At 38.1% G+C, this 144,179-nt stretch overlaps 3 protein-coding genes across 4 annotated transcripts; 1 reads left to right on the forward strand and 2 right to left on the reverse strand.

Annotated features, from left to right (window-relative positions):
• Positions 1-23,586: 23,586 nt before the first annotated feature.
• slc12a4 (solute carrier family 12 member 4) lies at positions 23,587-56,773 on the forward strand. Its single transcript, XM_028435379.1, has 24 exons — positions 23,587-23,841; positions 37,969-38,066; positions 38,159-38,290; positions 38,603-38,749; positions 40,158-40,212; positions 40,298-40,428; positions 41,348-41,589; positions 41,905-42,119; positions 43,248-43,412; positions 44,839-44,937; positions 45,041-45,098; positions 45,190-45,364; positions 45,662-45,780; positions 45,986-46,084; positions 46,727-46,846; positions 46,981-47,085; positions 48,057-48,225; positions 49,554-49,749; positions 50,938-51,107; positions 51,371-51,502; positions 51,586-51,693; positions 52,762-52,949; positions 53,043-53,176; positions 55,475-56,773. Exons 1-24 carry the CDS (start codon positions 23,706-23,708, stop codon positions 55,564-55,566), a joined length of 3,285 nt encoding a protein of 1,094 aa, XP_028291180.1. The 5' UTR covers positions 23,587-23,705; the 3' UTR covers positions 55,567-56,773.
• A 194-nt stretch (positions 56,774-56,967) lies between these two features.
• dpep2 (dipeptidase 2) lies at positions 56,968-64,097 on the reverse strand. 2 transcript variants are annotated; one of them, XM_028438042.1, is made up of 11 exons: positions 63,963-64,097; positions 63,578-63,695; positions 63,359-63,485; positions 62,231-62,360; positions 61,891-62,041; positions 61,564-61,633; positions 59,550-59,726; positions 58,271-58,355; positions 58,126-58,201; positions 57,774-57,909; positions 56,968-57,561 (listed from the first exon to the last, which is right to left on the reverse strand). In XM_028438042.1, exons 2-11 carry the CDS (start codon positions 63,688-63,690, stop codon positions 57,358-57,360), a joined length of 1,269 nt encoding a protein of 422 aa, XP_028293843.1. In that variant the 5' UTR covers positions 63,691-63,695; positions 63,963-64,097; the 3' UTR covers positions 56,968-57,357. The 2 variants fall into 2 exon arrangements, with proteins under 2 accessions (XP_028293843.1, XP_028293834.1); XM_028438033.1 differs by lacking the exon at positions 63,963-64,097 and having other exon boundaries at positions 63,578-63,955.
• A 7,923-nt stretch (positions 64,098-72,020) lies between these two features.
• Positions 72,021-74,475, reverse strand: LOC114457742 (ribonuclease P protein subunit p25-like). The gene has a single exon (XM_028439785.1). The coding sequence runs from the start codon at positions 73,757-73,759 to the stop codon at positions 72,914-72,916; it is 846 nt and encodes a 281-aa protein (XP_028295586.1). The 5' UTR covers positions 73,760-74,475; the 3' UTR covers positions 72,021-72,913.
• Between the last annotated feature and the right edge of the window lie 69,704 nt (positions 74,476-144,179).

The following is a 144,179-nucleotide window of genomic DNA, read 5'->3' on the forward strand; positions in this document are numbered from 1 at the left end:
AATAAAAGCTTCTCAGCTGCTTGTAGGCCTAACCAGGGCCTGCACACTGTTTCGTCGCTCTTGGCAAAAATCAGTGATCCCAGCCCTCTATTTGCAGCATACCATTATAGCAACATCACACAAATACCAATATGTCAGACAAATAAACACATTAACGACAAACGGCACACAAAACGCAAAGCTGAGCCAACAAGTGTTCTCAAAGTGTCAACAATATGCAGGCATTTCAGCGCTTGGCTTCATGTTATGCAAATTGTCGTGATGCACGACACTTTTATCACCAAAACAACTTGGCTGTAACAGGTTGTTGTCAGCACACACCACAGTAAGCGTGTGATGTCTAGAAACAGCCCGACACTTTGGCCCGCACAGTCCTCAATCGATGCCTGACACGCCTCCAAAGAATCCAAACTTTTTATCAGAAACATAAATTCAATTTTAGAGTCTGTCATATTTCATCGAGATCTTCAGCACTTCATTGCGAGTGTACTTTATCTGCTTTATAAAGGTCATTACTTGAATGTGGGAATAAACAAAGCAGTGTACATAAGAAATTATACAATATTGTATATTAGTTGTATATAAGTATACAAGCCCATGAATGTGGAAAACCTGTGGAGATGCACACAGCGTGTATGAGAATCCTAGGTTTCGGCCAATATTTTTAATTTCAGTAAATCCAAAATCCGTATTGTTTATAGCAGACTCCTGACAGCATATTGCCCAACCCCTTTCCAAATAAATAGAACATCTATACACCACTTTCTTATGTGACGCAAACACACGCACATGAAGGTGAACAAGCATGTATCATCAGAAACAATATATACTAATATTAAGCAAATAAAGCTCACCTTGAAGTGTTTTCAGCAGGCCTTCATCTTAATAAAGAATCCCTCTGCTTTTTTAATGCTTGCTCTTTGTTTACTACATGTTTTCACAACCGCATCATTTTGGTCGTTTACTCGAGCTGCCTGTAACGTTTGTCACCAAAGCAGGCTTACATCTTTGTGCAAAGTATTTTTCTTCTGTTTTCAGGCACACAACTTTAATGTCTGTGGGCCAGGCTGCCATTGGTTCTTAAGAACTGTGGGCAGGAGGGCAGGGAGGGATGTAGCGCACTCTGTCAGTCTGCCCCAGGGCATCTGTGGCTCCATTGTAGCTTACCACCACTGGTATGACTGTGTGAGTGACTGGTGTGAATGAATAATGGTTTCTGTAACGCGCTTTGAGTCTCCTCGAAGAAAGCGTTATATAAATCCAAGCCATTATTATTATTATTATGTCCAATGTCCCGTTTTGCCGCTCTAGACGATTTCCTGGTTTACAGTATATGGCCGCACTGAACCTCATGAACCCCATGTGTGGAAGCTTAAGCCTGTCCACTGTCCACAGGCCGCTGTCCTCATGCTGCATTCCAAGCAACTCGGAACTCTGAATTTTCCGACTCCCTACTTGAAAAAAGTGACTTGGAACGCCACCTGGAGTCAGAGCTCTTACTTGGTAAAGTCAGACTTCTTCTAAATCACTTGTCTGACATCCCACAACAATAGTGGCACCCACGTGGGTGCCACTTGAACCACTTGAATCACTTTAAATGTGCTATATAATGTTACTTTGCCATGTTGGGCCAATAAAAAAATAGCTTTTCTAAATAATCAAAGTTTACTCACACAAACATTGTTGACTTTATGGTAAATTCTAACCTGGTCTGCCATGTTTCTGGCATAATTCAACTTGCTGGAACGCTTTAAAATTAGAGATTGGAATTCGAAATTACCAAGTTCCGAGTTGCCTTGAATGCAGCTTCATAATCACTGAAAAGTGCTTAAATAGCGATGAAGGGAAACCAGTTTTGTTTGTTTGTTTTTTTTAAATTTTGGCTTATTTCACCTGGCCCTTCCAATTTTCTGGAAGCACAATCAAAATACTGCGCTCGTAACAGCTAAGATATGGCACAGAACACTTGACCTCCCAGGCCTCTTGCTTTTTAGTACACACAAACACAAGCACATTGACTCGCTGTGTACTCACTGTATATACCAGGCAGATCAAAGCACATGCATAGGAAACAACACTGTGATAGCAATCTTTCTCGATGGTGACAGGTTTACACAAAAAAAAACAAAGGCTTGAAAAACGAGAGTAAATCAATGACCATTTTGGATTACACCCATCACAGTTTCGCAACACAGCTATGTGTGAGATAAATTCTCTAAGGAATAATAGAAAAAAAAAATGTGCTCACAGGTTTTTGCCTTTTATTTTTTATCTACATAAGCTACAGAGATCCTCAGGGGGGCTTTCCAAGCAGCTCTGTTCTTGTAAACATGATCCATATCTCAGTCAGAAAAAAGACATTTGTTGTTTATTCAATCACTTACTGGAAAAACAAATAAAAATAAAGCACAGACTGGTGAGATAAAGTTAGGCTGCCACTCATTGTTAGCTGATATCCTATCCTGTGACAATCACCAGGATGTGGATTTTTTTTTTTTTTATCTGCCCGGACATTGAATGGGAACTGTCACAAACTATTAGAAAAAACAAACAACAACAATCATTACAGGTTCACTTTTTGCAAACTGTGAAACATACCAGGATATTTTAAAACCTCTTGTGTTATGGTATTCACATGAGTGTACATGTGAGGTTGTTGGTATGTGAGGCAAGATCGACTGAAAATAGAGTTAGTTCAAAGTTCAATGAGTCAATACAGGCTAAATAGTTTTTACAGCCAGGTCTTAAAAAGCTTTTAACTTAAGGACATTAACAAGTATAAAATAATTGCATACTATTTTGATTGTTTCTTCAATTAAGTTTAGGAATGCACCAAATATTCTGTACCCGAATATATTAGCCCGAATATTGCAAAAATAGCCTAATTCTGTCTTCGGTGGAGTGAGTTAAAAGCAAGGCCGAATAGCAGCGTGTGACGCAATCAAACAACGTGCAGTGATTTTGAGTCGGATAAGTGTGTGCACGTTGCTGCACAACCAGAGCAGCAGTAGTAGCAGCTCCTCCTTTCCACACACAAACACAACCAGACTCTCCCCTTACCGCTCTCCGTCACCGCGTAAAAGTTGTAAGCCGTCCAATTCCACAACCGAGTCCGTTGTTAGCCACGAATCCGTAAACATCCCCATTGTTTCCTCCTCATTTCACAAGCAATGTCGGGTCTTGCTGCGTAGGCCGGTGTAGCATTAGCACGAAGTGCTAACAGCTGATGTGTGTAAACAATGGGACCGTGGCTCCAAGCAGTGACTCCCAACACGATCGGCCGTAGAAAAACTAGTGGTTTGGGCGTCCAGTAGTGCAGTTTGTATTTACATATATGGCAATAAAGTATGATATATATTTTATATTAAACCGCAGTCTTTGTTTTAGCTGTAAGATAGTTGGAGAGGGAGTAACTCACATTCTAGGAGGCCTGTTAGGTGACGTCACCTACCAACGTGGGCAAAATCCAACTCACCTGTTTAAAGCTGACTTTTTACAAAATGTGGAATAAAGAGGGAGGGAGGACAGAACTTTTTAAGCCTGTCCCTCTGAATGAGGAATGTATATCACTGTAGCAAAACCATTATAAAGTGATTTTTTTTCATCATACCTCCCCTTTAATGCACTTTAGTTTTTTTTGGAATGCATGTTTTGTTTTGTTTGAAGGGCTAATATGAATGAAAAACTTTGTTGTGCTTTTTTTGAAAAGCAAAGGCTAGTGGAATATCTTAAAAAAAATGCCAGAATATTCAATAAAGATTTACTTTCTTTAAAAAAACATGTCTAAAAATGTATTCTAGGCTATTCATGCACTATAAAAAAAAAGTTGTGAAAAACTTAATAACCGCATTCGATATTCAGTATTCGGTATTTGGTGATTATATTTCATTTGGCTTCGGCCTCAAATTCTCATTTCGGTGCATCCCTAATTAAATTATATTATTATTCATTATTCAAGAAAAGTACTAAAGGCAGTTGACATATATTATTATTAAAGTCATACATGTTTTTGAACTAATGGTAAATAAAGGGATATGTATTTATTAAACCTATGCACACCCTTGTTTAGTGTGTTTTAAAAGCTTAAAAAGCCACTACAGAGTTCTGTGTGTTAACAGTCAGTTCAGCTCAGAGTTAAAGTGGCTTCATGTCGTGCACTCCTTACTTGTCTTTCCACTCCAGCCTTTTCCCTTCAACTTAATATTTGGTTCTATTTTGGAAGTGAGGACAGGGCTGTGGGCGCTGCCCAAACAGGGGTCACCTCCAAACCAGATGGACACAGCTGTTACAGTTTAGCTAACGAGACACTTTCACATATATTCAGTGATAAATGTGTCACAGGTCAACACCCCGCTGAAGCCTCTGAGCTAAAAACAAACAAAAAAAGAGAACAATTAAAACGATATACACTGAATTTATCATCTTTACGCTAGGAAGTTGTGCTATTTGCCTTTAAACTGGCGTCCCTTTATGAATAATGCTGCTTTAGAAACACATCAACTTAGTTTTCAAACAATGTTCAGCTCATGAACCAGAGAAAAACTTAAACAACAAAAGGGCTACATATAAAAAAAACAAATAAATACAGATCTTGAGGCTTTAAGTCCTAACCATCTACTTCTGATGAAGGTCAAAACTCCGCTTCCACCAGGCTTGTTCAACAAGACTGACTTATACTCCAGACGTAGATGGCGCCAAGTCCAATACTTAGCAGATTTGTTTTGGAGACGTTGGACTAGGGAATACCTACTGGATCTGCAGCAGAGACACAAATGGACTCATCCAACAAGAAACATCATGGAAGGTGACGTTGTTCTCGTTGTCGGCGACACAGCTCCACGGAACTTCTGGGTGATGGCTCGTGTGATCCAGGTATTTGAAGACAGCAGGGGACGAGTTCGTCAAGCCAAGGTTAAGACAAGCTCAAGCGTTTTCCTGCGGCCAGTGACTAAGCTTTGCATGTTGCCTGAAAGCGATATGTAGGTTCCCATGATTGACATTTTGCTCAAGAGAAAGCGGTAAAGGCTATTCTCCAACGGTGAGTCATGTTCTGGAACCTCTGACTCCATTCGCATTTTTTGTTTTTACCAGGATCCCACTGGTGTTATTGTTTAAAGGTTAAACTCAGTTAAAAATGTACTTAAGTCGGCGTAAAAATACCAGCTGGGATGTGACTTATGCAAATTTCATTGTTCGGTTATTTGTTGCATACAGTTAATAGATATATGGCTCTTTTGTATATTATGTAAAAATAATTGTTTTGTGGCTCACAAACACAATTAGGGGCCGGAATGTTAGAGCCATATCATTATTATGTCATAGTATTTTTATGTTTAAATATTAATATGTTTGGAATAGGTAATTTTGAAATAGTTTTAAAGGTAATATTGTTTAAATATTGATTTATGTTGACGTTTTTAAATGATCAGCGTTTCTGTGCTCCATTGGTTTTGACTTGCTGCTGTAAACTTGGATTTCTACCGTAAAGTGTGGGTTTGTGTCGAAAAGTGAAGGAAAACACAGGCTGGTGAAGTCAGTGTGGTCTTTATGTAAGGATTTATTATTTTTGGGACTTTGAGACTGAGCTTTAAATATAAGGACCCTTTGATTTTGGAACTTTTATTTTAGTTTTTCTGTTTTTTGTGGATTAAAGAGACAGATTGATTCATCCTACGCTTGCCTCTTTTTTCTTCATTTTTTATTGGATTATGTTTGGAACTGACGAGTCAGAAAACTTCATGTCCTGCAAGGAAGTGGTAAAACTTCGTTTTTTGTGTGTTGCCACTAAAGACTGGATTAATTTATTTCACATTTTGTGTGCCGTGTGGACACTCAAGTTTCTTCATTTGTGTTCAATTTTTCCTAACATGTCCCCTTTAATCAAATATTTGTAAATGTCTCCATCCTGAATGAAAGGCCATTTGTGAGGACTGTCAATCCATAGATCGTCAGGTATTTGAAATGGGTCGGGTAGCATAGATAGCAACACAGGTTTGCTCTGGACCTCTCACGGTCCTCTGCAAAAAGATGTTCTAAATTTGAAATTGACAATAGGAATATTACCTAGGTTTTGTCCTTCAGCATAATGCGCATGCGCGGCATCGTCCAACGTAAACAATAGCATTCAATGTGCATATACTCTAGAATGCGTTGGGTTGTACATTTGTTTATTTACGCAATCCTCTGATTCATCCTATCCAGAGTCATAGGGGTCTTCCTTTGCTTGTCTCAGCACAATGTCACATATGGGCAATTCAATGACTCTAATTAATCCATTACAGATTTTTGCAAAATAAAAATAATTCCAAATGTCGACAAAGTATATTTGTGCTTTGAACGCGTTTCCGTTGAAGGTTTTTTTGGGCAGGAGCCTCGTAACTTCTGTGAAATCGCATCACTTTTTGTTGTGAGTTAGAAGTAACATGTAAAAATGAAAATACGTTGCTTGTAGAGCATTTTATTAACCTGTCAACACCACACAACTCAGCTTCAGACCTTCATGGCCTCTAGTTTTAGAGCAGGTCCCTGATCAGCAAAAGCTGTTTGCTACTCATCATGTCCACAACGCTGTGTGAACACAGGACACAACTTGCTCAACAACATACGAGCAAGGGAGCGGTCACCACATGGCTCAAACCTGCTCCAACATTCTGACGAGTGCACAGAGCGTATAGACAAGTATCTAAAAATAATAGATATTTAAAAAGTAGTGAATATTTGCAAGTGAAATTAAGATTTAGGTGATTCCTATTTGGAATTTATTTTTCATGAGCATATTGAATACCAAATGAGTGATTAGCACCTATAGTTCAGGTAAACATGACGTTTTAAGTGGTTAAAGGCAGGAGAATTGAATCCTGGTTGCAGAAGTTACATGATTATTGGTAAAGTATTTAAATACTATGAAATGACACTAAATACAGATAGTTCAATGTGGAATTTGTACAAAATACATTTGATTTAATAACTTTATCTTACCTTCTTTGTATTTTCCTACTCTTTTCCTCTTTTTTCCCCCAGAGAGCAGTACATAAGAATAATCATAGTATTAGGTAATCAGATAAGCATAAAAATACATTTTTGGTTGATTAATAGATGCTGACATGGAGGTCAATAGATGTGACCATATTATAAATATAAGTGCTAACAAATGTTATTAAAATAAATGAGGGGAATTATTTCCAACACGTGGAAGTAAAGCCCACACAAATCCTTTAACCTTCACTCTCATTATTATGAAATAGGACTATGTTCTCGAGGCCACTTTGTTGAAGATGCAGTTGTTTAACAGAAGAACTAACATCATATGTCTTTGTGTAACAAAGTTTCTACAGTTGTGAGTTCACTTCTAAAAATGAAAGAAGTTTCATAAAAGAAAGGTAAATGGTAATTTGTATCTTCTCATTAGGCTTCTTTAGTATTTCTAAACTGTTTGTAAAAAAAAAAAAAAAAACTGAAACTACATTTTATTGCTGATGGCCAGTGATGTTTACTCCACAGTGTTGAAAAGTACCAAAGGTATGACGTCCAGCTGCTATCTACAGACATAACAAATGTCCTGTACTGAGTGAGAAAATAGCTGTTGTTTTCAGCCAACCCTTGGGAACTGTCAACCCCCGCAATCATTGTTTTTGTTCCACTTTAGCTCTCCCGGTCAAAATTTGTGAAAAAAGAAGAAGAAGAAGAAAAAAAAAAACAAACTCCCAACAACACAAATTGTGCATCAGTATTTAAAGTAAAAAAAGAACCAAGTATAGGGATTTTTACATGATGACTTGAGGATGGTGAAAGTAATATTAGGTATTAAAAAACTTAAATTAAAGAAACTAAATGTAGATTGTGAAGCAAAAATAATGAAAATACTAGACGTATAAATAGTACAAATTACAGTATTTTGTATCTTGGAAGTATACATATTACATTACAGAAATCACTTTCCAAATCACACTGGCATTCCCTTGTTGGAATTGGATTTGAAAAAAAGTGAGTTATCCTGCTGTACCGATGTCACACTGTGATAAGGTGCAGTGTGCCTCATTATGTTTACTTTCCAGGGAAACACTGCAGTAGGATAACTTCTGGGAGCTGTTTTCTTATCAGATAGATTTATGCACTGTGTCTGGTCTTTGAGGTCAAAGCCTCTCGCCACCACAAATGCAGAAAATAATGAATTACCTGCTTGATACAAAATATCTTTTTCCACAAATCTGTTTGCAGTTGAGTAGTCGTTAGCCTGTTACCTAATCTCAACAAAACCGTAGCTGTTGCGTTACTTCATAAACCATAACAGTTCAACATTTACGGTTACACAACTTACTAAAAAAAGATACAACATGGCAATAATAGCATATATTCAAGCAGAAAACTAATATATTGCTATATCCAGTTCAGAGTTTTGAAGGATTAGATCATGTATCACCTTACAGAGAAAAGGATTACTGGTTTATTCACGCAAGAGACAAAGTCCAAGGGTACATTCACACCGACGAATCCTAGAGCGGTTAAAACGCTCTTGGATTCGTTTGCTCAGATGGTGTGAACACGCAAACAGGCAAATTCTAGAGCCATTGTTTCTTCCGGTCTCAGAGCATTTCCAATCAAAGCCTAGAGCGATTAGGAGCGCCGTAAACGCAATCGCTCTCTGAGCTGATCAAACAGGAAAAATTGGCAATTACGTCAAGGAGCGTGGCATTGTAGAGCTGACGACGGTTCAAAACAGGGCTTTGAAACCACCAATAGTATGGTAACTTGTTGTTGCTCCATTGTTGAATGTTGTGAAAGAACAAACAAAGAAGGAATACGTCATTAGAAGTTGCGCTCAGACGCAAACTGAGCCAAACCAAGGAGATAAAATGAACACCTATCCTCCACCCATTCGGACCGAGTCACGGGACTAAACTGGTGCAAATACACCTTATAGTGTGAATGAATGAGACACCTATTAATGTAGAGATGGACAACTTTTGTCACAGCAGGTCTGTACTACAAAGCTGGATAAGTATATCCAGGATATCTCTTCGTTGAATGGCCTCACCTAACCAAACATTCTTCATCAGAGATCACCTGTACTACGAAGCAGGATATCAATACGTTCACTTACATGTGGTGATTTCAGCCAGACAATGTGCGCGCTCCAGTGACAGGGGTGGAGATTGCAGCGTCAGACCAACCACAAACACGAAGAAACTGCATAAAGCAATTTACTTCACAATTGAGGAATAATTCTTTAAAAATATAATAATTAAAATCCATGATTCAGACCAAAAACAACACTGTTGCTGCAGAAAAAGCAGGATGGAAGTAATACACGCAGGAAGCTGGTGACACTGTTAATGCGTAAAAGCGATTTTTGTATCTTGAGGACTTTTGTTCATGCTCATATCATAGCCAGAACAAAACCTGGTCCCAACCAGGTTCATTGTTCAGCCTAAGTTATCATGGTGATTCATCCTGGTAAGATGTTAGCTAGCATCGTAATACAGTACACACTGAATAAATCTCGGGAAGTTAGCACAACAAGAATAAATTCAGCCTAGCGGTACAGGCCCAGCAGGAGCCACAAAAAATTTATTTTCTTATCTTAGGGTCACATTATCAACATTCATGACAACATTTGGACACTGACCAATCTGAGCATTAGAAAAGAAGAAAGAATAAATGGTTTTTGTTGATGTTTTATATATTTTCCTGTAATTTTTGTTGCTGTTTTGTGTGTTTTTATTGTTATGTGTATTTCGGAAAAAAACGTCTGTCTTACTGTCTTTTTTGTGTATTTTTGTTATTGTTTTGAGTGTATTAGGGGCTGCCAACCGTTTGTGCAACTTTTACCAAAATGTAGCCCCAACACTGAAGATAGTGACACTTAAACCTATTGCAAATTATGAAGTTCATCAATTTTTATCCAAAACTGTAAAAGTTATCAATCCCATATTTTTTTGACACCAAACTTGCTACAGCACATCTTCAGACTCTCCTACACAAACCTTTCACATATATATATATATATATATATATATATATATATATATATATATATATATATATATATATATATATATATTTTTTTTTTAATCAATGTAAATGTTATTGTAAACATATACCTGCAATTTTTCACATAATTTATTTTTGATGTTCATAAAGAAAAGACAAAATATTTGAGTCATTGTAGATGATATCAGAATTTTAGCTCAAAAACGTAATATTCTACAGCATTTTTCTTTTTGCTCCAATGTAAACTATTAAAGTCAATGCAAACATTTAATTTCTGACTTTGGAACTACTTGTCATAAAATTATGATTTAAACCAAGTCCGTTTTACTATTTAATCAGAGTTGTTTTGTGTGTTTTTCTTGTCCTACCGTGGATGTTTCTCTATTGTTGCATTGTTTTGTGTATTTTTCTGTCATTCTTTGCTTTGCATGAAGACCATTCATTCATTCTGAAATATACTATATCTCCATACTACCAGTTGTATCTCTGAAGACCCATTGCACTTTAGCATATGCCATTATGAGTCAACACCCACACACCCACATTTTGTTGATACCACATAAAAGCTCAGAAATCACAGTTGCAGGGGTTGGTCTGTGGTGTGACTGATAACTAGCCCAAACTTCTTGCACCAACAAAACTATTGTATGGGGTATGCCCGGCCCAAGAACATAAAATGCCTACTCCAAGTCTCTGGACACACTCTTGCTTCTGATACTCGCCTGTGTGTGAGCTGTTGTGTCTGCAGGAACAGCAGGTCTGCTGCTTATTTTAATTGTGATTAACTTAGAATAAACTGCACTGAGGAATAGAATTACTCTTGTCATCATTCCTCAAAGCTATTCAATTAAAAGATCTAAGAAGAAGGTTGTAAGGGGTAGACAAGGAGTGATAAGAATGATAATATTATTTGTTATCAATATTACATGAATTTAAATGAGTTGCCACCCAAGATAGAGTTTAAAGTGTCAATTAGGGTGTGAATTCTTGTCAAACTGTCTACTTTCCAATAACAATATAGCATTATTAAATGCACAGACAAAGAGTAAAAGCATAAACATGTTTTAATCACACAAGTTATTATTATGTTATATTTACAGTACACAATAACTAAAGGAGCGTTAACCTCACTAAGCTAAGGATAAATGCTCGAGTATATACAATTTAAAAGTCAAAAGCTTGGTAGAAGAAAGAAATGAAACTCAACAGAGCGTGGTTTGTGTGTGTGTGTGTGTGTGTGTGTGTGTGTGTGTGTGTGTGTGTGTGTGTGTGTGTGTGTGTGTGTGTGTGTGTGTGTGTGTGAACTACGTGACCATAAGTACTTTTAGGCCCAAATGGAATTTGAGATCCAGAGTGTACCTTGAGTTCTGATGAAAGAGTCTGTGGTCCGTCTCTGCGGTAGATGGTTGGTGAAGAGAGTCTGAGGCCGCAAGGCACATTTCTGGACCACTGAGTGTGTCCGATGTGTTTTTGTTTTAAATCAGTAAAACAAAAATACTGTTTCTTTGTTATTTTGATTTGGTTTTAAAATGGAATAACCAAAGAACGAAGGGTACACGGATTGCAAAATAACCTCTGAAATACTACAACGCGAATCAACAAACCAATCAATGATGAAACACATACGACCATTATAATAAAATCGGCCAGGCCGTGTAACGCCCGCCAATGTAATAATGTCTGCAATCATGATAAAAAATCTGCAGCATTTAATGAAAAAACCCACAACACAGTACTAACAATTAATAATACAGTTTATAGGCCTACAGATTAGTGCTTACCTTGAAACAGACCTTTATCGTTGGTCCAGAAGCCCATGATGTGGTTTATTTTGCAACTTCCAGTCGCGGAACTCATCCACTGCTTCTCTAGCTGACTCACCAAGTTTTCTAGCAAGTGTCCATACTTGGCCAGAAGTGCTTATTCAGGGGAGGTCTGATTCCGGCATTCGCCTTTTAAGGCCGTCAATCACAGACTGCTCAAGTGCAAATGGTCCAGCATGGTCTTTCTTTTTTTGTTTCCGATGTCTGACTTACAGTATGGTACATTCACACCAAATGCGTTTCGGACGTCAAAATCGTGCCTCGTGCGCACAGACGCTTGTGACCAGTGTCAAAGATGCTCAGGGCGTGCATCCAGCATGTTGAGGGAAGGGGCTTCTCTGTTGACAGTGGTGTTCATAGAATGGATGATATTGTAGCAATCAGTTACGTTCATAATTCACCCAGTGACAGTGATACGGTGGGGAACATTGTGTTGAGAAGGCTGTGTTTCCCGTCAGATGTATTTTGGTGTGACTCAGTGTGTGCACTGTGATGTCAGAGGGCTATAGAGAAGTGTGGTTGAATGGAAAATAAAGTTTGGAGTTCCTTGCTGAACACGCCGCCTCCGACTCCCGTTCATCGACTCTACATTATCGAGAGAGTGGCTTGGCTTTATTTGCTCTGTTTCTGGATTTACCAGAGCTGTGCTCGGACGAGAGTCGCTACTTCCGTGTTTCCCGTGCCCAGTTTGACGACCTGCTGACCCACATTGGTGCTTGCATCTCCTTCCAGGACGTCGACTCCAGGCGCTCTATGCCAGCAGAAGAGAGCCTGTCCATCTGTCTCCGCCTCCGGTTAGTGTTTTTTTTTCTTCTCATTATTCTGAATACGTCACGTTTGGGGAACGCTCCTGATTGGTCGACGTGAGTTTTACAATCCCAACTCCAGCGCTGGCCGCGTTTGAGGCGCCGGACGCACGTCAAAAGCGTCCGCTGCGTGAAAAGTTTCAAAACGCACCCACAGGAGGCACTGGACTTCCAACGCTCCCTAAAAGTGCGTCCACCATGTATTGTGAATGTACATCTGCCGCTTTTGATGCTTTCGACGCGTTTGGTGTGAACGCGCCATTAAAGTGACTTTTAAGGAATAGCACCCCCACGCTTCAATGGTGAGGACAACAACTGCATGCAGCCCAGCTTCTTTACTGAAGTGAAATAGTGATGCACAAATCATACATTAAAAATAGCCTAATTTTACACATGATCCATGATTATAATAATTAAAAAAAAATAACATTAGAACAAAGGAAATACTGTACATGGGGAAAAACAGCATTTTGCCAATATTTAAGTGACACCCCCCCAAAATTTCACAAATCATGTTTCCAGGGGAGCTCATGTCACATTAAGGGGGGCTGAGACCCCCCTGGCTCCCCCGTAGTTTGCATCCTGGCTTAAAGCAACTCTTTCGAGCAAAAGAGAGAAAAAGTTAAAGGTTTATGCTACACTGATAATAATAAACAGTAGTAGAAGTAGAAACATGCAAATCATCCTAACAAAACGTGTCACTTATTTCTTCATCTATTGATTGCAAAATGGAAAAACCTAATTAAAACCTAATTCTAGGATTTAGAATCAAAACCTTGCTATCATTTTAGTGGTTTTCATCATCTTTTTGGAAATCAAAATTAAAACCACAATTATTGAAAAATGTAAAATATTCGTATTTGTTAAGATTTATCGCAATGCTACTTTGCAATGTCGAATTTGCATTAAAATGTTTCAAGAATGTGAAATGAATGTATTTTCCTCATGTTATATACAGTAGCACAGAGACTCAGTCTAATAAATGCTACTCTTGATGTTGAAACAGGCATAAACCATCTAATGTATAGTTCTCACTGATACCATGATGAGGATAGGTGAGTCTGCTCAGGAAAAGACTTATTCCAACCTTTTAGCCAACACAGCGGTCAGGCTTTCTCACAGACAACATCCACAGATTCAGATCTTCAGAGCTAGAGACAAAGTGGAAGGGCCCCTGGGGCCGTGTCAAGCTAATCATGGCAGCCAAAGGTAATTGGATTGACTTGAGAACCCACAGGCACAGTATTAGAAAATCCAAATCAGTGTCATTGGTAGAAAGACAAAAGCTGCTTTGCTTTCACAACCAATTAGAGTTAGTGATACAGCTAAGAGCCATTCATCCAGAAAGCAGAGAAAACCCCTCATTCAGACAACAAGGCATCTTAGATTTGGTCTTTATCTGGAGAAGTTGGGTTGTGTGAAAAAAAAAAAAAAAAAAAAAAAAAAAACATCTGAATTGTGGCTTTTCAAAATACCTGCCTTTGATGTTCACCACATTACAAAGAAATACTAATAAGCTTAACATACTAAATAATAAAAAAAAAATCATCTTCCAAAGGAAATTTAAATACCTTTTTTGAATCTACAGTGAATGAATGAAATATTGAGCAGCTCTGCTTCCACATCTATTAGTGAGTACTGTATGTTTGAACAACTATGGTTTAAAACCCTTTATCATGTCTGGTAATGACAGCCCTATTTGAAAAGCCAACATGGATATTTGCTTGACATGCAAAAGGTTAATTGGGACATCAGAATTAAAGTGGGAGTAAACATAATTAGTGATGTAATATACTTCTCATCTTCCAATAGAATAATAGGTACATTAATGTTATGATGGACAGAGATGTCTGTGCATTGATGATACAAACGATGGATAGATGATGGGTTTTTAAATAATGCACTTTTCTTTTACATGGTCTTTTCATTCATTCATATTTCATTTATGATCATATATGTATTGTTTAAAACCAAACACTCATTGCTTGCTTGTTTTATGAGCTCTATCATAAGCCTTGGTAGTACTGGTATGTATTTGTGATACAAACCTTAAAGAAACAAACTTAAACAGACAAGATTTTATTCAATTCAATTGAACTTTATCTATGTAGCGTAAATTACAACAAAGTCAACTCAAAGTGTTCAACAAAATAAAAAGTTCATAGTAAGAAAGAAAGAACTTAACAAGATCCACATGAACAAGCATTTAGCGACAGTGGGAAAAAAATTAAAAATAAATAAATAATTCCTCTTTTTTATAGGAAAAAATCTCCAGCGGAACCAGTTTCAGAGGTGGCAGCCATCCACTTCGACTGGTTGGGGTTAGTGGACAGTAGGGCAAACAGAATAGGATAGAAGGATAGTTCATCCGAGTGCTCCAGACTAAATGTACTGCACCATGTGTCAAACTCAAGGCCTGAGGGCAAAATCCAGCCCTTTAGAGTATCTAAATCAGACCACAGGAGGAAGTAAAATGACAGAAAAAGCATGAATCATTCAATCAATTGTGTAAATTAGCAAATAATTCAGTTGTAGATATCCCAATCCTTTCAAATTCACAAATCCAATGAAACTCCACTGTTTGTTATTTTATTTTTCCATGCCTTAACCACATGACTGCAGTCATTATGAATTGCAATGAAATCATAACTGTCAAAAGAACACTAAAATCCTCCAATTTCTTACAAAAAAAAAAAAAAAATCACACTAAACACAAGCAATGGACAGAAAAGTATAGAATTGTTGAAGAGAAGATCCAGAACTGATATCTGGCATATATTGTTTGGATATTGTAGTTTCCTGTTTATATCAGTTATACATGGAAGTGCAAACAAGGCGCTATAGAATAGAATAGAATAAACCTTTATTGATCCCCATAGGGGAAACTCACACGATGCAGCAACAATATAGAATAGCAAGAGCAAACAGTAAGAACAAAAATAAATACCAACATAGGATAATAGTGCAAATATATAAAAGTCATATAAATATACAGTGCTGCGGAAAAGTGTTTGCCCCCTTCCTGATTTCTTACTTTTTTGCATGTTTTCCACACTTAAATCTTTCAGATCATCAAACAAATTTAAACATTAGTCAAAGATACAAGTAAATACAAAATGCAATTTTTAAATGACCGGTTATATTAATGAGGAAAAAAAAAAATCCAAAGCTACATGGCCCAGTGTGAAAAAGTGTTTGCCCCCTTGCCAGGGGCAGATGCCACTCCACAACAAAGCCTTGCCCCGCTGATGCCCCCCCTGCTGCCACCCTAATTTGTACACAAGGACACGGAACTATAGAGCAGCTGTCTGCCGACAGGTAATGCCCTGCTGCCGCTTCCTGACTGCAGAGCCAACGTTCTAAAACACCAACAAAGAAGATGCGGAAGTATTGCGCGAGCGGCACGGAAGTGCGTTTTTTACATTGGTGCATGAGAGGAAAGAGGTAAAAACATAGCTGCCAACACTCACACATTTGCCGTGAGCAGTGAGCACACATTTGTATCAGAAACAAAGTCGTTCCAAAACGGAGTAACGGCCCTGGACTCTCTCTCCCCTCCCTCCCTCTGTGAATGACGTTCCAGTGACTTCAGACATCGGTGAGTGTTTGTGCTCAGGTTTTTCTGTTTGAGTGTGTTTTGTGCTCTGCAGCTTGTGTGTTCACAGATTGTGTAGGTTTGAGTGTGTGTGAGGCAATGCTCACTGACGTGAGTGTGTCCAGTGTGTGCACTCACACAATTCCAAGTCTTACACTTTGTTAAATGTTACAGAATGGTTCTTCAATGTGATGGATGTGACAATTATCCTGTTTATTTTCATGGACAGAAGCTGTTTTTCTGTGTGGATGTTAGTCTCTATTTCAGTAAATATGAACAGTGTTTAGCTATTGGCTAAGACAGGGGTCAACCTGCTGCTCTGGAGCCTCATGTGGCTGTTTGACTTTTTTGTGATTGCTCCCTATAGTTTTCAAAAATATATTAAAATAAATAATTCTTATTTCTTACAGTGGGTATTGATGATTAATGACATTGACTTCAAATATTATTACGATAAAACCATTTGTTAACCTAAAAATAAATAATATTGTGCAATCTTCCTACTTCACCTCCTGCAACATCTATAGATCATCATTTTTTCTTGCACCTGTGGCTAAACTTAAGTTTTAAATCCCTTGTATTAAAACTAAACTAACAAAAAGGCTGTTCTGGAAGAAAATAGAGATTTTATGTGTGTGAAAAGTTTTATTTACAGTAACTGCCAACATGTCAGCTTTATATGCATGCTTGATATGTTGCAATACATTAGCAATTAGCATGTGTTGACTGACATAATTATGTGTTATTTAATTCAAGTTATTTTTTGTAGCCCTTCAAATACATTAACTCGAAAAAATGTTGTTCATGTAACATTATTCAATATAATCATAAGTTCTGTATATAATTTTACACACACTATTGTTTTAATTAAGAAGGTTATTTTTTTCGGCTCAGGAAGGATTTTAATCCAGGTGAGATTAGACAAAATGGCTCCTTTAAGAGTAAAGGTTGCAGACCGCTGGGCTATAGAAGGTTCATGTCTGTTCACTTCTGTGTGTCTATAAATCAATGTCTGTCAAAGAAAACATGGTGAAGATATTTTGTGAATCTTACAGAAATGAAGAGGATATAATCACTGATGTGTGTCCATGTTTACAGAGAAGTTGATAATACTTTTATCTATTTACTATTTATTTTCTGCATTCATTTTGTTTTTAATGATTTAAAGATAAATTGCACAAACATTAACAACATTTTGGGAAAGACATATTTTGCATCAGGCTTTCCTTAAAGACGTAAACATAACACAAGGACATGTGACTAGTTGTGGTCAGTGTGTGTTAAGAAGAGTCACTGTTGCAGTGGTTCTTCTTAACTGTAAATATTGCACAGGCTCATTTTAACCATGCCATAAAACTGCATTCAGACTTCTTATACTGTGCGGTGTACACTTGGCTGTCATTCAAGTTAAATTGATTGACAATGTTTTGTAATTCCTGTGAAATGGATTCAGCACGGTAGATAAATTCAGAATTTCTTCAGTGACAGTTATCGTGGATTAATTTTCCTGCAATATATTGATTATCGCAATAATATCGTTATCGCAGGCAAAATAAATACCGCGATATATCGCATCGCAGGGTACCCGGCGATGTTAAAACATAACTGTGGTTGATCACATCTGTAGCCACACCCAGGCCTGATTACTGCACACCTGTTCTAGATATCACTTAAATAGGACCTACGTAAATCTAAAGATCCTCAAAAGCTGTAGAAATCATGCCAAGATCCAAAGACATTCAGGAACAAATGAGGAAAAAAGTAATTGAAATCTATTGGTCTGGAAAAGGTTATAAAGGTATTTCTAAAGCCTTGGGACTCCTTTGGGCAAACATGCAAAAAAGTAAGAAGTCAGGAAGGGGGAAAACACTTTTCACACCACTGTATATATAAATATATGAAATCCAATGCATTGTTTTTTATTATTATTGAGAATAATAATGATAAAAAAAACGTTGAAATTGCTCTTTTCCCCATCTATAATCTGCAGCCCACTTGAGATCAAAATACTCTGTATTTGCCAAAGACTGACTCCCCTGCATTACACCAAAGGTCTTTCTTTGGTGTTCAAGTGCTGCCATCTAGTGTAATAAATACAAAACTGCATTTAAAAAACTGAAGACCAGCAGAAAACACAATCAAACCTTGGAAAACAAGTACTGGAAGTGCTTCTGGGTTCTTGGGTGTCAAAGTGAATTATTAGCTCAAAGTTAGCACGACCAAGAACTGTGCAGCAAAGCATTGTGGGATTTACTGGTAGTTAGCACTGAAAGCAGCATCAGAGGAGAGGAGAGGTGATTTAAATTGTAGCATTTTAAAGGTAAACAGCTTTACCACAGGTTTACACATGTACTATTTGTTGTTTAATAAGTCTGGTGAAGTGTGGACTGCACTTTCTCCTCCTACAGTGTTTTTACCTTCAGGTCTAGGCTTCTCTCCCACACCGTACACACACACACACACACACACACACACACACACACACACACACACACACACACACACACACACACACACACACACACACACACACACACACTCTTCTTCAGCCTGTTGCTCACTGACCCTGACTTGTGCACAGCTCATCATGAGCTATGAACTAACCATACATGGTGTGATGTAACTTAAAGCTTCAGTATGTAGAATTGTGAGACTTGTATAAAAACAACCCCCCTCCCTGTTTCAAAACCGATCGCCCCTTACTGGTATCCTTGTGAATGTGCACAACTGTGGAGCTCTTTTTCTCAGTAAAGACTAGTGATAAATGTAGGGACTTTATCTTGTGAATATGAAAGCACATATTACTCGCTGTTGTGAGGACATAGAGCAGGGTTCACCAACCTTTCTAAAACTGTGAGCAACTTCAAAGCTACTAAATAGTCCGAAGGGCTACCTGCCAGTCTAAAAAGCACTTATGAAATACTAAACTTTTCGCCCCATCTCCATTCTCCCTTTCCTGTCTAAAATCTTGGAACACTCGGTAGCCTCTCAACTAAAACATCACCTCCTCTCCAATCAGAACAAAACCTTTCAGTCTGGATTCTGCACTCATCACTTTACTGAAACCGCACTACTAAAAGTAACAAACAACCTCCTGCTCGCCTCCGTCTCTGGTTCCCTCTCCCTTCACCTCCTACTTGACCGCTCTGCTGCCTCTGACACCACTGACCACTCCATCCTTCTCCAACGCCTACAGCATCTTAGCATCTCTGGCTCAGCTCTCATCTGGTTCACCTCCTTCTTCACCAATAGATCTCAATTCATATCCATCAGCAACTGCATGTCTCACACCATACCTGTCATCCATGGAGTCCCTCAAGGCTTGGTGCTTGGTCCCTTTCTGTTTCTTCTGTACATGCTTCACCTTGGTCTTGTCATTCATAATCACGGACTACAATTCCACAGACAATGTACAACTTTACCTCAGCACCAGATCCTTCACTCCTGCCACAGTACCCACCATCACAAACGGCCTCTCTGCAATAAAATCCTGGATGAACGCCAACATCCTTAAACTCAACTGCAATAAATCGGAAATCATTGTCATTGGTCCTAAATCCCTCCTCCCCTCCTCTCAGGACTTCACTTTCTCCGTCGATGGCCATTTACCACCTCTCCCCAAATCTGAAATCTTGGTATCATTGTTGACCCCACACTCACATTGAAGCCTTGCATCCATCAGATCACCAAAACTGCCTTTTTCCACCTACGTGACATTGCGTGCCTCCACCCCACCCTATCCACATCTGCTGCTGAAACTCTCATCCACGCATTTATTTTATCAAGACTCGACTACTGCAATGGTCTCCCTTCCTCTAATTTACAAAAACTGCAATATGTTCAAAACTCCGCCGCCCGCCTCCTCATCCACACCCGCTCCAGAGACCACATCACCCCAGTACAACAGCGCATCCATTACAAAGTTCTGCTCATCACTTACAAAGTCCTTAATAACCTGGCCCCTCTGTACCTCACAGACCTCCTACAACACCACCGTCCCTCCCGTTGTTCTCAAACTCATTCCCAAATCAACGCACCAAACCTTGGGGGACCGAGCCTTTGTCATCGCTGCCTCAACCCTCTGGAACTCACTCCCTATCCACATCAAAAACTCTGACTCACCTTCAAAAAACTGCTCAAAACTCACCTGTTTTCAGCTCACCTACAATAATACCATCTTTGTTTGTCTGTTTCAATTTGTAAAGCCTCTTTGAATTCCTTGAAAAGCACGATATAAAACTTATGTATTATTATTATTATTATTATTATTATTATTATTATTATTATTATTATTAACAATAAATGTTAACGTTTTCACTTTAAGTTTCAACATGCAACACTTTTGTTTCATTTTCATTATGTTTCACAGGAAATTATCATGTTCCTACGGTGGCTGGGAAGTGTCAGGTGAATGCATTTACAGAAACGAACACAAATGCAAACAGGTCACAACACGAATGCAAACCGGCCACAACGGAAGTGTTTCCGACGGATTGGTATTACAGACGGACACGTTTCTGGCAGATGTTTTTAAGCCACCAGAACAGAGAAGAACAAGAAGAACACATCGAAACGCGTATGAAAGTAAGTGAAAGTTGATTAGGATACTCTTATATTTTTCATATCAGGCTATCATATCATAATACCCGTCCGTCGAAAACACTTCCGTTGCGGAAACACTTCCGTTGTGGCCGGTTTGCATTCGTGTTGTGACCTGTTTGCATTTGTGTTCGTTTCTGTAAATGCATTCACCTGACACTTCCCAGCCACCGTATGTTCCTATTTTACTAGCTACTAACTAACAACTTTAAATAATTGTAAAACATGAAACATATTAATAATTTAACCATTATGTAATATTTAGCGAAACTCCACTTTAATTAAAAAAAAAAGACAAAAAAACAATTGTTTTTCACCTAAAAACATTTTTCACAATGTTTCAATAAAAATAAACATTTTCTACAAAGGCTGTGACTCCATTTGTCAATGGTATGTATCTGTGTGGATTTGAAGCATGGAAAGTAAATCAGACTTTAGACGGTGCTCATTGGTGACGCGAACTCCAGAATAGGCCTGAGGGCCCCTCACGTGCATTGACTTCAGTCGGGCAGCTAATAGTAATGCACACTTCTCTATTTCTAAAGCCTGAATATAAAGCCAAGAGTAGGTCCAAAGGCCATGTATCCATGCAGGACACTTTGAATTACAATATACTCAAAGGTGATTATGGATTTTTTACAAGACGATGCCAAAAAAACCCTACATACTGCAGCTTTAAGAAAGAAATGCATGCTCATTAGCAGAACAGAATGAAAGAGTAGGGCAGTAAGTGTGATCTATGGACAGGGTTTTTAAAAACCACAAAAGAAGCAAATAGTAGACATCAGGTCTGTGCAAAGGTTATTTATCTTTTTAAACTTTGACTCTAGCTTCAAAGCTGTTTTAGGGCTCTAAAATGACCCAAGAAGTAAATATTTGTGCACCTGTGATTATTCGTGTTTCTATTTTCCTGGCATTTGACTAAACTGTGTATCCTGTGTGCACCACAGGACCTTATTCAAGATAAGTGGATGTTTGTCAGTTCTAACTATTTCACAGTGCCTTTTTGTACTATAATTTACATAAAATACAAACAGTCTCTCTATTGATCATGAAAATTTTGCAAACAGGAAAACCCATTCAGTACTCAATAGGGTACCTCCTCCAGTCATAAAGGCTAATGTAAAATAAAATAAAAGTTTTAAGTTGATTAAAGATGCTGTCTTAGTAGATTCAAGTCATTTGTTCAAAAAAGCAGATAAACCTTAGGTTACTCACTGCGTGTTGGCCCCAAAACTCCAGATTTTTTTCAACTTAAAAAAGACATGTTAAAAAGTAAACCATTCAACAAGTTTTTACTTTTTTAACACAAAGTATTCCAACATTTGACAAATAAAATATTGTTGAAGTGCTTCTGTCCTCATACTTAATTATTACTTCTGCCAAGGAGGTAATATTCTAATTGGCATTTATCTATTTGGTTTTTAGTCTGTTAGCAGAATTACTTCATGGATTATAACATTTTAAACGAAGATAAACCTTGTATACTGCAGTCATCGAGGATTCCATTACATTTTTGAAGGGGTTCCAGATTCTGGATCAGTTAATTTATTTTTTTGTAAATTCCTATTTCTCATCACTGGCAAAATTTGAAAAAAGAATCATATAGTAGTAATTAATCGATCTTCATAAAATTAGACTGAATTATGTTGGATTGGTTGCTCAATTACTCCATCGGATCCAGATTGCGCATTTCATCGGAAAAAATTGAATTTGCCCATACATTTGGACCTATAGTATGTCATTATTATTGTCAATAGAAATTTCTTCGAAGCCTTTAAAGTGTGAATGATCACGGTTCCATGATCAGGATCATTAATCCCGAAAACTGCCAATATCTGACAAAGAGGATATTTGACACTTGGCTGAGGTCTTTGTGTATCCTTGTTATAATTTTTTCCTGTTATGAAAAAAGGAAATGTAATGCAACAAGAGCCATTGATTTTTTCTTTTTCTTCCCCTGCTTATTTATTTTGAATATGTAGGGTTAGGCTTTCTTAGTTTTATCACTGTAATGTTTGTAGTCAGTAAAATATACTGTTAAATCATGCGCTAAAGCTTTAAAATCTTCAGAAACTGTTTTGTTCCATGATGTCAGAAACAGCTGAAACAGCCTCTGTTTTAACAGCCGTCCCAGTGTCTTTGAAATGTTATTTGTGGTTCCAGAGGAAGTTAATTAACTTTTTCCACTCATACTGGTATTGCTGCCGCCCACCACAATCCGCCACAGTCCAACATTTATATATACACTCAGGATGATTTTGCAAATCGATATGATATTATTGTGTCATCTGAATGCTGAAGGAGCTGACCAGCCTTCACAGCTGTTTGTAAAAGTAAGCTGAAATAATTGATTGTTTGCCATCATCTGACCTTTTGCCTTTTCCAAACCCAACACTCCAACCTCGAAATGTTTTTTTTTCTTCCTTTTTACACTTGCGCACACTGATTATTTCCCAGACTGCCACGTTGCTGTGTTTATGAAAAGGCTTGCACACACAGAGGATGGCTGTGTGAACCTTGACCAGACAAAGGCCACTCTGTGAGCTGTCATCGTGACACACGGATAGTAGAGGAGGGTCACTCCACACTTTGAATAAATCTGGACCACCATTGTTCACCCTTAAAGAAGAGCAGTTCCCCAAAAGTTTGAATCCCTCCCAGGAGGAATAAACCGTGTGTGTCCCACTCCAAACACATCCCTGTCCTTCTTACCAAACCCGGGAAGAGGCCGGCCTGTGGGCGGGCTGTATTTTAATAGCCTCCAGAGGAAGTGAGTGCAGTGTGGTGGAATGTAGTAGTTGCCATTAGTGGGAGTTGAGCAGAAGCTGGCTAACTGCTAGCCTGCTATGTTGAGTCTGAGCTGAAGACGCAGAGCAGAGTGATGAGAACATGCCTCACTTCACTGTGGTACCAGTGAAGGATCAGGCTCCGTCCTGCTATGACAGCCTGGAGGGGATTAACTGGGTGGATTACAGGGATACAGGACAGGAGGCTCCTGATCATCACGATACTGTCAGCTCAGACGGTGAGTCTAACAACTTTTCAATCTCTCTCTGAAACTTTCACAAAACAACATTTGTGAGGTTTCCTAAAAAAGTGCCTCCTCTAGATTTAGAGCCAACAGATTCGATGAGATCACTTTTGACCTTTAGGAAGTATTCCCTACAGTTGCTTGAATGGTTGCCATGGTAATTCCTGAGGGCTAGAAGGAAAAACAGTAAAGTGGAAAACTGGCAGAAAGTAAAATAAAAGAAGTACCTTTTTTATTGAGTGCGTTCAGTTCTTGGCTGATGTTTTAACACATACTGAAGATGAGATATGTAAAAAGAGAAGCAAATATTCCAGAAAAACTAAAGCGTGAGGTGGTCTATGAGGAGAAGAAACAAAGGGGGTGGGGTTATGTCAGTGGGACTGGCACTGCTGCAACAAGAAAAGGCCTCAAGTGCTTCACCACACAAAAGATGGAGCTCCCTTTGTACTCGTTTTTCACAATGACGAGTAGATTCCCCCTCCTAGCTTGACTGCCTGAGCATGTCTCTCACTATGCTGCACTTGTTTTATTTTACACAAGACTGTAAGGAGCCGGTGTCTTACAGAGCAAAGCTTTGAGCGGAGGACAAGGAGAGGGGTAGGATAACGTGGGATCAGAGCCAGTTTTTGTAGAGTATTAGTGAACTTGGAAACAGAGTTTGGGTTCATAAAAAACACAGATAGAAAGGCCTAGTCCAAGACCCAGTGTGTGGGTATTGAAATAACTGGTTTCCTTTTAATATGAAACTTCATACAAACTACTGTAGGGACATCAGCTTTTACTAGACATGGCTCAGGGAGCAAAAGGCTTAAGTTGTGGTAATAGTTAGACCGTAACAAGAATGTTGACCCAGCTGTCAGCTTGCAGATCTGTGGAATGCATTGAGGTCCCTCATTTCTAAATGGTATTCCTAAGTGGTGGAATCAAATTAATACAGAAGTGTAATTTAAAAAGAAGCATTAAAAATAAACTTTAACCTTTGCTTGAACAAACCATGTGCAAAGATTGAGGAAAAATGCCAAATGGCCTGAAATAACCCTCAAGGTTTTTTTCTCAAAATGCCTGTTACTGTTTAACCCTGTCTTTCTACAGTCATAATTCTTTCTAACCCGCCCTCGGAGAACTTCCTAAAAATCAATTTAAACAACCTACCAACAGCTGCACAATATTTACTTTAACAGAGATATGATTATATTATATTTACATAATCTTTCAACTCAGAAAGACCTTGTGACCTTTCTTTTTAATATGTACAGGTTTTCAAACATTAGGAACTGGTTTTCCACCCAGTTCAGAGTCAGAATCAGAAACAGGATTCCTTTATAAATCCCAGGGGGAAAAAAAAAAGGCAATTTCCCCCTGGGATAAATAAAGGAATTCTGATTCTGATTCTGAACTGGGTGGAAAACCAGTGTTATTGGAAAATCCTTCATAAGTAAGTACGTAGAGTATATGATCTCATCAGGGGAGTGGTGTGTGCTGGGTCCTGCGTCACGTTGTATATCTCAGTGTAATGTGAAGGAAGTGACACACATTGCAGAGTCTGTTTCAGGCTGTGAAGTCCGTTCTGTTTCACAGACAGAAACAACATTGTGGTGTGTATCATAGTGCAGCGGTCAGAAATATCCACATTTCTGGGGGAAAACAGGCGTGTATTGTGCTTTATTTATGTCTTCCTGTAAGTTACTCCATGAAAACTAGGCAGCCTTGATGTATGTGTACGTATTACCATCACTACACTATGGTACCACAGCAGGTTAGAAATCTATATTTCCCATAGATAGAATTAAACAAAGTCACTCACCTCCATGACATATTAAAAGGATACAACAAACACAATAAGCACAATAGGGTAGGTATAATATGATATGAAAGGTTTAATCTTTTGCAAAATATGGAGAGAACAGAATACCACATATTGGTACAAGCAGTTAATAATCATTTCTGTGTATCACAAAGAGCATGCAGTTGTTGTCTGTCTGGGATTTCAACCTGAATGCATGCATCCTCACATAAAATGGGTGGATTTAGGAAGTCTAACTAAGTACCAACACAGAGAAACCGTACAGAGCAAATTATGTCACAATTGAGGAAAAAATCTTTTAAAAATTATGAAGGAATAAAATCCAAAACAACACTGTTGCTGCAGCAAAAGCAGGAAGAAAGGAATGAATGCAGGTCAATAACTGATGCAAACGGACACCGATCAGTTTTACTTTACTACTGCACAGACCGTTTCTATTCATGTATCTGCCTCATTATGGGTGCAGTCTGTGGCTCTGATGCTGCTAGTCATCCATTATTGAAATGATTAATTGACTAATTGGATGACAAATCGTACAAGTATTTTCTCTATAATTCTACAATCTTTTAAATTTGGCTCCCGGTAAGAGCGCTGAGCTCCCGGTAAGAGTTGAGTTGAGTTTATTTGTCATTGCACATGTTACAGAGCAACGAAATTACATTTCAGTTTCATCCCGTCCAACAAAACATAAAAAGACAATCACATAACATGGGAGCACAGGAGCGGGAGAACTATGGTTCGCCATGAGGGCAGCGCCCCTTATTTAGATGAGAAATGGGATAAAACAATAGGTAAGAAGAAGAGGTAAAAACAGGCAAAAACCAAACTAGGCCCTTGTAGAGAGGGGCAGAGTTTGGGATCATGAAAAAAACTCTTCAGCAACATAGCGACAGAAACCAACAAACACAACATAGAATTCAATACAGCAGCACGTTAGCACAGGGGATGGGTCTTTAGGATGGGTAGTTTGCAGGTCAGCCACAGTGTGGCGTTGCCCTTATTGTGCGCCTCCTACGGCCAACCGCTGGGAAGGAGGAGGGTTGGAGCCAGAGGAGATGTTGACAAAGACAGGATTTGTAGTGATGTAGGAGGAGTGAAAGTGTTTGTTGAGATAAGCCTATTTACTGAGACTCTGCTGCTGACTCTCACCTCGAGATGACCTCAAGAGTTCGTTGGCAGAGCCGGGTCCAGGTGTATATGAAAAGTGAGGGATAGGTCAGAGCGTCGTATCAACATTCCGTCCTTGGAGAGTTTGGAGAGAAGAAAACAGACCACAGGCTGTTCATTCGGCGGGGGAGCGAATGAGAATAGAGAAGGTGTTTTGAGACGGGCTAGCCGTAACATGGCTGCCAGCCCTACTGTTCTGTTCCTGGTCAGTTTGATAAGTATTCCAATAGTGTGGCCATTTCCTTTGAGACAAACTATCCTCCTCTTAAAGTTCCACGGTGGAATCCATCTGAGAGAGTTCAGAGAGTTTGGCTCCTTTCGTCGTTGACTGCGGCTTCCAATAGTGCTGCCAACGTAATCCAATTTTGCGATAGATCAGGAAAATGCTAGATCCAATCAGCAGAAGACCCGATATCATAAATTCCAATCTGGTGGTGGAATGTTGAAAGAGTGCTGAGCTTCCTGTAATAGCGACATATTCTTACCAGTGGGAATGTTTTTGATGATGTATCTCCCTCTAATCACGTTCGTAACATGCATACAGCTCTAAGCACAGATATATAGACGGTGGGATGAGCCACCCCTCATGAAAAAACAATGTCCAGCTCCATCCGCAGTTTGAAGAAGACGGTGATGACGTAACCAACATTTGTCAATGACTAATTCTGTTATAGATTTTTGTCGACAATCGTTGCATACTTAATCAGAAGTAGTACAATATTTGTATTTCATACAGCCTGTATTATCTGAGGCTCTCATTGTTGCCAACAGCGTATGTGACTAAATTATTGTATGAATTTATTGGTCAGAGAGCGCCCAACGCATGCAGGCTTTATCAGCAGACGAATGTAGGTTAATCCATCAGATGAAAATCTATATATTTCCTATAGGATGTCATCGAGTAAATGAAAGGATTGCATCTATTCATTCTTTCTCTCCTGTCAGCTGTCAGATCTGACCTACGTAGCAACGTGTACCGAGAATAACCCGCCATTCTTGGGGAGGTCATTTTTCATTTGGTCAGGAGGCAGTACTTTTATACATGCTCAGATTTTATCCACATCTTAACCTACTCCTTACCAGGTTATCTGTTACCATAGAGATTTACCCCAGTAAGATATTAACCCGCCTCATAGTACTGCACGCACGGAATGAATGACCGAAGTTAGCGCAATAAGAGAAAATCCAGCTTCGTAGTACAGGGCCATTGTGTTCCAGTATTTACTAAGAAGCACATGTCTGCTTTAATGACAGGCTGTTAGCTCCGACTGACTTATTGTAGTTCCAAAACACCTTCATGCAGGCATCTCAACTAAAGAAAACAGCTGTGGCTCACATAGCTAAGCTAGTTTTTAGGGTTTTGTGTTCATATGAAGCACCGCTTTTTGATTCCTAGTGAATATAGCACAGAAACTTCTCTTTTTTTGGTATTTGGACAAACTTAGTGTTCGTGTCTCCTCAGAAGGAAAAGATGTGGCCATATGGAGAGATACTGTCTTCCGATGAGAGTCCTGAGGAGTTTATGAGATGTCTGGCTGATTTTGGAAAATACTGCCATGTGTTGTCTCTCTAATTTTGGCAAACAGGGTGATCATTACTGTTATGCTCCATGGCTTCAATCTCAGAATGGCCCTCACGGATAAATGTACTGTAGCAGCACAGATTTCACTCAGATACGTGCACCAGCCTTTGCGCTGCATGTGTCTTTTATAGCCTTTCCAGCAATGTAAAGTTTCCACATCATTAAAGGGAAGTGTCCCAATTCTTTTGACAACATTGCCTTCCCTAACACAACCCTTCACTTTGGAATACTAGATTATAGCGTTTTGAAACCTGCAACAAACTGAGAATGTCAGTACTTGGAAAATCAAGTTTTGCAAAAGCTATGGCCCAATTGTTTATCAGTTGAGTGTGACTTATCAATTGGCTACCTTTTCAACATTTTAGGCCATTGTTTTCATCACATATAGATAAAAGTTTGTATGATAATGGAGGAAAAAATCTGGTCTATGCAACATCGGCCCTTTGGATTCAGAGGTTTAACCATTAAATGAACTTTGGTCAATCTGTTACCAAATCAAATGATATTACCCTTACACATTGAATGATACCTGGATGTAACTTTATCATCCAGACCAAAGTTGTTTGACTTCACGCCTGGAGAGCCAATAAAGTGTTTATCTGTAACGTATCCCTGCTTTGACACAGATCTTTATCACAACAGGCTGATTTTTTAAAGATGTGTCCAAATCCGCTCAGGAAAAGGGAGGAGCTAAATACTGTAGATGCTTTGTTGAATGCGATGTGATTATTATTGGAAAATATTGTTTGAGGGGCAACAGGCAAGGCCTCACACCCACAAATCCTAATTAAAAAGGGCGCTTTTAGCATTAAGGGTCGAAGGACATTGTGTTCAATGTTTAATCATGCAAGATGAATGAGTTAGAGCTGTAATGAGCTCTTAATGCCATGATATCTCATAATGGTGTGAATTAATTAGTTGACGTCAAACAAGAATAAGCACTAAGCCACTCCTGATATTTTGGTTTTCACATCAACAGGGCGAGGAAAACATATTTGGTTGATGGTTTGGAAAAGTCTGAGCTGCAACCAATCAAAAAGCAGCTGTGATGGGTTTGTGAATTCCTTTATGCATATATACTGTATATATATATATATATATATATATATATATATATATATATATATATATATATATATATATATAGCTGGGCGACATGGCCTATAAAATATCTCAGATTTTCTCACAAAAAAATTCAACTTATGATTTTTTCAGATTTCCCCCCCCACTTTTCAAAGAAGAAAAACATGGCAGGAACTCTGAGCAAAACTCAGAATTTTTATAGTTCTCCAATAGCTATACATAAACTAATTAAACACACATTGAGCTGCATCTCTTTGTGTGAAAAGTGAATTCTCTAAATAAACATTGTTTGATATATATTGCACTTTATTTATATTTTAGAAAATGTATTTTAAACAAAGAGCCTCCTCAGGGAGGCGAAACCTCTTTCTTAAATAAAATACTTCTGTAAACATAGAACATTGTATGGAAACAAAAAAATAAATCAACTCCCAACACAGAGATTGATAAAATGCTAAATTAAGACCTTTATTAAACTTTGTTTTAAAAGATAAACAGTGCCACTTGCATCCCTGACTACATGAACAAGCATCACATTTCGGTTGATGCGCAGAATATGAGGTCAGTGCTTGTTGTTTATAATTTATTGTAACAACTCCTCCCTGGTTCCACTGGACCATGTGTCCGTCGCTGCAGAAATAAAATGACGCCGCCTCTAACTTTTCAGATTTTCTCTCTCTGTTGTGCGATGTGCAAAGTGACTGCATCATTGATCTCTCAATCGGCCCCTCTCTTATCATACGTGGTAGCTTGTTTTTTTGCGTTACTGAGATTGTTTCAGTAATGCGTTATATTGCTGTGTTACTTTAAAAAGGATTATATTACAATAACGTGTTATTTTTTATAATGCGTTACTCCCAACACAGTTCAGTAGTCATATGCAAGTTAATCATTTCTATTTCTTTTGTAAGTTTGTGTACGCTGTGTACAAACTTACCGTTACCCCCTGAAGTACTCAGACAGAGCCTCCAGCCTCTTCTCATCATTAGCGCACATCAGAGCTAATATGTTTTGCTGTGAGACTCAGCAGGTTAACATTTCTCTACTAGGTTTAGATCCATCTCCACATGAACTCCAGCAGCCATTACAGCTAACAGTGGCCTATCAAAGGAAATGACCTACAATATAACTTGCAACATGTGTTACGACCTGAACATATGTTAACCACTTAAACTAAATTCAGAGCGTCAACCACTTTCCCTCTCTCACTGTCAAATTAATGATAATGCATTTTATTTAAAAGCTTCTTACTTAGCACTCAGGGACATTTTACAGAGAGATTTAAGACAGTAAAACAAGAGCTCTCAGAGAGTCAAACCTGATCATGGTACCATGATCATTCACACTTTAAAGTCTTGTAATAAAAACCTGTTACCATTAATAATGATACAGTAGGTTCAATTGTATGGACACTTTGATTTTAGTAAAAATAAAAAGAAATACAACATACTTTGAATTTAATTAAAAACCTAAAACCCACTTGTTTTTCTACTGAAAACACATATAATTGGGTATGAAGTAGTGTTGTTGATTGATTCTAGTCCATCTCTTGACATTTTAGTCTAAGTATTTTAAGTGTGCATGTATTGTTGTAAAAAGCTAACAGTGACTGCCCTCAATGGGTTGAAACCCACCTATTCCAATGATCAAATTTTGCGATTGGCTGATAATGGTTTGTGAAATTTTGCCGGGAAAGTGTCTATTTGTAAGGTTGCCGTACGGACAACCCCCACTGCTATTGGTACTTTTACAGAAGTACAAGTATGTAGCGTCTTAGGGTTAGGATTAGGTTTAGTGTTCAGGTTAAGTTATAACTCAATATTGCAAGAATTTTTAGGGTAAGGTTTAGTCTTAGTCACGCGACTTAAACTGGCCAATGACTGACCTATCACGTGACCTAAACTGGCCAAATAGGGGCGCTGCGTACGCATAGAATGTCGGTATATTGATACGGTAACCATACGAATAGCCACTGCCTTATGCTGGCTTTTTACACTGTTGGCCACGCCCCTCCAATAAAAACTAGCACCTCTGTAATCTGTGACCAAGTTGGATTGAGAGAATTGTGAGAAGATAGGTATCGTGATTATTGGGTAGCTAGTTAGCATAGCATAGATGGTTCTTTGCAAATTTGATGTTATTGACTGGGCGTGTCTTAACTGCTCCAGGAGCCCTGCCCATCATCAAGGCATTTTTTTAAAATGTTCCAAGGTGCAAGCCAAAACCTTTGCATAAAAAGTAACTTTGTTACTTTTAACATATCACATTTAATAGCAAAGTAATACCACACGATCACAAGATGCTTAAAAAACTAGTGTATATGTGTAGTTTAGCCAAAATTGTTCCTTGTATTCTTAAATAAAGAAGAAGAAAGTATGCTACTTTAACTTTGCTTCAAAAATTGTATTTTACTTCTATTAATACACTGTGTAAAATCCTGTTCATGCACATTATTAATCACAGTTTTCTTGCTGCATACTGTAGAAAGTCTGTGATTACCATTCAGCTTCAGTAAACTGTAGGCTGGTTAAATTAGACATGCCCCATTTATTTTTTACTAATGACAAGTACAGATTTTATTCCTTCCAGTAGAATCATAATGTGGTGCATGATGTGGTTAGTCCAGCTACTGTCTGAAATTATAAATACATAATAATTAGAGGTGGGATGGTACACTGAGTTCATGATACAACTCCATATGTGAAAATGGGCTTTCAATAATATTACAATATATTTGGAAAGAAAAAAGACAGAAGTGACTTGTAGTTGGAAAACACTTGCATTCTTGCTCTGGGTTTTAGGAATATAAAAACAAAAAACAGAACAATCCTGTTTGTAATAGATCATGCACATGTTTATCTGACCCCTCCCTCTCTCTCCACCACGGTAGCATTACATTGGCTATACATCTTGTGATGTTTTAATCTTGCAATATCTTGTTGCACGAGATATCATCCTACTTTAAATGATGACTCAAACACATTTTGTTAGACTTATGTATATATATTAGATATACAGTAGTAGGTTAAAGAAAATGTTTGGGTGATACAGAGTTACTCCTTAATCTTATACTGGTGTTTAAATATAACAGAATAGCTGGAGCTGTTGCCCCTTTGAGAGGCATAGCTGGTTCCACATGCTTTGACGTCAGTCTGATTATACTCAGATGAAGCAAATGAAAGCGAACATGAGAGGTGTTACTACTACTTCTTTACCATTTTCAAGACATGTACTTTACTTAAACACACACGCTCTGAATTTGGAAAGACTCATACACATTGTGCTAGTTTACTCTCTACCAAGTAAGCAATGCTCTTAGCCATGATGGTTAAAAAGGAGATTAGCTTGATTACACTCTGGAGAAATCATTGAAGAGGGATTTTGTTTCAAAGGTGTTTCCTATTTCCAGCATGGATATTATAATATTAACCTAAAAAAACAAACATAATAATTCAACAGTAATTCATTCATTCATTTATGAATGATTTGAGGTTAAACAATGTTAATGTTTTGCAAGGGTCTCTTTTTAGAAATAGATTAACTGAAACAATGACAGTAATTTATTCTTAGATTACAACAAAATATTCCCAAATGTAATTTTCTTTTACCCTGTGATGAACTGGCACCATGCCTGGGGTGTACGCCCGCCTAACGCCCAATGAGAGCTGGAAATAGGCTCCAGCAGACCCCCTGAAAAAAGGTGCGAGAGGGTCAGAAAATGAATGGATGGGTAATTGTCTTATAAACAAAGCAAGGTATTGTAACTGAGTTAGTGGACAATGTTTGCTAGAAGTCAAGGTGTCATCAGATTTTAAAAACAAAGATGCATGAAGGAGCAGGTGTGGTTTTAACACTAAATTAAATTACTCGCATTCATTGGTTGAAATTAGGTTAAGATTGTAATACGAGAATTAAAATGTAATTAGAATTTATCATTTATTAATAATTGTCATATATGCACAGGTGCATACACAAAATACTGCTGCATGGCCTTAATGAACAATTTGATTTGATTTTATATCATTAAATAATATGTTTGCGTGCAGAATTTTTTGTGTTACAATTTTTTTGAGGGTTACAAATCTCAGCTTTGCACTAATTTATATAATATATATTGGGAGTTGATTAGACTTGAGACACTTTTGTTTATAAATTAAATAGGCATTTTTTTTGTTTCACTGACACAACATTGTGTATCATCAGATTATGCTTGAATTTTTTTATTCATATAGCTAAACCACAACTTAGATTTTTCTTTAAATACTGTATTTAAAGGTAAATTAAGGGATACACTCAGATACACTTTTGCCAATGTGTAAAAATGACAAACCGCTGGTCTTTTGCGTGCAGCTGTGGGTTGCTCAGGTACAGGGTTGCCATGTCACTACATGTTGTTCCAAAGCCATTGCAGTTCTGCGCACACAGCAGGACAACTCAGTGCCTAGTAAGTAAGTTAATCTTTTCGATTAGATATTTAAAGTGAGGTTATTACCACAAGCTCCCCATCGGCTTCACTGCTTGATATTACGGTGAGCTTCTCATAGTCAGTCTGGAAAAAAACCAAGATTGACAAAAGACTAGCTTCCATTCTTAGCTGCAGGGCTCTGATGTAATGCAGATGTAAAGGAACAGAACTTATTAGGAAAATTAGTTCCAGCGCAATAAAGTTGAACATCCAAAAATAAATGAGGACTTTTTCACCTTTAGTCGAATCTACCCGAGACAGCCAAACTGATAAACTAACTTCTGTTGTTAAATAACAGTAAACTGTACTATCAACTAGAGTTTGGCATTCTTTATTTCATTGTCTATGATTGTTTTTGTAAAAATATATAGATTTCAATCATCATTTTCCAGTAAGATGTCCTTTTTCTTGGATTTTGCACGTCTGTTAGCACCGATCACATTGGCTTGAGAGACTGTATTCAATTATCTTACATTGTTTCATGCTTTACATATTTGTTTTGTCATTTTTTTTGGCTTTTTACCATCTTTTAATATGGCCAACTTGATTTCATTGACTTGCATGCTTTTTCAACTCGATTAATTTTGCTTAGTTAAAAATCTTAGTCTTAATTAAACCTTAAAGCTAACCCAACATAACCTGCCAAATTAAAAAAAAAAAAAAAAACCCAAACAATTCTATATTGATGTGTTTATTTTGCTGTAGCTTTGCTGAATCACTGCAGTAACAGCATGTGTTGAATTTGGCCCCTGTTTGTCTGGGTGAGGTTTGAATTGATTGCGTGTGAGTAACTTGTGTCTTTGTGTGAGCCTCACAATTGACTGGCTTCCTGCTAAGGGCGTACCCCACCTATAGACTTTGTGTTAGCTGGGATAGGCTATAGTAGATCACTATAACCCTACAGGATAAGTGGGTAAATAAATAATATACTGTAAATACCTTTCTTTGTAGTTTTATATTAGCTTCTGCCTATCTTAACCTGTTTTTGAAACTTATCTATATTTCTGCATCTATAGGCCAAAACTGAGTCTTAGAAATCTCTAATCATCTCCAGACTAATCAGTCCTGTCCTTCTCTGCAGCCTCCCCAGAGGCTTTTCAGACACATCTGTTTAGCTGTTCATACCAGATTGGCGTCGAATTTGGCAAAAGTAGTTTGTTACTCAGTGTAAGGGGTGTAAACAGAAGTGTAAATGCCATTCCAGATAATTCCACAAAACTTTAAAAAGGATTCAATCTATTGTGGAGCGACTGCAATAAAGCTACACATGCTGTTCATGTTAAGCATTGGGAGCTGTTCGTTTCCACGTTAATTTGTGCTATTGCTCTTCAGTTTTCCAACATCAAACCCTAAGAACTTGTCAAAGGTCATGATGTTTTATTTGCCAAACATCAAGTTGAATGAGTGTAAATCAGACTAGTTCTAGTCCGAACATATTCACTTTTGATTGCGCAAGATGTTTTAAAAACCTTCTCTGGGGAACATAGTTAATTATGCATCAATAATCATGTTTTTTTTTCTTCTTTATTTTTGACTAAATTCCAAAACTTGAGATTCATTGTTTTTTAAGGACTTGGTCCGAATTTTTTTTATTAGTTTCCATAGTAAACAGACATTCCTTTTGTTTGTTGAGAAACAATCCAAGGTTTCCTTCAATAAAAGGCATTGGTGTTTGATAGGGGGACCATCTGTTGGAGTATAGACTGGAGGATGCTTTGTATCGTCTGTTCATCTAATTATCTCTAATAAAAAGTACTAAACTACTGACCCTTAAAAAGATTAAAATATATAACGTCTATATATCTTCCCCAGATTAATATTTCCACAAACTAACAAGGGTTGAGTATGATTATCTTGTATTAATTTTACGTTTAACACATTTTACACTATGAAAACAACCTCCCTCAACAGTGTTGAAAGTAGAGTCCCTGATGAGTGTCTCACTGGGTGTGTTGGAAAGTAATCGACAGCCCTACATGCTGTGAGAGTAATTTATCGCAGACTGCACACAGAGTATGACGATGCTCACTTTCAGCAACATTAACAGCTGTGGGATACAGACTTTAGGTGAGTGAGACCAGAACTAGCAATATGTTAACTTACAACAAGGCTATTACCATAGTCTCTGCACACAACTGAGAATATTTGACTCATGTCTGCTTTATGGGTTGGTGACGTTTTTTTTTTTTTTGTTTTTTTTTAGTGCATTATGATCTTTGACTTTAAGATATTATGGGCTTTAATTACAACACGGTCCAATGTTGTAGGGTTAGGACATTTCACAGCTTTGTTTCCAATAAACCTGAGTCCAGACTGTTGAAATCTGTTTTATAGTTAGCAGTATTAAAGGAGTGTAAAACATTGAGGGAATTTTTTTCTTAAGCTTGCCATTAGCTTCATAGATACTGTATCTAAAAGTCATGCTTTAGTCACATTTTAAGGGCTTTTTTCATGACAAAGAGAAATACACACTCAAAAAAATTGCTGATATTTGTTTGATCGATACTATACAAAAACCTGTTTATTCCTTAATCTTGTGTATGTCATGCTTTCTGGCTTTTATTTTGTTGCTTTTCTAACTGTGTCAACTGATAGCTATCCATTGAATGACCGTGGCTCAGGTGGTAGAGGGGTCATCTTTTGATCAAGTGGTTGGGGGTTTGATCCCAGTCTATGTGTTGAAGTGTCCTTGGGCAAGACACTGAACCCTAAGTTGCTCCCAGTGGTTGACTAGCACCTAGCTTGACAGTTCAGTCCTATTGGTGTGTGAATGTGAAAGTGAATGGGTGAATGAGCTGATATTGTACAGCGCTACGTTAATGTGTGGATAAAGCGCTGTATAAATCAAGTCCATTCATGATTCATCACATTTTAGTGTGTGGGAAATATCAAGCCATATCTGAACAGCAAGTTAACCTTTGGAAGGGAAGTACCGGTAATTAGTTAGGACTTTATCTGACTCAACACTTGGATTAAAGCATATTTAAGCATCAGTTGCTGAAGGAAAGAAAGCTTTAAACCAGCTTAAGGTTGATGAGCTGGCAGAGTAATTTCATGCATGGAATGAGTGCTGGTTGGCTCGGTACAAGTGCTTGAGGGTCCTAACAATGCTTCTGAATGGTGACAGGACACCTATGCTGACCACTGGGTTAATGTTTTTATCGACATGGGATGTCATGCACTGGGCAATACAGTATTTTGCAAAGAAACCTTCAGTGTATATTTGGCTTCTTCAAGCATCCAGGGCCGTGCGATGCTTGAAGAACACCAATCTGTAAAGGCTCCACTTCACAAATAAAGAGGAACCAGGTGGTATGTAATGGCAAAGGGTAGCTTTAATAGGCAGAATGTGGCAAACAATTGTGAAAAAGTACGGTAACAAAACAAGTGGTGTTTATTAGGCAAGAATCTGCTTATTTGGATGAAAAGTGGCACAGAAAATTAAAGGAAAGACAAAAAATTGATCAAAGTGTCAAAAAAATGGACAAAAAAATAGGAAAAAAATATGTATTGGCAAAAGGTAGCTAAAGTGTTCTGAAGAAACGTGTCAGAACCCTGTGAAAAGCGGCAACATTTTGTCAAAGGAAATTGAAAAATGGCCAAAGAAAAATATAAAATGGGTTAAAACATGTTGTAAGGTTTTCTGAGGAAATAATTCAAATGAAGACATAAAGAGCCACATGTTGAGCATTTCACTGACTTAATAACGGCATCTACATGGTGTCCTCTGATAATGTAATGCTGAGTCCCACTCCATCCTTTTTTCACTCTTGAACAAGACCTTGAGGTACTTGAACTCCTCCACTTGGGGCATACTATATGTGGAAACACTACATGGTCTCAAAACTTTTGCAGATGTAATGCAATTGGTTGTTTAAGCAAAAGCCAGTTGTAGCAGAGTGCTTAATAGTGTGTTGAATTATAGAATAAAAACCAAAAACTGTCTGGGAAATAAACTTAATTCTCTGTCTCGTAGTTAAGATGACACTAAATATTCGATTTCCAATTTTTCTTTGACAGGAGCAGGGATTCACAAAGAAGACAGTCCTTTTCTTAACAGTTCAGACTCTGCCAGCAAGAAGAATGACTTCTATGACAAGAACTTGGCACTATTTGAGGTTTGAGTTCCTTCCAAGAATTCTATCCAAAAATAACTTGAAATAATTCATGAAATATATGCTACAAAAATCTCTTTGATCTCTTTTACTAGGAAGAGCTGGACATCAGGCCAAAGGTTTCGTCTCTTCTCAGCCGCTTGGTCAACTACACCAACATCACACAAGGAGCCAAGGAGCATGAAGAGGAGGAGAGTGCTCAGGCCTCACGAAGGAAGACCCCCAAGGTCAGCGCAGAAACACTGCTTCATTGTTTTAGTCATGGAGTGCACAGTTTTCTGCTAGCTCACCCCCTGACTCCAGTACCAAATTATTAAAGTCTGCTGATTGAATGTGTGCCTTTATATGCTCAGCAGTTAGACTGCTGTTCTGTATGAGCAAGCAACAAGCTGATAACGTGATTGAATGACCTTTAAATAGCACATCAATCCATGCTGTTGATCAATAGACTCGTTTCCTGAAATGGCGAGTTCAATAGTGCCCCTCTCACTTTGTCCACCCTCCTGTCTATCTCTCTTTCTGTCTGTCTCTCATCCCAGTCTCCAAACATGGGTACTCTGATGGGTGTGTACTTGCCGTGTCTTCAGAACATTTTTGGCGTCATTCTTTTCCTGCGTCTCACATGGATCGTGGGCATGGCTGGCATCATTCAGTCCCTCCTGATTGTCCTCATGTGCTGCTCGTGTGTTAGTATTTGCACACAAACACATCGTTCCAATCCATTTCACTAACTATTTTATGCTGCTAATGTAGGAAAATAAATATTGCAGGACACAGCCCAATTCTGAAACAGTCCTTCAAATTACTTTCGTAACTTGGGGTCATGTGTTCTTTTGTATGCAAAAAAGTTGTGTATGCCGTCATTTCTTTACACTTGGTATGTTTACTTAATGCTACAATTTCCCCTCAAACTTTCTTAATGTATCATATTTCAGCAGCTTTACAAGAAGATCTTAGTTGGGGCTGTAAAATAAAAATTGAAAATTAAAATCAGATAAAGTTTACGCCATAAAACATTTTTCTGTAAACAATATTAGTCTGATAGCTACAGTCAGTTGAGCTGTGACCAGTGCAGCTAAAGTCAAACAAAACAAGCTAGCTAGTTAGCATCTAACAGCACAAATTGTTACATTTTGTTGGTAGTAGTTTTGTTTTGTTTTTTGTTTGTACATGTCTGCCTTGGTCTTATTCTACATATTAACAATCAGTTAACTATTTTGCTCTTTGAAAATGTTCGAATGCAAATGTTAGCTTAACCAAATTGGCCATAAGATTTTGTAGGTGAGTGATTTTAATTTAGCCTTGTGATAGACTGCACCCTGTCGAGGGTGTAACCCATCAAGCACCAAATGTAGGACAACGGTGTATTGGAAAACACATTAACACATTAAAAACACTAACACTGTTTGGTAACATAAGCAAGGCAGGATTTCAATACTACTTAGAGTCATCTAGTTTTTTTTTTTTTCCTTTTTGTTGTGTAACCAATTAGTCAACTCATTTTAGGCTAATACTCGTTAACATCTGAGAAGCAGAACAGTATTAAAATGGTTCTTTCTTGTTTTAGCCCTCAGAGCTTCCTAAATTCTAAACCATTTCTACATTACATTCCCATTAATATAACAGCTATAATTAGGGATGTAACGATTCACTCAACTCCCGATACAATTCGATTCACGATACTGGATTCACGATACGGTTCTCTCACGATTTATTCTACAAAATGGGACTGTAGTCAAATGATGACTGAAAAATATTCTTTTATTTTTTTTTTGGGAAAAAAGAAAATACTGTATTATTTTTCTTTTATTTTTCATTGTCAAAAGAATCCCTTGATAAACTATTCAAAACAATGCAATTTAACTAAAAATAAATTGTGAATGAAATAAATAAAGGAATAATACAAATGAAGAAGAAATCTATTAATTTAAATTCTGGTTCTATAGTAAACAATGCAAAGAGAAGGGATAAATATATAGCGCCCTCTGCTGTTTAAAAAACTTTGTCAATACTTCAGCAGTTGGCTGTATCAGATCTGCATTTTCCCATTTTCTTTGCTTACTTTTTGAAATTGTTTGTCTTTGTTTTTTACAGACAATGTTAACAGCCATATCTATGAGTGCAATTGCTACAAACGGTGTAGTTCCAGGTAAACCTCCGAAACCGTGCAGTCCTTCTGTTCAGATCACTTTAAAAGTCTCATTATATATTGTTTTTTTATTGGTCTTGTGTAGCTGGCGGGGCGTACTTCATGATTTCTCGCTCCCTTGGCCCAGAGTTTGGAGGAGCCGTGGGGCTCTGCTTCTACCTTGGCACCACCTTTGCATCTGCTATGTACATACTGGGAGCCATTGAAATATTTTTGGTCAGTTTTTTTTTTTTTTTGTCCTCTTTGTAGCTTAATATATAAATTTATTGTCCATTCATTGTACTAGAATGGATGAGAAGCTACATAAATCATAGGCATCAGTTTGATTGCAAGTCAACATGCTTGGATATAAATTGATTTATATTGTATATTATTGAAATATGTAGGGTGCTAAACCTCTGAAAATTTGTGTTATTTGTAGATGAAACTAATATTTTTTGTGGAGGGAAAAATTTGCAGTAGCTTTTGGAGGTGATCACAGCAGAAATGAGTAAACTAAAAATATGGTTTGAGTTAAATAAATTGTCATTAAATTTAAACAAAAGTAAACGTATACTGTTTGGAAAATGCTAAATAATTACACAAGTACAACTAATGATAAATTAGGTTGAAATAGAAAGAGTGGGTGATTCTTGATCACAAAATCTGCTGGAAACCCCATATAAAACATATGAGAGCGAAAGTAGCATGGAGCATTGGAGTGATGGTGAAAGCAAGGCATGTCTTGAATGATAGAGAAAATGTAAAAAAAAAAAAAAAAAAGTACATGAATGAAAAAGGATAATGTAAATCTCGTAGATGTTTATGGCGCCTGCTGATTTTGTTTTGTTAGTTTTTTTGTTTTGTTTTTCTTAATAGCTGGATTTAAGTATTTATTTGTATTGTCCATTTGGTTTATTTCATGTGACTTTGCAGTTGTTAATGGTGAAGAATGGGGGTAGGAGTTGACAAGCCTAGGCTTCTTCCTATTCCTTGTCGAACTAATCAATGTGTTAATATTGAAATGGCCTTTTTTATTTTAATTTTATAGAGATTTGTTTGTTTGTTTTAATTTTCATCAATATTTTCATTTTTTCAAATTGTGTTGATTAATATATGCATTCTAACAACACTTGTGACTGTATCCTCTTTATAGAAATACTTGGTCCCTCAGGCAGCCATCTTTCACGCCACAGATCCTGGCAGCAGTGACAGTGCCATGTTGAACAACATGCGAGTCTACGGCTCTCTGTGCCTGAGCCTGATGGCTGTGGTAGTTTTTGTTGGAGTCAAATATGTTAATAAGTTGGCCTCTCTTTTCCTCGCCTGTGTCATTATCTCCATTGTGTCGATCTATGCCGGAGCACTCAAATCCATCTCTCATCCACCAGAGTTCCCGTAAGTCTTCCTAAACTGCACAAATAGCAAAAGAAACTGCGATATAATTGGTAATAAATAATGCATATTTCTGTTTATTACTTAATTTGTTTGTGTTTTTAATTGTTAATACATTTCTGTCATTATTCTCAAACCAACGACATTGTCACGGAGCGGTTTAAACTGCAAATGATCTTATAAAATTCAATGACAATGTGCATGAATAATTCTCAGCCATCTGTTGTTAATGATAGTACAGGAAATGATTATGATAATGTTAGTGGGCGATGTAATGATGATTCTCATCATAACGTTTTGATTATGCTATCACCGTAGGATCTGCATGTTGGGAAACAGGACGCTGGTCAGGGATAGCTTCGATGTGTGCGCCAAAACTGTAATAAAGGGCAACATCACAGAACCGAGCCAGCTGTGGGAGCATTTCTGCCTGCCAGGGAACATGAGCACTGCTCAGTGTGATGACTACTTCATCCAGAATAATGTGACAGAGATACAGGGAATTCCTGGCCTGAGCAGTGGGATTATAAAAGGTAAACTTTCAGGGGACACCCCTTCAGAACTGTTGTCTTTAATGTTAATTTTAGGTATGTCTGTAGCTGTTTACTGAAAGGTCCAGTATAATGCTATTGTTTTACACATCTCCAGCTGTTCTAAGAACTCCAACAACATAGTATTTCAAGTTTATTTTGACAAACTCAGAGCGCTCCTAAAAACAGGCTGTTTTTTGTGCCTTCATGCACATGCATGAGTAGGCTTCAGCGTATGTGTTTATCACAGAAGTAGGAGAGTAAATCATTAACAGTCTTCCTTCTCCTGTTTACTAGTCTGACCACAGAACTAGTCCATTTAAGATGATAGTCCATTATTTTATCCAACCGCTGCGTCAGATTGGGTCACAAACATGTCAGATCATCCCATAAAAGCGATACAAGGCAATATAACGGATGCTGAAAATGGAACTGGTTGTGACCACTTGTGCTGCGCTGCAAGGAAGTAAACTCTACATTATCAGCTGAGTCAGCTGATTCAAACACTCATGAGCTGCTACACTGCTTTCTGCTCCTCCTCACCTCTTCTACCACAGGAATAGTCCATTTAAGACGATAGTCCATTGTTTTGTCCAACTGCTGCGTCACATTGGGTCCCAAACACGTGAAATCATCCCATAAAGATGAAACAAACAGGTATAACAGCTACTAAAATTGAAACTGATTGTGAGTGCTCCTCGCTGCATCTATATATTAGATTATCTATATACTGAACGTAAATATATTAACTGTAACATCAACCTGCCTTTGCTATGTTTGTTTTAGCTGTGAGGTAGTTTGAGAGGGAGGAGCTCACATTCTAGTAGGGTAGGAGGAGCCAGGATTGTCAGTTTCTCACGTCACAAGAGAAAAATCCAACTCGCTCGTTTAGAGCTGACTTTTTACAAAATGTGGAAAAACAAGGGAGGGAGGAAACTGAACTTTTTCAACTTTGGCCCTCTGAATGAGGCTAAAGAAGTGTATATCACCGTAACAAAACCATTATAAAGTGATTTTTTTTAATAATACTGCCCCTTTAAAATAATTTTAGTTATGTCTTTTTTTCTTTTAAAGCTCTGTCCTGACAAATAATTTCCTAAATCTCACAGATATCTGTTTTTTCTCCTGCAGAAAATATGTGGAGTGACTATATGCAAAAAGGAGAGATCTTAGAAAAGGTTGGCCTTTCCTCGGTCGATGCTCATGGTAGCGTGGAAACCTTTTTCATGTACGTGTCAGCAGACATCGCCACATCGTTCACACTTCTGGTCGGGATATTCTTCCCATCTGCAACAGGTAACACCTATGAACCTGTCATGCAACAGAAAAAAACAAAACTAAACTTCAAATGTAAGGCCTCTTTATATTTAGAGTTTTCCCTTAAAGACCTGCCACTCGGGGGAAAATTCATATCATGCCTTGATGAGTAAGACACGCCCACTCATGCAGCCACTCAGTCCTGGCAGTAACATAGCACTGTCTTCTCAACTACTACATACAATATACAGCCCCACAGACACTATATTACTGACAAACATTCCCTGCTCGACTTCCGCCATAATCCGCTCCACAGATGTGTAAAGAGTACTGATAAATCCTACTCAAGTAGAAGTACTGTTACTTGATTGAAATTGTACTCTAGTACAAGTAAGTCATTGATAAAATACTCAAGTATAAGTAAAAAGTAGCTCAATTAAATAGTACTCAAAGTATAAGTTACTAGTTACTTTCACCCCCCCACGTATTTTTGGTGATAAATCTTGCCACGGTTCCCTTACATACAGTAAACATCTCATGTATAAACTCATAAAAGGAAGAAACCAAATCTTGCACAATTGGAACCTAATTTATTTAATACAAAGGCATCTGTATAAAATAAAAGCTTTGTCAAAATGTGCAATTTAGAAAAAAATTAGATAAATAACACCAATGAAATCAATTCAGAATAAAATAAATATCAGGTTCTGAGTATAGCTACATTTATGAACTCTAAATTTGAGAAAATAACCTCCATTTAATACTGTTTTTTTGTGGTGCATTACATTTAATCTGATTGGTCGGCTATGATGCAATGCATTTGATTGGTTGTCTGGTTATTTCACTTCTGTGTAGTGAGTATTTGTAATCCATTACTTTCACCTGTGCCCCTCCAAATAAACTCAGCCAATGGCTTTATTAAATTGTAATAGCCAGTGTTCAATCCTTACAGGGCAGTGACTCGGACATTTTACAACGAAAAATGCAAAATGAAAATACTTTTATTAAAATGTTAACAGTTGTACGAGGATCGATCAATACCCAAATACATATGTATTCAGAAGAAAAAAGTGGGTTGTGGGGTTTAGTTACTCTTTAACCTATTGGTGCCACAGCATTTACAGAGGTGGATTTTGTTTTGTGTGATTAGAAAGATGCACAAAATGGAGAAACAAAAAAAATCTTAAGCGAGTATCTGATTGCAAAGATGTCTTTATTGTCCTTATATACAGTACAAGGTATTACATTTGGTAATGCCATCATATAGAGATTAATTACAAGCCATAAAGCAGGGTGGTATGAATATCAGTGGTTTGAGTAAAGGCCTTGAAATGTAATTGTTTCATCTTACCAATTTTTTAATTCTAATTCCTTGACGTTTTGAATATTTTCATATCCAGCCAGCAGATGGCATTGTTGTACCGTTTGGAATGTTCTTATATCTGCTCTCCTCTCTAACATGCAGGTATCATGGCAGGATCCAACAGATCTGGTGACCTCAAAGATGCCCAGAAGTCCATTCCTGTTGGAACTATCTTAGCTATCGCCACTACTTCACTAGTTTGTATCCTTACCTAGCATCAGTGATTACTACTATGAATATGAATGAATGCTGAATGGAAATACATCGTGTTACTTGCTTGGGCTCCTTGACTTTTATTGTTGAGATTTCAGTTCTGTTGTCCTGTTTGGATCCTGCATAGAAGGGGTAGTTCTGAGAGACAAGTAAGTCATTTGAGTCTTGTGTCTGACTATCATTTACTGGAAATGTTTTATTATTGTAAAAAGAAATGAAATCATGAGCCTCCGTTGCCAGGTTTGGAGATGCAGTGAGAAAAAACCTGGTTGTGGGGACTCTCTCCTGGCCTTCACCCTGGGTTATTGTCATTGGTTCCTTCTTTTCCACTGTTGGAGCGGGACTGCAATCCTTAACCGGGGCTCCAAGGCTCCTTCAGGCTATTGCCAAGGACAATATCATTCCTTTCCTGAGGGTGGGACACTGCACACTGATAATGTTACATTCTTAAACTGTGACAGAGATAAGTGGACACACTGTAAATTAGTTATTTACCACTTCTTTTTATCAAAAACATCATACATCTAGCTGTTATCTTATTACTTGAAGTATATTTAAAGGTTGAACACATGCAAACAACATTTTGTGTAATGTGCTCCATGCATTTGCGTTAGTTAATATTTGATTTACAGTTTAATTTGATTATTAAACAGCGCCAAATTGAATATTATTTGCATAGCGTCATACTAAGTTTAAAATGTTCTTCCTTCAGGTGTTTGGTCATGGAAAAAGCAATGGGGAGCCGACCTGGGCGCTGCTGCTGACTGGTCTCATTGCTGAGCTGGGAATCCTGATTGCCTCATTAGATATGGTGGCTCCTATCCTTTCCATGTACGACCTTATATACACATACACTGTTGGTACATTACTTTTTTTTTATTTTTTATAAAAGCTGGTTAGTGACCAAGTGGTTCATTTTTATCTGGTTTATTTCAAAATGTTATGCCAAATTGCACAATAATTTAGTTTTTATACTGCAACTGTATAATTCCTTAAGTATGATGTATAATATATATGTATTTAATTTATTTTTCAGGTTCTTCTTAATGTGCTACCTTTTTGTAAACTTAGCTTGTGCGGTTCAGACCCTCTTACGGACACCAAACTGGAGACCAAGGTTCAGATATTACCATTGGTGAGTAAGTAACCACTGGTAAAGAAGCTGATAAATATTATGTATCTTTTTTCCCCCATTAATTTATATAGTTTTTGTATTATTATTATTATTATTATTATTATTATTATTATTATTATTATTATTATTATTATTATTATTATTATTATTATTATTATTATTTTATTTACAGAGCAATAACATTTAGAACAACAACAAGAACAGAAGGGACAACACATCTCATGACAGAACTATAAAATGCAATAACATAAAAACATCATTGCTCTCACACAAAAGTTCTTGATAAATGTATTTTTCAGATTTGAGTGTTATATAATTTTAGGCCTAAAAGTTTTATTGCCATCTGTACTAATTTTCCTCAAATACTGTATGTCAAATTGTATATCTTTCATGAACCATTTTGTAGTCAAGGTCTTCTTACATGCCACTAACAACACTCTTAACAGGTATATTTATGAGTCTTTGCACATTTATTATGTTCTAATTCAAAGAGGTACATAATGTACATTATGTATGTTACATACATTATCAAAGCTGTTTTATCTATCCCCTATATGAGGAAATTATAAAAGGAACTTACCTTTTGGTTGCCCCTATTTATACAAGTTAATACCTAAATAAATGTATGTGTCACACTCACAGGGCTCTGTCATTCCTTGGCATGAGTATGTGCCTAGCTTTAATGTTCATCTCCTCCTGGTACTATGCCATTGTGGCCATGGTCATTGCTGGGATGATCTACAAGTACATCGAGTACCAAGGGTATGTTTTCAGCCAAATCGGCAGCAGTGGTTGTCTTTTGTCTCATTTGGAAATGTGAGGATCTGGGTATTCCATTGAACAATAGTGCATTATTTTGGTATTGACTTATCTCATTCACTCCTAAACCCAACCAGAGCTGAGAAGGAGTGGGGAGACGGTATCAGAGGACTGTCCCTCAGTGCTGCACGCTACGCCCTACTACGACTCGAAGTTGGACCTCCACACACTAAGAACTGGAGGTAACTATATAATCACAGGTGATGCCTATAGTGAACCCTCATGCAACATATTTTGGATTTAGACATTTTATTCTGAAATTCTGTCATTTAGCTGTTGAGTAATCACAGGCTTTAATGTTAAATATTGATCACATAAGTGATTTTTAACTACTGTGAGAGACTTGTTTTGCCATGCTGTCCTACTTATTCAGGTTTCTTCCCTTGTCTCTATTATTATTATTATTATTATTATTATTATTATTATTATTATTATTATTATTATTATTATTTTATTTATTTATTTTTTAATTTTTTTTATTATTATTATTATTATTATTATTATTATTATTATTATTATTATTATTAGTAGTAGTAGTAGTAGTATTAGTATTAGTATTCTTCTTCTTCTTCTTCTTCTTCTTCTTCTTCTTCTTCTTCTTCTTCTTCTTCTTCTTCTTCTTATCTCTGGCTAGGTGTGGGTACACGTTTTGTTAATATTACTATAGATTAAACAATTCAATAGAGAAATTAGATTTTTATTTGTGTCAATTGTGGGGAGGTATATGCTGGATAACAATTGAGAAATGGAGTGTCAATATCCTTATAATGAGTCAGGGAACCTTTATTATTTGAATAATGTGAGTCTGTAATAGCTTCAGTAAGATGCTCCATAGTGAGATATTAATTGAAGAATCCACAAGGATCACAATTAATATTTAAATATCACGATCATAATTTGATGCCTTCACTAAAACATATAATTGTCTTTATTTAAACCAGATATTATCAGTCATGCCATGTTTGAGACCAAAGTTCTGCCGAAATCAAGCTGATGATTTATGGAAAATTGTGGTTTAGTTGTCAAATTTTAATATTCGACTATCTGAGAAGATCACACACCACCATTGTATCTCTTGACTTATTAATCTGCTTCATACGAACAACTTGTATCAATACACTTCAATTCTCTGTGGTTTTTTTTTGCTTTTCAGACCACAGTTGTTGGTGTTGCTGAAGCTGGATGAGGACCTCCATGTGAAATATCCCAGACTGCTAACGTTTGCCTCTCAACTGAAAGCAGGAAAGGGTTTGACTATTGTGGGCTCAGTCATTCAGGGAAACTTCCTTGATGGTTATGGAGAACTGCAAGCAGCGGAACAGGCACGTCCTACAGTAGGGTTACTGTACACTGTTTGTAACAGCATAAAAATATCTTTATTTTCATTACAACTCTCATGTTTCAATACGTCTGCCAAGGAGGTAATATTTTCACCTGTGTTTGTTAGCTTGTTAGCATGACTACGGCAAAAGCACTTTGACTAAATATTAACCAAAGACAGATAATACACCATGGACTATTCCATCTATTTGGATCAGTATCTCTCATCGTTGGTAAAATAAAAAGAAAATAAAAATCATATCCCAGTTTACTATTGAATGATCTTTATGAAATTTGACTTAGTTACTGTATGTCGGATTGAATCTTCAATTACCCACCACTGCATTTTTTTGAAAAAAAATGGGGTGCCCACACATTTAGACCTACTGTATTGTTATTAATGGGGATATATAAGTTTATTCCAAACCTTTAAAGTGTTAATGTTCATGGATCATAATCAGAATCATTAATCCAGATAACTGCCAACATTTGGCAAGGAAGATATTTGGCGCTTGGCAGAATTATGCTCTCGCTCAGTGTTCTGGTTTAAATCTTGCTTTTAAATTGATCCACAGTTTTCTTTTTTTTCTGGCACTTTAAAGCTGATATCCAGAGTTTCTGAGAAATCTATGTTCATGTATCATTCTTTTGAAATTCATAAAAATACCTAACTAGTCTTTTACTATGGTCTACTGCCAGTGAACATTCATATACATTCATGGATATAAGTCCCGCCTTCGTCCTATAGACCCCTATACAAATGGAAACGATCGCCATGTGCGCCCAGCCAATAGGCTTCAACTTCCTGTTTTTGAGACTGTCAATCAAAGTGTTTGCAGTTGCGTCACAAACACAGCAAACAGGTAAATATGATTTTGGCTGTTACCTGACCCATAGACATATATCAATGCGACCCAATGCAACCTTGTTATGTTCCACAATGCGCATGCAGAAAAGTAGAGGCGTGGCTTCTTATTGATTTGGGAGGAAGTGAGACTGTTTAGGGCGGGACATCAAGACGTTTCTCAGAAACTCTGTATAACAGCTTTAAGAAAAGTTATTGCCAAGCATTTCAATCTCCCCTGAAGAGGTATAATCCAGAGGAAGGTCAAAAACACAATCCATGGTTATATTAGAACTCCACCAAGAAATGCAGTTGACCACACCCCAACTTCCTGTCACTAGGCAGGAAGCACATTGGATGATTTTTTTCACAATCTTTCTCTCTCTGTCAGATTTCACTGATGGAAAATAGTGTGTTCAGTGTTAATTATGAGGAATAAAAGATAATATAATCTAAAGAACAAGTCATCAATTCTTTTTTTTCCAGGCGGTCAAAAACATGATGGAAATTGAGCGGGTTAAGGGTTTCTGCCAAGTTGTGGTGTCATCAAAGGTGCGAGAGGGCATCGTCCATTTAATCCAGTCCTGTGGTCTCGGTGGAATGCAACACAACACTGTGGTGATGGGCTGGCCCTATGGATGGAGACAAAGCGAGGACCCAAGAGCCTGGAAGACCTTTATCAGTAAGGATTGAGATGTTACACTCTGTTTTGGTTTGATTCTCAATCAAACTAAGTAACATTCATTTGTTTTTAAAAATCCACTACAGAAAATTATGGTTGAAGGCAACCTACTGTGATTGAAAGGATCAATGTTTTTCAAATGGGGGTATGTGATGGTAGTACAGGGGGTACTTGAGATTTAACAAATAAAGTGTCAGTCTTGGTCCCACTTCAGGCGTGATATGACCAGAAATGATAAAAACTATAGAAATAAATCTATTCAGGAGCCACTAAATCAGTGTTTTTCAACCTTGAAGTCGGGATCCCATGTGGGGTCACATGGAAATTAAATGGAGTCGCCTGAAATTTCTGAATTTTTTTTAAATTTTTTAAATTATTATTATTATTATTATTATTATTATTATTATTATTATTATTATTATTATTATTATTATTATTATTATTATTATTATTATTCTAAAGAAAACAACACACAATCTTAAACAACTGTATTTCACTTTGTGAAATAAAAATGTAGTTCAACTAATGCAGTAAACGTGATCAAAATCTAGTTCTAGAAAAAAACTGTCTTTGGGGTCACCAGAAATTATTGTTATCAAAATGGGGTCATGATCCAAAAAAGCCTGGGAACCACTGCACTAAATACTGTTTCTTTCCACTTATTTACACAATTAGGTTCTTTAAAATGTGTTTTATCACGAGTTCATTCCATCATTATGCTCTATAGTTGTTTTTAAATAGTTTTCTAAGCTAAATGTTGACAAAGAGGGTAGTGGAAAGGATTGTGAGGCTAAATGCTGGAGTACAAAAAAAAAAAAAAAAACACTGACAAAGCTGGCATGTTTCCATTTGTTGACTCTATATTCAGCAATGCTGATAAACTACAGATATGTTTTTATGTTCTAACTAGGAAAATGTCCTGATAAGCTATTTGCGTGTAAATACACTCTGGCTTAATTTTCAATAGGACTTTAGTGAAAGTCAACACACACACACACACACACACACACGCACACACACACACACACACACACACACACACACACACACACACACACACACACACACACACACACACACACACACACACACACACACACACACAGCTCAGCTGGTGTACTCAGAGCCAACTGTACTGCACCTAATCTATGTAAATTCATCAGCCAGCGTGTTGTCGTCTCCACCCAGACACAGTCCGCTGCACCACAGCTGCCCACCTCGCTCTGATGGTGCCCAAAAACGTGTCCTTCTACCCAAGCAACCATGAGCGCTTCACAGATGGTAACATCGACGTGTGGTGGATTGTTCACGATGGAGGGATGCTGATGCTGCTGCCTTTCCTACTTAAACAGCATAAAGTGAGAAGACATTGCTCACTGAACATGTTTAAAAATATATATTCACACTAAAATACTGGAAACAGTATTATTTCATTATTATAATAATGTTTTATTTCGTATGGGAAATAATCAATTCATGTTCAATCTTTGTTCCATCTTATGTCTTTTTTGTTGGCTTTTCTCTTTGAAATAAGATCCATTCATCGCGTTAAAATGAGACTTTAATTTGAAGTGATCATAATCAGTCCCATGAAATCAGTGCGTGTCATCTGTGCTTTTAGGTGTGGAGAAAATGCAATTTGCGTATCTTCACTGTTGCCCAGATGGATGATAACAGTATTCAGATGAAGAAGGATCTCGCCACATTCCTTTATCAGCTGAGAATAGAAGCTGAGGTGGAAGTGGTGGAGATGGTAAGAAGATATTTGATAATCAAACGCCAGCTTTGGGGGAAAACTCTGTCCTACAGTCTGTTACATACTTGGTGTTGTTTCAGGATGACAGTGACATCTCTGCATACACATATGAACGGACATTGATGATGGAGCAGAGGTCCCAGATGTTGAGGCAGATGAGGCTGTCCAGTGCAGAGAGACAAAGAGAAGTATGTGGGTTCACCCCATTTTTTTTTAAATTTAACAAATAAAGAAGTTAGGAACCAAGCAACGGCAACAAAAACACAATTATTCAACACTGACAATCGACAGCTGATGATGGAGGATGGATAAATGTCTATTTATTATGGCTTGTTTGTCCAAGTATTCAATCCTCACAGTGTTTTTGTAATATTGTTATTTATAGTTCTGGTCCACCTTGCACTCAATATATGTAGAAGGATTTTATTCATATTCATATTTTAAGACACTGTAATACATGTTTAGGGTAAGACATGACTCATACCAAATCAAACAGTAAATATGATAGAAGTGTTGAGAGATTTTTTTTTTTAAACCAGCCTCTATGGTCATGGAAATACTGTCCACATAGATTTAGATTTAGTGCATGAAACAGTAAAAATAAGTAAAAAACCAGAACAAATAACATTTGAGAATAGTTTAAAAAAAAAAAAAAAAGTATTATAGATTTAAAACAAATCCATGTATTTTATTGCTTGATTATGACCATCACCAACCCTCTGGAAGGGTAAGAAAAACGTTATTAGTGGGAAATATATAAAAAAAGAGGGTAGTGTTACAACTTGGTGAGGGGCAAAGGAACAGGGAAGAGGGAGTTAGGGTGGGACAATAACAGAAGTGATTGACAATAAGCTATTTGGGGTGTACTGAAAGTAGAATGTGATGCTATAACCAAATATTTAATTATCTATTCATGTAGGGCCATTCTGGCTTGATAGAGTCATATGCAACTGCCAGCAATCATAGTATTTTAGATCATTTAGAGCAAATATTAGCCCTGATGATTTACAGCACAAGTTCATTGAGATTTTTGTGTGATATGTATCTCCTCCCATAGTCCTGTCATGAATTTCAACCAAAAACTCTTATGGATTCCCTTAAATCATACTGGTTTTAACATATTTTTAATAATCATTTGGTGTGAATGTGTTTCACGCAATAATGTGGAGACAGATATCCTGTCACTGTATATCTTAATAGAAGAAGATTGAGAAGTTTGTTACATACTGTGAGCAATGTTTTTATTACATTTCCAGGCCCAGCTGGTAAAAGACAGACATTCCTTGGTGAGAATGGGAAGTATCTACTCAGATGAGGAGGAGGAAATAGTGGACATCCCTGCGGAGAAGGTTCACATGACGTGGACCAGAGAGAAGTGTGAGGCCGAGAAGAAGATCAGAAGGAAAGCACCTGAGAACTTCAGAGAGCTCATGAGCCTCAAACCGTGAGTTTGAATCTGAACCTTTAGCTTGTCTGCTTTTTCAAGGAGAAAGAACTTATAGTTGCATGTCACACACTTTTCTTTGGTGCGTTCTAGAGACCAGTCCAACGTGCGCAGAATGCACACGGCCGTGAAGCTGAATGAGGTAATAGTCAATAAGTCACATGATGCACGATTAGTGCTGCTCAACATGCCGGGACCGCCCCGAAACAACGACGGAGACGAGAACTGTATCCTTTGCTGTTTGCTGCTGTTTAACTCTCATATTATTCTCAAATATTATTAACACATTTAACCCTTGGGGTTAATCTGACCCCAGGGATTTTTGCCTCCAGAAAAAGTTTTTTCAGATTTTCCGATTTCAAATTTTGTTGACCAAGTTTTTGACTCAGACACTTTGTTTATTCGTTGAATACATAAATTAGACCTTAATAATGAAAATTAATTTATCTTGAATTTTAATCCAAATCTTCTCAAATTTAGTGACAACATTAATGACCACAAGAATGAACCCTATTGGTTGTGGTGATGATACGACCTTTGACCGTTCCTGCAGCGCCACCATCAGGTCAAACTTTCAGTTTTAGAGTACTGTATCTTGAAAATCTTTCATCCAATTTTTTTCTAAATTGGTGTGCACAGCTTGGGGTCAAATTGACCCTAGAGGAACACCAATGTGTGCAATATGTGTTTAGCATGTTGAAAAAATAAAACTAAACCCCAAAACCAACTTTTTTTTCTGCTGAATACAAATGTATTTGGATATGAAGTAGTGCTGTTTATTGATCCTGGTCCAACTCTCAACATTTTAGTCAAAACATTTCAATTTCTTATATTAAGTCATAAAATGTCAGTGACTTCCCTCTATGGGTTGAAACCAGGCTATTACAATTGATTTTTGCTATTGAAAATGTGAAGTTTTGGGACCATCTCGTGTCACAAACAAGTACTGTTAGCCCCGCCCCTTTTATAATTTTTTTTTTCTTTTTTCTTTTTCTTTTTCTCTTTTTACCATCACCAGCCCTCCCTAAGGAAGGGTACGAATTCTTTTATTATAGGAGGATGTAAAAAGGGAGAGCAGTGTTACACCTAAGTGGAGGGGGAGGGGGAAGGGGAGGGGAAAGGGAGCAGGGAGGAGAGACTCAAGGCAGGAAATAGAAAAGGTGGGGAAGAATAGACTGTTTTACGGTGAGGGTGAGATGTGAGGTTGTAGAATAAATTGTGTTTATTACGTTGTGTAATCCAGCCAGTATGGTGACAAGTGTGAAGCTGCGCTATAATGGTGGTGGCTGTGAACTGGGGGAATGAGTGAGTGGTAGTACCTAAAGCAGGTATTTGGGATGAACGTGTCTAAAGTTAAGCCCAGTATGAGTTTTATCCCACATCCCAAGGCGTGCCAGTGCATCGTATACCAGTATATGTGCAAAAAACAAAAAAAAAACAAACCCCAACTGCAAACCCAGGAACTGCCCTGGGCCCGCAGATGCAACCAGGCCAGCAGAAAGAGCAGGGGCCAGGGAGCCCCAGGCAACCCCCTCGCGGCCGAGCAACCCCCCAGATGCCCCCAAGATCCCAGGCTGAGAGGCAGCCACCGCCCCCCACAAACACAACCGAGGAAGCCCCAAGCAGCCGAGCACCCAGCGCATCCCCCCACCGACCCCAACCCCCAACTCCAAGGCCCCCCGCCAGCATCCAGCCCCCCCCACCCACCAACACCCAAGCACCCAACCCCCCGAGGGAAGGGCCCAGAGAGCCCCCCGCCCGAGACCCCAGCAGAGGAGCCAAGGCCCCCGCCCAGCAGACGGCCAGAGCCGCGCGGAACGGGCAGCCGGCGGGCGCCCGCCAATGGGACCAGAGCCAGCAGGGTCCGGACCCCAGGCCAGAAGGACCCGGAACGGAAGCAGCACAGAGAGCAGCGCCCCCAGGGACGACAACCACGCCCATAGTCGCCGAGGGCACCAAGGGGATGCTGCAAGCTGCCCCGCCGGCCCCCAGGCGCACCAACCAGGCACCTCAGAGCGCGCCAGATCGCCTTTCCTTGAGTCCGCCCGCGCGATGCGCCCCAGACAGCCCCCCACCAAAGGGCTTAGCCCCTTTTATAAAAATTAGCACCTGTGGGCTCTACAATCTGTTGTGAGTAGGTGAAATTGAGAAAAGAGTGAATAGAGGTATAATGAGTAATGAGTAGCTAGTTAGCATAGCATAGATTGTTCATTGGAGATTGTATAATATAGACTGGGGCGTGTCTTATCTGCTCCAAAAGCCACGCCCATAATCAAGGCATATTATCAGGAAATTCCCTCCTAGTGGCAGGTCAGGAGAAAGCAGGGGTTTAGTAACCCTTTAATGGATGGTACCCATCAAATTAGGAAAAGTCATACAATATGAAGTCAACCATTAGTTTTTGAATGATAAAACATTAAAAGGGGTCAAATTGACCCCAAGGATAATAGGAAGGTTAAGTAACTCACTGTAGAATGAGTGAGGCTGAATGTCTTCCACTTTCTTTTCCTCACCTTGCACCTCAGATATGGAGTTTCTGGAGGTTTTGACTGAGGGACTGGAGCGCGTACTGCTGGTGAGAGGCGGGGGCCGGGAGGTTATCACCATCTATTCCTGAGCTGCTGCTGAAAAGCTGCTTCACTGAGAGCAGCCCATCACTTTCTAACCTTCAACAGAAAGCAGCACTTTCTTTTCCACACTTTCCACAGTTCTGAGTAGAAACACCAGTTGACACTTCGTTGTTGAACTTTTGGGTACAAAAGAAGCTCACTCTATTCTTGTAGAATACCACAGCAGCATTACAATGTAGCTATCCATCATTTGATGCAAATGGATGCTAATTAGAATATAAATGTATTTTAGAGAAAATTTGAAATTAAATTATCTTTATTTATAGGCTATTAAACGCTTTAATGGTTCTTTTGTTTCTGTTCGACAAAACATTTTTTAGTGCAGATTTTTTTATTATTATGTGAGAAACAGTTTTTCTAATGAGATTATTGATGAATTTGGAAGCACACTTTTATTTATTTATTTATTTTTCCTATACATTTCAAAACCAATGTGCAAACTAAATGGGATGATAAGGAACACACAGAGTTGGTTGGTGAACTCTTTTAGAAATATACATGTTGTTAAGGAAGTAAAATGTCTGTTTATGGCTTTGAAACTGTTACACTAAAGTTAGTACCTGTGTCAAAAAACAAATTTGACACTTCAGAAATCATCTGAGGATCTCACAGTTTTTTTTTTTTTTTTTGGCAAATGTATGTATTGTATATTGCATGCACAGTTTGAATGTCCTCCCTGGACTCATGTATTATTAGTGTAAAATGGAAAACTAGAATTGTCTTTCTGGCATATTTTCAAACACTGTACTCAGTCAGAATGTAGTTTTTAGATTGGTTAAAGACTGAGTTTTGTAAAAAAAAAAGAAAGTGATTCTGCACAGTATGTCTGATCATCACCATTAAAACCATCTTCTCTTTCATTGACTAACTGCTTATCAAAAACTAACTGTTTATTATGAGATATAAAAGTCTATTTTGTTTTTTTCATCTCAAACGTAGAGAGAGAAGGTTGATTTGTATGTGCCATAGTTACCTTTAGTTTCTTTCAATGAAACATGTATCTCATCAGACATCAGAGAGGACGAGTCAGTTTCCTAACGTACACGTAGGCAGCCTTATGTTGGGAAGCAGAAGTGATTCCAAAAATACATTGAGAACTTTGCAACTTATTCTACAAAAATGCACAACATCTTTTGTAAACTTTTGCACTTCTTATTAGGCTGTAAGAACAATAAAGAAAACGACTGTTTTAAATGTTGTTTGTAATTCGTTTTAGTCACATTATTTTTATATACTGTATATACTGTATATATCTGTCTTTGAAATTAACACGTTAAACTTACTTTATATGTGATGCGCCACTGGATATATTCCATATAACACACTATTTCTGCAAAATAAAATAAAAAAAAACAAATTCCACTTCAGTTATTGAAAAACGTGCCATATTTATTTTCCACGTCTCAAACAACAGCACAAATCGGTTTTTCAATACAGGTGGGGAAAAACATGCCCTCTCTTTTTAAGTATTTTATATGTAGTGTTAACTAATGAAAAGTTTAAAACCAACACCGATTTCAACTGACGTTATATTCCATGGCAAATAATATAATTTCCTGGATCATATTGTCCATTTCCCCTGTGTATAGAACTGATGTCAACAAATGGAACTGCTATAATATAGGGAAAAGCACTCAAAAAATAATAATAATAATAATGATAATTTGCATTGCTGACTGACTGATGGAGAACTATAGTCACCATTAAATGAATACATTATAAACTTCTCTTAATAACATCAAGGGGGAAAAAAAGTATTATGATCTCAAATACATGAATCAAAGTTCCACGATGCTAAAAAGCTGAAATAACAGTGGAAACAAGGTTAGGATAAATAGATGTTGTGATCTCTGTTCTGCCCTGGAGAAAGGTTTTTGGTCATGTAGTCTGGGCCGTCTGAGAACCAGTCTGCAGGGGTTTTGCACCTCCTCCATGGTGATCTGCATCTCACTTGGTCGATCCATTATGAGATGATCTCGAACCTGAGGAACAACAAATAAGAAAGTAAGAGGATCAGCCAAAAAATGTTTAACAAGTCTGGATGTAAATAAGATAAAAAAGTTGATAGATCAGACAAATTCCTCTGGAAAAAACTACTATTGATGATGATGACTCATCCCTTTACTAATTCTAACCTTGACCCTATTTATCTTGTAAGGTTTGTCTCGGTCTAAAAATATACATGCTGTCCTACCCTCTCAACTTCCTTAAACATGCGCAGGAAGTTCAATCGTAGAACATCAGCCAACTCATTCTCAGTCCAGTTTCTCTCCAATAGTGCCTGAATGAGGACAGGATACTTTGACACATCCTCTAACCCCTGAGGAAACCTGTTAACAAAGAGGAAGAAAGACTTATATACTTAAATGTATATAAAATGTAGACATTTTAACAAATGTATCATAAATTTAACAAAGAAAAAACTATTGATACCTGTTGTCTCATTACATTATACATTTTCACCATGTTTTCACATACTGTACGTTGGTGTGTGCTTCACTAATTTGATGGCTTGGGTTACCGTGGGTTTACTGGATAATAGTTACCTTGAAGCACCTTCAAAATCCCCTCCAATTCCAATTGAGTCAGCTCCAATTGTCTTCTTAATGTGATCAAAATGGTCTGTAGAAAACAATGGAATGACTCATCTGCTGTAATAAAAGTAATACAAATGTGTATCTATTGTCTCACCAGCAACACAAGACATGTTGGCCTCATTCCTACAGGAAATAAAATTGCTGTGAAGATTCACCATGATCAACCCTCGGTTATCTTTCTAAAATGCAAAAGCACGAAAGAATGTAGATTTCGAGATCTTCAATAATTCATCCATCCATCCAGAGAGAATAATATGCAACTCCAAAAAGAAAGGATTTTATTGGTTACTGAGCAAAAGTAACCAATGACCTCCTTTTAGCCTCAGACAGAGGGTTGTTCTTGGTTCTATTCCTCTTAGATCGTGCACCCTTTGATATAGTTAATCGTCATTTATTGCTGCAGATATTGGAAAGTGTTTTTGAGATTAAAGAAACAGCACTAGGTTGGTTTAAATCCTATTTATCAGACAGAATCCACTTTGTTCATGTTAATAATCACTCAGTGCACACCAGAGTTAATCATGGAGTTCCACAAGGTTCAGTTTTAGGACCAATACTCTTTGCATTATATACAGTATGCTTCCATTAACCTCAATATGATTTCCCATTGCTATGCAGATGACACACAGCTGTATTTGTCAATGAAATCAGATGAAATGCATCAGTTACTAAAACTCCAGGCCTGTTTTAAAGACATCAAATGCGAGATAAGCTGTAACTTTCACCTTCTTCACCAAGATAAAACCGAAGTGATTTTATTTGGTCCAAAACATCCAAAAAACAATTATCAGAGCAAAAATAGTGCCTCTGGATGGCATTACTCTGTCACCCAGAATGAGAGTGAAAAACGAACCCCAACCAGTCGAGGCAGATGCTGCCAACCTTGTTCTGCTGGAGATTTCTTCCTGTTGAAAGGGAGTTGTTCCTCCCCACCGTCACTGATGCCTTTTCATGTGGCACTGTTGGATTTTTTCTTAACAATTTTAGATTTTACAACCAGCGCTGTGAGATGATTTATTGTTATAATTTACGCTGTATAAATAAAGTTGAATTTAATTATTTCATTTATTGCGCTAGTTTTAATGTTTGGCCTTTGTATGCAGTCTTCCTTTTTAATGTTTGAAATACTAGAATTGCTAATCCGTAAGGGTATTGGTTGAAGAAAATACTATATTCTTTTAATTTAAGTAGATACTCAGATTTATATATATATATATATATATAATTTCAAAGAGAAAAAGATTTGCCCTCTACTTTTATTAAATCTATCAGTGAAAATCAAAGAGAAAATTCATCATTAAATTGACTAAGCAGATAATTAACCAATCATGCAACTAAACAGGTAATTAATCACTGTGAGTCACTCTCCTCACCAGCCTGTGCAGAAGCCAGTCGGGTACATTGCGGCTGTGGTTGCAGATGGCATAGGAAGATGAATGGCTAAAAATTACAGGGGCCTTGGAATGGTTGAGGACTGCCAGAGCTGTATTCCAAGAAGAGTGGGAGAGGTCAACGATCATTCCTAGTCGGTTCATTTCCTCCACCACGGCCTCAAAAACAGATTCACAAACATTCAGTACTCAATCACAGTACCGTCAAAAGGAAGGAAGTCAACACAACTAATGGGAATAGAAGCTATTACATGTAAATGTGAAAACACAAGGAAGAAGATTGCAGGCAAGGGAAGTCTCACGGTCAGCTACGGGAAGGGTGCGCTGATTAGGAAATGTTTGCTTTTTTATTGTATATTACACTACACAGTAAGGGTGTCCCTATCCAACTTGCCCTTTCACAATCTGGAACTGCGCATGCTCGTTCACTCGTGTTGATATTTCCAACCTAACAGCGTTCATAATTTTATTCCAGAGATCTTTTGTATTTTAATAGTGTTTATATTATTAATTTTACACATTCAAACTTGATACTACTTTCGGCTGATCTGAGCACTTTTAAAAACCGATGAGAGCAGCAGCAGCAGTATGGAAGCTAGGGCAATACCTTTGCTTCCAAACGTGACCCCTGGTGCACGAAAACACCAACTACCAGGGTCTCCAGCAGGTGGGATTCGGACTTTACCCAGGAATGATGCACATATCTGAGCACTTTTGTAAAACCGATGTGAGAAACAGTATTAAAGCGACAGATCTGCTCTGTTTCCACACTCCTCTCCCATTGATGGGACTTGGTCTCTGAGCGGCGTGCCCCGACTTCCAGGGTCTCCAGCGGGCGTGATTCAGACTCTACCCGGGAACTACAAACATATTCAGACTTGGGTGAGCCATGGCTTTCCGCTGATCTGAGCGCTCCTCTGCTTCCTCATTCCTTCTCCAAAGCTTTTAACTTGTTATTGTTATGTATTTTACCTTTATTGTTGTTAGTTTCTTTTTTGACATGTTTTAACAACTGTAAAGTGTCTTTGAGTTTTTGAAAAGCGCTAATAAATAAAATGGATTAGTATTATTATAGATGGGACAAGCCAGATTTCCGAGTGTGAAAAGCACAATATATGTTCTCACTTTGAAAAAGTTAATTTATGAGGTACACCATTCACTAATCAGGTCCATGATTATTTTTATTAAGCTATTATTTTAATTCAACTTACAAATTTGAAGGAAGTGCACAAGATGGACAGGTCGATAAGTGAAACAGTTTGAAAAGTCAGGAAAAATGGGAATTTTTAGCTTGCGTGAAGCATTAGCTTAGGCAGCTAACTTGGTCTTTCTGTCTTAGAGACACCGATACCATGTTTTCCCAAAAAATCTCTAAAGGAATAAACGCTCCAATGGGAAAAATAATCTAAATCTTTGTCAGACTCGCTGTCAGCCATGGTGAGTTAATCCCTCTTGAGCTTTGACCTTATGCGCGCAAACTGAACAAGAGCGACATTTCCGAGAGTGTGAAAAGGCTTATATCAATATCAGTCTGATATCGGCAACAAAAAAATAAGAGTATTAGATTATTTCGGCCACATCTAAAATCTCTGATAGAATATACATTGTTTTTATTGGATTTATTGATGTAATTTTTCAGGGCATGCTAATATTTTTCTTTTCATTTTATTCAATTGTTGATTATTCTTGTGTTTAAGGTTCCAGTTTATGTAACTTGTTTGAGTAATATCACTTGATCAACTCTTTTCTAACATTCCGCATTAAAAAAAGAGCAATAAAAGTATGTATCATTTATCATATCAGATCAATATCGGTATGTGCCAATACCAAAAGTGTATGAGGACACCCCTACTACACACAATCCCTATAAAAACTATAGAGCATTTCTTACTAGAGCTAACATCTTGCACTTTAGTGAAAATTACTTTTTATTTTCCAACTAGAACATGTATGATCTCTTGATTTAGTATCTTTCATCATTTAGATGTGAGCTCACCTTCCCAAAGTATGTGAGGCCGTCCTTTGGTCTTTTAAAGACGTTGTAGATCTTTGATGATGACTCAGCCCTATATTTAAGAAAAAAATCAATCAATAAAAAACACACTTAAATCAGGACACAAATCCTTCTTTTAACCCCATCTGACTAAAAATGCTGGTTAACCACATTCAGTAACATGATTTGAACATAAATAGACAACATTTTTATAAACTAAAGGACAAATCAAAATACATTCATTTTGTTTTTAGATGTTTATTTTTTTCCAAGTAACTATTTAAATCCATGGCTAAAAGCTAACACACACACTGCACTAAATCATTTTACCAAGGAGTATTGCAGGTATGTGTGATGGCCATGGAGCGGACTCCAAGCTGGTAAAACATCCTCAGAGCAGGCAGGCTGCTGTCAATTGAGTGGCCTCCTTCAATGCTTATTAGACAGGCTATTTTATGCCTCATTGCAGAACTCGTCAGGTCTGAAAAGATAAACAGACATCCAACAAATGCACACATCATTAATGCACCCATCGTGTCAGCCAGAGCCTGTGCAGCCAAGGCATTCGATCATGTAAAAGCTTAGTTTACTTTAAGTCAGTGAAAAACAGCAGAATTCCAAAACAATGAGAAAATTTGTATCAGCTTTCTCATGAAGGTGGATTGTATACCCTGAGCAGATGTGGCGAGATAAAATTCCTGGGACTCGGTGCACATACGTCTGACCACATCGATCTGTTCCAGGGTCAGCCTCACAGCATCCTTCTGCTGAGCCGCACACAACACATAGACAGCAAACATCTAGAAAACACAAGTTAAATGCATAAAATTTCGCCGAGTATTACAGTCAAAAAAACTTTTCTGTTCAATCAATTTGATTTTCAAACTTGCAGAATTAGTAGTTTAACCCTCCTATTATCCTTGGGGTCAATTTGACTCCATTCAATGTTTAGCATTAAAAAAATATATATATAGTTAACTTTGTTTTTTTGCTTCATATTTCATGACTTTTCCTAATATTTTCCAATATACTCATGAGAACTTTCTCACACCATGATTGAGCATGAATATGTGTGTATCTGTGATCTACTACTTACACCTACCAAAGTATAACTGATACTTCCTGCACTGTGGAGAGCAGACTATTCCCTCAATGATATTGGTAGTTCATGCAAACTAAGGGAATGGCAAACATATAAAAGCTTGCATGACAACCCTTTATCCAAATCATTCCTCATTGTGCTCTGTGTGTATTGCAATCTGCATGATCTCTCTCTCTCTCTCTCTCTCTTGAAAATGTCCTCTCAGAAAAGTTTTACTGTCAATGAGATTTTGTAACAGCTCTTTCACAGTGACAATGACTTAGATGAGAATGTGTCTGAGACAGAGGACTTTATGTTAAAACATTATCAAGATACACTAACTCTAAAACTGAAAGTTGGACCTGATGGTGGCACTGCAGGAAAGGTCATATCATCACCATAACCAGTAAATGTGTCAGTACATGTGAGAATATTTGGATGAAAACTATTCAAGATTAATTAATTTTAATCACTTGGTGGTGGCGCTAGAGAACAGGTCAAGGTTTCATTATCAAGGGGTTATTTATGTATTCAACAAATAAACAAAGTGCCTGAAAAAAAAAACTTGGTCAACAATTTTCTGTAAATAATTTTCTGGAGGCAAATATCCCTGGGGTCAGATTGACCCCAATGGTAAAGTGTGTTAGTAGAATTTGAGGATAATAGGAGGGTTAAGGTCTTGCTTCCACATAAGTTGTAATAAAAAAAAAGCAATACCTGTGTTTGCACATAGCCTGCTTGGAGGCGGGAGATGTCTGTAGCCACATTGGTGATGTTATGAAGATCAATTTGGCTCAAGCGATTGTTGTGAAGGATCCTCAGCTGAAGTGCCAGGTCATTATGACTGTCAGATAGAGAGAGAAATGACCAAAGAGAGTGAACAATGCAGAGGACAGGATGAAACACACATTTTAGTTTGAAAATTAGACAATTCACCCATCAATGAGAGGATATCTAGACATTAACTCTTGAGCTCTGTCCATTTGACTGTGTCCATATACCAAGTGGCACAGGAAGAAGAAAAACACCAGAGTCTGGATGAGGTCCATAGAAGCTGCATAAAGAGTTTGTTCCAGTTTTAATGGAAAACATTTTCTGGAGTTAAAAAGATGACAGTTCATTATAGTAACTTCATATTAAACACATTTACACACAATCACAATTGCTTTTTTGTTGGGTGAATCATTTACCCGCAGAGTTTTTCAAATTAGATAAATATTTTTATTTTATATAGGTATCAATATCAAAGCTAAATACAGTATCTAAAATGATTAATTCCCAACAATGTAGCAGTATAGAGGCACTACAATAATGAACTTACCAGTCGGTGGTATTCAATGTTGACCTTAAGGGTGAGTCCCGGTATTTAAACTGTCGGGAGTTTCCACCTCAGAATGACGTAAATAAAATAAAAGATTAGCTCACAGACCATTGGACAACACCACAATGGAAGCGCACGGACACTGGTTTATCATAGCCAATATAATAATCAACTCAAAGGTGGAGTATTTTATCTGGAAATGTTTGTTACTCTTGCTTACTCTGTTGCTTACTCATAAGTGTGACAGGAGTACAAAATTAGGAGCTGAATTTTATAACCCCATTAAATATATGTGGTGTTGAGGTTGCCATCTATTGGTTTAAAGCTGAAACTGTTGAAAACCGTAACTTTCCTTTTTTTATAAACTTTTTATTGTTTTTTTTTTTTTTCAAATTTCATCAAAGCTATCATCTCATTTATTTCAATCACTCTGTATCAAACTTCCTAATACAATATAGCTTACCTTTAGTATTGCTAGTGTTGAATAATATACTTACTGTGATAGTGCTTTAGTTATCTGTTAATTTTTACTTGAATTTTAGATTTAATGCACTACATTTCCCATGAGCACCTAAAGTAATATATATATATATATGTCAGACATGTCATGTCAGACATGTCACTAGATATTTATACCAGTGGTGAAAAAGGAGCCAGATTGACCAAGGGTCTCCATCCATCCATCCATCCATCCATCCATCCATCCATCCATCCATCCATCCATCCATCCATCTATCCATCCATCCGTGCATCCATCCATCCATCCATCCATCCATCCATCCATCCATCATCCATCTCCACTGGTTCGGCAACATGCCATTTATTTAAGTTTCTTGTAGTACTAACTATGACCACCTTTAACAATGAAAATGTAGTAGATATACAGTAGATTCAGATTCTGGATTACAACCTCTGAATATGCATCCTTTGAAACATGACATAGGGTTCAACCTAATGAAACTGCAATGAGCCATTGTAAATGAGGCTGCAGATGATGGCAAGCATCAGGTCACTGCAAAGCAGATTTCAATTAATTTCAGGGGGAAGATGTGAAGACGGATCCTGTAAACCACCCACTGAGTTTTGGCCGTGTAGCCTGTAATGGGGAGAGGTGATTCGACTCTGATTAGAGCCCCCCCACTGTTTCAATGCAGTAATCACAACTGTGTTGGTATCGCTCCCCCAAGCCCCCCCACTGTGCAGAGCAGACTGCCTAATGATACTGTTTGAATTCAGATTACCAAAATCATTTAGTGATTTGGTCGACCTCGGCTGTGCGATTTGACTGGCAAAATCAGATATAAAAGATAAAATAGATGAAAGTCCTTTATGTAACCTATTATTATTAGACATACACTTTTAGCATTATAACCACACACTCGCACACGCACACACACGCACGCACGCACGCATGCACACACGCACACACATACACACACACACACACACACACACACACACGTATAAACATACCGTTTATATAAATATTTCCATTCGACATTCACTAATAAAATAAATGAAAATAACATTTACCAATTTCTGACATGGTGTTATAGTATTACAACATCATTAGGTAATGCATAATGCCATTAGATGCAGTACAGCATACCAGATGTAACATTGACATCCAATGTTTTCACCTCCCAATGTTATCATTGTTTTAATGTGCACGCTAGGCTCATTTAAATAAAAGCAGTGCTTAACTGCAAAGGATAATTATAGTGTAAAGAACATATAATTTAAACATGAATCATTTAGTTATGATGGTCTTTATTTTAAAATGAATGGACAGAAAATGACATCACTTCACTAAAACACATCAAACAGTGCTATATAGTGTCTTGAGTGTCACCTTTTTCTTAACACTAATAAGAAGTATACTGTATGTAGTCATGGTCATAATTATATAAAATAAAATACTCTAAACTAGTAGTAAGTAGTAGTAGTGGTAGTAGTAGGCAAGGGAATTCAATGTGCTTTACATGATCAAAAGGTGCAACATAAACATTCAACAACATTAAAGTCAGCAGTTAAATCATTGAAATAAGCAGTAAAAACATTAAATCAACAATAACATCATCAAAAATCTCCCTCTTAGTCATATGCATTAGAGAAAAAAAGTGCCTTTAACTTTGATTTAAAAATGTTCACAATGGCTGACTTCAGCACTGCTGGCAATTTGTTCCACCTCTTTGCAGCATAACAACTAAAAGCATCGTCAACATGTTCAATGTACGGTAGTAGTATTAGAATTAGTAATAGTAGTAGTAGTAATAGTAGTTGTAACTGTAGTAGTTGTAGTAGTAGTAGTACTAGTATTAGTAGTGGTAGTAGTAGTAGTAGTTGTACTACTAATATTAGTAGTAGTAGTAGTAGTACTAGTATTAGTAGTAGTAGTATCAGTAGTAGTAGTAGTAGTAGTAGTAGTAGTAGTAGTACTAGTATTAGTAGTAGTAGTTGTGGTGTGAGCCTATTGATGCGCATGCGCAGTGTGATTTTGGCTGCGTGACGGCACGTCGTAACGTTGTTAATAAAGACCTCCCGTCTCATATATCTATACTTTACAATAAGAAACACCATAGTAGTAGTAGTAGTAGTAGTAGTAGTGGTAGTAGTGTAAGTAGTAGTAGTAGTAGTAGTAGTAGTAGTAGTAGTAGTAGTAGTAGTAGCAGTAGTAGTAGTGGTAGTAGTGTAAGTAGTAGCAGTAGTAGTAGTAGTAGTAGTAGTAGTAGTAGTATTAGTAGTAGTAGTGGTAGTAGTGTAAGTAGTAGTAGTAGTAGTAGCAGTAGTAGTAGCAGTAGTAGTAGCAGTAGTAGTGGAAGTAGTGTAAGTAGTAGTGTAAGTAGTAGTAGCAGTAGTAGTAGTACTAGTATTAGTAGTAGTAGCAGTAGTAGTAGTAGTAGTAGTAGTAGTAGTAGTAGCACTAGTATTAGTAGTAGTAGTAGTGGTACTAGTATTATTATTATTATTATTAGTAGTAGTAATAGTAGTAGTAGTAGTAGTACTAGTATTAGTAGTAGTAGTTGTGGTGTGAGCCTATTGATTCGCATGCGCAGTGTGTTTTTGGCTGCGTGACGGCACGTCGTAACGCTAATAAAGACCTCCCGTCTCTTATATCTATACTTTACAATAAGAAACACCATAGTAGTAGTAGTAGTAGTAGTAGTAGTAGTAGTAGTAGTAGTAGTAGTAGTAGTAGTAGTGTAAGTAGTAGTAGTAGTAGTAGTAGTAGTGTAAGTAGTAGTAGTAGTAGTAGTAATTGTGGTGTGAGCCTATTGACGCGCATGCACAGTGTGTTTTTGGCTGCTTGACGGCACGTCGTAACGTTGTTAATAAAGACACGAGTTACCTGGTACACGCATGAGCGCCTCCCGTCTCTTATATCTATTCCTTGCAATAAGAAACACCACAGTAGTAGTAGTAGTAGTAGTAGTAGTAGTAGTAGTAGTAGTAGTAGTAGTAGTAGTGGTAATAGTAGTAGTAGTGATGGTGGTAGTAGTAGATTTAAATCGTTTCGATATAAATTAAACAAATTTTAACTGTTAGTTGTGTGTCTGATCAATACAAACAAATGATGCCTCCCTTCAGGCCAAAACCAATGTATTGTGTATACTTCAAAGATTGCCTGAGGCATGATTTTATTGTTCTTTCATGTGAGAGATTATTGAGTGAATCAATTTTCTTTTTTCATATCCATCAATATGAAACCAGCGACTCTGATAACAGCTAGAATAATCAGCCTGTTGTCACAGTGATGTAAGAAAGATGTTTACCTTGCACCAACGCTTTAGAAACGGGGATTGATAATTCCTGCCTCTTCTATTCAGCCTCAATATTGCCTTAGCAAAAGAATGATGAGGATAAAAGGACAAAATGTTGTCTGGGAAGTTAAAGAGGCTTCAGCCCGCCAGCGTTGAGATTACCATTAAACGCTTCAAAAAATGGTACAGCCATCTCGCTCTGGTTTACCTTAATGCTCTCTTGTACTTTGCAATCATGGATAAGAGTGATGCTGGACTACTTTGTTACTGTTTTAAATGGTTATGCAAACCCTTTATTGCAAAATTATGATATTCCTGAGATAATATATAATTTTTGGGCCTGTTTTACCACTGGAGGGCAGCAGTATTCAGTAAGTTGTTTAAAACATTGCATTCCTGATTAATGTGAACATGTTTTGTTAATCTCAAAACAAAAACACATATAATTTAAATTGATGAAAAATCTTATATTTACTACCAAATATTTGACAAAAAGCTGACTTTGCTGGATTTATTTTATAAAAATACATTTACATAGGACTGATGTTGTTATATGTTCGTTCCATATCAGTGGTTCTCAAACTTTTTTGCCCAAGTACCCTTTTCTATTATTTCTGAATCCAAGTACCTCCATTATCTGACTACAACATTTTGATCAGAATTCTATAAAAACAACAACTATAGAGCATAATGATTGATGAATTAGTGTTAACGCACATTTTAAAGAATATAACTATGTAAATAACTGGAATGAAACAGTATTTAGTGCCTCCTGAGTAGGTTTATATCTATATTTTCTACGATTTTCTGTCTTCTCCCGCCTGGGTCTAAGACTGACCTTTGTATTTTCAGTTCATGTTCTAATCAAGATAAGTTCTATCATCATTTTGAGAGCTTTTCACAGGTAAAAACCACAAAGTGCTTTACAGAAAATTTCAGTATCATCCCGTCTAAAGAGAACCTGGAAAAACAGTCACAAATAACATGGGAGACAAGAACGGGATTACTGTGTGTGTGTTTTTTTGTGTAATTCTGTGTGTTTTTGGTGTCATGTTGTGTATTATGTTGTTTTTTGTCTGTTCTTTTCATTAGTCAGGATATTTTTGTCTTATTTTGTGCATTTTTTGTGATTTGCTGGTAATATTTAGTATGATTATAATTTTTAACTAAAATATTTTTAATGTGTGTTTATTTTCCACTTTCTCGTACTCTCAAAAACCCCCTGTAGTGCAATTGCGTACTCCTACCCCATTTCAGAAATACTGTTCTATATCATCATATTTGAAGCACAAATAATACACATAAGTAGAGCGCACACACACTGTAAGCAGATGTTGTATTTTTATATCTCTTTGAAAATGGCACGTTATTCTCTGTAAATGCTGTGAACTTTTGTTTCCTCCCCGGGCTTTCGAGTGAATTCTGAAGACTTTCAGGTCCAGAAACTTCTCATTCTCTCCGCCGGGATTCTGGCAGCATTGTAGTCCGTGTTCATTATCTGCTCTTACAGCTTTAACTCCAGCACTGCAATTACGTCCTCAGCTGCACTGATTAATCCAACATGGAGACATTTCACAAAATGGTTTTAAAAAGACTTCCCCACACACTTTACAAGGCAGTAGCTGTGGCACATGCAGCTTGTTTATGTTTTCATCGCTGCTTGTATGTTCGTTTCCCCTGTAGTCTATACTATGCATAGGTGAGAATAATGATTATTTTAATCAATGCTACCTCTGACTTGTAATGGAGGTTCCTGATGGAGTGTTTGGGTAAAGTACAATCCCTACAGTTTAACATACGTATTCCCTCTTTGGCCATTCATTAATCTGTCTCCTCTGCTTTCTGCTCAAATGCTTAACCTTCCATTCTCTCCAAGCAATCACATAATCCATCACTGTCCCATTACTTGACGAGGCGGACAAAGGGAGTGCATGAGTGAGAAAAACCTTCTAGCCTGTCTTGACAAGCAAGAGGAATGTCGACTTCAGAGGGCTAACACAAGCAGAAAACATAGGCCCAGTAAATATTCAATTTAAAGGATACCCAGATAAGGCGAGTTGAAAAATTGAGGCGGCACCCATTCTTCTAGATAAGAGAAGACGGAGCCATCTGGAGGCTGGGAGATAGCGAACTCCCACACCATCCAAGAGACCTCACTCTCATCTGCTGCAGCAGCAAAGAAGGGAAAATAGAGTGCCAACACTTTCATTATGTTAACTTCAAAAAGAATTCATTCACATTCAGAGGATGCAATTATTGGCTTTGGTAAACAGGGTGGCACTGCCGTGGTGCCTGTAACAGGAAACTGTGATCAGACTGGTTTGGAATTTCTCTTGATCTCTGCCATTTGTGATTTCTCCCAAGAATTCTTCAAGATGAGTTTGACCTTTCTACTGTTGACTATTACTACTGCCCTAATGAATAAATAAACAGAACTCTTTCAGATTTTTCTCTTCTTAACCCAGGAAGGAAATAATTTATTAACTAAAGATGGAAAAAAAAAACCCAACTACTAACAATAAGGGTTTATTCATTGAACTACTTCATGATACAAAACGGCATGAATTTTGACATCAAATTTTGATTTAGTTTAGTCTTTTGACTAAAATTAAACTTAATTTGAGTGAAATTATCTCTTAGTTTAAACCAACTAAATAACATTAAGATTTGAGTGATTTAATTCTGATAATTTAGTCAGCTAAAATATAAAACACAAGAGGTTATGCATTTTTAAGGATTAAATTACCATTTATAGACCTGATATGGGATGGTGCATAATGGGTGATGCATAACACCACATGATCACATGATTTCTGATTGGATTTCATCCCATGTGACGAAATTATAGTTTTGTTTTTATGAGTTAATGAAATCAGATTAATAGATAGAGTTTTTTACATTCACATCACATGTATATATACATTTTTAAATTAGTCATATCAGTATAGTTATTGTTTGTTTAAAAAAATGTAGTCGATGAAATATAAAGTCGATAAATATGTTTATTATTCTCTTTTTCTCTCTCAAGTGTTTCTTGACTCAAAGAGCAGCTTCTTCTCCTTTCCTTAAATTCATCCTGAATGTGTATTGCACCACTGCTGTGTGCACAACCAGAACTAAACTTAAATCCTGTATCTGAGGCCCAGGGATCAATGCTCTCCAAACCATGAAAACAAACGTGATCAGAGAAACACACTCAGGTTGTCAACGACCTTGCCCATTCTTTTCCAATAGACCTCACTGACTCTTCCTCCATGCTATTCCTCACCAGCCACATTGGCTTTAGCTCCAAGATAATGCTTTTGTCAGTATCCTTTATCTGTTCTCTCACTCAGGTTTGCCATGCCGTTATCCCTAATTACCCCCTGTGCATCTCACACTTGGCCCAGAATTCCTAATGCTTGATAACAGATGCAGGTCGATTGGAAATTTACTTATAGAGGCATTATCTTTTTGACCTGCATCACAGCCCGACCATTCGTAGGCTCTCATGCAAAAAGCTGTTAACTCTGTGATAACAATGACCTCAGGTGATAACCTTCTAACAGACTGGAGGACACACAGTTTGCTCCATTCGTGCTGTTTCGCAGTGGCAGCGTTTTTTTAAATTCAACCTTGAGCGCTCTGCTGTGCTCTGTTTCTTTTAGTGGAACTGAGAGTGAGGTTAATCACTTTGTCCACAGTAGACTCATGAAGTACAGTGGGGCTGTTAAAAAAAAGAAAAAAAAAAAGCCCTTTTTTGAGTGAGATTTAAATAATGTCAGTGCCACATGCAAGCGTCGTCTTTGCCTTTTTGTCTTTTTGAAAGTTATACTAAAGTTGTCTTGTTAATTAGAAGTCACTTTGATTAATGTGCTCAAGGAGGTTGACATTTGCATTTGTAGATTTTCATTAAGATCAAAAAAAAAAAAAAAAAAACCCACTTCTTATTAAGTTATTATCTGCAGAATTAGTCCAGAGGAAAACTGGATTAACCAAGTATTTTGGGAACATCCCAGAAGACTTTGAATCCTTTAAATTCCTTACATGTGTACATATTTCTTTTCCTCCAACCATGACAGTTACATTTGGATGCAATTACCATAAACTTCTGCTGCTTTAAGTTAAGCTTCTGCAATGACTCAATGTTACCCAAAACTGAATTTTGTCAAATAGGTGTGAAAATAAGAGACGGTGATGCATAAAAATGTCTGCAGCCTTTTCATTTTTTTTACGTCTGTCATTTCAAAGCATGATCATTTACTTTAAAATCCCAGTTTCTTTCCAGACGGTGTACTTTGCTTCAGGGAAGAAAAACCAAAAAGGAAGAGGAAGCGCACCTTAGATAAAGTGGAAAGGCTGGCCTGAAATGGGATGCACTGCAGCTTTGTGGCTGGGTTTTGCAAGAACACCGTTGTGTGAAGCTCAGTCAAGCCTGGTTTTAATCGGTTTCTCCTCTGTGTTGTGTGATGTTACATTGTTATCTTAATGATAATCTCTGCCTGTATTTCTGCTCCAGGCGCTTCTGTCAGCCTGCGCTGGTTTAGGAGCTGTGCCTTATCATCAGCTTTGTCATTAAATCAGCTTTTTCTACAGACAAATTTCAGTGCAGCTATTTTATCAAATCATCAGCACACTGTGATTTTCGCTTCAATCAGATAGAGCTTTACAAAATTGGGGACGTGTGAGCAATAATAATAACAAACAGTAAGAAAATTGTTGATAAAACATTTTATTAATTCAGCTGAAGAATAAAATGCTTTGAATTTATTCTAATAAAAATTAATTTATGGTGCTTATAGTTTGTTGAGTTTCTACCGTTTTTACAAAGTTATATATGGAAGAATAGAGAGATGTTTTGATATGATTTTTGAAAATTGATTTTGTCCACTGACTGTGGATAAATGAAATCAGGAATTGAACCCTGCAGAATTCATGGCTTCATCTTGGCGTGAGATGGGATATACATTTGTTCAAACTCTTATAACACACGTCATTGGTTTTGTAAATGTGAGAAATGTGTGTACACAGGCAAGCGTTTAGGTCTCCGTCAAACTGACCTCTGATGCCTGGAATTGGCAGTCAGTAGTTCTGAGCAAGCACTGATCTGAGTGAATGTTCTGATTGTCTCAACATTGTGCTTGAATGGAGTTCAGTGCCGAAAGAACTACTGTGATTTCATCCTCTCCACTGTGACACGGGTTCAGAAAGTCAGTGAGGAGGCAAAACTGGGACTCCTTCCCCTAAACACAGTCTCTTACAGTAAGGAAAACTGCTGTATGGCAGTGGTCCAGGAGGTCTCTTGCAGGCGGTTTTTGAAGCAGACTCGCCACCCTCTCTTTCCTCCCACAATGCACTGAGAATCTGTGGCGGCTGATAACCTGGTTCCTTGGGATCCAGAGGGTCTTTGGAGAGTAGGATGCTGATGGAGGGGACAGTCCTGTGCACTGTCATCCCAGAGCCCCCTCCTTCAGTGCTTCCCCACACCTCTTTCATTACCTTGTATTGGAGTTTGGTCAGCTGGTGCAGACAGCCCACTTTTCTTTTCATGATCTCAGCGCAGGTGATGGTCTTTGTGACCGCACGACCTGAACCAGTGAAGACCACCTGCCTGAGCCCACCACCACTCACGCATTCCCCGTTTACAGTCTTTTCTCCTTGCACACGTGCCATGGCAAATCCCATTAAGTTGCGGATTTTGCTTCCCTCCTTCACGCGCATTTCTAACACACCAGAGGCCAGTCCAGGGAAAGGACACGGGCTGTCTTCCTCCGTTCGAGAGACTTTTTTGAAACCCTCCTGTCCTAGCTTTAGTGCAGGAGGAGGGGTCGGTAATGATGCCGGTTCTGCCGGTTTCAAGGAATTACAAACGTTGAATATCGCTGGCTGGACAACATTGTGGTGTGTTTGACTCTGATTGACCTGATGGCACATTCCTGGGATCAGCCCATTATCCATCTGAACTGGTTTGCTGATTTCTAATCCTGGGTGGGGCCTGGCAGTATCTCTGGTCAGGTACTGGTTCTGGCCATAGACCACTCCACACCCTGTAAACATTTCTGTGGTCCTCAGGGTCCTACTGTGTTGTCATTCCAAACACACATGTTTCCCACAGGGAAAGCAGCTTAAGATCATTTTCTCATGTATATAAAAAGTCTCTTCTTCAAGTCTATAGCTGGAAAGGTTCAGGACTTCCCGTGCAAAATAATACAACTTCCCCAAAAAGTATTTAAAGCTCTTTTTCAGAAAGAGCTGGAGAAGGAAGATAACTGTCTGACTGTTGAAATAATACTTTAAAGATGGTCACTAAAGAGCATTTCCATTTCAGCTAGCTTTGTGTTCTTGCAGATAAAAAAAGAAAAGAAAAAAAGAAAGATCCACTTTTTTTCACATATGCTTTTCAAAAAACTTTATCCATTATGGTTACAAATGATTTGGCCTGCGGACTGATCTGTCTCAAAGAAAACTTTTTCTAACAAGCTTGTAGAAAAACAGCACCTTTTTCCGATCGGTTCAGTCCACTGTTGTTGATCATGTTGTTTCCAACTCAAAAAACTGACCTCGGGAGTTGTTCAGATGTCAAGTTCCACCTGCCATTGTGGACCTCTGGATGTTTAACTCCAGAATGACTGGGTCCGCATCCCCCGTCTTTCAATCCATCAGGGAGTGAATTGTGCTGAGGTTTCATAGAGGTCTTGCACCTGAGCTGTTGTCCCTAGAGTACGGTCTTGTCTCCAGTGATGCTCTGGGAAGTCTGTTCTCTTCCCCATAAACAGACATAAGGGACAGAAGCAGCCTCACAAATGCTCACAGGAGGAGTGTCTGTGTTTGAGGGGGAGCATGGGGGAACTGGGAGACAGCCCCCTTAAAGGCACAGGTCTTTTCATCTTTCAGACAAACACTCTCCGCTCTACAACTGAAGCTTGCCATCTGAGGAAAGAAGAGAGAGGTGGGGGTGTGAGGGAGGGGGGGTGGAATACTGTCTCTTTAAAACCTCGAATGCAGATCCCCAGCAACTTTGTCAATCTCTGTAAAGGACGTTCCGGTGTTCATGTACATGACTGATTAAACCTGATTTCTGAAATAGAGACTCAGTCAACCTTTAAAAATGCATTTTCAGCTCTGAAACAATAGATTAAATTAGATTTGTTATAATTGAAAACATCCTTCAGAGAACCACTGAAAGTCGGCAGCATTGCATTGCACTTTACTTAGCCTTTATCCCATTAGATCTTTGTGACTATTACCATTTACATAATGCACCATTAATAGCTTCATTGTTGAGGCAATCTAGTGGGCACTTTAGGAATGGCTTTTCGTTAACGCATGAATTGTTATATTGTTACAAGCCTAGAGAGCCCTTGTGATCAAGGACGTGAGGACCACAAAATCATGAATGCATGACTTCCATCTTCAAGGTGGTGCGTTAACAATGACCATCTTCATTAGTGTGGCGTATCTGTGCAGGTAAGGAGATGAGACTGACAGGTGGGGTAATAGCCTTCGTAATGGGCTTTCTGTCACCAGTGGAGGGCGCTGGCTGGCTGAATGAGTCGGGTCCAGACAGCTGGAGCATCGCCCCAATAAGCCCAGTCTCTCGGCCGACAGGTGGATTTGTTTTTGTGGGTGACTGACAGATGGAAGAATAGGTAAAGACAGCCCACTGAGGCTGAACCTATGGGGTGAGATAGAGTGGCTGACAACTCCTAACTACTCTGAGCTCTGTTTGTTCCTTAGTGTACCCTGAAACGTAGACACTATCAACTCACTGCAGTTTTTTTACGTCTTGCCATGACCCTAATGCACAGTGGCATGTGTATTATTTTGGGTCCCTATGGTAATTAAGGAAAAAATAAGAAAATCCCCATCACCCCCTGATCCAATTCAGAAAGAAGGAATTTCTCAAGTGTCATTCACGCCTGGATATAAATCCTCACAGAGGGACCAGTAGATTTCATGGCACCCTCTAGAAACGATTAGCTTGTACGTAAAAGTTGAGCTATTTATTTCTTGAGTCATTCTAGACATGTCATCAGGCATTGTAATGAATGTCTGTCTTTTTCTTGCTTTTTTGTGCACTAAAAGGAAGAAGGGAGCAAAGGGAAGTGAAAAAGGGGGAGGGTCTGTAGCGTTCGCTAACCAAAATGATCATTCTGTTGTTTGGGAGAAATTACCCTCATCAGTCATCGAGATGCACAGCTGCCTAAGGGGATCTGGTAATGTTACTGCATAATAAACTGTCTGTGTGTGTGTGTGTGTGTGTGTGTGTGTGTGCGTGTGTGTGTGTGTGTGTGTGTGTGTGTGTGTGTGTGTGTGTGTGTGTGTGTGTGTGTGTCTTGGGTATTTTCAAGAAATTTGTAAGGGCACAAGGTAAAAGAAGTTGATGGAACCACACTGAGAGGTTAACAATGATGACAGTACTGCTCTGTATTAATAACTATTTGCTGCACTATGTCGTCACATCATTCATTGTAACGCTGGGAACTTGTTTGCTGCTGGAAATGTAATGATTAAGCAATTTTGCTTGTATGTGAAATTATAGGCTTTCTAAAAATGTGTCTGCAGACACAATATGTTTAGACGCCATCAAAGACAAACCGTACATCGGATGGATAAATAAAACTATCAGGGCTTTGTAGTAGTGCTGTGTATTGACCTTTTTGAGTGGAGCTTTTTGTCCTTTAAGTGGTTTCATTTAATGATGGTAGCAACGCGATGCTCACGCTTGGTCACTCACTCTTTCACACCTCCTCAACAAAGCCGGCCTCAGCCCTTTCAGCTTTCTAAGCACTTACTCTTCACTTTATCTGACCTTGGCTGGCATCTGTGGCAGTCTGGACTTCTCAGCTGCACACTCACTTTCAGCTTTGTTCAACAGCCACCTGTGTTTTTTTCAAGGGTTGTCTCGCGTTAATTGCGATTAATCAATTACAGAAAAAAATAACGCACTAAAAAAATGTACGCCTTTAATCCGATTTTTTTTCTTCACCCCAAAGAGTGTGGAACCTTTCTCATTGCACAAGTTCCCGGTATACTCATAAAACTGATGCACCGGCTACAATGGTAGAACATGAGGAGAAGGCTGTGTCCGAATAGTCCCTCCTATCTCCTTTACTATCCACTTTTCCATAACACCTTGGATGAGGAGATAGGAAACGACCATCTCGTTTGTTTTGACTATCAGACGCACTTCCACTAGTTGAAGTAACAAGGCAGCGAAGGTTAGTGAAGTCTGCCGTGGTGAAAAAACTACAAATTTTCCAAAATGGACTAAAAGCACCTTTATAACACTTTCCACTGATATGATCTCAAAAATCACATGGTTTGAATGTAAATCAAAGGAAAAGAGGCCACCAGGCTACTAGGAACTAAAGTTAAACTAAAAGAACATCACAATGAGAATGGTTGCTCACACATACCTTCCACTCAAAAATATGAATTATGTTCAATAAAACATCATGTGGCTCAAAATGTCTCTGATCCCTTTTTCTTGAACCACAGAGTGTCTGTTTTATGTCACTTCCAATCTGATAATATGTCTTACATATAATTAGATTATTTATTTAAAGTTGTTCAAGGCATATTATTGTATTGGTAACTTACATGATTTCCGTTACTTGTCAGCGCTTGGGTGTGCGTGTCCCTTTAAATGTTGTCACCGCAAGGAATTGTGGGTCAGCGTTATCTTGTCTCCTTTGGTAAATGATGCATCAGTGTTTCCTTGGCTAAAGGAGGTAAAAAGGAAGCGTTGAGCCTCTTTTCCTGAACTTAAAGAGAACTTCAACGTTTATTATCATGGCTGCCCCTTAAACACTTCGGGGGTGAAGGAACAGTAAATAGTAAAGGAGATAGGAGGGACTATTCGAATGCAGCCGAAGTCTTTGTGCTTTTAGTTTAAAAAACACACCGGATGGAAAACAAAAGTCCAGTTGTGTGCACATTGGGCAAGAAAGAGTTTGTGGGTCACCGGAGCCCTTCCTCATCCAGTGGAGCTTTTCACCTTAATGCTAAACATGTAGCAGCTAGCACCTCAATGCTAAACACATAGCAGCTAGCATGGACCGCCGTCCTTTGGATACTACACTAGTCCGAGCAGACAGAGTAGCCACTCCGGACAAGAAATGCTCCCTGATAGTCTAAACTAAAGGTGTCAGCAGCCCTTGGGACTAGTCTCACATACAGAGGAATGTAAATGTCTACACCGGCATCTGTTCAAGTCTGTTAAAAACAATAAATTACTTTATAAAGCCACTTTGTTATATATAATAATCTTTTGATCTGCCACAATAATGTAATTTAAATGAAAATACCTCAAGATGAGGGCGATTCTCAGCAATTTTTAGGTGAGATTAAAAAATAGATTAATTTGAATAAATAAATACAGAGCATAATTAATTAATCACAATTTTTTCAATCGATTGACAGCACTTTTTTCCTCCTGACTTTGACTGAAGCAAAGCTTTTATTCCTAAAAATTGTGACCGATAGTAGTGCTTGTGCTTATTTGCTCTGTAATATTTATTTTTGGCTTGGATGGTTCAATGTGTGTGAAGCATTGAGCCGTCCCTTTGTTGTTTGTTGCAGCACTGCGGAGTGGAGTTTTAAAGCAGCTTGTTGTGCTGTTGTCAGGGGCCACACACGAGAGTGGGTGCCTCACCGTGACAGCGTGACAGCCGGTCTCTCACTTTACGTTAACCGCAAGTGTTTTCACAGTCATCAACCAATGGTGGCCTAGAGGCTGTCATTTTACTCTGTGTGGAGCTCGCCTGCGGCTTGGTTCTGCCCCACAAACTCACAGCCGGTCCTAGTTGGGGGGCAGAGCAACATACACACATTATAAAACACACATTTAGAGACACGCGCACATATACACTCACACAAATGAAAAAGTAAAAAAAAAAAAAAAAAAGAAAAACTAAAAAAACTTCATGCTCAGCAGAAGGCAGGCTGTTGAAGCAATTACAGAAACATGGCAGAACACGATGAAGCAGGCCCCACTATCAGAGGGGAAATAGAGTGAGCATAGGAAAAATGATGACGCCATTAATAACAGGGAGGCTCAGAGGCTCGGAGGGTGGAGGGGGTGAATGACCCATTCTGTGATTTCCCTGTGACAGCACTTTGAGGTGCAAATAATCATGTTTGCATTAGAATATTTGACCCTCATTTGGTCAAGATGTCATATTCCAAGCAAATAAATAATGGTGGTATTACGTACCTGATGATGCGTGAAGCAATGCTTCAGTGTCACTCATGTATCTGCCGTTCTGGTAAATGACAGGTCATACTTCTTTTTCTCATTTGCTCTTTCTGTATCTCTGTACTCGTCTACTCATACGGTAAATATATCTCTTTTCCGCCAGCTACTGCTTTCTCCTTTTCTCTGCATTGCAGATGTGTTTCAAACATCAGTATAGGACACTTCCCTAAAAGAAGCCTTGGCATGACAGGGTTTAAAGTAGACGGGGAAGGATGACAGCAAGAATAAATGAAGCTTGCAAAAATGGTAAAGAACTGGATACCCCAAGCTAAAAAATGAGAAACTGATGACATATGGTAGAGGAAAAACTGACATAATCAGTCAATCTTTGATTTATGAGGCCTGTCAGGAAAAGTATTGTCTTAAGCTTTATCAGCTAAAACATCGTAACAAATTTATGGCACCACCAAACAAATACTTTCATGTTTTTAAAATACCATCACACAATAAACAGGTGCATTTCTACATCAATGTTTAATTAAAAAAAGGCATATTGTTTTTGTGCTTTTAGGCCTATGAGCACAGTTTGATTAAAAAACACTGTTTCTAATTGAAATTGGCAGCAGCAGTCCAAAAATAGCAATTGCATTAGGTTTAGCTGTAGGGTAAAAGTTAATGGACTTCATTTGAAAATTGTGATCAATTAAATCAAAAATTAATTGGCCAATCCGAAAGTAAATGAAAAAGGCAAATGAATACCCCAGAGGAATGACGGCACGTTGTTGCCGATGTTCATTTGGGAGTTCTAATGGTGCTTACTTTATATTGTTTTTTAACTATGAAACACAACAAGAATGTCTGATGCATGTGATTCTGGGATCTGAATACACATGAGTTTTCTTTTACTGCAAAATAGCATTCATTATCTTATACCTTGTTTTGATAGCTTCTAAATTGGTTAAAACAGGTATGAATATATAATATCTAGCACCTTTTCCTGTGCACATATTGTCAAAAAACCTCTGACAATGGAGACCTAAAAATTTAAATAAATGTGGTGAGACAAAGCTGCAGAATAACAAAGACATCTCAAAGCACTTAACAATATAAAATTCATAGTAAGAAAGAAAGAACCCAACAAGATCCACATGAACAAGCAACGACAGATGTTTCTACATTAACAGAACCCTTTTTGCGACACCATTTTACTTACCGGTACTTTAGATTGAATGAGATACAATAATTTATTAATACAGAAATATTTAAACTTGATAACTTATAAGAACTGCTGATCAGCTGTCATATTTGGTGAGAAAGCTTTACACCAGCTGGAGACACTGTGGACCAATAGCTGTAGAGTTTTTTGTTTTTTTTTAAGACTAAATCTGAACTCAGCAATGTTACGGCCCTTTGACTCACCTCGATGTTGCTTTTGTGTTGCTGTAATCTTTGCACAGAAAGCAGTGTGAAATTAAGACCACAACAAAGTTCTTCCATGATAGTTACAGGGAGTTGTTTTTGCTGCAAAGTGCAGAATAAGATGGCTTTGTTGCTTCTTATATATTAAGAGAAATATGCATTGCAAATCATTGAAAACTTTTTGTGTTTTTAGCTTGGTGATTGCAGCATTCTGCTTTGGCCATCACCTTATTCTCATCAAAGTTTCATCAGTTACTTTGCCAATTAAACTCCTTGCCTGTAGGGTTTACAACCAGCCTTTAACAAACTCCACGGGAGATCAGTGGCTCACAACAAGATAAGGCAAAGTGGTTCTTTGTTTCCCTTGGTCTCTCATTAACTTTTTTCTGTTGCTCTTTCCAGATGGCCAAAGTCATGTAGTATTTCCCTCTGTGCGAAGCTTTAAGCATCCTGATGCACACATTTGCACTGGGTCACTGCTCATTATGACCTACAAGAGGAGGTATGGCCCCAGTCTCAAATAATGCACTCTCTAAATGTCTGGTTCGTTTTTTCTGTTTGTTTCTATCTGTTTGTTTTAAGTTTATATGTGGTTTATTATCTTTAATCTTTTAAACAGGGGTGCATGTAACTTTTTTGCTCTGGTCAACAGGGAAGCACCAATGGTTGCTGCTTTGCTCTGTTCATACTGGTTTTGTTAATACCCTATAGCAGTGTTTTCTCTAAGGCAGTGGCTATCCGTACGGTTGCCGTATCAATAAAACGACATTCTATCCATACGCAGCGCCCCTATCTGGCCAGTTTAGGTCGCGTGACTAAGGCTAAACCTAAACCTTACCCTAACCCTATCCCTAAAAATTGTTGCGATATTGGGTTTTAACCTAACCTAGCCTTACCCTTACCCTTACCCTTACCCTTACCCTTACCCTTACCCTTACCCTAACCCTAAACCTAACTCTAACTTTAACTCTCACCCTAACCCTAAAAATTGTTGCGATATTGGGTTATAACCTAACCCTAAACCTAGCCCTGAATCTAAGACGCTACATACGTGTACTTCGGTAACCGTACCAACAGCACCGGGGGTTGTCCGTATGGCAACCGTACAAATAGACAATTTCTTTCTCAAATGAGGGTATGGGATGGCACTACATGGGGTACTTAAGAGTGAGAGAGAGAGAGAGAGAGAGAGAGAGAGAGGGAGAGAGAGAGAGAGAGAGAGAGAGAGAGAGAGAGAGAGAGAGAGAGAGAGAGAGAGAGAGAGAGAGAGAGAGAAATTAAAACATTTAAAATATTAGTTTTTATAATGTTTTTTTAAGTCAAAAATGATAATTACAAGATCACTACAAAATACACAAAAATAACAGATAAACATACAAAATGAAAAAAGAAACACACACACTGAGATAGAATAATTTAAATAATACCACCAACACACACAAAACAACAAAAACATAAATAAGAAAAAATAAATAAATATATATATATATATACTGAAAAATAAAAAAAGCACTGACAAACAACAACAAAATACACCAAAAACACGCAAAATGATGATAGAAATTATTTTGATTAGAACATGCACTGAAAATACAAATGTCAGGGTTGTTCCCACATCAGGAGAGAGATGACAGGAAATGTTAAACTATAGAAATGAATCTATTCAGGAAGCACTAAATACTGTTTCATTCACTTATTTACAAAATGAGATTCTTTAAAATGTACTCATTCATTCCATTATTATGCTCTAAAGTTGTTTTTTCACAGAAATCTGGGCAAAATGTAGTAGTCTGACATAAGGGGGTGCTTGAGCCAAAACATATACAGTATATGTATAGTACATATTTATGACTTGTTTACAGTTTTTTAGATTTTTCATGATTTATGTATTAAATTAATGTTTTAATGTACAAAGCTCATGCTACACCCCATTTTTACTTCATTCTGATAACACAGGGAGTACCGGAAGCAAACTAGAACAGTTTGACGGTGTCAAGCAAATCACTGCTTTTTGATTGGTGAAGATAAACAGTCACCTGGACAGGGGCTCAGGGAACTGGTGAGCAACCGAGGACATGCTGGCCTGGGAACGCCTCGGGATCTAAGAGAAGAGCCGGACGAAGTGGCCGGGTTGAGGGAAGTCTGGGTCTCGCTGCCCCTGCGACCCGACCACGGATAAGAGGCAGAAGATGGATGAATAGAATACTGTAAGAATGAAGTAAAAACACTTATTTGCATCCATTTACGTGACTCCACATCCGACAATGCAATTTGTGAAAATGTCCAAAACAGATTTTTTTTATGCTGGAGATGAAAACAAACTTTCAAGCAACAATTTCCTTTCTGTTGCTTGATTGATTGATCTATGAAGCATATATTATGATCTTATCTAATTAAAAAACTGGCTCTTTTTGCTCCTATAAATAATAATAAAAAACCTAACATAACTTGTGTTTAAAAGTGTTTATTATCATAAAGGTGTCAGAGACCTTCAACAATAAATGTTGGTATCCAGAAGGTCCACTTTTTGTCATTAATGGATGAACTGTTCTCATGACTATATGCAGGTTGTTTGTGGAGCCTGTTGATGAGAAATGTTTTGATGGCACAGTCTGTAAGTCTACAGTATCTTACACATCTGTAAGCTGAGCATCAGTTTTTGATGAGGCATCAGACCTTCTTCTTCTACTGTTTTGTTTGTTTTGGTTGATGCTCAGGTGTATTACTGCCCCCCTTTATTGGAGGATGAATGTCAGTGGTGACGGTTGCTGTGTTAATTATGTTCTCACTGCAAACAAACCACTACAGGTGTGGAATAGAAGCCACACCTTCAAATCAATCTTTGGAGAAAACGCTCTTTGTGTCGGAACAAGCAGGCACGTGTCATTACGCCCATGTAGCATCTCTCTGTATCAGGCGTCTCTCACTCTCTTTCCCTCTCACCTGTTGGTTATCTCTGGGTGTTTATTGCCCTTTCTTCCCCCTCCACTTTTTATTGCACAGATATACCACAAATATTGACCATATCTACAACCCAGTTTCACAGCAAAATGTGTAATAGCAACATATGTCCACAAGCTGTATTGTAAGCATTTTACGTATGACGATCTTAGAACGTAAGATGCTTACACTTTCTTCTGCCCAGTCTTTTCAAAGGACGGGTCAGGTCATGTGACTGCTGACTCCACCCCCTGCCTGCAATGAAACACCTTGTATATTTTAGTGGCAAATTTCCTTATTTCAAGATAGATTGTGGCTTTAGATTTGTTTTGATAACATTTCTAGTTAAATTTCATGCTATGGATTCAGTTTATGTAAATATTCGTTACCACGGACAGGGAACAATATAAAAAAAGTTTTTTTTCTTTAAAAAAAACATGTGCCTTCACAAACAGATTTTTTTTTTTTACTTTTTAAAAAAAACTATATTATCCGACCGTGGCTCAGGTGGTGGAGGGTCGTCTTCTGATCGAGAGGTTGGAGGTTAGATCCCAGTACCTGACTATGTGTCGAAGTGCCCTTGGGCAAGACACTGAACCCTAAGTTGCTCCCATTGGTCGACTAGCGCCTTGCATGGCAGTCCTGTCACATTGGTGTGTGAATGTGAGAGTGATTGGGTGAATGAGCTGATATGTAAAGCGCTTTTGGACTGCTTCAGTGTGGTGATAAGGCGCTATATAAAATCAAGTCCATTTACCATAGACCAGTGGTGTGTCGTGGGATTTTGTGACAACCATGCATTTATTGCAATATACAACTACAGAAAAATAATTATTTTTTAATTTACTACTTTGTATGCACTCATTTCATAATACAATTCATAATTTTTCTTTTTAAATATTTTGTTAATAAATATTTCATGAGTAATAAAGTTGTCTTTGTCATATTTTATTTGACATTAATAAATAATTATACACATTTACAGATGTTGTACATGATATGAGTGATAACACGTGTCATAAAGGATATTTTGCACAACAGCTGTGCCTTCAGATTTTCACTTGTCCTTTGGTGTGTCTTGGGCACAAAACGTTTGGGAGCCACTGTTATAGACCACCATTATATTATAATATGATTCTCAGAGACCTCATAGTTCAAGTTTCAGGTCTTTATCTCTTGGCAAAAGAGCATCAGAGTCAAAAGGAAAACAGGCTTCAGGTAGCGCTGGGCCACAAAATGCTAAGTCAGCTATTTGGAGAAACTGTAAACATCTTATATTCTAAGAGCCTCATATGTAAAATGCTTACAATATTGCTTGTGGACAAATTGCTAATACACATTTTGCTGTGAGACTGGGTTGCTATAAATGGTATGAAATGACATGCGTGACTATTTTTTAAAAAAAAAAACTAATCAGCTCCCAATCAAGAGCTAACTCCCGCCATTCACTTCTGTCTATCACTCAATCCCATTTCTTTTAGCTTTAAATCTTAGGTCCACAAATGTCCATTACAACATTCAATCTGGCTGCTAATGTGGCAGCTGCTTCGTTTCAGAAACTGTGGATCTGTAGTAGTTGGTTAGCGACCTCCTTAACACTCTAGGTTTAGGTTCCATGGCTGTCAGGAAACAACAGTGAACTTGAAGACGTCAGGTCCACATCAGTTATAGCCTGTATTTAATTGCACCAAAGTGCAATCACTCTCTGCCCTACAAATTCTTGGTAAAGCTGTGCTTTACAATAGAGCCATAATTGCAGGAGTATAATTGCCTGCCACTGCCTGCCTGCATTGAAGAGCCCAATAATTAGAAACTGGGAGAAATTAGGTAGCAATTTTGTCTTGGCAATTATCATAATGCAAAAGAAGTGCCATTAGTATTGTTAGCTCCACAGTACATAATCCCTTGACACTGTCAAGTCCCACTTTTTGCTGTTGAATACAACAACTCTTGATTTCCCTGCAGTCAGTGCTCTCCCTCACTGCTCCAGTCATCAGGCTATCCATCCCAGCCAGCTCACACAGAATCACACCAGCAGATTGAACACATCCATGTCCCACGTGCTGGGCGGATTAGCTGCTACAGCATTAGCGCACTGTTTCCTTTAATGGTATATACATTTGGTTTTAATCCTCTTCCACCATGTCAAGCATGAAATTGTTTCTGATAAAACAGAAAAATTAGTGCAGTTGACAGACATTGTGTGTTTTCCACATTAGCGTTTTATTTTGATTCACTGGACGTTCACATATTTTCTTACTCGATGGCAAGTCATTTTTGGCAGCACATCGTGTACTTTGTTTACTCACATATTTTGACCGTTACTTCATTAAAACTAAACACTCATTCCCCACTAAGACTAAATTCTACATTTATTTTTCACATTTCTAACAATTTTCTCACAATTTTGTGATTGACTTTAGCAGTCATTTAACAAACAAATACAGTAGGTTACTAAATCACAATGTGAAGTAAAGTGCGGTATGCTCTGAAGTGGTCAACATTTTATCTACCAGCAATAAAGAAATGTATACTGTATCAAAAGAACTGCAGCTTTTAAATAATTCATTTGACACTAATTTATTAAACAGGTTTAATTGTTAAAAAATGATTTTACCTGTGCCTGTGTGCATATTTTAGTCCCTACCTTCAATTTGGTAATTGTTCACTGTGAAGTGTGTGTCTTTCTGTGTATTAGCCCTGTAATGGACTTGGACAGGCTCCAATGCCCTGCAAGCTTAGATAGAAAAAAGTGGGTAAAGAAGATGGATGGATTTCTTCAGGGGATTTTTAGGTTCATTTATTACATGTTCCCTACAAGTGCACAATACCACTAAATCTCTAAAAATACAACAGACCCTGTTGGACCCACTAATCTCCCTGACAGGGGAGTGTGGTAATTATAATCTATCTTGTATTCAACATGTATTTTAAATAACGTAAAGTAAATTTCAAGCTAATCTGTGTGTGATTGATTATTATTATTATTATTATTATTATTATTATTATTATTATTATTATTATTATTATTATTATTATTATTATTATTATTATACGGTTCAGTATTTACAATTATAGATTTTCAACATGCCTGAAGTAACACCAAATGTATTGGATTACATGTTTCTGGACTTTCTAAAAAGATTTTTAATCTGTTTATTTTAAAGTCCTCTGCAGTTTTGGTTTAAGTCCCAAACCTTACACAGAAGTCAGGTTTTTAATTTTCTTTTTTAATTTTTTTTTTCAAATCTTTTTTTGAATCAGTTTTATGGTTTTTCTATAGTATCCACAAAAAAAGAAAAAAAAGAAAAAAAAAGAAAACATGTTACCTCTTTTGTGTCAACTCTGAACACTATGTTCACCTTGTCTTTAGGTGGCCTACCTCTGAGGATGAGGTACTGTTGTTCCCAAATCTTTTTTTTTTCTTTTCTTTCCAGAATAAATACACTATAAATAGTTAGTTTTTCAAGAAACTTTTCAAATGGACTCATTGACAACCTATTACAGTACTGGGGAGAGTTCAGATGGCTCCCTGAGTGATCCATTGTGCATGATGCTACATACTGTACCTGCCGACAAAGAAATGATAAGATAATCAACTACTTTGGGGAATAGTACAAGCTGACAATGTGCACAAGGTTTAGTAGGTCAAAGTGCCCTATAGCTATCTTTGCTACATTGTGTCTGAAGCTTTTTTAGTCCTTAAAACATGGTAAACCATCATGCCCAGTGAAAATTGTGCCATTAGTGAACTGCAAAAAAGGTATTTCTGCACTCGGGAATTGAAAATGGGACAAATACAAAGTTCATGGCTGTAATTATGGTACTTCAAGATGTATCTGTTATCCACCATAATTTATACTGCATCCAAAAGACGAGACCCTGAGAAATTTGGACGAAAATGTACATGTACATGTACAAATGATATGTTATTATAGAAAACTTCAACTTGAAAACTGAAAACTGCTTATAGGGTTCGTTTTTGACATACACACAATATCTATCATCATTTTCTAGGTCGACATGCTGTGACACATTGACATAATTCAAGATTGATTTACAGTACAGTGAAATATGGTAAATGGACTTGATTTATATATCGCTTTATCACCACACTGAATCAGTCTCAAAGCGCTTTACATATCAGCTCATTCACCCAAACACTCTCACATTCACACACCAGTGGGACAGGACTGCCATGCAAGGCACGAGTCGACCACTGGGAGCAACTTAGGGTTCAGTCACAGTGTCTTGCCCAAGGACACTTCGACACATAGTCAGGTACTGGGATCGAACCCCCAACCTCTCGATCAGAAGACGACCCACTACCACCTGAGCCACGGTCGCCCTAATATGCATGTTTACCTTCTTTAATCAATGCGTGAGAAGTGTACATGCAATTATTTCAAAGAAATTGACTTTGATGGGGGCCACATGTAGGCTCCATGACTTTCTCTCCAATCAGTGAAGAAGATTGTCTAAACAAGCAGCAGATTATGCTCTTCTTTTGAAGGGAAAATCTGCCATTTCTACCCATTCCCAGCCTGCATAGCAAAGTACCACTAGCTCCTCCATTCACTTGGCAACAACAGTCAAAGTCAGCCCTTGTGCTTTACAATATTCTTTCAACTGCTGCACTTCCCACCACTCAGAATCACTAATATTTCATATAACTTTATTGTTTGTCATCGTAGAAATCATATTTTGGTGGTTGTCACCAGGGTTGGGGTCAATTATAATTGTAATCATGTAATTGATAATTAATTACAATTATGGCATAATTATATTTGTAATTTTAAAAATTTGTTCCTGTCATAATCTTAATTAAATTGTAATTGAGTTTAGATAATTGATTTTGCAAATGTAATTGCCATGAAAATTCTTTAAAAATTGTTAATTAATAATTTAACACAAAACTGGGGAAAAAATGTTACAGTACTATGTACAGTTCTACACATATGTAGTTAACAATTATCAAAATGTGTTTTATATCAAGCTTTCACATATTTTACCATTTAAAAAAACTGAATTTGAGGGACATACTGAGGCTCAGTTGCCCAAAGAAAAATATTAAAACCTATATTTTCATTGATTAGGAAGCCAAACAAGGTAATCAACAGATAGAAAAGAAATTAGATGATAGATATTTGTTTTTAGTGTATTTTACAACAAACTTTGGGACCCGTTACATTAGAGATGCTAACATAAAGCTAACACAAGAGGAAGGCTAACTTTAATTAGGTTATTTCTCTCAGTAATCGTGATTAATTGTAATTGAACTTTAGTGATTGAGAACGTAATTGTAATTGACTTTCTGAGTATAAAAAAATAACTGTGATTTAATTGTAACTGGAAAGATGCTGGTCACTGTAATTGTAATTGAATAGTAATTGAACATGGGTAATTGTTACTGAAAATTGTTACCTTTTACACATGCCACAATGCAGTGCGAGATGTCGGAATAGTCTATATGTCGCGCTTCATGGATCAATTAAAGGTAGGGTAGGTGATTTTCGAAAGCAACATGATTTTGAATGTAGCCTCCCCGATGGCCCGCCTTTACGCCCCTCCCCCCGTCTCGCTCACATGCATGCGCACAGCTGCTGCAGAAGCAGACCTCAACTCATCGCTTGTATTATGTAGAAACTTTGTTGTCTCATGTCTCATTCATCATTATTTATGTTAAAACACGTGACCAAAAACTCTGTTTAAACTCAGCGGGGACGTGCTTTCAGTGTGAGCTTGTGCATGCCAGGGATCGAAAACAAGCAGGGAAACAGGGAGATGTGATTGGTTTAAAAAAAAAAAACGGTTAGTTTTTTTTCCATTGGTCAAAGTTATTACAGGTTTATAGCTGCTACAGATGATGGAGCACATAATATCTTAATTTCTGTCAGGACATATAGAAAATTTCAACCAAAAACTTAAAAGGTGTATCTGGAGAAAATTGCCTACCCTAGCGTTAATATTGCACAGAAAATACTTACATTCAGCAGCTGTTGACAGAGTGTCAAAGTACCATAACCAGCTCAAAGTATGAACATTACTTGTCAGTATGTCTTTCCTGTATTCACTGTCACTGATTTTTATAAGCAGCAGGTCAAATTCAGCAGAAAAAAATAAAACATCAGGAAAAGAACATCTGGTATTTAACTAGATTTTAAAGACGACAGTGCAAGACAATGATTGTTAACGTTTTCCAGAGGAGACTAGAGTAATGTGATACTAAAGTTATATTGTAAAGTATCTGTGTGTGTTGAGACTAACTTTGAGAAACAATGAGGCAGTGGGAATGCTCATGATCTTGTTTGTCTGCTGAGCTAAATGTGTTGTGTAAAAGCAGTTTAGTAGCAGGGTGTTATCTCAATGTGAAACACAAAAAGAAGTTCTGCTTTGCACCCACATAATGAAGAGAAAATGACTTTGGTTTTCAGGAAGTCCTTCGCCATTAACGTTGAACAACTCTCAGCGGCTCCCGAGGAATCAAGCAATGGGATTTAGAAAAGATTTTAATTTGAATGCATTATCTGAACTCCTTGCAGACCAATAGGCATGCAATTGCTCTGACAAAAGATATGAACTGATAAGTTTGAAGGTCAACAAGCTGCTGCAGTAGAGATATTAACAGCTGGTCCATAGCAGTACACTGTAAAATACAATACACATCAAATGACCACATCAACGGGACACCAGGTGGCATAAACACTATCAAACACTAAAACTGGGTGTACAATTATCCCTTTTCATTCCTCATCAAAGTTTACGATCAGTGAAACGCTGCTGGTTCATCACGCATTTGAAACTCGCATTGAGCACAGCTTACAATTTCCAAACGCTATAAAGGAGTGGAGCTAATGAGGGCCAATATAGAGAATAAAGGGCGGATTAATGAACAACAAGCTTTAAAGAGACGAGGCAGCCCTCGCCCCGAACTCTCTACTGTGTATATAGGTGAGAATATTCCAAAGCTTTCACACATTGCCACAGTATTGAATGCTCTGCACAGCGCTTGGAGGAGCATGCCGCTGATGGAATCAGAACCCCTTTCACAGATTCAAATGAGGTGCACTCAGCTGTGATTGGTATTGGAAAAGCATTTGTCGGAACAGAGGCTCACCGAAGGCTTCTTAAATACAAGGCAATCACGGCGTCTAACGCAGACAGGGCGAGAGGTGTGCCTGGACTGCAGAGTGGGAAACAGGACAAAGGATTATGATGGTAATAAGCAGTAAACCAAAACAAAGTCATCCCCTGATCCCTCATTCCCTCTCTCCCTTCATCTCCATGTCTCTCTATATCCCTCGCTCTTAAATCCTCTAACACGCTCTCTCGCTTTTTCCCTTTTTTTCTATCGTCTTTCACCACATATTGACAGGGACTATTTTTCTTACTGTGCCCAAGCTACAATTTAAAACTCATTTCTCATTATTTGCGGTGAATCCGTACATACACAATTTCTAATCTGTCGAGGCCATGATGGCTGCTGGCAGAAGCTGAGGCGCTTTATGCAGATGCCCGGCTGTACACCTATACGCAATGTCAACTCTTCCACACTCCGCTAACCTTATTTTATTACAGGCGTCAGCAAATCTGCATGCTGTCAACTGTGAACCTTTGTGCTAATGTCTTTTTTTTTTCTAACCCATTTTAGCTCAGCCTGCAGTATAGTGAAGGTATTTTTACATCCCACTGATAATGTGCAAGCAAGTTTCTGTCATGTGACAGATGTGATCTGCAGCACAAAGGGAAAAGGTAGAGTTGGATGAGTTCGGATGTGAAACGGTTTTCAAAGCCTATAATTTGGCCACTTTAATGAAAGGTTGTCTAGGTTTCACTTTATCCTGGAGGTAGTACCCGTTCTACTTTAACCCCATATCTTTGGTGGATGTTGGAAGGTGGTGTGTTTTTGAAACAAGACAAATCACAGGACAAGTGAGGTGATGAAAGAAGCCAATATTGTGTCTGTATCAATGTGCTAGCAGAGGAGAATGAAGAAGAAGAAGAAAAAGGGGGAGATGATTGTGTCTAGAATTGTCCGAGTGGATCAAGAGTGGACCTCAGTCACTTTATCAGTGCCACTGCAGCACATTTTTCACCTATCTATCTGCCCAGCATCTACTCTTTCACCCTCTCAGTGCTGGAAAAACACTTGTTTTTCACCATGGATGGTTCAACACAATCTGCAAAGCCTATTCTGCTCACGCTATCTCTTTGCTCAACGTTTCTCTTTCTCTAAATGTTTTTTTTTTTTTCTTCCGATTGCTCAATCCCCATCATATTTGTAGAAGTGTTGAGAGCTGAAAAATTGCAGCACTTCACCTCTGCCATTCTGGGTTATTCTGTCTGTGCACTTAATGTCAGGGCTGGGTGTAAACAGAGAACAATTCTACTCTGTCAGATTTTCTTTGTATACATGTTTTTAGTTTCAACCCACCATGAAGAATGGAAAATTGTATTTGAACGCTGACAGATTATATTGTAATCAACTCTTTTAACTTTACACCATCTTTTATTCAGTGCATTTCCTCCACAAACAATAATGGATGCTGTCTATCTTGTTAAATGTGAAATTACATTTTTTTTTTTCTTGGGAAATTACTGACAAAAAGTTCTATGGAGTGTGAATAAAAACAGCCAAGGAAGAGAAGAAAAATCTAAATGTAAATTGAGTATTTGTTGCGACTATCAATTACATCCAATTTATCTCATGCACTTCCAGGTTATTCATTAAAATGGTATTTTCAGGTCCTGCCGTTTTGTTTTTTGTATTTGTTCGAAGGAAAATTTGCTTAAAATGATTCAGTATGTATTTACTTTTTAATGATTTTCTGACAACTGCAACTTAGTAGGGGAGTATGTTCAAACCTCTCATGCATATGTTTCTGTTTCACCTAACAAATGTGTTTTGGATGACATGGTTATTTGTTGTTCTGGTTGGTTGATCATGCACTGGGTTAAATCTCCCACTCTAAGCTGTGTCTGCCTGTTATTTTATTGTGAGAGGTGGCTTTCTTTAGCAGGAAGCTATTACAGTTTAAAAAATGGGTTTTAAGATCCCACTAACCATTGATGAATAAGTGCACTTTTTCAGACCAAATTCTGATCCAATATTTTTGGATGTGCCTAATTCATTACCTGCAGGATTCATAATAATGCTGCTTATTCCTTTGTTTTTACAAATGCCACAGAAAATATGTGTATGCCAAATGGAGCTTTTAAGAGTCAGATCTGATTTAGAAGCAAACAAGGGAACTACTGAGTGAGTTAAGTATCTTGTTTTTTTGGCCTATATACATCTAAACAGACCTAATTTTTTATTTGTTTTTTATTAATCCCACTTGTCCTAAATGTTCTAAATGAAAACCAATCAATTCAAGCTGTAAATTGGATTTAAATCGGATCAGTTCTTCCCTAGTTACCATTTATTATGATACGAATCCACTAATAGTCTGTTTGTAAACCGCTGAGAATGTTTGCATATTTTTTTACTCATTTCATATATGTGAAAAAAAAAGACACATTTCCTTATTGCCAATAATGAGGTTGTACCAAGGAGAGCACACTTACATAGTGTAACAGCACGCTGTACACAGAGTGGACAGGACAGAAAGGATGTATTGGTAAAGGATCAAGTCCAAAGTAATCCTGGCCATATCAAAAAATAAAAGAAAGTAGAATAGCATACTGGCCAATAGGGGCAATGCATTAAGTCACATGACTGGTGTACTTTTGAATTTAAATGTTGCGAATACATTAAAAAAAAAAATCTAAATGTAATTTGGAAATGTTGACAAACATTTTAACATAATCTGATCAAAAGACCCAGAGTTGGTGTTACTGTATGTATCTACTGGTGCCCCTCGTTTCTTGTGATCAACTTCCATGTGTAGCTGCCGTCAGTAGTGCCAAATATTAAAACATGGATTTTTAAAAATTTTTTTTTACCTATCTATGTGTCCTTGGGCAAGACACTAGGTAGCTCCCATTGGTCGACTCCAACCTTGCATTGCAGCTCAGTCCCATTGGTGTGTGAATGTGGATGTGAATGCACGAATGAGCTGTTATGCTTTGTGACTATCTCGTAGTAATAAGTACACGTTAATGTAAGCTATTTATAGGATTATTCTTGTTTTAAGGTTGGTACACAATTATTGTATGTTGCATGCCAAACACAACTGTAAAATAAACACAAATATTTAAAGAGTAACTAAACACCAAAACCACTTTATTCTGCTGAATATAAATATATTTGGGTATAGTAGTGCTGTTGATTGATCCTGGTTCAACTCTCAACATTTTAGTCAAAGTATTTCAATTTGTAATATTTAGTTGTAAAATGTCAGAGTGACTACCCTCTATGAGTTGAAACCAGGCTATTACAATTGAATTTTGCTATTTGCTGCAAACAAGATCATGTGACGTTTTGGGACCATCTTGTCAGAGCTATAGAGAAAGAGAGTTGCATCAACTCCGTTCACATCACTGGTTCAGTTTTTTCACAGCAATGTCGGCTCATGGAGACTCACATTCGTTCCCCGGAAGAAAGCAGTTCACTGATGAAGCCTATTAAAGCCACAGCAGAGAGAGAGTTTGTGATGTATTATTATTATTATTATTATTATTATTATTATTATTATTATTATTATTATTATTATTATTATTATTATTATTATTATTATTATCAACATATATAAACTCATTAACGTGTGCATTAAAGCATGTTAGTGCATTATCCCACGCTAATCTAGTAGACTAAGGGTTAAATAGCAGATAACGGGAAAGGATTTGAGTTTCTCCTAGCTGTAAATATCAGGTATAAACTCAGCTAATTATGATCAAGGCAGAGGGAAAGGGAAGTTAGAAGCCCTAAGTGAGATTGAAAGCACACAGAAGTTTAAAATAGTCAATAATGCAGTTATTGACGCCAAAATACCGAAAATTACAGTGATGTCAATTGATTTGGATAGGCTGCCAGTGACTTCAGTCTTACATGAATCACGTGACGGTGAAGGATTTTGGACTTTTTGACGTCGCAACTCTCTCTCTATACAGCTCTGTATCTTGTGACACAAACACGCACTGTTAGCCCCGCCCCTTTTATAAAAACTAGCACCTGTGGGCTCTACAGTCTGTGGTGAGTAGGTTGGATTGAGAGAAGAGTGAATAGAGAGGTACTGTATATTGACAAATGAGTAGTTAATTAACAGCATAGATTGTTCATTGGAGATTTTATAGCATACAGTAGACTGGGCGTGTCTTAATTTCTCCAGGAGCCCCACCCATAATCATGGCATTTTTTTTTTTTTTCCCTCCTAGTGGCAGTGGTTTAGTTACTCTTTAAAGGTTTCTTTCATTTCTTCTGTTCTTTTAGGTATCGCAGTAATTTTGTGCCATTCAATAGTTCCTCTGCAACAGGAGCTTTATTCATTCCTATTTGGATTAGATCTTTTAGAAAAACAGATACCACAATGGTGCAACTTCAATTAAAAAAGGACGTTCTGAAACCTCTTCCTTCAGTTTAATATGTTCTGCATGCTGGCTTGCAGTGGATTAGCAAGGCAAATGACGGACTGTCTTAGTGTAGATATACAAGTCTTTAGCTTAGTTTTATCTTGTTGAATTCCTGAAGTCAGAAAACTGGATCTGATTTGGCAGGATTAATGATGAAAAAAGCAGACAGCAATAGCGTTATCTACCCTTTTAAACCAATGTGTTACCTTGACAAAGCAGAGGTGCTTATGTAAACACGGAGAAGAGATAAGTGCGTAATCCAGGATCAAAGATGACGCTTTAGCTTCTGAAATAAAGTTTAGATACGGAGGATTGACTTTGTATTTGCCATCAGAAAAGTTGTCATGCCTAGCGTCCGGTAAAAAATGGGTCAGCATTCAGAGCAGGTAGGGATCATGCTGTGAAAATAAGAACACATTAGAAACAAACATTTGTCCAACACAGGTACAGTACTTCTTTGGGCATTTTGCCTTCAGGGTTGTCATAGCAGACTGTCTCATTCCAATCTTCTCTGCATGTCTCTTGTGTTTTTCTTTCTCACACCAATGGCCTGCACATCCTTGCTTACTGTATCCAAGAACCACTTCGCTGGCAAAGTTTAGTATCCTTTTTTTTTTTTATTCATTTTTCAACAAAACCAAGAACAAACAATAAACAGAATTAACAAGTACAAAAGACAGGACAACAACAAGCTGGGAGCAAAAATAAATCAAGTAGTAAATAAATTCCAGGCATAGTAAACAGAAGCTTGGTATAGGGCAAGTTGCACATTGCATGGAGCCTAGTAAACAGGAAAACTGTCTTTATACAAATGCTCTTGACATTATAGCAGATATGTTTTCATCAGTATAATCCAGGAATGGTCTCCAGATTCTGTCAAAGATTGTCTTATTCTAATTTCCTCTGCATGTCTCGTGTTCTTTTTTCTTACACCAATGGCCTGCACGTCCTCACCATTAACCACTTCGCTGGCCATGCTTAGCATCCTCTTAATACACAGTTATCTCTCCTACCTACATCTGAGCTGTGTCTTTTTCACTATCCCAACAAACTGTATGATCTAAACTCAACATCCTCATGTGTGAACCTCCAGTTTAGCCCATTGTCTTCTGCTCAATGTCACTGTCTTTCTACCGCATGGCTGCACTCATTCCAGTCCTGTAGACTATACACTTCAACCTATGGGACCATTTGTCACAGATCACTCCTGACACTTGTCTCTGTTCTCCTGCCTGTACTGTCATCTTTACCTCTCTGTCACTCCTTTCACAGCTTTGGGCTGTTGACCCTTTTAACTCCTGTTTCGCTCTTACCACTCCCCACCACCACAATCCTCCCTGTCCTCCAGCCCAGTCACACACACTTGTGCTCTGTTTTCCTCCTGCTCACCTTCACTCGACTTCTCTGTAAAGCAAACTCCTGGTTTTACTCAAGTTCCTCCCACTCTCACAACTGGTCACTATATGTCATATGCAAACATCATATTCCATGGGTCCTACTATACAGAGGTGAAAGTAAGGGATTACAAGTACTCAAGTTACCAGTGCTGGGCCGTGTGAGACCACCAATGTCGACACCAATGACAATTTCACACGTTTCGGCTGGCAAGTGTTAATCTAACAAAATCAAGATCGTAAAACACCATTATAGAAACTTAAACAATTATTTAATGGCAGACTTCATACTGTCCCAACAAGATCTGTCTCATGACACGGCAACGCATCTGTTGATTGTGTTGGAAATACAAACAAGGAGAAAATGACGACAAAAACAACAACAACTCAGAACAGCCGATTCAGTGAGGTGGATCCACAAAGCCAATCCTTCCTTTTGTACCATTCACTCCTGCCTCCTTACAGCGGAGTGAGACTTGTGTAGTGTCTGTGCAGTACCAGGAAATAGCCGTGTTAAGACATTCAGGCAATGAAAAGCACAAAATGCGGACACTTTCAAAATTATAGGTACTGTAGGCAAGTGGAAATTGAATTTTCTTTTTAATTTATATTATAATTAAAACAATAATCAAAATATCAATTCTTGACTGCACGTCACTACACGTGACTGTAATTTAGTTGCTTTTATGGGTAGTTTTACTCATTTTACTTGGACTCAACATTTTAGTCAAAGTATTTTAATTTGTCTTTTTTAGTTGTAAAATGTCAGAGTGACTGCCCTCTATGGGTTGAAACCCAGCTATTACAATTGAGTTTTACTACTGGCTGAGAACAAGATCATGTGATGTTTTGGGACCAGCTTGTGTCACAAACAAGCACTGTTAGCCCCGCCTATTTTATAAAAACTAGCACCTGTGGGCTCTAAAATCTGTGGTGAGTAAATTGGATTGAGAGAAGAGTGAATAGAGAGGTATATTGAGTAATGAGTAACTATAGTTAAAAGTATAGAGGACAATTTTCCCGAAGTTTCGAAAAGAAACACCCTCTGCACATGCGCAAAACTCTACCTGCTCAAGGGGGAACGCCTACGTGCGCGAGGGAGCGTGCACTAGCCCAGTTTTCCTCGTGCACAGCTCTGTTTACAAGTTGGAGTCGGCATCGCTCATACAGGTTTACCTTCCAAAATAAGATTTGCACTTTTCCCACTATGTCAGACTCGCCACCGGTAAGTGAAAATCCATTTTTAAAGGATCCGATGCGCACAGGGCACGAGCACGTACGACGACCTTACGTAAATAAATCATCAGAATGATTGAGAATTAGGAGGACCAATAGTTAAGATGATCCACCCGGAAGTTGAAGCCAAAATAGTGTCCACTATACCTTTAACATAGCATAGATTGTTCATTAGATATTTTATAGTATAGACTGGGCGTGTCTTAACTGCTCTAGGAGCCCCACTCATAATCAAGGCTTTTTTTAATTTATTTCCTAGTGGCAGGTCAGGAGAAAGCTGGGGTTTAGTTACTCTTTAAGTATGTTTTAAAATAAGTACATTATTTTCTTACATTTCTACACTTATCTGTTACCAAATAAATTGTTACTTTTTGTTTCAAAATGATCAATGGACATTGTGAAACTATAAAAAATTAAATGACCAGACAACAATCAAATGCATCACGTCATAGCCGATCAATCAGCTTAACATTAGGCACTGTGCCAAAACAGCATTGAATGCAGGTTATTTAATTTTGAATTATTTTGTGAAAAAATATTTAAGTTCCAATTGTGGTAGTTTTAATCTCTTCCTTTTTAAGTTTGTACATGAGCTGTTTACTGTATGCAAGGGAACCGTGCAAGATGTATTAACAAAAATAAAAGTGGGTGGTGAAAGTAACGAGTAACTTTTACTTTGAGTACATTTAATTCAGCTACTTTTTACTTGTACTTGAGGGTTGTATGTATGACTTACTTATACTTGTACTTGAGTACAATTTTAATCAAGTAACTGTACTTCTACTTGAGTATAGGATATATAAGTACGGTATTCTTTACACCTCTGCTACTGTATCTAAACCTAATCTGTCAGCTTGTCCATCACCACTGCAAATAACAAAGGCTAAGCTGATCCTTGGTGTTGTACCATATGTAGGTTGAAAGCCTCTGACACACAGACAGCACATGTCACATGTGTACAGGACACATGACTTCACTTAGACAGGTCCTGTATATCTCTGACATACTTCTCTGGCACTCCTGTCTTTCTGATGCTGTACCAGACTTCATCTCTCATTCACCCTTCGCCTTCATCAAAGCCTCAGCCTTCCCTGACCTTCTTCGTACCTGTCTTTATTCCATCACAATTTCAATGCAAATATAGCATCCGTAATGTTGTTTTTTGTCACAAAGCTGAATGGCTGCTCACTGATGTTCTCCTCTTGTGTTTTCTACAGTCCTCCGCTATGACTGATCACTGTATTTTGTTCTGCTTTCACTGTCCTCCTGTTCTTTATCATCAATAGCTATAGTCCTGCATTGCCACAACTTTACCTGCCATCACTTTTTAGTGACACTTTTAAAATAGACATCCTCACTTTTTGTTTTTCTCTTTCCCTGTAGTAGATGTTTAAAATTGCCAACTTCTGACTTCATAAAATCTACCAAATGTCAATAGCTGTGTTTCCATTAGGTTTTTTTTGCAAAATAAAAGTGATCTTTCTAAAATTTTGACAAAGTATTATTGCATTTTGAACATGTTTCCATTTAACTCATTCAGTGACAGCCATTTTCAGAATTTCTACCCCCCTCAATACCAGCCGTTTTTGAGCATTTTGATTTTTAAAAAACCACAGAATATTGTGGACTATGACAATCTGAATTCTGAGCCTTTAATTTCATCAGAACAAAGAATTTTGTTTCTAGCTTGTTTTGTTCTTCTGTAATCTGCAGTTGAATAGTGGCAAGTTTCACACAAATCGCCAGTTTGTGTCAAAAAGCTGAGAAAAATGTCTTTTTCTGAAAAAATCTATTAGCTTTTGATGGCAAAATTATTATTATTTTGCTATCTGGGTCAGTGTTGTATTTTGTCCGTCCTCCAAGTCTCTCCCCCATCATTCTCCACACACGCAACTTCCTCCTTCTCCCGGACATGCCGAGCGTCAGCGTTTGCCACGTTTTTTGATAGTTTTCTACCATCACCACACTCTCAATAGTCCACTTAGTTCCACACATGATCTGGTCGAGTGTGCGCTGCTGTGAGCTGGTGGGAATTTCAGCATAAACTCTTGTAGCGCCTATTTCCTTTCCTCTCTCTCTGAGCTCTGCCATCACGGGTGATCCCTCATCCTACCACCTACATGTCACCTATTATTTTGCTATCTGGCTCACAGTTGAATGTTTTGCTTACTGAAAAATCTCTACTAACACAAGGTAATGTCCCTACCTTTGTCATTAGTCTCTATTGAGAAAAAAGTCATAAAAAGAAAATAGGGAGGTTGACTTTTGGTTTCGGTTTCAAAACAGAGTGGCGAGAGCATTCTACAATCTGCAGCTTTAATTAGTTTGGCCTTCAGGACGATCCTGGCCTCATTTCTCCTGCCGTCTGCTCTATAGAATAGATTATTATTATAGAAGTCTCCACAACAGTTGCAACCTGATCCAATGTTTCCAGCCACAATACCCTTCTACTTAGTTTCTTGAACACAAAGCAGGACATTTTAAAATCCATTTTATGTTCACATTTTTTTTTTTTTTACAAAACTGTTGCTAGCTTTCCCGATAATAGTTTAGTTTTGATAGATTTGATGAGCATAATTTTTTTTTCACATGCTCTTTGCGTAATGACTTTGTACCTTCTTTTCTACTGTCTATTTTCTCTTGGATTAAAGAGGCTTACTTGATTTTGTGATTCTTTTAGAGGATGTTATTTTATCAAACAGTTGGAGAATTGTTATTGTGGTGGTGGTTTTGAATAAAATGAGACGGAGTCAAGTTGAAGGGTCAAAGGTAAAGGTCTTTCATCTTTTTCTGATAAAAAGTGTCCTGTGTTTGGACTTTCGCAGAGTTCAGTCCTTAAACTGAGACCCATGTCGATCATCCTTCCATCCCAGCTTTCTTATCTAATCTAATATAACCTTTGTGTTTACTCATTTTTTTATCCAACCATTTTCATAATTTATCAACATTTTCATTCTGTTCAGTGTAAATTGACTTACTGTATCTTAAATTTAAAGAGCTGTTCCCACTTGTTTCCCTCCTTTTTTCCCCAAAACCTCTGTTGTTGTTGATCACAGATCCTTCACAGCAGCTTCAGACTAATCCCTATCAGCTTTAAGGTCACGGCCCAGGTCACGCCAAACCCTCTCTTTAGGATTTGAGATCGATCAAGTCCTTCTTGTCTCCACCAGATTAGAATTTCCCATTTCTCTGGAAAAATATAAATAGAGATGTCCCGACCAGGTTTTTTTGGCCCCGAGTCAGAGTCCTTTGATTTTGAGAATTGGCCGAAACTGAGTCCCGATCTGATACTTCTATAATAGATTAAAAAGATAAAGAAGAGCAAAAAAAAAAAAAAAAAAAACAAATCCAGGATGTCTCTTATTTATTTTATTCACCTTATTTTATTATTCAACAACTTAATTTTGTTGGCATTGCAAGTCCCGACACACCAGTTGAGAATCACTGATTTAGAACACACCTGCACGTCCTGCTGTAGGCGCTTGATATAGGAAATACTGCAGTGGATTGCCTTAGGATGGTCTATTCTCACACACACGCAAATCACACAAACACGCATGGATGTGCAAACACTCAAACATCAGTGTGCAGTACGCACACACACTAGCATCAGGCTAGTTACCAGAGAGGCTAACGATACATTTGTTCCAAACAGAACAAATGTTGTAGGGATTTACCTGCTGTTGAATTCTTTTATTCACAAACGTCTGAGAACTTGGGTCTAACTCTCCACCTCCGCTCTGCATCCAACTTGTTTTGCCGACCAAACAACACACAGGGCTCCTCTTTTTGACACAACTTCCTTTGTGTCATCATGTTCTACTAGTTCTGCAGCTTCAGAGCTTTCTTATCCATTTACACTGTAACCAGTGCGTTACTGTTTACCTTCTTAGAGCAACATTAAAAAGGCTCCGGTCTGACGCAGTGCAGCGTAGCGTTCCTAACGTTGTGTAATCGATATACCGGTATGGCGGTTTATTAGAAAATTATATCATAACGAAAACGTATACCAGTATTTGATATGAAGCGGTATACCGCCCGTCCCTATAATGATGATAAATATACATATATATCCGAGTCCTGATCGGGAGATAACGTACGATTCCGATCGAGTCTAAAACCACGTGATCGGGCCCGATTTCCGATCACGTGATCGGATTGGGACATCCTTATACATAAATGCTTGGTATAACAGGTGGTGGGGTGATTAAGGATTACATTAAATTTAAATTCAAAGTGTTTATTGTCATATGTGCAGTTAGAAACACGATTTTTTTTATATACAATGAAATTACTACCTTGCTTATGAACTAAGATATAATAATGTGTTTATACAAGTTAAATCTAACAGTGGAAAATACAACAGCAGTTAGAAACACGCTTATGAACTAAGATATATTACATTAAAATACTACTTTGCTTGTGAACTGGGATGTGGTGATGTGTTTATACTAGTTGGATCTGATCCCATCATCAGACAGTGGGAAATACAACACTGACGTTCAACAGCAATGGCCAATAGAACTAACAACAGCTGGATTACCCTTGATGTAGAGACAAAACAAGGTGACATTGTGGATGAAAAGGGAAGAACCTTCCAAACACCTTCGAAAGAGGAACTATTCTTGAACTGGAGGAATGCTAACAACGTCTGGCAGGGAACAAGGCCAACAAAAACAAAGATAGAGAGGACAACACTGACTACAGATGGACGTTCAGAAGAAATCAAGAATGTTTTGACCAGAGAGACATGTAAACCCATGTAAATCTGCGATGGTAAAACAGGGGACGGGACCCGGATAAGCAAACTGCTTCTCTCGTCTCCTTTTTCGGCATGTGCAAAAAATGTAAAAAAAAAAAAAAAAAAAAAAAAAAAAGTGAATGTAACCATGTCGGAAATAAACTGAATAAATAAATAAATAAATAACACCACATTTTTCCAAATTTCTATTCAATCAAATTTCAAAACACTCCTCTCAGTCCAGCAGTGACCTTGCCATGAGCTGTAGAGGTAAAGCTGAGAAACCGTCTGTGAAGGCTCTGCCGATCCAGTAACTTAAAGAAAAAAAAATAAAAGAGGAAAAACTCATATCCCAGTCAATATTCTAATACTGTATCATTTAAAATACCCTATATTTCTCTTCTTTCTCTCTTTCTTTCCCTTCTCCCCTCTTTTTTTTCTTCCTTTTCTCTCTTTGCATAAACCATCTTATCAGGAGATCTGCAAGCGTACTAAGGTTAGACAACCCTACCCTAGGAGTTTTAAACCTTTAACTCCATCCATCCATTTTCATACCCTCTAATTCCCGTTTATCAGGGTCGCGGGGGTCTGCTGGTGCCAATTTCCGGCTCTCATTGGGCGCTGGGCGGGGGTTCACCCTGGACAGGGCGCCAGTCCATCGCAGGGCGACATAGACAGACAACCACTCACTCTCTCATTCACTCCTATGGGCAATTTAGAGACTCCATTCAACCTTACACTCATGTTTTTGGATTGTGGGAGGAAGCCGGAGTACCCGGAGGAAACCCACGCAGCATGGGGAGAACATGCAAACTCCACACAGAAAGGACCCAGGTCTCCACCCCAGGGTTTGAACCCAGGACCTTCTTGCTGTGAGGCGGACGTGGTAACCACTAAGTCACTTCATTTGTATAGCGCAATTTACAGCAAAGTCATCTCAATGCGCTTATCAAAATATAAAATTCATAATAAGAAAGAGAAAACCCAACAAGATCCACACGAACAAGCATTTAGCGACAGTGGGAAGAAACAACTCCCTTTTAGGCAAAGCAAGGCAAATTTATTTGTATAGCGCATTTCATACACAAGGCAACTCAATGTGCTTTACATGATAAAACATTCAATTGTTTAAAATCAATACGAACAATTAAAATCCCCAGTAAAATCAATTAAAATCCCCAGTAAAATCAATTAAAATCATCAGTAAAATCATCAACAAACACATTACATCAACAACATGACCAAAAATCTCTCTCTCAATCATACGTAGTAGAGAAAAAAAGTGCCTTTAACTTTGATTTAAAAATGTTCACATTGGATGCTGACTTCAGCTCTGCTGGCAGTTTGTTCCACTTCTTTGCAGCATAACAACTAAAAGCAGCATCACCATGTTTACTGTGAGCTCTGGGCTCCACTATCTGACCTGTGTCCATAGATCTGAGAGACCTGCTGGGTTCATACCTGACTAATATCTCATACCTGATGTATTCTGGACCAAACCCATTCACAGATTTATACACCAGCAGCAGAACTTTAAAGTCTATTCTGAGGCTGACTGGGAGCCAGTGTAAAGACTTTAAAACTGGAGTAATGTGTTCTGACCTCTTTGTTCTGGTTAAGACCCGAGCTGCAGCGTTCTGAACCAGCTGTAGCTGTTTGATGATCTTTTGGGGGATTCCTGTCAGAAGACCATGACAATAGTCCAGTCTGCTGGAGATAAAAGCATGGACCAGTTTCTCCTGATCTTTCTGAGTCATTAAACCTTTCACTCTGGAGATGTTCTTTAGGTGATAGAAGGCTGTTTTTGTGATAGATTTGATCTGACTGCTGAATGTAAGATCTGAGTCAATCAGAACACCAAGGTTTTTGACTTGGTCTTTAGCTTTTAAAGATCGAGACTCAAGATACTTGCTGATAGCAGTCCTCTTTTCCTTGTTACCAAAGATAATCACCTCCATCTTGTCATGGTTTAGTTGAAGGAAGTTTTCACTCATCCAGCAGTTAACTTTTTCTAAACAGTCACACAACACCTCAATGGGACCATAGTCATCTGGGTTCAGTGATAGATATAGTTGTGTGTCATCTGCGTAGCTCTGATAATCAACCTTACAGTTCTGTCAAATTTGTCCTAAAGGAAGCATATAAAGGCTAAACAGAAGGGGTCCAAGAACAGAGCCCTGAGGAACCCCACAGGACATTGGTAATCTGTCAGATTCAAAGTTTCCAATGCTTACAAAATAGCTTCGCTCCTCCAAGTAGGACTTAAACCATTGCATTACTTTTCCATTTAGTCCAACCCATGTTTGCAATCTGTGCAACAAAATTGTATGATCTACAGTGTCAAATGCAGCACTTAGATCCAATAGAATGAGAACAGATACTTTTCCTGAATCAGTGTTCAACCTTATGTCATTGATCACTTTGATCAGAGCAGTTTCAGTGCTGTGATGAGAACGAAAACCTGACTGAAATTTATCAAATATTTTGTTGAATGTTAAGAATTGACTCAGTTTGTTGAAGACCACCTTCTCAATGATCTTGGCCATGAATGGAAGGTTGCTGATTGGTCTATAGTTAGCCAGTATAGAGGCATCCTGTGTTCTCTTTTTTAACAGAGGTTTCACAGCAGCTACTTTCAGGGATTTTGGTACGGTGCCTGATTGGAATGAGCAGTTAATTATCTGACACAAATCAGTGACAATTGACTTTACAACAGTTTTAAACAAGTTTGAGGGTATTGTGTCAAGGCAACACGTTGATGGATTCAGCTGCTGAACAGTTTCCTCTATTGTTTTTGGGTTCACTGTAATAAACTCTAACATTGTAGTTGACTTATCCCTCAGTGGTTGAAGCTGTTCAAGCGTTTTGTGATTTTGCTGGTTTGTTCTGATGTTTGACCTTATTGATTGTATTTTTTCATTGAAATATACAGCATATTCATTGCATTTTCCAGCTGACAGTAATTCAGGGGCGATCTGATCTGGGGGGGTTGTGAGCTTTTCAATTACAGAAAACAACGTGCGAGAGTTGTTGACATTTTTGGCAATAATTTCAGAAAAGTATTGCTGCCTTGCTTTGAACAAGCCATCATTGAATTTTTGCAGTCTTATTTTGTATAGTTCTAGATGAATTTGGAGTTTTGTTGATCTCCATTTACGCTCAGCTCTTCTACAGTCAGATTTCAAATTCTGCATTATCTCAGTCCTCCTCCAAGGTGTTTTCTGTGTGTTTGGTTTTCTCTTAGTTTTGATTGGAGCCACCATATCTATGACATTACAGACTTTTGTCTTTTTAACACGAGAAATCTCCAGCAGAACCAGGTTCAGAGGTGGCAGCCATCTGCTTTGACTGGTTGGGGTTGTGGACAGAAGGACCAACAGAACAGGATAGAGAGATAGAACATCAGAGTGTCCCAAACTAGTTGAGCCATGAACCACACATCAGGAACTGCCATCATCAGCTTCACGCCACCTGAAATAGAGAAGACAGAGAAGGCACTGACTGCAGAAAAACAAGATACATTATTATCAAGTCAGCCTGCCTTGGCCTTGGGCCTCACTCCTAGTGGCCTAGTCAGCACTTATTATATAAGTGACAAATCTCTTTCCATTTATTCGTAAGCTAACAGCGACTCCAAGGTCGTCACAGACGAGCCCATGTCCGCTCTAGCGGTTAGGTTATGTTATGATTCAGTCCTGTTTATGCGGACTGTAAATCATAACCAGCTACATCAGAATTTGAATCTCTTTCCGTTTATTTGAAATCTAACAGCGACTCCAAGGACTCTAAAATGCGACCGTTTACGGACGAGCCCATGTCCGCTCTAGCTGTTAAGTTAATGCTATTATACGGTATACGCTTCAGCATATAAGTAGGTTTTGAGTTTAGCCTTAAAGGTGGAGAGAGTAACAGCCTCCCGTACTGAGACTGGAAGCTGGTTCCAAAGGCGAGGAGCCTGGTAGCTGACAGCTCTTCCTCCTGTTCTACTTCTAGACACGTTAGGAACTTCCAGAAGGCCAGCAAACTGAGAGCAGAGTGATCTGCCCGAACGATAGGGCACTGACAGGTCTCTAAGATATACAGGAGCTTAATCATGCAGAGCTTTGTATGTTAACATGAGGATTTTAAACTCTATTCTATATTTTACAGGAAGCCAATGAAGGGAAGCCAATACTGGAGAAATATGCTCTCTAGTTTTTGTTCCAGTTAGTATTCTGGCTGCAGCATTCTGAATTAACTAGACTTTTTAGTAACCTATTGGGACATCCTGAAAGTAGAGAGGTACAATAATCTAGTCTCGATGTAACAAATGCATGGATTAATTTTTCAGCATCACTCTGGGTCAAGATATTCCTGATTTTAGAGATATTACGGAGGTGGAAGAAAGCTGTCCTTGAGATTTGTTTAATATGATAATTAAAGGATAAGTCAGTATCAAAGATAACGCCTAAGTTTTTTACTGTAACAATGAATACCTTCTTCATCCCTTTTCTCTTCTCTTTTTCCCTTTCTCAAACCAAATGCCAAGTTGTCCCTTTCTGCTATCAACAACTTATTTACTGCAGATGCAAAACATGTAGATTTTTTGTGCATCAAAATCTTTTGTTGTTTAATCCTTGACTCGTGTTCTGCTTTCTGCTACATTTCATTGTGACAAAGGTTCGTACTTTTATTCCATTATTCTTATTATTAGTTTGGCATCATTGACCAGACTCTAGTGTGATTCAGGTAATATGGGAGAAAATATTTTTGTGTAAGTGGTCTGCAGTGCTGACCTTAAATGAGTCAAAACCGGTTCCTAAATGTCCCTAGAGCAGAGTTACTGAGTGACCTGCTACAACTCAGTACAGTGGAGAAAACACCCAAAAAACAGTACCTCAGCTTAACTGAGACTCAGTACAACACTGACAATGCTTCTGTTTCCTAGTTGTTACACAGTCATTATCTCAATAACGCTGCCTGTAAGTAGTTCTTCCGCTCCCACAGTGGGAAACACAAACTTTGCGTGTTATATACGGACCAAAGGTGGTAGCAGTCTAAACCCCTACCAAAAACTGGACATCTCACTCTGTAATTAGTACCTCAGCCTCACACATTTAGACCCAGCTGGAGAAAAATACCCCATAACAGTACCTCAGGCGTCTGAGACCCAATACCACATTGGGGCTGCTTCTGTTACAGATATTTAACTCCCAACTCAGTCCAAATGGCTGTGACCGAAACCCTATCCCGCTAGAGCCTACTCCCGCAACAGTTTCTTGTCCATGCGGGCGCTCCATTGCATCCATCTTCTACATGTACCACTCAGGCTCCTCTCCCATATGCTGTAATCACTGCCAATGTTGGGATCATTCATTTTGTGTGGATTTTAAGGCAAAACCCTGAATTACACTTTAGATTTATGGTAAAAAAAATTCAGACAATGTGTTCAGAAATGTAGACCCTTCATGCTTGACTCTTTCACTTCTCTTTTGTTTTGGGGGGGTGGAAAACGAAATTTCCCCACTATTTCACCACCACAAATTAAGATTTTAACAAGTTCTTTATATAGTCAATCATTTAACAGGCTCGGCACTGTTTTCCATCTGAAATGCTAAAAAGGAAACTTCTGCACTTACTCATTATCTAATGTATTTAGATCTCGAGACAAGCCCTTAACTCTTGTAGCGGTTTTGAATGAAATGAGACGGAGTCAAGTTGAAGGGTTAAAGGTCAAATGCGGACACAGGGTTTATTTTGTCAAAGGATTTTTGGGGCAGACCGGTTTGGGATCCAGAGGTTTCTGTATGTATGTCCCAATGAATCTTTAGTTGTTCTGTGCTCTCACGGTTCTTGTATGCTGCTGATAGCACTAAGCATAACAATGACGGAGCCTCTGAGAAGAGACCTTGGTAGATGTTATCAGTACAACATTATCTGGCCTGCTTAGGGCAGTTTGACCAGAACTGACCAGGAGAGAGTCTGTAATCACGTTATCATCACATGCACACACACACATGCTGTTTTCTATTTGAGGATGCAGCATATGGGATAAAATTATTGTTTTGTTTATTCTTTAATAATATTTGTTAAAATTAATTAGGAGTTGCCTGACCTGTCTGAGCATTCAAAGCAAAAACCTGTTGTAGCCTACATTAGTATGTTTCAAGTGAGAAGGGTCATGAGTGCCACTGCCAATACATTCAAGCCAAAAGTGAGCCAAAACTAGTGATTCTTTGTATTTAACTACATATTCCTCCTACAGCTGTACATCTGCTGATTTCCATGTCTCCTTATTCTTTTTGATATAATCACAAAGACAAAAAAAAAGTGATTTTAAAGTGAAACATTATTTCTAAATAAATGCAGATATTGTATCATAGTAACAGCAGGACAGGAGCAGTTGTGTAGATCTTTTGGTATTTGATAGCTTTCTATAAAGTATAGATTTTTTTTTTTTTTTACATTTGAGTTAAATTTAATTCAATTGATTTTTCAATCACAATGGAGAACATACAGAGATTTTCTTTTAATGAATCCATCCATCATCACGTTTCGATGGGTCTTCCTGAGTAGAGCTGCTAGCTATTCTCTTCCTCTTTATCTTGGTTTTCTGTTTTATTCCAGGGTGATGTGTTTAAACATGTAATATCATATTTATCCTTTGATATTTTTGCTTTTTTTTGCAAGAAGGGACTAATAGACTATTTTTGTGTAAAATTGCTTGATGGGTCTTTACAAGCCCTCTTGCCATCAGAAACACAAAACAAAAACAGCCATTAATGGTAACCTTTTGTTGGCTCAAAGCTCTGCTGTGGCAGTTTGTGTAGCTTCATCATAAAAAATGGGATTTAATGACATGAAACTATCATGTCTAAAAGCAAACCATTTTGTGATGACTTTTCCAGTTTCCAAGCATCTCATTGGATACAGTAACTAGTCTGTTAGTGTTGCAGTGAGCAAAGCAGCAAAACAAACATAATGGAGAATGTGATGAGCTTGAGTGGATAATTGATCAGGTTGAAATTACCCATGGATTTCTGCAGGACTTGTGCCTGAAAATCTATTTCAGCTTAGGTTCATGTATAGGGAATCATAGAAGTATGTAATATAGTGAAATGAGCATAGAACATTCCACTGCACTGATTTCCATTCATAGCAGACACCATCTCCCTAAAAAGATTTGTTGTTTTTTTGTAGCAGCAGCAGCAGCATTGACATAATGGAAACAACAATAACATCAAACACTTAATCTGCATTTTCTAAAACTATATACAGTACAGTAGAGTGACCATACATCCAGATTTACTTGGACGTGTCATCTTTTTTTGTTTTGTTTTGTTTTTTTCTTTGTCTGCACATGCTGTCAAAGGTCAACACTACAAGAAGTGTAATCGTTTTAAGACAGCAATGTATGTTTTGTTATTGCAATTAAATAAATTAATGTATTTTATTGCATTATTGTGACCATCACCAGCCCTCCCTTAGGAAGGGTAAGAAACACCTAGGATTTAAAAAGAGAGGGCAGTGTTAAACGTAGGTGAGGGGGAAGGGAAATGGAAAGGGTGGGGAAGAGTTGATTATTTTAAAGTGAGAGTGAGATGTGAAGTTGTAGTTGTGCATATTGTGCTTATTGTGTTGTGTAATCAAGCCAGTCTGGTGACAAGTGTGAAGCTTAGGTATAATGGTGGTGGCTGTGGACAGAAGGAAGGAGTGAGTGGTAATACCTAAAACAGGTATTTGGGATCAACATGTCTAAGGTTAAGCTCAGTATGAGTTTCATCCCACAGCCCAAGGCATGCCAGTGCATCGTAGACCAATGTATGTGCAAGAACTGCTACTACAAACCCAAGCACCGCCCCGGGCCTGAAGATGCAGTCAGGCCAGCAGAAAGAACAGGGGCCAAGGAGCCCCAGCCCACTCCCCCATGGCCGAGCAGCCCCCCAGACGCCCCCAAGATCCCAAGCTGAAAGGCAGCTACATACACACCCAAAAAAGCCCCAAGGAGCCGAGAACTCAGCGCACCCCGCCATCGACCCCAACCCATGGCCCCTCGCCAACATGAATTAACTCTTATATATTCTTATATAACTTTATATAAATATTGTGATACAACAAACAAAATATTTGATGCAGATGGCTTCCTGCCAAAAAAACCCCCAAAAACAAAACAATAACTACATATATTACTGCATACATATACTTTTTATGTTCAAAAGTGTGTGAGTGGAAGTATAAACAACTTAGTTTCACCCCTTTTCCTACATTACAGTAACACATCAGCATCCTGTTTTCCAGCCATTGCTGCTGTTAATGAATTTATTTTGTCATATCTATCTATCATTCTGATTAAATACACAAAAAAATTAAATTGTACACTTTCAAAATTGTCATACATCATAAAGATATTGTCTTTACATATATATATAAATCTGAACAACAATGATTTATAATGCAGCAGGCAGCAGTCAGAGCAATGCAATCTAATACCATGAGAATGCACAGATCTGTACAAAACAAACAGCCACTAAACCACTCCATGTCCCAAAACATGAGAGGTTAGGTCAGGATTTAGCAGTTTATACATCTGAAGGATACAAATTACTTTTAGGACAGTAAAGAAGTGATCCTGATAAGAAGAGACAGGTGGTTTGAGTGAGGGGTGAAAAAGGCCATACACAGCAGGAGGATGAGACACAACATATCCACCATCTGTATCCACCTTTTTATCCCCAACTAGTGGGTTTCAGAAGTAAGGAAGCTTCTTTCCTAAGAGGTGAGATGTCTTCAAGCAAAACTTCAAGTCCAGTTGCCTCAAATAAGCTACCAGAATCAATCACCTGAATGACTGACTGGCTCAAGTACCCCCTTTCTCTTATTTCTGAATCCAAGTCCTCCCTTTGTCGGACTACAATATTTTGCTTAGAAAACTAGTAAATAACAACTATAGAGCCTAATGCTGGGATGAATGAGTGATAAAACACATTTTAAATAATTTCATTTTGTAAATAAGTGTAATGGAACACTATTTAGTTTATGTGATCGTGACCCCATTTTGAATTTCTGGCGACCCCAAAGACATTTTTTTTTTAGAATTTGTTTTTGATCACGGGTCCCGACCCCAAGATTGAAAAACATCATCATCTCACTCCTGGAGTGGGACCAAGACGACACTGTATTTGTTCATTTTCCACTTTCTCTCTCCTACCTACTGTAGTGCCATCTCATACCCCAAGGGGTACACGTACCCCCATATGAGAAACATCGGCATAGTGAGAGTTGGGGTAGGCTAAAAAAATATTGATAACAAGAGCACTTACAAACCTCCGCCAAGCACCAAATATCCTCTTTACCAGATATTGGCAATTATCTGGATCAGTGATCCTGATCATGGTATTATGATCATTCACACTTTAAAAGCTTGTAAGACATTTCTATCCCCATTAATACATTACAGTAGGTATGAATGTATGGGCACCCCCATTTTCACAATGCAATGTGCAATCCAAAACTGATCCGAATGAAACTCTGCAGGATAATTGAGTTATTAATATGACATCAATGAGTAACATTTAATAAAAATCAGTGAATGCATAAATTACAGATTGAGATATGGCTTTTTGAAATTCCATTAATGATGTGAAAATTCGAAATGGGATTTTTGTTCATTTTTGAAACTGATCAACAATCAGTATATTAGTTTGGTTCTGCACCAAATCTCTTTGGTTAAAATTTTGCCAACACACAAACAAAGAAATAAAAAAAATGGCAGAAGTGATATTGTTACTCACTCAGTCATCATAGTGTAAATCACTGGCGTAATTAAAATACAGTGCCACCTACACACCTACAGGGATACTATCATTACATCATACAACACACTGGTGAAGGTAAACTCCTATGTGTAGAGCCACAGCTGCCCTGTTGAAGGTTGAATTTGTTCCAAAAGCAGCTCAGACCAACACCAAATGAAGTACTACCATCTTATTCATAAGGAGCTATGTATGTAAAGTGTCTTGTCCTGTGAGTGTTTGGGATGGAATGGGATTCAAACCGCAAATCCTTCTGGTTATAGAAAGACCGTCTTCTACTTCTTCAGTACATTTTCATTCCCTCATCCTGCTCACGGTCATATTGTGGTGGGACCTATCAACGTACTAGGGATTCCTTATTGGTATTAGCTAGTAAAACTTTCACTAATTAATAGGGGTGTAACGTTTGGTTTTAACAACAATTCAATTTGAATAACAATTTGTTGTTGCGGAGGATATTGGTCAGTTTAGAATGATTCGGTGATTTAATATCAATTCAGTAAGTTTTTTAGCCAAAATAAAAATTCAACCAGTGACTGAAATAAATACCTGGATACTGGGCAGTGCAGGTGAGATTAACTAGAATCCAGTTAATTAATCATGGACATAAACAAGCAAGTAAACAACATTTAATGGCAACAGTATTCATATTTTATTTGAATTAAGTCGAACCAACACTTCAGTTTAAATTTACAGGATGTTAACTTTGCTGATCTCATTTTCAATGCTGTTTGTCTTTTTTTAACATAGAAATAATACAATATTATTATAAAAAATGAAGGGAAACCAAGATCTGTTCAGGTTAAATGAGCAGTGGTTAAACCTGCTACTTTTCGAGTGACTCTTTTAGAATATCTTCATCTGTGCAATGAAATGCTCAGATCCGTGACACATTCACTAACCAACAGTCGATCATTGTCTCTAATCCCTAAAAATCTTATCATGCAAACTCCAGCCCTGACTTTAAATGTTAACATCATTGCAGGGAATGAAATAAAACGAGTAGTTCACCGAGCTCTCCTTAAAACATGAGAAAAATTGCTCACTCGACTTAACAGTTTAGTCAAGTTTGACATCAAAACCATAGTATTCCCAAAATTGATTGAAGATTCTTATGCATTCAATGTCTCTAACTGTAATTCTATCCGTTCCCTTGCCATTTCTTTCATTCCTGTGCAAACATCTGTGTAGATATGTGTGCCTGAGCCTCACTGCAGCTCTATCTACCTTTAAACAGGCTGTGAATGATCTTATTTAGTGAGCACTGATTGCTGCTTTAACCTGGCGGCCACGCTAGCTGCTGCTGCATTAATAATCACAGGGAGCCAGGAAAAGCCAGTGCGGCCCGTACCTTGTTCACTGCGGCTTGCTTGCTATCTGAAGAGAGTCAGTAAACAGCAGGGGAAGTGTGGCGGAAAATTACAGTTTTCACATGCCAGCCAGGAAGGTTGCTGCCACTGATGGGTGGGGGCCACTGCTGTGTGAAGACGACAAAAGAATTAGGAATATGTTGAAGTATATCATTGTCAAAGTGGAGGTTGAAGGGGACATGTGTGTTTGTATTTACATTTTATCTGTCAATTATGTTGCTATTGGAGACTTGGAGATTGATTGATATTTATTCATATCATTCTGAAATATATCTAACTGCTCATGATGGATAAAAATTACAAAGTGTAAAAATAATTATTTAAATGTAATTCTATATATATTTTTAAATATCTGTATTTCTTTATTTATACGTCAGTTCATATAGTCTTATCGTACTATATATTGTTTTACTATAAAGTAGTGGCCCAGAAGTAATTAATTAATTTATTGAATTGCATTGGCAGTCTAATGTTTTACTCAATTCATTGCAACCAAATTATTAAGGCCTCCCATTTTTGCAAGTTAAATGTACATAACTACTTTGTGTTTCAGTGATTTAAACAGATCTCAATATGTCTTCAATAAAAATATACCTGATTCTTCTGCTTGTTTTTTTTTTCAACATAAAAATAACACAATATTATTATAAAAAAATGAAGGGAAACCAAGATCTGTTCAGATTAAATGAGCAGTGGTTAAACCTGCTACTTTTTGAGAAACTCTTTTAGAATATCTCCATCTGTGCAATGAAATGCTCAGATCCATCATTATTCTAATGTTGACATAAATGTTTATAATGTGGCCCTCGGATCAGATTTGCGGCCCCCGCTATAATAGAGTTGCCCATCTCTGGTCTTCGGTTCACACCGAATGCGCCACCGGACGCATCTGCCGCATGAAACGTTCCGCATGTGTCGTGACTCGCAAGATCAAAAAATGTCCCCATTTGCTTCATATGCACGTTTCAAGCGAAACCCCGCCCACCCGACACATCCAACTCGGTAAGTTTCACTGCATGCTGAAGCGAGGAGCTGCGCTCCTTTTTCTCCTCTCATTAACAAAAACCACCAGTAAAAAAATCCGGTGTGATTAGCGGCTTCACACTCCCATTTTTGCAAGTTAAATGTATATAACTACTTTGTATTTCAGTAATCAGATGTAATGCTAGTTAGCCACATTGCACTCGCAATTAAGGTCCAAGTTGCTTTTTTTTCCTCTATTTGGGTCTGTTTGGTGTTTAAGTTATATACTGTGTATACATTTGATAACCATGAGTAAATTTTGGTAGTGCATATGAGGGTACACTACTGGCCCTCCAATCGCAGCGCCTTCTGCATATTTATGTAAAAATGATTGGATATGCTCCAGTTTCCTTCAAAAAACCAGAGCCAAGAAAGTTAAATGAAGTAGAACTGCACATTGGCTGTAGGTGTGAATGTGAACATTTGTCTCTGTGAGTTTGACCCATCCTAGCTAGCACACGAGCAACCAAGTCAGGGCTTTGCTGTTTATGTAAGGGACTTAGCTCTCTCATCATTTATGTGTCGTTTTCCTATTTTGAGACAACATTTGGGACCCCTATTTCTGTGTTAATTGTAGACGTGTTGCGTCACTGCTTAGAAAAGGTAAACTGCCGGATGAGTGAAAACTTCAACTAAATCATGAGAAGATGCAGGTGAAAGTCTTTGGTAACAGGGAAAAGAGGACTGCTGTCAGTTGCTGTGTTTCCATTATCCCTGGAAATGCGCAAAATCTAACTAGCACAATAAAAACTTGTAATGTAAACTGAACTTCGAAAAAAGACACTCAAATATCGCTAAAATAGGAGGATAGATAGAAGGAATTCCAGACGTTTCGATATCAAAATGTATCGCAAAAGTGCTATGGAAACACTTTTTCCGCAAATACACGTCACACGACATGACGTACCTGGTCACATACCCACTTCTCTCCGAGAAAACATGGCGCGGTACGTGTGGACAGAAGAGGAGACTCGGACATTTCTTAGCATTACACTTAAAAATCATTACTGCCAATTACACGTACGACTACAAAGGAATACTGAGTGTTATAAGAAAGTTTTGAGTGTCCATCTTCTTGCAACAAAGTCTCGCGGAGTTTCAAGGCTCCTGCTCAAAAGAATGTTCAATGGAAACACGTTCAAAGCGCAATTATACTTTGTTGACATTTTAGAAATATCGCTTTCATTTTGCAAAAATCTGTACACAGCTAGTAAGTACTTTGAGTCTGAAATTCTAATAGCTAAAGAACAAGTCCGAAACCTTGGTGTTCTGATCTGACATTTAGGAGTCAGATCAAATCTATCACATAAACAGCCTTCTACCACCTAAAGAACATCTCCAGAGTGAAAGGTTTAATAACTCGGAAAGATCAGGAGAAACCCGTCCATGCTTTTATCTCCAGCAGACTGGACTATTGTAATGGTATTCTGACAGGAATCCCCCAAAAGAGCATCAAACAGCTACAGCTGGTTCAGAACGCTGCAGCTCGGTTCTTAACCAGAACAAAAAGTCTTTACACTGATGGCACTGGTGTATAAATCTCTGAATGGGTTTGGTTCAGAATCTGTCAGTGGTTATGTTTACATGAGAGCTTTAATTACCCCTATAATTAAAAATCTAATTAAAATCTTCTTTAAAAATATTAAAAATGACCTTGTAAACACCTAATTCCGAATGCAAATGGTCATTCCAAATTAAACTTAAAAAAAAATTAAGTGGCTGGTAAATTCTGATTTTAATTCCAAATTGAATATTTCCTCAATCTTGTATATGTTCATTCTGCTTTAAAATTATGCGTTGGTGATGACATAATGCAGGATGGCCGCTGAAAGCAAGTGTTAGACTTGAACCGAGACTATTTATTTAATTAGAGCCCTAGAAGACATGGACAATACAGTAATAAAAAGAGTGGATGGGCGAAAGCATAAACATGCAGACATTTACAAACATTTACACACACACGGACATTGGCAAACGAAACAGGCTTCATCCGTGGATATGAAGCCCTGCACAATGCCACATAGCTTCATAAATGTCTTCCGAAAGTTCTCCGTCCACTTGACATCCTGTAGAGTGGAGAAAGAGCAGCTGTTGCACAAACCTTTGGCTCTGATTGGCCAAAATACGGTCATCCAGCTCTTTCTCAGCTACTCTATCTCCTTTCTCAAAGTAAAACCCTATGTTATTGTTGAGCTGCTGCTTCAAAGCTACAATCAAAATAAAAGTGAAAATAGTTCTTATTATGTGGTCTTCTATGTTGGACACAAAAACATGTTGTGTGTTTTCTGTGGTAGACGTCCCCAGTCCAATCAGAACCCTTCCCAACCCCCAGACCTGAAGTGGAATTGAGTATTGTTTTCCATGTCAACATCAATTCGGATTTCCTGTTTCATGAAGCAGAATACTTTAGTTCCGAATTATTTGTTTCTGAAAAAATAATTCTGAATTTAAAAACATTATGTAACCATGGTCAGTGAGATGTTCAGGTATGAACCCAGCAGGTCTCTCAGATCTATGGACACAGGTCAGATAGTGGAGCCCAGAGCTCACAGTAAACATGATGAAGCAGATTTTAATTGTTATGCTGCAAAGAAGTGGAACAAACTGAAGTCAGCATCTAATGTGAGCACTTTTAAAACCAAGTTAAATGCACTCTTTTACTCTTCTGCCTATGACTAAAAAGGATATTTTTAATAATTTCATTGTTTTAATGTTCGTATAGCTTTTTAAACTGTTCAATGTTTTCTGTTGCACTTTTTTATCATATAAAAAGACATTTGCCTTGGGTATGAAATACAAAAACATTTGCCTTGTTTTGCCTTTGAATTGCTTTATAAAGATTTAAGTGTTGCTATGTTCATGTCTTCATTGTTGTTAGAAACAAAAAACAAACAAAAAAACTTTAACAGGAGAGCAATACAACGCTAAAGTCTGTCAACAGACCTCCTTTGTGCTTATATTAACTAAATGGGTTAAGACTGCTGGCCTTTTTAAAACATAGCCAACAATCTTCTCTTTCAGTCCAGTCCAGACGACATTTTGATTGGTTGTGTGAAGATTAAAGCTTCACACTCTCTGCCAGAGAGAGCAGTATAATTGATATTTCAGCTCTGGGCAAACTTGCTTTTGTAGGCCAGTGGCTGTTTCAGCAGAAAATTAATGTTAGCACAGCTTGGCGGCAGACTGGCTGGCATGTTTCAGGAAATATACTGAGACTTGGACCTCTTTGGTCCACTGGTTTCTGCTGCAACTCACTTCGCTGTGTGTATATTGAACACCTTAGCCCTCATTTATCAACCTTTCATATGTTCAGATCTGAGCGTACAACGTGTGTTCTGCAATATTCATGCAAGCTTCGATATGTATCAATTTTGACGTGAGAGTATGCTCCAATCAGATCTTGCTGAACACTGACAAGGGTGACATTTCGTCATTTTCAAGGCTTTTTATAAGCGTTTCCATTGTTAATTACTTTTAATGTGATATGTATTGCCTAAAGTGCATGGATTGATATAAACGTCATATCCGTGTGTGTCTCGAGGATGTTGTGAAGTTGCTTACAGTGCACACAGGGGGGCAGATGTCACCTGCTCAGTGGCTGATCCTCTTCCATAAAGTGCTTAAATGTGCTTCTTTAATACCTGTTTTCACACTGTCAAAAAGGGCATCTTTGTATGCTCCACCTCAGATGTGATGCCAATTTTCATCTTGGAACAGCTTCATTTCTTGTCTGACCTCAGTGGGTGGGGCCTCCGAAACAGGAGAGAGACGGATTTATCAACATCCAATCATTTGTATGATGGGATTGGTTATATACAAATGTTTCATAAATTACACAATAGTCCTGTCGTATGACCAAATGTGAAGGAAGGGTGATAAATGACGGCCCTCGTGTTCTTTTTCTTTGGATGCACACAAACACACAAAAATAGAGTTCAATGCTAATTGATGATATGTACTGATGTTTAAGATAGTTAAACAGGCTTGGTGTCACAACGACAAAAAAAAAATGCTCCCTTGGTGACAATCAATTTTATCACACTTACTTTTCCCCTTAATGACACTAAAATTACCAAATGCCTTCGAAGATGTCAAGGGCTCTTCAAAGATGACAGCAAACAGAATCTGACGAGCATTGAAGCATACCTGGTGCTTCTGGGCATGAACAAGTTGCTTCACAATGATAAGCATCTCTTGTCTACTTCATTAGCACATGTATCATTCAGCCCCTTTGAAGAACATAAAAATCGACCTAGCATGAAACAACGTTGAAGTCCTCATTCCAATAGCACCCTCATGGTGCGCTTGTCCTGAATGGACCATTTGAGTGGACACAGGGGATTAGGCAGATGATGGCAGTCAAGGTCTTCGTATGGGTGCAGTGTGACTCGGACCACATTAACGCGACATTAGTCTCATTTCCATTCCGACAGCGTACGCTTCCACACAACTCAAGAGAGTGCGACCAGAATCATTGTGACCCTCACACTCCATCCAGCCTTTCATTTCCTGTTGCCATTCAAACCTCCCTTATCGCTCTCTCTCTCTCTCTCTCCTCTTATTTTCATCCTTGCCCATTCTCATCTTTGCTTCCTCCTTTCCCTGCTGTCCTTGCCCCCACATACTCTATTCTCTCCCCTCCTTACTTATTCTTTTCTTTTCGTTCATGTTCCACATCAGTAGTGCGGCGAAGCCTCTCCCCCGTCACGCTTGGCCACGCTCCCCTTAATTACCATGTATTCTTCTACAGCTAATAAACGCTGATGAAACCGATTACATGGCAGCAAGGCTTTGTACTGAGCTGGATTTAGGCATGAATAAAGAGCAGCAGAAGAATCAAGGGTGGGAGGGATGCTGAGAAAAGCAATAAAAAGCCAGAAAACAGTAGAAAATGGTAAAGTTGGTGAAACGTTTGAGTGTGATTGTGAGTAAAGAAACGGAGTGGAAAAAAAAAGACTGAATGCAAGATGAAGATGAAATGGAATGGAAGGTGGAAAGAAAGAAAGACTGGAATGGTCATTCCTGAATCGTTTGTTTTCTTTGTTATTGTTTGGGTCAGAGATGCTTAAAAACCCTGAGGGAACTTCCCAATCTTATCACAGTCAGCAGACGGCTGGCACATCTTTCTCATTACTAGCCTTTCAGTTATAGATTTCTCATGCCTCCCCTCCCCTCCCACAGGCAGTATTTCTTACTGTCTATAGAGCCACGCTTTAACCAAACACGTTTGAACTCCTCAATATAAATTTGCCTTTTCATTTTTCTTCCACAAGAATTAAGTCACTCAGTCTGTCCCTGTAATAATGGTATCAATTCAACCCAACTCTGGTTTGTAGAAGAAAATGAATAAGAGCTTCTTGCTTGATTGAAATGCTTTCTGAGCGGAGCTGAGGAGCTGCTCAATGATACACTTTCTCTTTGCGTTATATTGTTTTTTACTCAGCTGAGTGCCAGTGCTTTAGAGGTTTCCAACACACATGCACACACACACATGATCTCCACAATGTATCCTACGCATCACGCGCAATATTGTAAAACTTTCTAGATATTGCAGAGCATCGCCAGGATTCCATTGCCTCCATTTGTTGACAGCTTTCCAACCAGTTTGTACTGTAGCTCTGCCTCAATAAACCAATCATAGGCAGTGAAAATCTTTACCGTCTCTGTCATTTATACACATCCATTCCACTAACACATCCACACTGTTGGTATATAATCAAGCACAGTAGTGTGGAGCCTTGGAGATAGTCCAACCTTCTATTTTATCTCTGTTTCACACTTTACAAACATGCGAATGGCACTGTATTATTGTTGATTCCAAATTATGTATTGTTACAGGCAGCAGCTTGCCTTGAGTTTGCGTTCAGATATTTTCTTGCAGGTCTCTGAGCCACTGATTATCTGACTAAAGACAGATGTGCCAAGCTTTTGAAAGGTGGCCCACGGTTTTTTTTAATTCTATCTCCACTATGCTACAAACCTGCTCCGCAACTGACAGAAATCTTTGTTTTGTGCTATAGTGATCAAAATAATTTGTTTTCTTTTTGGTTTCAAATGCTTCTTAAAGCTGATATCTGGAGTTTCTGAGAAACGTCTCGATGCCCCGCCCTAAACAGCTTCACTTCCTCCCACTGCCTCTCCCAATCTACCAGAAGCCACACCTCTTCTTTTCTGCACGCGCATCACAGAACATAACAAGGTCACATCGGGTCGCATTGATATAGGTCTATGGGTCAGGTAAGAGACAAAATCATATTGACCTGTTTGCTGTTGTGAAGCGCTGCCTTGTTTCCGTGCACAGTTCCTCATTCACTTTGATTGACAATCTCAAAAACATTAAATCAAAGCCTATTGGCTGGCCGCACTCGGTGATCATTTCCATTTGTATAGGGGTCTATAGACGAAGGAGGGACTCATATACATGAATGTATATGAATGACCACCGGCAGTAGACCATAGTAAAACACTAGTTATGCATTTTTTTGCATTTCAAAAGAATCATACATAAACATATAGATTTCTCAGAAACTCCGGATATCAGCTTTAATGTTGCTTAATTTTATTAGCCCAATGATTGACTGGCAACATTTTCAGAAGAGGAAACAATCAAGCCAAACACTGAAAACCAAACTTTCCTATTAATAAATAAAACTAAATCAGACAGGAAATTGTTGTTAGCTGTGCATAAAAGGAGCCCACATATGCAAACTAGCTTGTATGAAGTAAGCTCAAACTTTATTATAACATGTCTTGAACTTGTGACGGGTGTAGTATAACCCATTGTTACATACATTGTTAAAATATTGTTAAAATGCAGTGGGGGGGTTGAATTTAGTTGGGCCTTATCGATAATCCCAACCTTAACCTAAGGCCTAGGTTCCCAAATTGGGGTACAAGTACCCCCACAGGTACGCAAATTGTCATCAGGGGTACTTGAATAGAGTGTGTCAATATTGGAAAGAGTAGAAACTAGAATATAAAAAGAGCAGCAGTCAGGAACCTCCATGCATTGCCACAAATTATACGTTGGTCTCTGTAAGACTGCCCTCTAGTGGTGAGCAAATTTATTACATGTCATCCTGCTTTCGCATCGACTTACATGAATCTCAGTTTGATTTAAACCTGTGACGTGGCTGATGAAAATGAATAAGATAAATGTCCTTCCACATGGACTATTACCACTAGTCAACCCACAGTTGAAGCATCACCTGCCAGCAACAACAACTCGCAAAGTTTAAGGTGTAATTCGGACCAAGATGCTAACAGCGGGACACTTGTCTGTAACCGAGCTGCTAGCACGGCCATGGACAGCAGCAAGGAGTCGGAGCCCCTTAAGCAGACTCAGACAAAAACAATATTATCCAAAAAAATATGACATTCAGCCAAACATTGTAGAGTTATGTGCATCCTCTCAAACTCACCCTTCTCATTAAAGTTAGAGCAAGTTGTATTTCATAGTTTTAGGGTGATAAATATGTTGTGTTACTGATACTGTATATGTTCATACAACAAATGTTTGGTAGATTCCTTCCTACTTATCATTAAAAATGCCAGTAGGCTTATCAATTAAATAAAGCTTAGAGATTATTATTAATTTTTTTATGATATGTTATTCCTCAACAGGATAGGTAAAATTTCACTGCAGGGCTACATTCTATATGACATTACATTATCATGTTTTTTAAGTGTGCTGGAATAGGGGGTACATGGCTTCAGCTTAAATGTCTGAAGGGGTACGGGACTTTGGAAAGTTTAGGAACTGTCTGACCTAAGGTATATGTTTTTGGACTCTGTGAGGAAGCCCAGTGAACACCTGCACAGACACAATGAGAACATGCAAACACCTCACAGAGAGGGCCTGGGTGCCCCTAAACACGGGGCACCCTTTTTTGACATAGTTAATGAGAAACAAGCAAGACTAATCACAAATAACCTTGCAAATGTTGGAAGCAAATCATTTGGATTGGGATGATTGTCAAAGTTGCCATCTTTTATATCATTGATGCAAATGCTAGAAGTTAGACATATTGTTAAGTCTTCCAAATTTCCAGCAAGCAAGGTAGAACATAAACTAAGTTATTTCAACTCACAAAAGCATTTTTCCACGTGAAATTCCAGACCTATTAGTATTAGTAACATGGCGATGCTACAACAAGCAGTGCCAATACCGGATTGTTGTCCAATTTCATGACCTTTCTCAATGACTACAGAAGCCCTGTGAAGCATCCTCCACATTTGCATGTTAATGTTTGCAATTTGTAAACATGAATTGAAAATGTCAGAAGCTCAATAGCTAAATGGAGATAAGTAAACACATTATTGAAGCGCTTGGCCACTTATAGTCGGACAGAAGAGCCCAAAATTATTAGGACCAGAAAAGGGGTGGGGAAGGGGGTGGGCTGTTACGGAGAGGAGAAAGATGAAAAAGACACACAAAAAAGGCTAAGAAAGCAAGAAAGAGGGCAGTGTTGCTTTAATTCGTACAGCACATACACGCCGAGGGGGTGAGACGTATTGGTTTGTGATGAGAGGCAGGAGTGTGACGGAGAGGGCATGGGGGATGTCAGGATGAGTGAGGATGAGGGAGCGAAGGAAAAAAGGACTACTTTCTTGGTGTGGTTTAAAAGTACTTCATGTGTACCAGTACATATGTCTTGGTTAAGCCACATGCGAACTTATGTCAAGTTGTGCCAAGATACATCCACGTGTGGTCACTGAATCGCGTGCACATACAGATCATATGCTATCTCATTCCATCACTTCTCAGGGACACACATAGACACACATACACAACACACACACACACACACACACACAAAATAATGTGGCCGATGGAAAGGAGAGGTCTGTGCAGTTGGCGCCCGGTTCCTTTCACTGCACACACATTCATCACTTTGTTGCAAACCTGACAAAACCTTCTGCCCCACAGGCCATGACACACACACACACACACACACACACACACACACACACACACACACACACACACACACACACACGCGAGTGCACACAGATACAAACACAGATGCCTTTTAGGCTGCACACACAGATAAGCGACCACAATGAGGTGACACCAGCAGTGCCATCAGGCAGTGAAACCACCCACGGGTCGGACTTGCTTATAAATACACAGTGATGTGCATCGCACTGTGAGCAGGTACACCACAGTATTAGATTATTATATCTATATTACTTCAATCAAATTGTTGTTTCAACATTACCATGTTGACTTATAGCCTGCTTTAGAAGTTAATGTGAAGACTAACAATGTAAAAATGCACTTGTAAAAATGGTTGTAAGGAACTTGGAAACTGTAAGGTTTGGAGTACAACTGCTTCAATCTGCTGTATATAGAAAATGATGTACTAAAAAGTACATTAGAGTCAACCAATCACAGTTTTCTTCTTAACACTGTGTAAACACATGTAGGTTTAGCAATGTAGTCAATGCCCCTTAACGTTTGACTTGTAGTATATATACATTTTATAAGCTGGACGCTTTTAAAGCACGTGTTGGAACATTGTAAATATTTTTGTGCACATAGACGGACTGTGCAGTGGAAAGCACAATATGATCTCGGTAACATAAGTATAACCAACATGACCAGATATTAATTGACACCAGAAAGTTGAATAGTTGAGAAGTTGAATCAGAATCTGATTCCGACAGTACCCAATGGGCCGGGTCAGATTCTGGTTGGGTCTTATTTTCTATATTTTACATGGACTTGGTATTCAGGTGCTGCATGGTAAACAGACAGTGAGGTGATGCGTTTTGATACGTGTGAGAAAAATGCACAAATAGATGCAGAGGAGGTGAATCGAAAGCTGGCTTCTGGAGAATGAATAAATTGTGTTTAAATACATGAAACTACACTTTCTTGAGCTGTGTGTGCACAGATTTAGTTAGTGTCAGGCTGTAATGGGTTCAAGCTTCATTCGCGTTTGGACCAATTTTGGCCAAGCTCGGACTGTGTCAGGTCAAATCTTTGAGGCCCAATTACAGCTCTACTATGCATTTGGGATGTGGGCCTTCAGTGGGGGCTTTAAAATAACTTTTTAGACCACCAGCCAACATGGCTAGTAGATTCCTAAAGTTTCCAGCCAACCACATTTTCCATCAGCCAATTTTTTTCCAGCGAAAATAAACTACAATATAAGTGCCATAGAATAGATTTAAGCGTTCATGTTTTTTTTATATAGTTTGTAATTTAGTTGATTGCAGAAATACAATAAAGTGGTAAAAAATATATATATATATATATTTAATTTAAAAACAATGTTGTAACAATGCCTAAAAGCTGCAATATGGAACTTTGGGTGTGTTGGAGAAGTAAGCATTTTATAAAGTATATTCTCATAACTTAAAGGTAGGGTAGGTGATTTTCGAAAGCTAGCCTGATTTTGAATGTAGCCTCCCTGATGGCTCCGCCTTTACCCCCCTCGCCCCTCCCCTCTGTGCTCGTCTCACTCACATGCATGCGTAAAGCTGCTGCAGAAGAGGAGCTGAGCTCATCGCTTGTATTGTGTAGAAACTTTGTTGTCTCATGTCCCATTCAGCAGTAAGTAAACAATAAACTTTACTATTATTTATGTGACCAAAAACAAAAAAGTTTTAACTCTGTCAGCGATGATGTGCTTTGAGTGTGAGAGGGATTGTGAACAAGCAGGGAAACAGGGAAACAATTGGTTAAAGTTGTTTTTTTTTTTTCCATTGGTCGAAGTTATTACAGGTTTACAGCTGCTACAGTTGACAGATTTTCTTTGTTCGTTTTTCAGAGCACATAAGATCTTAATTTCCACCAAAAACTTAAAAAAATTATCTGGAGAAAATTGCCTACCCTAGCTTTAATAAACAAAATTAACTCAGATGAAAATTGGATTCCTTGAACACTGTTTGAAGTTAGAAAAAATAGAAATAATCAAGTACTAGCTATTTTTCTGATCCTCTTTTATCTTCATTTTTCCCTTATGTCGGCAGCAGCCTTCCTTTTTTGCAGTTTAGGTTTTTCAACACCCAATAAATATCTCCACGTTTGTTTGTTTTTTTCTAACTAATTTTACATCATCTTTCCATCTGACTCCTCCAATAACGAACCATAACAGTCACGCTAACGTGAGCACGTAGCCAATAGTGTTCATGGGAAATGTATGATTAGTACAACCAGCAGTGTTGCCAGATACACATTACGTTTTAAAGTCCAAACACACCCTCAAATTTCTTGGCGGAAAACGGCCCAATCTGGCAACAATGTTGCAACATTGTTTCTGCAGCCTGCCAATTCGAACAGACGCAGTGGTATTCGTTTCATTCTTCACCAGCCAAAATGGCTAGTAACGCTACAATGTTACCCGCCAAAGTAAATTTTGACCCGCATTTCGTGGGTTGGCGGGTGTTAATTTAAAGCCCTGATAACACCCCATCACAACACAATTACAAGCTTTTAGTTTTGCAAATAGGGTGAAGACTAACGCAGGAAATCTGGTTAAGACAATTTCAAGCATCTCCACATAATAACGTAACACAATTAAAATGTTTAAAAAATGCATCGCACTCACCACTGATGCTGATTATTCACATTCACTGCACATTCTAACTTATTCCAAAGACCGAGTTGATCTCTTGCTCCTCAGAGACAGTAGGCAAGTGGTCCCACTCATAGGCAAAGTAGGTAGCAGACTCACAATTTATGGGGGGTTGTGTCAATTTGGCTAACTTCAGGCTTGGTCGACCTTCCCTCACGATGTCTAGATGTTCTGGAAAGGTTTGTCTTGAAAATTGATTTTTAAGTATGTCTGAGACCAAATCAATCTCCCCTCTTCCTTCAGTCATTATACAAATCGCTGCAGGGAAATATTAATGTTATTGTGGCCAAGTTCCATTTCCAGTAATAGTTTGCCTGCACTACTTGTTCTGACGGCCCTAGGCAGATTAAATGGACCCTTGCAACACATAGAGGCTAAAATGTAGTTGGACCAAAAAATCTAACATTCACATGTATGTAGTGGATGCACTGCAGATAAGATGAACTCCCTAAAATTAATATAATAATTATCAAGAACAAACATTTCAGTTTCATGGAATAAATATTAAATTAGGCTGTAAACCTAGATCATTTTTTTTGGAATGTTTTTTTAGGCCAGCAGAGAAGGCCATTTAATGTCATCATGACAGGTAAATGTCATTTTGCAATGGAGACAAAGCAAGACTGTTATTAGCCTAGAAAGACTGTCTTATGGAGGGAAAACTGTCAAAAAGCAATATATCTGAGCCCTTTGGCCTTCAAAAGCCATTAGGAAAATGGCAAAATCTTTTCTTTAGGAATCTCTTGGTAAACATATAAACCTCTGACACTGATGATCATGGTGTATAATTTTAGACATCAAGGCTCGGTTAGCCTTTCAACATGCCCATTTGCAGAAAAAAAAAAAAAAGAAAGAAACTTCTTCAAGCTATTAGAGGCTCAATCCAGCTTCTGCTATCACTTAGTGCACAGCAGCCTCTTCCCGGAACAAATCACTGCAAAAATAAACAATAAGCCAGAATATCGCACACAGTTTAAAAAATAAAATTGCAGCTGATTTTACGTGCCAGTTTTCATCTATCTTCTATAGATCCTTGAAGGAACTTGTTCAATCTTACTGAGAGAGAACACTCTGGCTCAGGACCGTATTCTGGGCAGTGCAGAATTATTTCATTATTCAAGGTGTGGACAGAAGGTGGTTTCTCCCTAAATGAGAGAAGGGATACTATTGGGCTCAGGATTGTGTCCACTTCATTCAGCTGGATCATAGTTCAGGGTTGTACTCTGCTCCAGCTCAAACTGTGCGACTCATATGCAGAGTCCGAATGTGCGAAGCTCACGATTCATGCTCTCACACTGTACGGACCTACACTCTCACATGATTTGACTGCTTAAACTGTACGCCTATACCCGACACGAGATCTTGTTTCTGCAAATGCAATGTACAAATTAGAAGAATAAGAACTCTGAAGCGTTGCTATTAAAACAGAAGAAGAAAAAGAACCCAGAAGTGGATAGACACTTGCGAATCTCAGCAAAAAGAGCTTTAAAAAAGAAAAGGCAGCAATGTGATGGACCAGGAACTGGCTGGACAGACGTGGGCAGTACGGTCCGTCAGTTCTACAGTGGTCCTGAGAGTTTGAGGTAAGCCGGTTCGTGGCACTGCTTCAACTGTGATGCCCTCACGAGAAGCAACCAAGATTTCAAACATGTTTGATTTTCTTATGACCATACAATTGCAGATCGGAAGCTGGTTGTGAGGTGTTAATCACTTCTCGTGACCCCATGTATACTACAAGATGCACGACTCAATCTGAAAAATAGGTGCACAAGTGAAAAATCAGCTCAAAATTGGCCAAAAATTGCTGCATTAAGATAAACCTGCTTGACAAGAGAGGCAGAAAGGGATCAGACGGTGGTCCTCAGTAAGAACTCATTCAGCTAGTGAAAACAACCACCTTGCCCCAGACCGGTACCGGTTCATGGACCATTTGGTACTGGGCTGTAAACCTGAGTTACTTTAAGTTACACAGATATTCACACAACCCAGTCTCACTCCCAACTCGTCACATATTGACGTCCTGGAATGACCCTACGTGACACCAAGGATACCCCTTCGGAGTCACTATGGGATGCGAAGGGTCCTTAAGCTTTTTTTCCCGCAACTTTTCAAAATAATACTTCTAACCCTAAACCTAACTTAACCTAACCTAACCTAACCTAACCTAACCAAACCAAACCAAACCTAACCTAACCTAAATCTAAACCTAAACCAAACCTAGCCTAACCTAAACCTGAACCTAAACCAAAACAAAAACCAAAACCAAAACCAAAACCAAAACCTAACCATAACCATAACCCTAAGTTATGGGTAAATTTCTCACTAGAAATGTCATAAAAACAATTGTTTCCATGGGCCAGGTTGTCACTATGTGACCCTAAGCAACGCTAAAGGGGTACCTTTGGTGTCACTACGCCAAAGGTACCCTCCCCAAACGTCGATATGTGACGAGTTGGGAGTGAGAATGTGTTGATTCACAAGGTGGTACAAGCACACTCTCCACCTCTTTTTACTCAGTGTAACACAGAGAACATACTAAAGAGATGTTTTCTTCATTACAGTCTATCTGCTGATTTAAAATGATACAGTGATTTCAGTGAGCTGTGGATCAAGAGCAGAGTGGGCAGGGACTGTCTATGATAAGATAAACTGTCTAATAATAACCATTTTTCCTACCTAATGTCACATATGTTGACCCGTTATTGTCACTTTCAACCTCTTTTCACCATATTTCATGCTTATTTTTTGTTGCCATTTTAACCACATTCACGATTTGTCATGCCCATTATTTGCAAGTTTAAACTAATTGTTCCTACTTTTTTTCTTCCACTTTTAAGCCAATAATGACACTTTGACCCATTTTTATCACATTTTTTGTCCTCTTTCATCCACTCTATTTTGCAACTTTTAACCAATTTCCATGGTTTTTAAAATCCCATTTCACCACTTTTTTGGTCACTTTAATCCATTTTATTTCTAAATAAAATTAGGATTTACATCTTTAAGATGATTATATATGGCACCAATAATAATAGACAACTTGGATAACCGTGGATATCATTCAGATTAATAAATAAATGTGGTTATCAAAGAGGCGTCGTGGAAGGCCCAGAACACGATGGAGGGACTATGTCTCTGAGCTGGATAGGTGTCGCCTCGGGGATCCCCCAGAACGGCTGTAGGAGGTGTGCGTGGATCGGGAGGTTTACGCATCTCTGCTGAAACTGCTGCCTCCGTGACCCAGCCCTGGATAAAGCGGAAGAAAATGGATGGATGGACGAATGGATGGTTATCAATGATTCATAAAACAATGGACCATCATTCTTCTGACTTTATGGATGGGCCCCAGAAAGCTCTCCCCTTTATTCCCACTTATACTGCAGATGGCTCTGTCTCCACAAGACTGTTCTTGTCTGTGTTAAACCACCTTGAGAACCACTGCTCTAGAATACACAGAAATAAGGGTCTCCCCTTAATCGCTCTCTGACCATCCAGTGCCCAGTGAACTTCTTTCCTAAACTCAACTCAACACGCATCCTATGGCAACTTCCACTGCTTGACTGGCTTTGCTTTAACTCTCCTTCTGTTCCTGACCTCCAGAGTCATTATGTAGACTGCTGCACAATGCTGCCTTTTCAAACATTACCCTGCCTTCACTTTTCAGTCCTGTGTGGACCTTACTCTGCTTTTATATGTCACTCCATGTTCTACTCTCTTTGTGTAGTTGGTGTTTATTAAAAAACTTTCTTCTGAGTCCTAGTCCCTTATCCTACATGTCCACTGAGTTTGCATGTCCACTTAGTTCTGCTCCATTGGTGACTCTCTTTTTTGGGAACGCGTTGCACTACTTAATCCAGCTCACTGAATAACTGTTTCTTTTTCTCACACCTAACTGGAGAAGCAAATGCACTGATACCATGCACTACAACACCAATTACCGGTACTGGCAGCTGAATGATGATCAGGCTGTCTGAAATCTAAACCTAATATTATAGCCTTTAGATGTATACAGTATATCTAGTCAATTCAATTCAACTTTATTTATATAGTGCAAATTACAACAATAGTCATCTCAAAGCGCTATCAAAATTAAATTTTCTTCTCTTCATGACGTCAGCTAACCTGGCAAGAGCCAGATTGATGTGTAGCCCCCTCTAACTCGAGTTCTCCACATCAATCTGGGTCCGTGTCAGGCGAATACTTTCGGAACCAGGGAGGGACATGAACAGAATACTTGAAGCTGATTGGGCGAAGCGCCTGTCCACCATGATTTGTTTTAGCCAATCACACGGCAAAGATGTTGCTATGGCTACAACAACAATAACAAGGCTCCACTGGTGAAAACATTTTTCATCCCCATCTTTATCATCCAAAAATGCACAAAGCGCCTCTCGCTGTTGCTCTTTCAAAAAGGAAATGCTGGATTTTTCTAAAAATGAGTTTATAGCAGCTTCCACACGTTCATCCTCCTGCGTCGACATCTTTCTGTTTTGATTCGAAGCAATGCTAATAGCGGTAGCCCAGCTAGTTCCTCTCCCTGCAACTGTGCACGCGCCAGTTTTACTTTGACGCTTCTGCTTTTGTCACACCCGGATATCCCACCCTAAACCACAACACTGCCTCATGATTGGTTCGAACAGGTTCGGTTTGCTTACGGAAGGTAAGGGCTGGGGCAGCACAAGATGGTTTCTGGTGTTTGTGAACATCAGGAGAATCCATCTAGCAGGCAAGGGTACATGTCAGCCAGCTTCTTCCTTTTCTGTGCTCTCTTCCTACAATTTCCAGTGGTACCAGGTTAGTAGGAGTGGGTTGATACACTGGATTCACGATAGGATACAATACATCATAATGGGTTTGCCATAATGATACAATATTTCTGATAACAAAAAAATAAACCTAAAAGAAAACTGCATTTGGGAAAGTAATTATACTTTTATTTGACTTACTTACTCATATTATTGGACATGCTTACTCTAGGTATGACTGTTTCAACTCAGGAATACAAGAAATAAAAGCAAACCACAAAAATCTGATGTGTACTGATTGTCTTCCTCACAAAACCACTTGCACCATTGGCGATACATCGTGTGACATTTTAATACTGCAATACCTTTTAATTCGATTCAATTCAACTTTATTTATATAGCGCAGAATACAACAAAGTCATCTCAAAGCGCTTAACAATATGAAATTCATAGTAAGAAAGAACGAACCCAACAAGTGCCACATGAACAAGCATTTAGCGACAGTGGGAAGAAAAAACACCCTTATTTTATTATTATTATTATTATTATTATTATTATTATTATTATTATTATTATTATTATTATTATTTATAATAATAATAATAATAATAATAATAATAATAATAATGCATTGGATTTTATATAGCACTTTATCATAGATACTCAAAGCACTTTACATAATTAAGGCATTATTCTTTCACTCCACACTGAGTAGATTTTATTTTTATAACAGAAAGAAATCTCCTGCAGAACCAGGTTCAGAGGTGTCAGTCGTCTGTCTCGACCGGTTGGAGTTAGTGAACAGACGTACTCAAATGCTACCACTACAGACAAGGTTTTGTGTTTTACTGGGCGCACGTAGTGATCTTGGCAATCACTACAGAGGAGATGCTTGTCTGCTTTAATTATCGCAATTGTACGGTGTACGTTTTAGTAAATAAGTAGGTTATGAACGCAATGGTCTCTCACAATGGTCTGAAGTTTTGACCATTTAGGTGTAATGGTCTGTGATTGTGATCAAAACAACAAGACCCTGTCTGTTTTAGGTTATTGCTATTATACGATATATGTTTTAGCCAAAAGGTAGGTTTTGAGTTTGTTTGTTGCGCAATATATCGTCCCGTCTTCACTAGTTAGCTAACAGCAGAAGTAGCAGTCAGTCAACCAATGGCCTACCCAGCCAGAAATTTTGAAACCAAATATTTAAAATGTAAAAAGTTTGATACTGGGTTTCCTAGTGGTCCTCTCAATTCATACAGCTTTGGAACCACCACCAATGCTACACAACGTGCCTTATCAAGGCTAGATTTTAGGCGCACACACACACACACACACACACACACACACTAAAGACTAATATTATTCTCAACTCTTGACGTAGAAGCCAATTAGATTCTCCAAAAATGACTTTGTTATTTCAGTGCTACTAGCCATTGTCATCACATTAACCTATATTGCAGTTAAATGTCGGCCAAGCAATACGCATTACACTCTTGAGTAAAACTCACAGTTTGTTGACATTTTGCCTGCGTGAAATCTCATCAGCTAATCTTTAACACACTGACCTTTTGCTATTTCCATGGAATGTGAATTCCCGCCTTGGGTGGCTTGTTAGATTATGGAGTAAATGATAGATATTTTCGGTGAAAATTTTGTTAATTGAACCATGAGTTCATATTCCCTCAACAAGCCTTGAAAAAAGTTTGAATACCTCTTTATAATCTAAGTAATGATTGTGTTTAAAAAAAAATGAACAGATACATTTAAATATTATTGTAGCTCTGTGAAAAACCAATTATTCACTGTAAGCTGTAGAGGAAGTATTTTCTCATCTTTGCCCCAAACGAGTGCATGCCACTTCAAAGCACAGCAGTTACACAATTACATGCTATATCAACTTTTTTCTATTAGGGAGATTACATTCAAACTGTGTGTCACCATCATGATGCACTACAGCACATGGGAAATTTGACTGCCTTACATTAAGCATTAGACAGAGGAAATTACAAAAATGTTACGCACAAGAAGCACTGCCGGCAGAGATGCATTTGTGTGTTTCTGAAAGTGCTGATTTGTACGTGAGTTCTTGTGTGTGGATTTCCTTATTAATGGACGTTCCAGTACATTTGCTTCGAAGCCAATGGGCCCAATTGCTTAGCATGCCTGCAGGACATTAATTGATGGCCGGGTTACGCTTCCTAATAAGTGTCATAAATAACGCTTTACCAGGACGAGGGGGAAAATCTCAAACACATTAACCACCACGTTGACATCTTAATGGAGATTCAACTGAGATGTGATCAAGTGAAATCCGTCAAGTGGAAAACCATTAATGCGCGGCCGAAGCCACCACTGTGGAAAAAGTGGGTGACAGTGATGGCGGGGATGGAACAGGCCGGCTTTATTGCTGCTCGTGTGTCACTCGTAGCCTTAATGGACAGCCTTGTCAACATCCTCATCCCCGCTCACGCATGGCCCTCCACCAGCACAGCTGTTGAAGATCTGTCAAAGCGGTGTGTCAGAGAGCCACACGCACCCACCCACCCACCCTCCCCCCTCTCTCCTCCACCACAAAGTCACTGATGGAGCCAGTAAAAAGCCTGGACCGTGTACTGGCAGCATCATTGATTTTATCCCCAAATTATTGTTGAGGACGTACTGCACTCTGCATACCAATGGAAGGCCTTTCACAGGCAGGAGGGGGACATTAGCTTCAGTTTGTAAAAGTTTGTGTCGACAAAATGAAACACATGCATACACATCAATATGCTCACACACATGCAAACATACTAAATTCATAAAAACTACACCCACACACTGTTCGCTGATTTATCTCCATGATGTAGCCCTATAGGAAGCAAAGCAGCTCATCCGCTATTTGCCAACTTGTGGCTTCTCTGTGTAACCAAGGCTCATTTGAATGGATCAAAAATCCATTGAGCTCCCACTTCTCAGTCAGAACATCTAAAGCAGTACCCACACGGCTATTTTACAGACAGCAGTGTGTATTGGAGACCATATGTGTGTAATTACTCTGACAAAAAGCTCATTTGAAGGTGTCTTTGAACATGTGTGAATGGGATTCAAGATGTGAATACTGTTGTCTATGCTTGCATTAAGTGTGGGTAGAAGACTCCAGATAAACAAGTGTTTAATGGAAAGCCTTAAATATACAGTATATGTTTATACCAGTAACACTTTTAAAGTGTTGATAGATTTAGTTTGGCTGTTTAGAGATTAACAAATGAATGCATTATTTTTTATTTTCATTTATTTCTTTATATAAGTAGGTACAATACATATCAATGAACATTCAAAAAAATGTAAATATGTCAGATTATTGCCAAAGGCTAATTTCCATCTACTGTCCCTCGACAGGCTGATGTAATAAAAGTTCACACTTAACAATAAAACAAGGCGAGACACAAAACAATATACAAAATGAATACATACAGGACAAGGAACATAGGGATCATAAAATACAGTAACTTTTCATTCAAATGGAAGTTTATTTTTACAAGATCAATATATACTGAATAATAAAAAGAAACAGACCAACAACAACAGAATACACAGAATGACACCAAACACACTCACTAAGAGAGAAAAATACTTATACACAAAAGTAACAGAGAAACATACATAATGATGTATGAAACAACTAAACGACACCAAAAACACACACACTGAGATAGAATCATTAAAATTATAACAACACACGGAATAAGAGAAAAATTTACAGAATAATAAAAATAAAAAACAACAACAAAATACATAAAACAACACCAAAAATATAGATAAATATTATCTTGTGTAAAACATGAACTGAAAATATACGGGTCAGTCTTGGTCCCACATCTGGAGAGAGATGACCGTAAATGACAAAAACTTTAGAAATAAATCTATTCAGGACTCTTTAAAATATGTTACAATTTATTAATCCATCATTATGCTCTATAGTTGTTGATTCATAGTATTCTGAGCAAAATGTAGTAGTCAGACATAAGGGGGTACTATTCAAAAGTAAGAGAAAGGGGTTATTGGGCCAAAAAAGTTTGAGAACCACTGTTCTAAGCCATAGATTCCAAACATACATACAAATATACTGCTGCTGCAGCTACAGTATGAGAGAAATACATATCTCTCTCTCTCTCTCTCTCTCTATATATATATATATATATATATATATATACTGTTTATATATATATATATATAAAGTGCATAAAAAAGGTTTGCTATTCAAACTGTTAAATTCATTTAGAATTACTCCATATAATGTACACTTTTTGATCAAAAACGGATCATAATGCCAAATATTTCAACAGCACCGGCAATAAACTGCTATGTCTAGGCAAGGCAAATTTATTGGTGAAGCACATTTCATACAGAATAAAACATTTGTGAATACTGCATTCAAATTACACTTCAGTTCTTTCTGTGTGAAGTTTGCATGTTCTTCCCGTGCTTGTGTGGGTTTTTATCGGGGTACTTCGGCTTCCTCCCACAATCCAAACACGACTGTTAGCAGGGCCGGCCTTTCCGACAGGCAACACAGGCGGCCGCCTAGGACCCCATCTGCTGGATGGGCGTCAAATTGCATCCCCCAATTTTTTTATTTTTTAAATGTTTTTAAATTAATTTAAAAAGGTATAATAAACGTGAAAAACACCCTTTAAAATTACTGTACATGTTTTCTCTTAATTGAATATCAATATTAAGTAACTACACCTGCTAATCTTCTGCCCATATTTATAATTATATTTATTTTATTTCTTGTTTTATTCTATATAATTCTATTGAGTTGTTTTCATATTGTGTTTTTTGGTTTATGATTTATGTTACTGACTAGTGAAACCAAACAGGAAAGTAGAAATATCCTTGTACTGAAACTTTTATATCTTATTTTAACTTATGATTGCACGGTTTTGCATTGCTTTTGTATTTTGCATTAAGGCATTAAGTACAGTAACCCTGACTGTTAGGCAGACTGGAGTCTCGAAATTGCCCGTAGAAGTGAATCTGAGTGTTTCTGTGTGTGTTGGGCTGTGGTGGACTGGCGCTCTGTCCAGGGTGTACCCCTGCCTAATGCCCAATGACAGCTGGAGATAGGCAGAGCCTATGCTACCTTGAAAAAAGGAGCAAACGGTTTAGAATGGATGGATGGATGGACATCTAAATTAACTTACACTTCATTGCCATTAACCTTTCTTCATATTGAATAATTCAGTTGTAATTGGAAGGGCGTCAGAATGCATGCTGTTTCCTTGTCTTTACTAACCTTTGGTATTCTTCAGTATGGGAAAGACACTTCAACAGCTTTCTGCTTGTAAATCAGTCATAAATGGTTACAGTTATTAAAAAAAGACTCTAACATGTGCACAAGCCATCTATCCATCCATTCATTTTCTGGCCCACTTGTTCCTGTTTTAAGGGTTGCAAGGGTCTCCAGCTCTCATCGGACATTAGGCAGGGGTACACCCTGGACAGGGCACCAGTCCATCGCAGGGCAACACACAGACAGACACACAACCACATTCACTTTTATGGGCAATTTGGAGACTCCAATCAACCAATCAAGTGTCATGTTTTTGGATTGTGGGAGAAAATCCATGCCACATGGGGAAAACATGCAATTTCCATACAATTGTCTACACCAGGGCTTGAACCCACTACTTTCTTGCTGTGAAGTGGGGCGTGCTAACCACTAATCCACTGTGCACCCCATTCAAGTGGTCAATATTTTATAATTTAAAAAAAGTAGCGATATTGGAACACATCTCCCATCCCTTGTGTTGCTGCTGGGGAGGATAAAAAAAAAAGATTTCTTTTTTTTAACACAGATAAAGATATATGGGTGGATTCACTAAAGGTTTAGGGGTAATAAAATGTGTGCAAACGTCACTCCACACGCTAATAAGGACTACAAACCCCAGGTAATGCTGCGAGTCTTCTGCACTTCACAATGCGCCCTCCATTTATCGTGTTTCCTTCTGGTGAATATGTGAAGTAGGCGGATCTCTTCAGGGGTGCAAAAAAATGGGAGGGGGAAATGCAAATAAATGAATTCAGTTGTTTTGACCGTCAAACTCTTGTGTCGCGTTGATGGAAGCCGGAGCATCAGGCCAGAATCAGCTGATCAGATGTGTAATTTACGCAGTGATGGCACAATGTTCACATATGAGTGTGCGTGACACAGCGCTGCTCAGACCTGCTGGATGATGGTCAGTAGATTAGACTGTGTTGCTGTGTTGTTACCTGATATCAATGATGTCAACAGATCAATAGGACGATTTCTGTCCAAATCTGCCTGTTTTTCATGGACTGATTAGAGCAAAGTTACAGGACCTGACGGAGCAGCCACATTAAATTACGTGGAAAAATATAAATAGGTTTTAAAGTTGTTTAAAAAAATAAATAAATAAATAAATAATAATAATAATAATAATAATAATAATAATAATAATAATAATAATAATAATAATAATAATAATAATAATAATCATTGTATTTGTTTATTTAGTTTTCTGTATTGATAGTATTTCCTCAAATGTCATTGTGTGCTTCTGTGCACTCACATCTACACATTGAAATGCTCTTTTAAATAGGGCGGTCTGCACCACTTCTGCACGTGCACTAATCATTGCTGCAATCTTTGTGAATCTCTCACAGCAGGTGAGGAAACTGCATCACCAAAGGATTTAGAGATGCAACTAGTTTATCACCCTTTATTTCAGATCTTAGTGAATCTCCCCATGGTGTAGGCCTAGATCAATAAATCAAAGTTATTTCTTCTGAAAAACTGTTGAATTTACTCACAAACAAATGTCGAAGGTTGAAATTGTTGATCGCAAGTGTGTTCATCATTTTGACACATAATAAACATTTGGTTTGTTAACACATGGTCAGGATATTTGAACTTCAGAAAAGTTTTGTGCATTGCATTATGGGATTGAGAATCGCATCAAAGAATGCAAAGTTTCTTTCCAAAATGCTTTAAATGGTAAATGAACAATATCAACATCCGCCATATTTTTGGCCCAACTCTTCAACCTGTAAAAACAACAGATCAGTAGTGGATGAGAACACATTTTGGATGAAAAACAGCAGCAACAGTTTAAAAAATGTAGTTAGTTAGTTATCATCCCCAGGAGCTTCAAACTGCAACAAGAAGGAATGGAATCTCATTTAATCTTTTAATGCTTTAATGAAACTATTTCCTAAAAAGGAGAAATATTATAAATCACTTTAGACATGGGTCAAACTCAAACCTTGTCCATCACATTTGTTTTTATATGGCCTGCGACCGTCCTCCAATCACAATGTTGAAAGTGCAATTCCCAGTTATTCCAGTGAACATTTATCCTAAGGCTCTGAACTCCTAGTTGCTCCCAGTGGAATATGTTTCCAATGGTGTGTGAACATGGTTAAATGTAAGGCACTCTATATCTTTGGAGTTCTATCACTTCTTTTGGTGTTTGGTTTTTCTGTTGTAAACATTTGTCACGTTAATGTGTTTATTTATTACCTTCCAAAGTCATTTTCATTGTATTCCTCAAACGTAAAGCCCTGCCCCGGCTGTCATATTATGAGCAAAAAGAGGAGAAATGAGCTCCTGTAATGGCCTTTTTTAAGTTTGACGTGATTGAAATCCCTCCTCACACAAATCCGAATATGCAAAGTAAAAAAACTTTTACCTCAACGAAATATTTTATCACCCAAGCTGTCATCCTCTTTGACTATGAACAAATGTTCCATTGTGTAGCTTGAGAAGCGTCATGCATTTTCTTCCTGCAGCGTAGCTGATGTGCTCTATCATTAGCCTACACAGCCTCCCGACAGACGCTTTTGTGAAAGGAATTCCCTCAAGTTCATTGGCAAAGTTCTCTGAAGTTTCTTTTGTGAATGTGCCAGTGTTTTAGACATTAGTGAAGGTGCTGCAGTGACAGCACTTTATGTGTGTGTCTGCATGCTAGGCAGTGGGTATTATATGGTGTGTGTGTGTGTGTGTTTAGAAATGTCTGTTAGGGCTGTGTGGTGACAGTTCTGCTCTCACCAAGTAGGCAATTAGCATGCATTATTCAAATGAAAGACGGAGGGAATTAGGGTGGGGACCTGTCCACCTGGTTGTCAGTGCTGGAGCCTGTCTCGTTCCTCCCCACTTACTCCACACATTCACCAGATCAGAGCTTTTCTTGTCGGAGTATTAGCCCCTCTCCGAACACGGCGATAATGCAACTTTATGAGCAGCTATTAAAAACTAAGATATGATCAAAGTAAGGCAAAGTCAAAGACATTTAATCTTTGAACTGGAACCGAAAAGCTACATCGAGATTTAAATTATGCCGTGTCAGTCTATAGCTGTAGATCAGGTGTGACAGAGTGCCTCAGTAAATGGTAAAGGGCATAATGAAAAAAGCCTTCGGTGTAGAAAATAGAAAACTCAACACGGCTTGATGCACAACAGAGGAGAATCGGAATTATGACAGCAATGTTCTATTCAAATGTGAAGTGATATAAAGATAAAAGGGCAAACCAGCTGTGGAGCGAAAAACCTCATTCTGTGGGTTGGGACCTAAAGGTGAAGTTATGTTGAAGTTATTTTTGGTTTGTGCTTGAATCTACTACTCCCGACAATCTTTTAAATTAAATAAAATCTTAATGCATGCCTCGCAAATCAATAAACCATGCATAATTTACAATAAAAAGAATGGGAAAAGGTTCAGTTTGTAGCTTGAAAGTTTGTTTTCAAATTGTTTTCAAATGTGCATTGCATTGTGTGACGTGAAGTCCAAGAAGCAGATGCACAAGTGTTTTTACTTCATTCTTAACATGATTTCTTGTGTTTTCTTTTCAACAAACCATGAAGGACAGGGATTCACTCGACACCGTTTTTGTTCTAGCTTGTTCCTGGTATTCCCTGTGACATCAAAATTAAGTAAAAAAAAAAAAAGAAAACAGGTTTAGACATCCATTTATGGGACTCCACATCATACAATCAAATTTGCAAAAATGTCAAAAAACGGTTTGTTTACAGTGGGAACAAAAACACATTTTCAAGCAGCAATTTTGACCTTTTCTCTTTCTTTCTGGAGTAAACGATGCTTGACTCATTGATCTATGAGGCATACACTAAATCAAAACCTTGTAGTTCTAAGATGCTCTTTTTTGTTTTTCATCCGGATTTATTTATTTTTATTTTTGTTGAGATAACTATGTGCACTGCGGAGATTGAAAGGCAGAAACTGTTTTTCCTCAACACCTGGCCTAGTTTATTCACATGAATTACAAAATGATTTCGTCTAGTTCACCTCTGCGTACGTTTAGGCGATTCCATCTTTTTTTAAAGGAAAACAGTTATTATCTCAGGTCTCAGAATTTGTGCCGCTATGACAGTCCTGAAACCAAAGCACCTAAGCACTGTTTCATCCCATTGCAGCTTTATGTAAAAGTTTTACATAATATGGTACAGACACTAAAAAAAGCATCTTTTTGAGGTTAATGTTTTTCCTTCTTTAAGAGGTATAATTTCAGCTCTTTAGTACTGCGGCAGCTTGCAGATTGTGGCATTGTTGGATTACCATATATTGTAAAGTGCTGCTGCTATTGTGTCTGCATACTGTACAAACTCTCTGCTGCTTTGTATTGTTTGCTTAGTCTGAAGAAGTGAGTGGCAGCAGAAAGGCACAAAGAGTCATTTTTCAGACCAATTACAGTCTGTCATGCTCTCAAATGTGGTGCGTTTTAAGACCATGTCAGCTATTTAAGCTGAAGGCCTCTGCACAGAGTGATGCAGTGGTATCGACACCGACATGTCTCCTTATTTAAATGAGTGAAATTACATTCCAGCTACAGGACAGCAGAAGTTATATAAGTAGAAATGCACCACTTTGTTGGAGCATAGTTGCAAATTAGGAATGCGTAGTTACAAAGAGATGCATTTGTGCACAGAATGTGGGGTTTAATGAAATGTAAAGGACACTTTTACACGATGCTGGGGTGACTTCTGGCTTGGTTCCCAATGCCCCACACAGATGATCATCCTCATCATCATATTTTAGCCACAGATGAGTCATTAGCAGCTTATCTGCAGCACCCACCCACACATCAGCGCTAGCCCACCTCTCCAGGAGCCGCCTGTGTTTATTTAATTGATCAATTAGCTGCTTGGGGAAGCTCTGGCTCCTCCTCATGTCCCATTTAGCCAGCATTTGCATGTGCCGCTTTAATTGTGTCCGTATAATCCCACCAAAATTATTTACCTACTCACTCACCCACACCACACAGATCCTATTTTCCCCACAGTGACTGAATGCCTGACTGGAATGGCAATGTCTTTCTGGGCTCATTATTTCACTGGTAAAACAGAAAAATGAAAGTCCAGTTAGCGCGTGTTGGTCCCAACCAGCAACTTTTACTGTGAGCCAGCCTTAATAATAGTTTATTTTTGTGGCTGACTTTTGCCACTTAGTCCACCAAACTGTTCATCTGTGGGTGTTTTACTGGCTGGAGGTTCAAGGCCAGTGGGTTGACTGGGCATGAAATTAGACTGGCAAAGCCCCTTTTCTCTGTGGATTTACACATTTTACATACAGTTTTTCTTTGGATTGCGTTGGACCACCAGCTAATCCTTTGTTCCCACTATGGCTGCACTTGGGTCATGTCTTGGATCTGATACAGACTTTTACTGTCATCAAGTGGTTAAAGTGTGCATTACAACCGGCTAGTTACAGCAAGACACCTTACCAACACAGGACAGGACTGGAGCCTTTTTAGGTTCAGAACTGCATTAGTTATTTATGTCCTTAATGCAACATAATAATGAAACCCTTCTTTGGACCTGATATCATCTCACACTTTCTGAGCTTTTTCCCCCACATCCAAGCGATGTGTCACTACCCTGTTGGAAGTGGTCATTACCATGTGATAGAGGTAATTACTAGCTTGAAAGACACCCAGCTGATACAGAGAAGTCCTTTACATCACACCACCACCCTCTGCCTCATTCTATCATACAAGGCTGGAAAAATGTACTCAATTACATTTACTCTCTGGAAGTTACAGAATTGAAATCAACTCATCTGATGGTGAGATGATGTTTCTTTGATTGTTCAGTTTTGATAAGCCTGTATCAGGGTTGGGGTCTAATAGACAAATTACAATTCCGTCGTCATTATCCACGTTCAATTACAACTCAATTACAAATACATTGACCGGCATTTTGTCCAAATACAATTCAATGAAATGATATTACAATTACATTCTGAATGACTAAATTTAAATTACAGTTAAGCACAATTACCAAATCTTTCATGAATAATTCCATAAACGTAACCCTCCTCTTTCCCTAGCTTTCTGTTAGCATCTGGGACACTCGGAAGAACTGATCAATGGTTCACGGCTCAACTAGTCTGGGACACTCAGATGGTCTATCTTTCTATCCTATTCTGTTTGCCCTTCTGTCCACTAACCCAACCAGTCAAAGCAGATGGCTGCTACCTCTGAACCTGGTTCGGCTGGAGATTCATGTCTATTAAAAAGAGGGAGTATTTTCTTCCCACTGTCGCTAAATGCTTGTTCATGTGGATCTTGTTGGGTTCTTTCTTTCTTACTGTGGACTCTATATTTTTTTTGTTAAGCACTTTGAGAAGACTTTGTTGTAATTTGCGCTATATAAATAAAGTTGAATTGAATTAAATTGAATCTCTTATGATAACGTGTTGGTTTTGACCCATGTCTTAAATCAGCTGTAAAATACAAAAATATGATCTATCATCCAATTTGTTTTTCATCTCTTTGTTATGTTGTTAGGCTTCCTCATCCATGAAAATATTGGTATTATTATTTTTGGTGTGCATCTGGGCTTTTTTTCTTTCAGTATACCCCTCAATTATTATTATTATTATTATTATTATTATTATTATTATTATTATTATTATTATTATTATTATTATTTTTTTTTTTTTTTTTTTTTTTTATTATTATTTTTAAATTATCCTGAAGATTCACTAAAATGAAGTGAGAAAAGTTGATATGAAACACATTTGAATAATTGTTACGTATGTGTGAGCCATAGAACTGTAGTCAGTTTTGTGTTTAATCAAATTGTAAATGACGATTTTCTTTATAGAATTTTATGCCACATACAATGTCAATTATCTAAACTCAATTATAATTCAAATATGATTGTAACGGTTTTTTTTTTCCAATTACGATTACAATTACGTCATAATTGTAATTAATAATCAATTACGTGATTACAAATATAATTGACCCCAACCCTGGCCTGTGTAAACTATAACTTCCATGTCCTGGTATCTGCTGGCAACATTTCCAGTTGGTAAACATTTGAATATATGAAGTTTTTAGATGAGCCTTAAATAACTCCAACAGCCATTTTTAAACAATATCTCCTCCTTTTTCTGATGCTTGGTCTGAGTTTCAGTATGATTGGCTGATTTTATATATGTAAATGGTTCCCTAAATCATAAATACCAGAAAAATACTGCATATATTGGTGTACTGTTCCACCAGAAACCACAGGGTGGCAGTAGATCTTTAAAACTTATTCAGATGAACCCAGCAATAAATCATGCCCTGAGTCAGAAAATAGGGTAACATTTTACTTGAAGTTTTATACATTAAGGCTGACATTATGCTGTCATTATTATGACACAACACCTGTAATTAGCATAAATAAGGTGTCATAAAGGCTGTCATTAAATGTTGTTCGTTATGCTTAACCCTACCTGACCCCACTAGATCTCTCCACCTAACCCAAAAAAAAATGCCAACATAGCTCCAAAGGTGTCATAATTTAGCGAACGAATGTGATAATGAAAGCCTTCATGACACCGTATTCATGTTAATGACAGCATCAAGTAAAGAGGTTAAAAGAGATTATTTGGGACACTATGAAATGAGTGACTTTTGTTCTATTTTAAAATTAAAATTCAGTGGTTGTTTATTGTCATTATACAACAGTGTTTATACAAATTTTGCTATTCATGTTGGTTTTTGTGGGAAAATAGTGCAATAAAAGCAAGTTTGAATATGCCTTTTATGAAAACATGAGTCACTAAGCTGTATTTGTAACCTGTAACAAATATATAATATGCACATCTAATGAGGTTCCTTATTGTTAGCAGAAGATCATTGCATTCATTCAATCCTAACAAACCTAACCGAACTAACATGTTTTTGGATTTTGGGAGGAAACTGGATGATCCACAGAACCTCTGCATGTACGAGGAGAACATGTAAACTCCACAGACAAAATGATGTAGCCTGAATTCTTCATTTTGTCACTTTTTCATATTTTTTTGGTCACAAAGTTTAAAGCATATGTGTCAAACTCAAGGTCCGGGGGCCAAATCTGGCCCACCACAGCTTTTGAATCGGCCTGCAGGATAAAGTGAGAAAAATGACAAAGAAAACATGAATCATGATCAAAAAATAAATAAATAAATGAATAAATAAATAAATCAAAGGCCAGTTAAGTTTGATAATAGAAAAGGGAGATACT

The sequence above is a fragment of the Gouania willdenowi genome, chromosome 3 (genome assembly GCF_900634775.1).
Source record: "Gouania willdenowi chromosome 3, fGouWil2.1, whole genome shotgun sequence".
Lineage (NCBI taxonomy): Eukaryota > Metazoa > Chordata > Actinopteri > Blenniiformes > Gobiesocidae > Gouania > Gouania willdenowi.

Excerpts from the sequence above, each read along its gene's own strand:
- dpep2 (XM_028438033.1), bottom strand. The coding sequence starts at position 63,762 with ATGAACTGTCATCTTTTTAACTCCAGAAAATGTTTTCCATTAAAACTG. Across the intron at positions 58,356-59,549 it reads ACTGGCTTCTGCACAGGCTG|AAAGATAACCGAGGGTTGAT; the intron begins GTGAGGAGAGTG and ends TTTGCATTTTAG. Across the intron at positions 57,910-58,125 it reads GATTTTGAAGGTGCTTCAAG|GTTTCCTCAGGGGTTAGAGG; the intron begins GTAACTATTATC and ends CTTTGTTAACAG.
- LOC114457742 (XM_028439785.1), bottom strand. The coding sequence starts at position 73,759 with ATGTTTACAGGGTGTGGAGTGGTCTATGGCCAGAACCAGTACCTGACC.
- slc12a4 (XM_028435379.1), top strand. The coding sequence starts at position 23,706 with ATGCCTCACTTCACTGTGGTACCAGTGAAGGATCAGGCTCCGTCCTGC. Across the intron at positions 42,120-43,247 it reads GAGCAGTGGGATTATAAAAG|AAAATATGTGGAGTGACTAT; the intron begins GTAAACTTTCAG and ends TTTCTCCTGCAG. Across the intron at positions 52,950-53,042 it reads GAGCTCATGAGCCTCAAACC|AGACCAGTCCAACGTGCGCA; the intron begins GTGAGTTTGAAT and ends GGTGCGTTCTAG.